The sequence below is a fragment of the Lactuca serriola genome, chromosome 5, assembly GCF_051521515.1.
Source record: "Lactuca serriola cultivar US96UC23 chromosome 5, Lser_US96UC23_V15, whole genome shotgun sequence".
Lineage (NCBI taxonomy): Eukaryota > Viridiplantae > Streptophyta > Magnoliopsida > Asterales > Asteraceae > Lactuca > Lactuca serriola.
The window spans coordinates 68,695,916-68,840,094 of record NC_136412.1 but is presented as its reverse complement, the minus strand read 5'-3'; positions in this window follow the sequence as shown (position 1 = coordinate 68,840,094).

The window sequence follows — 144,179 nt, the reverse complement described above, 5'->3', positions numbered from 1 at the left end:
ATGCTAGGGACTGTCGCCAGTCCGCCCCTGCATCGGATGTGAGGATATGCTATCACTGTCATCAGGGTTGTCACATGAAGACCAACTGTCCACAACTTGCAGCCAGGCTGGCGTAGGCTCCAGAGTCAGCTACATTGAGGATTGCAGATGGGAGGCGAGTTAAGGCAGAGCCTCCAAGGCTCAGGGGCGTACCTTCCAGCTAATAGCCAAGGAGGCCAAGGCAGCACCAGATGTAGTTGCTGGTATGTTTCTATCCTCTATTTCTTTTATTACATATGTTTTATGCTTATCTGTTGTACCTGTGGTTAGGTATGTTTTTAGTGAACTCCTTGCCTGCATTGGTTTTATTTGACTCAGGGACCAGTCGGTCGTTTGTATCTCAGACTTTTAATAAGGAGTTCAGTATGCTAGTAGGCGAGCTAGAGTGTCTGTTACGAGTCTCTATCGCCAAGGAACACGGGGTTTCTTCTTCTTCGGTCTATCGAGGATGCAAGTTGGAGATCTTCAGAGTGTCCTTTCCAATAGACTTGATTCTGATTCCCATGGGGGAGGTGTTCATGATTGTGGGCATGGACTGGCTCAGTCGATTTGGTGCCATGATTGATTGTAAGGGTCAGTGGGTGGTAGTTTGAACCCCAAGTAGGGGAGAACTGATTATATATGGGAAGGCACCAGAGTGGGAGTAGGGTTCTATTCAGCTGCCAGGGCTCGGCAATATATTCAACACGGGTGTGCGGGTTATCTGTCGTATGTGGTGGATACGTGAGTCAAGGATCATATTTCAATTTCAAAGGTTCCAGTAGTCAGGGAGTATGCTGATGTGTTTTCGGAGGATTTGCTAGGGATACCTTCGGAGAGGCAGGTCGAGTTTTTGATCGACTTGGTGTCGTGTGCGGCCCCTATCTCCAAGGCGTTGTATCGATTAGCGCCACCCGAGATACAGGAGCTGTCATCAAAGTTGCAGGAACTGTTGGACAAGCAGTTCATTCAACCTAGCATTTCTCCATGGGGAGCACCGATCCTCTTCTTCAGGAAGAAGGACGGTTTGCACCGGATGTGCATAGATTATAAGGAGCTGAACAACTTGAGGGTGAAGAACCGTTATCCACTCCCAAGGATAGATGATATCTTTGATCAGTTACATGGTGCATCTTGGTTCTCCAAGATAGTTTTGAGGTTGGGATATCATCAGGTCCGGGTCAGAGAGGAAGACGTGGAGAAGACCGCATTTCGGACTCGTTATGGTCATTACGAGTTCGAGGTGATGCCGTTTGGGCTCACCAACATGTCGGCAGTATTTATGGACCTGATGAATCGGGTTTGCAAACTGATGCTTGATCAATCGGTCATCGTGTTTATAGATGATATCTTGATGTATTCCAAGACCCAAGAGCAGCACGAGGAGCACCTTAGGGAGTTGTTAGGAGTTCTAAGGCGAGAACGGTTGTATGTGAAGTTATCGAAGTGTGAGTTTTGGTTTAGAGGTCCAGTTCCTCAGACATCTCGTTAACCAGGAGGGGATTTTGGTCGACCCAGCCAAATTAGAGGCAGTCATGCAGTGGGAGGTGCCGAGATCTCCTTCAGACATCAGGAGTTTTCTAGGGTTAGCAGGGTACTACCGGGGGTTTATTCGGTATTTCTCCAAGATTACAGTACCTGTCACTCGTCTGGCAAGGAAGGGGGTAGATTTATAGTGGGGCCTTGAGCAGTAGAGTTTTTGAGACTCTCTGTCAACGTTTGTGCGAGGCTCCATTTTTCACACTCTCGGAGGGAGTTGAGGATTTTGTAGTGTTCAGTAATGCATCCATCACAGGTTTAAGGGCGGTCCTCATGCAGAGAGGACGGGTGATAGCCTACGCGTCGCGACAGCTGAAGCCGCATAAGATGAGATATCCCACACATGATTTAGAGCTAGGAGCAATTGTATTCGCTCTCAAGATATGGAGGCATTACCTCTTAGGGTTCCGTTGTACCATATACATGGATGATAAGAGCCTGAGACACATCATGGACCAGCCATACCTGAATATGAGGCAGCGCAGGTGGCTGGATGTAGTCAAGGACTATGACTGCGAGATCCTTTACCACCCCGGTAAAGCAAATGTAATGGAGGACGCTCTGAGCCACAAGTCAACTGGGTCTTCCACCCCAGCGATATCTATGAGGATAGCGGTGGACTCTCTGCTTGTGAGCTTGATCAGGGATGATCGGGTTGAGGGCATGCGACCGGAGAACTATAAGTTTGAGAGGATCAAGGGCAAGAACACTCGGTTTGTGCAGGATAGTCGGGGATTGTTGACCCGATGTGGTCGAGTATGGGTTCCAATTTTTGGTGGGGTCAGACAGACAGTTATGGAGGAGGCCCACAAGTCTCACTTCTCTATTCACCCAGGGGCCACCAAGATGTACCGGGACTTGAGTTTGAGTTAATGGTGGTCATGAATGATGCGAGAAATCACTTGGTACGTTGAGAGGTGCTTGACCTATAGGATTGTCAAGGTCGAGCATCAAAGGCTGCATGGCACGTAGCAGCCCCTGGGGATTCACATGTGGAAATGGGAATAGATAACGATGGATTTCATTACCAAACTGCCGAGGACGACAAAGGGGTTTGATGCTATATGGGTCATCGTAGAATGATTGACCAAGAGTGCCCATTTCTTGGTCATACGGGAGAGTTCATCAGCCAAGAATTTAGCTGACGTGTATGTCCGCGAGATCGTTGCTCACCACGGGGTACTAGTCTCCATTGTTTCCGACCGAGATGATAGATTTACCTCTTGTTTCTGGCAGAAGTTCCACGATGAACTGGGCACGCGATTGCACTTTAGCACGGCATTTCATCTGAAGACCGATGGGCAGAGTGAGCGGACCATTTAGACCCTCGAGGATATGTTGAGGGCGTGTGTCATTGACTTCGGTGGGAGCTGGGATTCTCACCTACCCCTTGTAGAGGTTGCCTACAATAACAGCTATCATTCCGGCATTGGCACCCCGCCATTCGAGCTGTTGTATGGGCAGAGATTTCGCACCCCGGTCTGTTGGGGTGAGGTCGGACATAGGGTGATGGGACAGAGGTAGTCTTGCAGACTACCGAGAAGATTCGGCAGATTTCGCAGCAACTACAGACTGCTCAAAGTCGGCAGAAGAGTTACGCCGACAAATTTCAATCTGAGTTGGAGTTCCAGGTTGGTGATATGGTACTACTAAAGTTCTCACCCTGGAAGGGTGTGATCCGCTTCAGGAATAGGGGGAAATTGGTTCCCCGTTTCATTGGGTCATTCAGGATTATTGCCAGGGTTAGCAAGGTGGCATACAGGCTAGAGCTACCGGAGGAGCTTAGTCGGATCCACAACACTTTTCGCGTTTCGTAATTGAAAAAGTACATTATGTATCAGGAGGCAGTGGTGTCGTTGGATGATATTCAGGTCGATGAGCACCTGAATTACGTGGAGAGGCATGTGGCCAGACTAGAGAGGAAGATGAAGGTTCTACGGAATAATGAGATACCTTTGGTGAAGGTACACTGGGGGCATCAGAGGGGATCTGAGTGGACGTGGGAGCCCGAGTCCGAGATGCGGGAGCATTACCCGAATCTATTTTCCGCAGCAGACTTCGAGGGAGAAGTCTAAGTTAAGTAGGGAGAATTGTAACATCCTAAGATTTGGTAGTTATTCCCAAACCCTCTTATATCATTACCTTGTCATTTATAGTCCTTGGGGTTGGAAGTGCAGATCCAAGATAAGTTTAAGGGCCAAGTTTGCAAACTTGAGCCAAGAGGGAGTATGTTACGCGTACATAAGAGTACGCTAAGTGTACTAAGGTCCGCCTTAGTACGCTGGGCGTACACTTGTGTACGCTGGGCATACTAATGTAATGGTGAAACCCTAATATTTAGGTTTTGGGGCCTGTATAAGCAACATATTGAGCATCAAAACCTCCTTTACCTCAGCCTCCACATATTAAATTCGTCTTCCCCAAACCCTAGCCTTTCCTTTGTGAGTTTAAGCTTATTGAGTTTGTTCTTGAGTGCATTAAGAGGAAGGTTTTGCATCAAAGTGTTTGAGAAGAAGATCAAGCTTGTAGATCTGAAGTTAGTTTGTACCCACTAATCTCCAGAAGGTATAAAGTTCCAAGCTTTATGCATATATGTATAGATCTCACTATTTTACTTTAATAGAAGCATTTCTTGTCACAAAAAAGCCATAAGGTGGTGCATGATGTGATTAGACAAAAAAGGGTTGTCCTTCTAGACTCTTGAAGGGACCTGGAGTGATATAAATGACGTTATGTTAGCTGTATGTGTCCCATGAATGGAAAAATAAGGTCTTAATGGATTAAGACAAAGCATTAAGAACTTTATGGACGTCCAAAGTGATAAAGTTCATGACTTTATGGATCCTAGGCATGTTAGGTCTATGGATCTGAAGTTTGGGCTTAAGTGCTTAAGCCATTAAGCACTTAATAAGGTTTTGGAAAACTGTCCAGTACGCCCAGCGTAAATCCAGTACGCCCAGTGTACTGGGTCAACCACCCTGATGGTAGTCAACATCTGGACGAATACGCCAGGTGTACCAGAGGAGTAACCCCACATACGTCCTTTGTTGGGCCTTTGTCGAATGAGCTTTGGGTTTTGGGTTGTTTATGAACTAAACGGAATTGGGCCTTTGCTGGACTTTGTAAATAAGATATTTTTAGGCTAGGTAGTGATAGTGGATCTTAGGGTTAGGCCCAATTAGTAGGTTAAGCCCAATTTAGTAAATTGGGCGAACAATGGACTTTATATAAGGACTTTCAAGTTAAGGACTTGGTATTGGGCATTGGCCCAATAAAGAGTATGGACTTAATGAGGGATGTGGACACTTAGTCAAGGAGGTTATTTTGGGTATTAACTAGTATTTATTAAGTGACAGTTCGGGATATCCGGTGAGACAGCAGTCAGAGATTTACAGTATTTCAGCACTACTTGTGAGGTGAGTTATCTTCACTATATCAATAGGGTCTAAGGCACCAAGGCCGACCCTTTATAGATTTGTATCTGGATTATGGCTTGATATGTTTATTGATTACATCCTGGGAGTTAGGATGGTAATATGCTTATGCTTAATGACCTAGTTAGGTCGGTGTCCTGGTTATAGGATGTTGTTATGCTATATGATCCGTTAGACCGATTTGATTGTTATATGTGTTAAGATAGCATATGATAGTTATGTGCACATGTTTATTTGATTGGGGATGGGTTGAGGCGGTCCTGCTTTGTGTTGAAGGCCAACCTACCAAGGGCGGACCAGATACACTACAAACTCGGAAGGGTATGATAGTCAGACCTAAGGCCCGACGAGCGGTCCTGATAGGTTGAAGGCCTTGCGAGGCGGTCCATACATGCCGAAGGCTCAGAGAGTAGTCCAGATAGACTGAAGGCCTGCGATGCAGTCCATTTAGGCTGAAGGCTCATTATGCATGTTGTTCTGTATTTGTTGATATGATATGATTATGGTTATATTGATGGGTTTTCGTATAATGCAACATCCTATGGTGCACATACAACCCTAAATACCTTAGATCTATGTTTCCACTAATTATACATGCAAAGGAGTTTCCAAGGCATTAAACCTATAACTAGCATGCAATTTTTCAAAAACAATACAAGATACTAGTTAGAGTAACATACCTTTTATGTGGCTTGAAGTCTTGATGTATTTGGTGTTGCTTGAAACACTTTGGTCTTTAAGAACTTAGTGCCCCAAGTGTTGCACCTCAAATGGAATCACAACTCACCTAGGACAAAGGTGACTCTTGAGAGAGAAACTCCATCCACAAAAACCACCATGAACTCCAAGAACTTCATGTAGAACTGCAAGTGGTGATTTTGGGCAATGCAAGACATATTTATATGTAGGATTTCAAGGGTCATGGGTATAACCCAATTCCATACCCATGGGTTTTATGATACATGGTTCATGTCGCCCAACTCTTTATGTATCCATACATAAACTTGGTCCAACATGGATCTTAAGCCCAACACATATAAATATAACTAATTACCATAATTAGTCCCCATAGATTTAATTAGTCTCATAGATTTAATTAGTCTCCTTTTGATCACTAAATTATTTCCAAATTAATTCTTGATCAATACTAATTAAAACATATGATTTCATATTAATATATTAGAACTTATAATATATTAATAAATCATATATAACCTTCTCTCAAGAGTCCATCCTAACAAATTGTCCTGGTGTTATGCAACCCCAATGGACCATGCTACTCTCAGGTCGAGTACATACCAATAATATTTATGGGCTTAGACATCTAATTCAACAGTCTCCCACTTGGAAAATTCTAAAACTATTATTGAAAGTATGAATCCAAAAACCGACTAGCAATCGTAGCTCTTAAAAAACTGTTGTCGAACTCTGACCTAGTCAATGACTTTTCCATTAGATAAGGGATCATATATTCCTCCATTCTAGATATCATATGGACTGAGATATGGATTATAATCATTGTCTCTATCCATTTGTTGTTTCCCGATTTCTGATTTATGACGACTGACTAATTGAACAAATCTAATTAGTCAAGGCCCGGCCGAGCACTTACGTTTGTCATCACTAAATCATCAAAGGGCCCACAAACATCGCTTTTATCCCTCCAAGGGTAAAAGGAATGGATAAACTTCGACTCATATGATTGCTATATATACCCACCAAATCACACATAAAAATGTGTTTTATAACACCAAGTTACTGGTGCGTTTTCACATAATCAATGTGTAACCAACTTGTAGACTGCAACTCAAATCTCTTGGTTTGAAGAATATAAGATATTATCATATCATGATCACTCGTGATAAAATCCATGAAGTGAGTCAAATGAGCATGGGTTTAATCCAATACTCGAATATCATTCCAGGAGCACTCATAAATGTTGCAGCAACTGTTGCTATCTCTGAACACTTTAGACATCTACAAACCCAATTCATGACAATCTTGCCTTAATACCTACTTGCAACGTATTATCGACCATGGATGGTTTGAATAACTTAGTCATTCAGGAAGAATAACCTACTTATTCTGGAAGTCAAAACACGCAAAGTGAAACACAAGAATAATCGAATCCAATATGGTCTCAGAATTTATGAATATAAATAAAACATCTTTTATTTATCACCATATTGATTACACATTATTCATTGTATAATGTTTCGATTTATCAACCTAATACGTGAATTAAAGCAATAGTCATACCATGCTCCGAGCATGAACATTATTCATTGTATAATGTTTCGATTTATCAACCTAATACTTGAATTAAAGCAATAGTCATGCCATGCTCCGAGCATGCACACTACGTTTGTCCAAACAATAGCTATGCCATACTCCAAGTATGCACACTATGTTTGTCTATGATCCTTACTTTTTGAAATAGACCAATTGAGCATAATTTCAATGATGCTCATTTCACAATCCCAAATCCTTCCTACAAATGTAAGAATACTAAAATCTTGCCATTTACTATAATTTGTTATATTCTAAACTTATATGCCATGATCCTCTTGTAATGACTATGCACAAGAGTCACAAAGACTTGGCAACAGACATTACAAAGCATTCCAATGGAGAGAAACTCCATGAAACGAAGTCTCAAATTCAAAGTACATTTCTTTGAACATCCTTCTTGAATTATGTTTTCTAATCTTACACAGATTTAAAGAATAACTTCCACCTATGGAAACATTTCCACATTCCATTTTGACTATCACTTCTGAACAAGAGTTGCCTCCTTTCAAAATATGCAAATATGGTCCTCCCAAAATTAACACTATACTTCCAATTTTCCATGAGCAACCAATCTTTGGTAAACCTCAGATTGTCCTCGACAATTTCTTAATCCTTATAGTCATATCCAGTTCTAGTACTCTTTCCCTCTTAATGCCCCAGGCATTTGGAAAAATTTAGAACAGATGAATATTACATCACATGTAATCGATCCTATATCCGAAGCATATGGGACACGATCCATGATATCTCACATTAAGACATGATACTATATCATTCTTTTGCTATAATATTTCTATTTTTATTTTCCATGTTCTCATAATTCAAATTATGAAAAAGGGATGGCGTAATCATAATCGAATTTTAGAACGCAAATAATGTAATCATGATTAAATTTGATCAAAATCTCACAATCTTAGCTTTTAGAATTGAACTGAAGTATAATTTCCTCTCCCTTAATTATAGCAAAACAACCTTTTCAACCCTACAACTTCACGAATTGAAACTTTGGTTTTCTATAATTAACATTGCTCACTTGCAATATTTACCATAACTAATTATGCTCCCACTAGCATAATAATTATTATCTTACTAGCATAACACTTATGCTCCCACAAGCTCTGGCATGTATCCATAAATCAGTTGGACTTCTAGAAATCAATACTTTATTGACTTTCTTAACAAAGTTCATATTTCTGATACGAGATGCTTTGATAAAACTTTATCAAAATCATACATCATTCCTTAGATAGCTCACATGTGTGTCTAAACAATCTTTAGAAATATGAAAAGGGATGTCGTCATCATAATCTAAATTGTATAGACTTTTTCCATTTCTCACAAGTCCACGTTAATGTGCCGGTTAACCACACACGCTCCGCTAACGACTTTGAGAATGCAAATATCACAATTGATATCTACTTAAAATCTACTTAGTGAAAGTGTTTCCTCACCATCATTTTCATGAATCAGAGAGAAATCTTATGACACTTAGATTTTATGGTGTATGTGTTCCTATCCATGTAAATTTGTCATAACCATAATCACAAGGCAAGGTTAGTGACAAATCCAAACTCAAATGGACTGAATAATCTTAACTTCTTGCCACCTGGCAGCACAAGGGCCTACCATTGCTTCCAGGTTGTTATGCAAACAATTGAGAACTCATAGAGCTCGTATGCATAGTCAACTTTAACTGGAATGGGCACAGAAATAAGAATATGTCAACACGATAGGTTGTAAACCTCAACTTGTGTACTAGTGATAAACAATAGGTTTCAACCTTGATTAGTTCTTGAGACTTTCAAGACCTTTAAGACTCCCACTGTCCTCTTGACATATAAGACTCTCTTGTCAATAATCATTCCTTTACAAACAAATATTCAAGAGTTAGTACGGATTCTTTATCAAGACAAACACTTCACATAATTGGTCACGGTTGGTCTTTGTCTTATCCAAGACATCACAACTTGACAATTTCAAATGTACAAAAGTAAGAAAACATTTTACTCTACATTTGACAAGTGTTATAAACCTTCTCAAGATTATGTCACTCAAGTTACAATCTTGGAGTATTACTCTATTACTCAATTTTAGAACGAAGTATGACTTATCTTTTTGATTTAACCAATTCAACAAATCATGATTCCTATTCTTAATCAAACAAATGCACTAAGATGTCCTTAGAGAATCAATTGTGATATGGTTTCATAATCACTAAGATAATCATAAAGCAAGATACTCAAGTACTCTCACATCTTTTCAGATTGGAGAAACTTTTATCTCTCGGCCTAATTTGATTCTTCTTATTGGTTATGCCTTACATTGAAACTTTTCCAATGTACCAAAATTACACTTAAACTTGTAAGTATAACCATATTCACTAAACTTTAGTAAATCATGATGAATAGCCTTCTCGATCTTTGTGGTGGACCTAACCAATGCACAACCAAGTGTACCCGATCTCCTAGTCCTTCACTTGACTCACATATACATGTGCACATGGAATTAGTCTTGATTTCCCAAAGATGAAAATTCTCATTCATCATAAAATACAAGTTACATGATTCCAATTTTCTATCCAACTGAAACTTGGGTGATGAGAATCTTTCCTTATTTGGTAAATTATGACACTACTACAAATGAAAGAATCAAATCTATTTTCCAATATTGCTACCAATGGAAACATATAAACAATAATTTTTCACAAATGCCATTGTAAGGATACTTCAAATAAATAAAATCAAAAATTTTCTTTTATTTTAAAATTTGAGGAAAAACTTATCCTTACAATGCAAATGCATAAGGAAAAACTATGTTTTTATGAATTCCTAAGCAATCTATCAGAACTCTTTAAGCAACAACTCAAAATTCTGATCATCGAACCATGCGATCGAAATCCATCTCTTTGTGATTAGAATCGACTTACTCTTCCTTTAACTATCCTCTCTTTTCTTTGATTCTTCAAAACATCAAAAATTGACCTAGTCACATCATATAATAAGAATCTCCAAATAGAGTTAGATAGTGGACTTTACCCAAAGCATAGTCAAACACTCTGACCTTACCATCCTTATGATCTTTCAAGTAAATAGGACAACTTCGCAACCAATGTCCCTTCCTTTGGCAATAGAAACATATGGAGTCTTTAGTAATGGTACACGGGAGTATCTCAGACTTAGCCTTTCTCTTTACCATTTGGTCAACCGGGTTGACTATGGTCGATCCCTTTCCATTGGGAAGAGAAAACTTTTCTGGATTTCCAATGTTACCATTTTCAATGTCCATAGAAGTTTGGGAAGTAGATCTTCCAATCAAATTTGCTTTACCAATGCTCCAAATCATTGCTGATTCAGTAGCAACAAGCAAATAGGTAAGATCATTAAGGGTCATGTCATGGTCTGTCATATAGTAGTCTCAAAGGAACTCACTATGTGACTTACAAAGTGATTGAAGGACCTAGTTAACAACCAACTTCCTCAGGACTTTGACACCCAAATCTACCGGCTTGTCAATATGTGACTTCATCTCCAAGATGTGAGTACACATAGACACTGCTTGCCAATAGGGATTGAGTGACCTTGAACTTGTGGGTTAGGGAGAATAATTGGAGGAGTGGAGGAAGAGAAGTATGATTTTCATGATCCAGTCGTGGGACATAATCTTCATTAGGAAAGCTTGTTTCAAGGGATTTGGGAAGATCATAGCTGTCTTAACCAGACATCTACAATATGAGAAATTCAAGTTAGTTGATTTAAGTCCTTAATATAACACTCAATATGAAATATTAAGGCTAGGATCCAACATGATATTTTATAACTTGGAAGAGGGATGTCGTAATCCAAGCTATAAAATATTTGAAGGTAGGTAAATGACGATTTACCAATTTCCACCACGAAAAACGAAAAAGAATTTAAGGCCTTAAGTGAATTTGAAACTCCTAGATCCTTTGAGATTCATTGAACTATTCAATGGCATGTTTAAATCTCGATTGTGCCCTTCAAGTTTTGTGACCGGGGTGTCCAGGATCACAAAAGAAGATGTGAATAACCATGCAAATTAACTTGGTACCCTTAATTTTATAATCTTATCGATGTGTCGGTTAACCACATGCGCTCCACCGATCTATGATAAACATTAAGTTACCCATCACCACTCTTACTAGTCCATGTTAGTGTGTCGGTTAATCACACACGCTCCACTAACGACTTGGTAAGGTACAAAGTGCAAATTTCATTGGTTAGCACCAAATTCACATTTTCCTAAGTAACTAAGATTGGGAATTTATAAGGGTTTAGTTACATAGTATTTATCATTATACTTTTAATGAAGGGAGATTAGAGTCTTGTCCTACCCATTCGGCTAATGACCCTCCACCAGTTAAGGGAGCGGTGGGTGAGAGTGGACACCCATTAAACTGCCATTGTATAGGCAGTAACCTTATACCCCCTATAGACCGGCTTCGTGAATGAGGTCTACTAACGGTAAGACTGACTTTGTTCTTTTATATATATATATATATATATATATATATATATATATATATATATATATATATATATATATTAACTATTAATATTATAATAGTATAAGGGTTGGATTTTAACTCTTAAAATTCTAAGAGTTTAACTTGGAATTAAAGTATTCATGGGGGGGGGGGGGGGGGGGGAACTTTACAAACTCCAAAAATTGAGGGCACATTTTGAACAATTCAAAAACTTTTGGTTTCCATAACTTATGAGTTTAAAGTAGTTTTAATGAAAAAACTCTTCAAGTTCCATAACTTGAGGACAAGTTATGGAAGACTTTAAAACATTTAAAAAAAATGAGACTCTTCATTTTCATAACTTATGGAAATTTTATGAGTTTTAAAAATCATAAATGAGACTTTTCATATAACTTGAGGATAAGTTACAAAAACACATTTAATGAACAACTTTCAGATTAATTTGGATCGAAAACAAATTATTACATAACTTTTCTGTTAATCTAAACTAACTCATAAGAACAAGATAATTCAAATAATCAATCTTCAAAAAATTAGCATGAACACATAAACTAATGCAAATCTTGAAATTATGACAATTATCTTAGAAATTGGATTAGCATGAACATCACAACAGTAAAAAACAAGTTTATAAGTTCAAAAACAGCTTAGGGTAATGTTCCTAGTCCAATTCATCCTAAAAACTCGAAAATATGTTGTCAAGGGGTCTAACTCGCCGAGTGCAGGAACAAACTCGACGAGAAGGATGCGTTTGTACATGGACTCGTCGAGTCCCCTATCCAGACAACACAAAAACTTCATTTTTCAGCCTTTTGCATCAAGTATAATTGAAAACAAGTGTTGGCTCTGATACCACTGATGGGTTTTAGTATAATACAACATCCTATGGTGCACATATAACCCTAAATACCTTGGATCTATGTTTTCACTAATTATACATGCAAAGGAGTTTCTAAGGCATTTAACCTATAACTAGCATGAAAGTTGTCATAAACAATACAAGATACTAGATAGAGTAACATACCTTTTATGTGGCCTGAAGTCTTGATGTATTTGGTTTTGCTTGAAACACTTTGGCCTTTAAGAACTTAGTACCCCAAGTGTTGCACCTCAAAAGGAATCACAACTCATCTAGGACAAAGGTGACTCTTGAGAGAGAAACTCCATGCACCAAAACCACCATGAACTCCAATAACTTCATGTAGAACTACAAGTAGCGATTTTGGGCAATGCACTACGTATTTATATGTAGGATTTCAAGGTTCATGGGTATAACCCAAATCCATACGCATGGGTTTTATGATTCATGGTTCATGTGGCCCAACTCTTTATGTATCCATACCTAAACTTGGTCCAACATGGATCATAAGCCCAACACATATAAATATTACTAATTACCATAATTAGTCCCCATAGATTTAATTAGTCTCCTTTTGATCACTAAATTAATTCCAAATTAATTCTTGATCAATACTAATTAAATCATATGATTTCATATTAATATATTATAATTTATAATATATTAATAAATCATATATAACCTTCTCTCAAGAGTCCATCCTAACAAAATGTCCTGGTGTTATGCAACCCAAATGGACCATGCTAATCTCGGGTCGAGTACATACCAATAATAGTTATGGGCTTACACATCTAATCCGACATATATGAGGTTGGTATTTTGGGGGTAACTCACAAATCCATCGAGCTTACATCTATTGATTATTGTTTTCGGTACTTCTGGTGATCGTAGGAAGGCGAAGGCATGATCGTACCGCTCCTCCTGTTGTTATGATTTTATGATTTGATATTGGGATACTCTAATATTTATTATTTTGAAAACAGACTTTGTAATGTTGAATGGGTTTAAATGTTTTGAAAAATTTTAAAGGTGGCATGATTTTTTTATGGGTGTTACACACGCTGCATCGATCAATGATAATTTCATGAGCTACCCATTGTCATCCTTCATTGGCCCCATATTAGTGTGTCGGTTAACCACACATGCACCACTAACGACCAACAAGGTGCAATGTGTCCTATCCTACCCATTCGGATAACAACCCTCCACTAGTCAAGGGTATGGTGTGTAAGAGTAGATATCCAATGGCGGTCATTTTACATGCCGCTTCCTTAAACACCCCTTATAGACCAGCTTCGTGAATGAGGCCTACTAATGGTAAGACTAACTCTTTACTTTTACATATATAATGTGTTAAACTTTTAATCTTATATAGTATAAGGGTGTATTTTACACTTTTAAAATACTAGGTGGTTTAATCTATTAATAAATTATACTTTTAATTTGATTAATCTTAAACCATATTTGTTATGGATTTATCAATTCTCTCCTTTACTTAAGCACTTAATTAATTTAATAAAACCATCAGGGTGCAATTTGAACTTTTCAAAATACTAGAGTTTTAGAATTTAATATTCCTTTTAATCAAATTATAAATTACAAAACTTGAGGACAAATTTTGAAACCTTTCAAAATATTAGGGTTTAACTAATTAAATTTCAAAATCTAAAACTTGTAAGTTCAAATTTAAACTATAAAACCTAAAGGGTGTAAATTGAAACTTTTCAAACTTACTAGGTCAAATATTTGAATCATAATAGTCATATATTATCCATCTTTAACCAAATCCATTAATTTTGATAAGGATAACCATACCAAACATAAAAAATCGATTTTAAGCATGAAAAACGAGTTTTGGTAGTTATCTTCATCAAAATCTGGCCAGAAAATCAAAAATGTTGGCACCAGAGACCTAGACTCGTCGAGTCCACTATGGAACTCATCGAGTTCATGCAACTCGTCGAGTCCATACATGGAATCAGCGATTCAGCCAGTCAAACAGCAAAAAAATTCAGTTTTCTGATCTTTGGCAGTTCACTTTTGCATCTATTCAACAGAAAAACGGCCTATGCTCTGATACTACTTTTGGGTTATGAGCATAACATCATTGCTATGGTGTACATGCAACCCTAATTGCTTTGATCTAGGTTTTTCTAAATTTGAACATACAACATTGAATACCAAAGCAACAAACCCTAAAACTAGCATACCAAATCCGAAAATCATATATGATTAGGGTTTAGATCTTACATCTCTTGTTATGTAGTAATAACAGGATTAATCCTTCTTTATCTTGACTTCATAAAGCCTAGTGCCCCAAGTGTTGCACCTCTAATGGAGGCACAACCACTCAATGCAAAGGATGATGTAAGAGAGAGGATGATTTTGACCACTCTAGGGTTTCTTAAGCCTTGGCCGATTTCCACAAGGCAAGGGATCTATTTATAATTGTGGCTGCAAGGGTTCTAGGTGGAAACCCTAATATGACTGCTTAGGCCTAAAATACCCCATGGACCCTTTCTAGAATAGCCCTTGGACGAATTCCTTATGGGCTTCCCATAGAATTTAACCAACCTTATTCCAAGGTAATCCATCAGCCCAATTGCAACTATCAAATAATTACAATATCAACCCCCTTTATTTAATCAATCTCTTTTGATCAGCAAATTAATTCCAAATTAATTTATTCCAAGGGAAAGCCTAGGATGAGATTAGCGCGAAAAGCAGTAGTAGTGAAAGGGACTTGGTAGAGTCAAGGAAATCCTTGAGAAAAGTATGGATAGATGTGGAAGGTAGTATGGGGCCATACTACTAAAAGCATAGGATCTGTACTCGAGTCAAGGAAGGCTAAGCTGAACCCAAACAACTTGTAGTGTGTGATATCCCTCGAGTTATGATGAGTATTATGATGATTGTTATGTGTAATTTTAGTATGGTGATGCTACGCTCTAGACCAGTTGGTAGTTGTGGCATCGGTGAGGGATCAGGCTCGGGCTCTGGAGTCGGGCAGCTCGATGATCAGATGAGGGAGCTCATTTCATTTGAGATCACGTGCAGTATCATTGACCAGACTCCTGTGATCTTCAGTACGGTTAAGGAGGGAATTTTGGAGATTTTGGATGAGAGGTTGGGTGCATTCCGCACTGAGATGGCGGCCATGATGGGGGCGTGCACGATGACATTCAGGGAGTTTCGAGCTTGTGGGGCTCCAGACTACCATGGGTCTAGGGACCCTATTGCTAGTAGTAGGAAGTTGGCGGATGTCGCCAACGCCTTTCGCACCAGCTGTTGTCCCAAGGAGGATAAGGTTTGACTTGCTTCCTGCCACCTGAAGGACAGGGCGCAGGATTGGTAGGAGGAGATTCGACATGATATTTGTGATGTTGCCCTTGATACTATGACCTGGAGTGACTTCACGACCAGGTTCAGGGCTGAGTTCGCACCTGTGATCAATGTGCATCAGCTTTCACGGGAGTTTTAGGATCTCCAGAAAACGACTTAGAAGGTGACTGAGATCACCATGAGATGAAAATGGTCCGGTACCATGAGATGTTGAGGAGTGACATTTGTTAGTTTGTGAGCCGATCCAGCTGCAAGACGTTGGAGGATATGATAGCGAGAGCTCAGGAAAGGGAGCTGGATTTAGAGATGGGGAGGAAGAGGAAACTAAAGGGGGTTCAGACATTGAGTTCGGGAAAAACGCCCATAGTATCGGATCACAGATCGAGGAGCCAACAGGGTTGCAGCCGCTGTGCAAGTGCGGCAAGATGCACGAGGGGGCGTGCAGGGCAGGTAGTTCGGGCTGCTTTAAGTGCGATCGAACCGGTCATATCAGCAGGGATTGTACAGCTACCACCACCACCATAGTATTTGATCTGATTTGCTTCCAGTGCAATAAGAGGGGCCACAATAGGTCCCAGTTCCCGAGTTAAGCAGCAGCAGGACAGGTGGCGGCACCTGCTCCTGCTACATTGAGGATTACCGATGGCCTTCAGAGCCAGGCAGAGGCGCCTGTGGCGAAGAGCAGGTCCTTCTAGCTGACAGCAGAGGAGGCACGTTCAACTCCTAATGTTGTGATGGGTATGTATCTTCTCCTTATCTCTTTATTTATATTGATTTGTCGCTTATATTTATGTGTTTCATTATAGGATTGTTCTTAGTGAATGGTATATCTGCTCTCGTATTATTCGATTCGGAGGTTACCCAATATTTTGTATCACTCGCGCGTAGCAATCGATTTGATGGAGCCCCAGGGGAGCTGGATTGTGCCCTTGATGTAGAGATTACGGATGATAGGACCGTTCGGGTCGCGAGGGTTCACCAGGGATGTACACTGCACTTGTTCGATGAGCAGTATTTCATGGATTTAGACCCTATTCCCCTGCGAGGGAATAAGGTTATTGTAGGTATGGACTGGTTGAGCCCCAATGGAGCAGTGATCGACTGCGAGCAGTAGCTAGTGCGAGTTCGGACCCCAAGTGGGGGAGGGTTGGTGATTCAGGGCGAGAGGCCGCAGTGTGGACCGACTTTGTGTTCAGCAGCGAGGGCAAGACGCTACCTACAACAGGGTTGTGCAGGTTTTGTCGCTTATGTCATGGATACCCAGGATAAGGGCAAGGCGATTGCACATGATGTACCTATCGTAAGGGAGTACCCGGACATGTTCCCAGAGGATTTCCATGGGGTACCTCCGGAGAGGCAGGTAGAGTTCAGGATTGACCTAGTTCCTGGTGCGGTTCCGATAGCAAGGGCACTATATCGGTTGGCTCCTCCCGAGATGCAAGAGTTGTCTACACAGCTACAAGAGCTGTTAGACAAGGGATTTATCAGGCCGAGCAGTTCGCCATGGGGAGCCCCAATCCTGTTTGTGAAGAAGAAGGACGGGTCACATCGAATGCGTATAGATTATCAGGAGTTGAATAAGGTAAAGGTGAAGAACCGTTATCCCCTCCCGAGGATTGATGACATGAGTTCGTGGTGATTCCGTTTGGGCTCACCAATGATCCTGCCACGTTCATGGATCTCATGAACTGCGTGTGTAGATCGATGCTGGATCGTTCTGAGATAGTTTTTATCAATGACACCTTAGTGTATTCCAAGACTCATGAGAAACACGAGGAGCACCTGAGGGAGATGTTGGAGACACTGAGGAGGGAGAGACTTTTCTCAAAGTTCTCCAAGTGCGAGTTGTGGAGACACTCAGGCATATTCTGGTCGATCCGGCCAAGGTAGAGTCCGTGTTGAAGTGGGAGGTTTCGAGTTCTCCATCTGTGATTTGGAGTTTTCTTGGTTTAACGGGTTATTATCGGAGATTCATCCAGGATTTCTCCAAGATTTATGTTCCATTGACCTGAATGACCAAGAAGTCAGTGACGTTCCACTGGGGGCCTGAGCAGCAGGCAACTTTCAAGACTCTCAGACAGAGGTTGTGTGAGGCACTGATTCTGACCTTGCCGGAAGGTGTTGATGATTTCGTGGTTTACTATGACGCTTCGATCACGAGTATGGGTACATTGCTGATGTAGTGGGGTCGCATGATAGCGTACGCTTCGAGGCAGTTGAAGCCTCATGAGGCAAATTACTCGACGCATGATTTGGAGCTGGGGGATGTAGTTTTCACCCTCAAGATTTGGCGGCACTACCTCTATGGGATTCATTGTACCATTTACATGGACCACAAGAGCTTGAGTTACCTGATGGATTAGCTTAATCTGAATATTAGGTAGTGTCGTTGGTTAGACGTGGTGAAGGATTATGACTGTGAGATCCTTTATCACCCGGGGAAGGCTAATGTGGTGGCTGGTGCTCTTAGCCACAATGCGGTTGTGACTCTGATTTGGGATATATTCCTGAGGATGACAGTGATTACTCCATTGTTGGAACAAATTCGAGAGGCTCAGGTTGAGGGTATGAAGGAGGAACGTCGGAAGTGTGAGTGGATCATAGGTCAGGTGGCTTCATTTGATTATGATAGTCGCGGGTTGTTGACCCTGGAACGGAGGGTCTGGTTCCTTACTGGGGCGATGTACGCCAGGTTCTAATGGAGGAGGCTCAATGGTCGAGATTCTCCATTCATCTCGCGGCGACGAAGATGTATCGGGATCTTCGCCCTGATTCTTGGTGGCCCTACATGAAGCGGGATATAGCTTGGTATGTGGAGCAGTGCTTGACTTATAGTAAAGTCAAGGCCGAGCACCAGCAACCTCACGACAAGATGCAACCGTTGGAGATTCCTGTGTGGAAATGGGAAGACATCACCATGGATTTCATCACAAAGCTTCCCAGGACTTACCTACACGAGGTGGTGGCACGTCATGGAGTTCCAGTTTTGGTTGTGTCAGACCGAGATGTTCACTTCACTTCTAGACTTTGGAAGTGGTTTCATGACGAGAGGACGATTCAGACTCTGGAGTATATGCTATGCGTAGGTGTATTAGATTTTGGTGAGAGTTGGGATGCGTATCTTCCGTTAGCGGAATTTTCATATAACAACAGTTGCGACGCCAGCATAGACCAACCTCCCTTCAAGATACTCTACGGGACGAAATGTAGGACCCCAATCTATTGGGTTGAGGTAGGTCAGAGAGTCATGGGGAGTACCGAAGTGGTACTCAAAACTACTGAGAAGGTCCTGCAGGTCCAGAGAAGGCTCCAGACTACTCAAAGTCGGCAAAAGAGCTATGCCGACAAAACGTCGGTCGGAACTGGAGTTTCAGGTAGGGGATATGGTATTCCTGAAGGTGTCACCTTGTAAAGGTGTGATCCGGTTCAGGAAGTGGGGCAAGTTGGGCCCCAGGTACATTGGTTCGTTTGGGGTTTTGGCTCGGGTAAGCCGGGTTGCGTATCCACTAGATCTGCCAGCCGAGCTTAGTCAGATCCACAACACTTTTCATGTCTCCCATCTGTGGAAGTGCTTAGTGGATGACTCCACAATTGTTCCTTTAGAGGATATTCAGGTGGACGGCCACCTGAACTACGTTGAGAGGCAAGTAGCGATTCTGGATCGGAAGACAAAAACCTTGAGGAACAAGGTTGTACAGTTGGTAAGCGTGTAGTGGATGCACCGCAAGGGGTTAGAGTGGACCTGAGAGCCAGAGGAGGAGATGAGAGAGCATTATCCCGAGTTATTTGAGACATTAGACTTCAAGGACGAATTCTAAGACAAGTGGTGGAGAACTGTAACGTCTGGTTACTGGTACGTATTAATTTATAATTTATTCTATTTTATGGAGCAACTCAACGAGTTGGGAGCCCCAAACTCGTCGAGTAGAGATCATAAGGGCCGTATATTTTAAGTGGCCTACTTAACGAGTTGGGAGGCCTCAACACGACGAGTAGGCTGGCAGATATGAAACCCTAATTTTTGGGGTTTGCACCTTATTTAAACACCTTAACCCCAAGGTGTTGGCCTCATTTCCAACCTCCACTATCCAAAACCCTAATCTCGAAACCCTAATGTTATTATGAGTGCTTGTAATCCATTTCAAGTGTTTTAGAGTGTGTATTGAAGCCATTGGAAGAAGGAAAAGATTGAGGACCCAAGAAGGAGATTATAGATCCAGAATCATTGCCTCATCCACGACATTTTGTTGGTATAAATCTTGAACCTTGCCTTGTGGTTATTTAGATCTCCATTTTTGAAGTTCCTTGCTTGTTTTGGTCCAAATGATTGATGGTTTTTAGTATACTACAACATCCTATGGTGCACTGACAACCCTAAATGCTTTGTATTTATGTTTTCTCTAATTATACATGTAATATTGTTTCCAAAGCATTAAGCCTACAACTAGCATACTAATGAGATAATTAACATAAAATTGAGTTATATAGTTACCTCTTTGTTGTAGCTTGTAGTTTTCTTGAGTTTGTCCTTTAAGAACTTAGTGCCCCAAGTGTTGCACCTCAAATGGAATCACAACACACCTAGAACAAAGGATGACTTTTGAGAGAGTTTTTTCCACTCAAATCGGCTATAGTGACTCCAATAACACTAGTGTGGAATTTTGGATACTAAGGGGCTTCTTGTATAGTATGGCAAAACTAGGGTTACACCATGTAAACCCTAATGGCCATGACCTTCCATATTCCTTAGGCTCCAGGGGTTTGAACCTCCATGGATCATCCATGGGTTGTCACATGGGTTTAGCCCAACCTAAGGAATCATGGATCATTGGCCCACACCATAATAATGAATGATTTACCAAATCAACCTCTTATATTTAATTAGTCTCTTTTGATCACAAAATTAATTTCAAACTGATTCTTGATCAATACTAATTAAATAATATGATTTCATATTAATATATTGAAACTTATAATATATTAATAAATCATAAATAACCTCTTCTCAAAAGTCCATCCTATCAACATGTCCTGGTGATATGCAACCCAAATGGACCACTACTCTCGGGTCAAGTACATACCAATTATAGTTATGGGCTTAGACACCTAATCCAACAATGATATGATTCTTGGGATTTGAACGTCCCAAGAGGAGAGCACTTCAGATCTAGGGCCTTAAGGGGTTTTCATGCCATAAAGATGCCAACTTTATGGCCATGGAAGTCCCATGCAACCTTTAGGCCATCATTTTGGTCTTTTGAAGCTTCTAATGGCCATGCATGTGGATAAAGTTTAAGGCTTTACATGATCACTTAGTCCCTCTGGTCTAGATCGATGACCTCATGTCCTATTTTGTAGTTTTGGTTGTTTTTGGATCAAGACATTGGCCTTTTTGGGTTAGGGTTATAGCTTATTCTTTCTAGAGTGGGTTTTAATGGGTAAGGTTGGAAACTTTACCCTCCTAGATGTATTTTCGACCCAGATATGGAATATGGGACTTGGATTTGAAATCCAACTTTAACTTCCTGGATGTATTTTCAACCCAAATCTAAAATATGGGACTTGGATTTGAAGAATAAGGGTTTAATGCATTAAGAACGGTTAACAGACTGAAGAACTCAAGGAGTTTATAGAGGAACTCGACGAGTTGGGCTGAAGTGTCTCGGTTCTGTTAAAAGGAAGAAGTCAATGAGTTGAGGTTGTACTCGACGAGTTGATTTTAAAAGGCACGATTCTGAGATTTATAGGAAGTCGACGAGTTGAGTCAACTCAGAGCGTTGACTTTGACTTTGATCTTGACTTTGACTTTAAACATAGTTGACCCTAAAGGGGTTATGAGTATGAAAAGGTATCTAAGGGGTTGTTTTGGTTATGGGAGTGAGTAGAGCTGATTCCAGGGAAGAGACGCTTCAACTAGCATCTGACATTGGAGGTGAGTTTTCCTCCTGTATGAACGGGTTGAAGGCATCAATGTCAGCTCGTATTTATGAATGAATGTATTCTGGACTAAGGTTCAATGTTGGTGGTGCCCGATGTCTGTTTATATGTTTTTCGGAGTTCGAACCAATGTCGAGTGGAGCCCAAGGAGTGTTTGTATGCATGATGTCATTGTGATTCTTGCATGTGTCTGTATTTGTATGTTTCCAGATTACGGTCCGATGTCGGGTAACGCCCGAGGAATGTTTGTATGCTTTCCGGATTATGGTCCGATGTCGAGCAGGGCCCAAGGAATGTTTATAAGCTTATGTTATGTAATTATTCTATGTGGATTATTTGACATGTTTATATGTATATCGAGCTTTGCTCGATGCCGGGCGAGGCCCATGATATGTTATCATGTGATCAAGTCATTATGTGTATGGTATGTGGTAGTTTGGGGAGACTCACTAAGTGTCACACCCCGCTAAAGCGAAAACGCAAGAAATGAAAAGGTTTCATTGCAAAATAGAAAGATACATCACCATAGCAATATTTAAAAGTTTACAAGCCATAGCTTAAACAAAACAAAGTACAAGTTTTCCAAAATGACATTGTTCAAAATATAACTTCATAAACTAACTTCCACAGGATGAAGCATGCTCTATGATGATGAATCTTGATATCCACCTACTAATTTATTTCCTGAAAAAGCATGTAAAACGAGCGTCAACTATGAAAATAGTTGGTGAGGTCACAAGTTTATAAAATCAAGATTTGGTATAAGACTTTTCATAAATACAAGTACATTACTTTAATGAGAAACAAAGTTGATTGCTATAATTGATAAACGAGTTTATTGCCATAATAAATAACACTTATCGTTCCATAGATTATATGGTATCATGCACTACAGCAATCGGGCGAGTGAGGAGTTGTCAATTCCTAATAGCGCTATCCATCATGACCATTGGCTCAAAGAGTTAATGGTTAGAGATAAGGGAAGGGCCTTAATACGATAAGTTCTCATGTTCCGTGTTGCATAGACATACATAGAGAGATATAGAAATAAAATAGCAATCATGTTTGATAATAATCAATTTAAATACAACTTTCAAATAATAGTTTTTCGGAACATGTTTTTCCACCCCAAAACACAAAAACTGAAAGTAGAGGAGTGCGTGAATACTCACAATGTTTCGAGTAGATACAAGTGGTGCCTCGGAATACACCAACGCCTTACTACCGGGATCCTACGACATCAAACACACACTAGTGAGTTTCCATGTCGAAATCTAATGCTAGTATACTAAACTCTACATATAGAGAAATGCCAAATTTATGTTCTAATATTGGTTGTATATTAACTGGTTACAATTTTTCTAAAATGATGAAATTCTATAAGTCATGTGATTAAGACAATTTTGGATTTTAATTTTCCAGATTTAGTAATATAAATTGAGGGTATTCCAACACATTTAAAGGTGTTTTAAACTCCTAAAAATGTAAAATATTATCAAACAGTTTCCAAAAATTGTCAAACCTTGTATTTCCATTCTAAATAGAGTAGAGGTCTTCCAGAAAATTTCCCTTGAATTTTTGATATGGTTAACTATTTTTCCAAATTTTTAAACCTTCATAACAATATAAATTCATGAAAAATAGCATCGAAAGGATAAAAATTCTCAGACTTTTTATAATACTTCCATTAGACACACTTACGCTGGAAAAAATATAAAAATGGATTTCTAAACTGTTTAACCCAATTTTATAATTTTTGAGCATTTATTCTAAGAAAAATTGAAATAAATAGAAAATAGTTTTTAAAATTACCCAAAAAAATTTAACACTGTTATTATACGTATAAAAGCTGTGAAAAATATAAAAGATATTTTTTAGTTGGTCTTTCTATTTTTCATTGTTTTATCCTCTTAAATAATCCTTAATTGGAGAATAAATAATAAAAAGTTAGATTAAATTACCAAAATTTTTGTGAACTTCATTTACAGTGAAAATAATCTGAGAAAAATACCAAAGGTGGTTTTCATATTGTGTAATCTGATTTTGTGTATTTAAGTGTATTTAATTTTAGAAAATAGGAGAAAAAAAGTATACAGAAGAGAAAATCATCAAAAAATTTATGTAGCCTCCTAATGTACTAAAAGGTGTTCTGGTAACTTTTCATGAATTTTGGATGAGCAAAACTATTTTTTCTATTTTTAGGCCATTATAAATACAAAAATCAGGGAAAAATAGAAATGCATCATGAAAAATTCTGAAATTATTTTTCTGGGTCTTCCACCTCTTGTAAGAGCTACAAAATTTGTTAGATACCATTTTCACACTTTCTAAAGTGGTTTTGTACTTTATTGGAACCAAACAAAAAGAAAATCAAAAGTCATACTAAACAGCAACATAAATCGATGAAACTTAACGACGTGTCATCATTTAGTTTCGGAGTCATCCACGAATTTATCTAGGATTTATAGACCTAAGAAAGTATTTTATGTGATTTATTCCCTTGTTTTCTTGTAACAATTTTAATAAATCAAGGAAATGATAAAAACTCTTTTTATTTTCCAGATATTCATACCATCTTACTAGGAATCTGGGGAAATTTTATTTTGAACTGAAAAGAATTTTTAGATTTTTTTATAAATAAAATCATTTACATGCACTATTAACAATGTACTTTGATCATCAAGCTCTTTAGCTTGGTGTTCATCACATGCATCACGGTTTGAAGACCATGGATGGACATATGTTGTTCATAGTGATGTTTTCAAAGGAAAACTTGAATGCATAAGGTATATGAACCTTTAAAACTTGTAAAAATCTGTATTTTAGTGTTTGACATAGGTTTTGGTCCTTGTATTTCACCATTAAACAACATGCATGTTGTTCTTGGGTGAAACCCTACCAACATCATCATCAAACTCAACATTCATGGATATGTTCATGAATGTTCATAAAGAATGGTGTAGAAGAATGAGAAGTGCAAGAAAACTCTTTAAAACAAGAAAGAAAAGTGAGGGAAGATAAAGAATTTTCATGAATACCTTGAAGAACAACCTTAGAAGATGAAGATTTGAGTGTTGAGAGGTGTTCTTGGCTGGAGATTTTCGTGGGTTTGGAGAGAGGAAGAGAGATTTTGAGTGTTGTAAAGAGTGGAGTGTGAGAGAGAGAGAGTGAAAGGGAAGTTGAAGTGTAAGAGAAGGATAAATGATTAAGATTTTTGGGGAAAAGGGATGCCTTGGAGGAGGTGGCCAATTTTATGAGTGAGAGAGGCTCCCTCTCTCTTAAAATTCAAATTAAATAAATTCCCTCTTCAATTTTTTATAAAACCTTAATTTTATAAAAATGCTTCTTTATGTAATTCTTGATTTATTTAAAAATCTTTGTTTTTAACTAATAAATTACGATTAATGTTTGATAATTTAAATTTTTATGTCTTTGATTATATCTCATAATTTGATTATTAAAATTTGATATTAGGATGTTCATAGCAAATCTTATAGAGTTTTTAGGTTTTAAAGTTTATAAATTTGGATTTTTGGGCTCTTTAGAGTTTTTGTAACATTATTTGATATTCACCATCATATTGGAATGAAATTAGAATATTTTAATTTATTTTTAGGGTTTTATACCCTTTTTCAATTGTAACAAAGTTTGAAGTTTTATTCTAATTCGGGTATTGGCATTTCCTACAGTAGTTAAACAACTTACTAGAATTGTAAGAGTCAAGTATATTAGTCCTAGATTTTAGTTGGATCCTATTTTATGCAAGATTTTGACCTAATTTATACTACTAGGCCATGGCATGTTGTGCATGTATGGTTTTTATAAAAAGATGCATGAGTCCGAGAATGACATGAATTGACAGTTGTCACAGTATCCCCCACTCAAAAAGAATTCCGCCCGAAATTCATTCTATGTCATCGTTTGTCATCGCATGGGAAAAGTTGTGGATACTTTTCCTTCATGAAGTCCTCACGCTCCCAGGTTTACTCCGGCCCGCGCTTTAAGTTCCATCGAACTTTCACAATTGGAGTCCTACTCCGCTTAAGTTGTTTCACCTCTCTGTCATGGATTTCTATTGGTTCCTCAACAAAGTTAGCTTATCATTGATCTTAATTTCCTCCAAAGGTACTATCAATACTTCGTCGGCTAAACATTTCTTAAGATTGGAGACGTGGAATGTGTCGTGAATGGCACTTAACTCTTGGGGTAATCGGAGTTTATATGCCACCGAACCAATCCTTTCAATGATCTCAAAGGGTCCAACATATCTTGGGCTTAGTTTTCCTTTCTTACCAAAACATACAAGCCCTTTCCAAGGCGACACCTTTAAAAGTACCTTGTCTCCAACTTGGAATTCTAATGGTTTTCGATGATTATCCGCATAACTTTTCTGACGATCTCTGGCGGCTTTAAGCCTATCTTTGATGATAGCAATCTTGTCAGTTTTTTCCTGGATAAGGTCGATTCTAGTCAATTGTCTGTCTCTGATTTCTGTCCAGCATAAGGGCAAACGACACTTGCGTCCGTATAATGCTTCATATGGAGCACATTAGATACTCGTGTGGTGACTGTTATTGTAAGAAAACTCAATTAGAGGCAAATGAGTATCCCAATTCCCTTTGAACTCAATGACACACGCTCATAGCATGTCTTCCAATGTTTGTATTATTCTCTCTATCTGCCTATCTGTCTGAGGGTGGTAAGCTATGCTCAAATCTATCTTGGTTCCTAGTGCCTTCTGTAACATCCACCAAAATTGTGATGTAAAATGACTATCTCTATCAGAAATGATAGATAGGGGTACACCATGCAGAGAAACAATTTTGTTGATGTAGATTTGGGCCAATTTTTCCATCTTGAAGTCTTCCCAAATGGGGAGAAAGCTGTCAGTCGATCCACTATGATCCAAATTGAGTCGTGACCTTTAGAAGTTCTAGGAAGTTTGTTAATGAAATCCATGGATATCTGCTCCCATTTCCATTGTGGAATTTCGGGTTGTTGCAATAATCCGGATGGTTTTTGATGTTCAGCTTTGACTATTGATCAAGTTAAACACTTCCCAACATATAAGGCAATATCCCTTTTCATTCCAGGCCACCAATATTACTCTTTAAGATCCTTATACATCTTATCCGCTCCAGGGTGGATGGAGTATTTAGATCGATGAGACTCCTCTAGTACTATGTCTCTCATATTGTTAACCCTTGGAATCCAGACCCTGTCCTTAAAATAACGAACTCCATCAGGTTTGGTTTCAAATATCACTTCTAAACCATGTAAGGTTTCACCTGGAAGATTTTCCTTGAATAGAGCTTTCTCCTGGGCATCAATGATTTGAGATTTCAAGTTTGTCTGAATTACCATTCCCAAATCTCTCACATGGGAAGGTTTCACTCTTTCTTTTCTACTAAGAGCGTCAGCTACTACGTTAGCCTTCCCTGGGTGATATCGTATCTCACAGTCATAATCACTAAACAACTCTACCCATTTCCTCTGTCGCATGTTTAACATTTTCTGATCTAGGATATGTTGAAGGCTTTTGTGATTCATAGAAATGATGCACTTGGTTCCGTACAAATAATGCCTCCATATCTTAAGAGCGAAAACTATTGCTCCTAGTTCTAGATCATGGGTTGTATAATTCTTCTCATGCGGTTTGAGTTGTCTGGAATCATACGCAATGACCTTATCTTTTTGCATTAACATACATCCTAATCCTTGATGAGACGCATCATAATACACTACAAAGTTCTCTGATCCCTCTGGTAAGGCCAGAATTGGTGCATTGCATAGCTTGTTTTTCAGGATTTGAAACGCTTCTTCGTGTTTCCCTTCCCAGAGAAATTTTCTTTCCTTTTGGGTCAAAGAAGTTAATGGTTGAGAAATCCTAGAGAAATTCTCAATGAAGCGTCTGTAGTACCCAGCTAATCCTAGGAACTGTCGTATTTCTCGTCGGGGTTTTGGGGGCTTCCCATTTCTTGATTGCCTCGATCTTAGCTGGATCTACATGAATTCCTCTTTCGCCGATCACATGACCAAGGAAATGTACTTCCCGAATCCAAAATTCACACTTAGTGAACTTGGCATACATTTTCTGCTCCTTCAACAGCTCCAACACTAGCTTCAGATGTCTCTCATGATCTTCTTTGGTTTGCGAGTAAACAAGTATGTCATCAATAAATACAATTACAAACTTGTTTAGGTATGGTCTACAGACCCTATTCATCAAATCCATGAAAACAGTGGGTGCGTTCGTTAGTCCAAAAGGCATGACTAAGAACTCATAATGTCCATAACGGGTTCTAAATGTTGTTTTGTGAATGTCTCCTTCGTGAACTCTTAGTTGATGATATCCTGATCGGAGGTCGATCTTTGAGAAGTATGAAGTGCCCTGCAACTGATCGAACAAGTCATCTATTGGAGGGAGAGGATATCGATTCTTGATTGTCAAATTGTTCAGTTCTCTGTAATCAATACACATTCGGAATGACCCGTCTTTCTTTTTGACGAATAAGACTGGGGCTCCCCAAGGTGAAGAACTTGGTCATATAAACCCTTTGCCTAGAAGTTCTTGAAGTTGTTCGGACAGTTCTTGCATCTTGGATGGCGCAAGGCGAGATGGTACTTTTGCTACCGGTGCCGCTTTGGGAATTAAGTCGATCCGAAATTCGACCTGCCTGTGAGGGGGTAGACCGATTAATTCCTCCAGAAACACTTCGGGATAGTTTTGAACCACCGGGATCTCCTTCAGTTGCTTAGCTTCAGGTTCTCTTTCTAGCACGTGGGCCATGAATGTAATACAATCCTTCTTCAGATACTTGTGAATCTTCATGCTTGATACAATGTTTAAACTTCTTCCTGGCTTCTCACCGTGTATGATAAGGGTTTCTCCATTAGGGAGAGGTACCCTAATGACTTTCTCGTAACAACCAATGTCCGCTCTATTCTTGGATAACCAATCCATTCCTACTATTACATCAAAACTACCTAGCTCTATAGGAATTAGGTCAATGCTAAAGAGTTTATCAGCTAAATTTAGAGTACAGCCAGGAATTATTTCATTAGCCCTAATTTCATACCCATCAGCAAGTTCAATAGTATAAGTATTCCTCATCTTTCTTGATTTCAAGTCAATTAACGGTCTAAAGGCTAAAGAAACGAAACTCCTATCTGCTCCCACATCGAATATTACTGATGCAAAATGATTGTTCAGGAGAAACGTACCTATTATCACTTCAGGGTTCTGACGAGCTTCTTCTGCACTAATCACAAAGGATACACCTCTTGGCTGCCCACCTTGATTTCCTTGGAAATTTTGCCTAGCTTGGCCTTGTCCATTATTACCAGGCCCCTTGTTTAGTTTGGGACAAGCACTACGGAGATGATCAGTACTCCCGCACTCGTAACATGCCCTTTTTCCAACCTTATTCAGCTTACAATACTTCGGGTAATGGCCTGTCTGTTTACAGTTTTGGGAAACTGGGCAAGCTCCCTTGTGATGGAAGTTACACTTATTGCACTTCGGATGCGGTCCTGAGTACTGCTTTTGCTCCTGCACTTCCGTGACTTTCTGTTCCTGAGTTTTCACTGGTTCTTGCTCCTGGGCTCTTACCATAAAGTTTCTTGAGACTTTTTGCTTCCTCCCCGACTTGCCTCCATACTTCTTCTCTTCCTGATCTGTTGGCTTCCTCTGGCTACTAGAGTTACTGCACATTGAATGGTAGTTGGGTTTGCTGAAGTAACCATTCCCCAAATCTCTGGTGCCAGACCCCAGATGTAATGATCTATCCGTTTCTCCTCAGGAGTAACCATGTGAGGTACCAGTTTTGCTAGTTCATGAAATCGGACTGTGTACTTCTCTTTTTTTGTTCCAACCATAGAATGGTTCCAGAACTAAGATTCAAGCTTCTGAATTTCATCCTTGGGACAATACTCCTCTATCAGTAGCTTCTTCAGGTCTTCCCAAGTTAGCTAATATGCCGCTGCACAGCCTCGGGTTTGCACTAGAGTAATCCACCAGTTCAATGCCCTATCCTGGAGTAGACAAGTTGCATACTCCACTTTGTTGCGTTCGAGACATATGCTAATGTGAAGGACCGACTCCATACTGTCAATCCATTTCACCAACCCGACTGCACCTTCCTTTCCATGGAATTCCTTAGGTTTACAGGCCATAAAGGACTTGTAGTTGCATTCTCTTCCATTGCTTCCTTGATTTGTTCCTCTAGTTCCTTGGTTAGCATTAAGACCCGCAGTTACTTGAGTAACAATGTTTGTGTTGGATATAGTGTCTAAGTCCATAACTATATTTGGTATGTACTTGACCCGACCCGGCATGGTCCATTTGGGTTGCATGGCATTGCAATACTTGGATAGACTAAATGAGAGAATATGGAACTTATGATTATTAATATATTATAAGTTCTAATATATTAATAATAGTATTATTTAATTAGTATTTGATCAAGTATTAATCTAGTATTAATTTGGTGATCAAAGTGAGACTAATTAAATATATAGGGTTGATTATGACAATCATCAATTCTTTTATGCTGGATTAATGATCCATGGTTTATGGGTTATGGATGTAACCATTTGAAGCGTCATGGATAGTCCATGGGAGTTACAAACCCATGGGTCATGAGAAATGAAGAGTCATGACAATTATGGGTCTTCTTAATGAAACCCTAATTGTGACACCACTATAAAAGGAACCCTTTGGCTAGCAAAATAGTGACCTAGTAAGGTTACTAGAGAGGGCATAACCGATTTTTGAGTGCTAGAAGTATTCTCTCAAGTTATTCCAAGTTTTGTGGTGTTGTGTGAAGCATTTGAGGCACAACATTTGGGGTGCTAGGCTCACAAAGTCTTAAAGGAATCCAAGCAACAACAAGGTATGTATTTCTACTAGTTTTTATGTTTCATATATTCCCCATGCCATGCTAGTTAGGAAATAACCTTGAAAATAAATTTGTATGTATATAGAGAAAACATAGATTCATGGTTATTAGGGTTGCATGTACACTTAGGAAGTGTTAGAATGCTCAAAACCCATCAGTGGTATCAGAGCCTGGGATTGTTTTCTGTATACTTGATGCAAAACTGCTTGAAAATCAAAAATTCTGCATTCTGAGGACTGTACTCGCCGAGTCCATGGGGAGGACTCGCCGAGTCCATGAACAAATTCATCCTACTCGCCGAGTAGGATAATGCACTCGCCGAGTAGGATCGAGCTGGGCAGATTTTTCGAGTTTTTGTTGTTGGAAATGGATTAGAATCATTATCCCAATCTGTTTTGGACTTGTAAAATCTGTTTTTCAAAATGATAATGATTATGTCAATCCATTTTACATGACTTTTAACAATTTCAAAGTATTATATATGTTCATATGATTTCTTGAAATTGCTTGACATGAATTTGTGTTCTTATGAGTTTTTAGAAGATCATAGGAATTATGTGTAACCACCATGTATGTTTAATTCTTGATCTTAATTGTATTGATGGTGTCCATAACTTGTCCTCAATTTATGGATAACCAAAGGTCATTTCTTTAATTTGTGTTTAAAGAACTAAAGAGGTTTCATAGAATGAAAACACTTCATTTTTATGAACCATTAAAACTCATAAGTTATAAAATTGAAGAGACTTGGAATAGTTTCAATTCTTGCCCTCAAGTTTTGGAATTTAAAGAGTCTTACACTCTAATACTTTAATTCCAAATTAAACCTTATATTTTTAAAAGGTTTAAAAATCAACACTTATACTATTATTATAATTTTATTATATAGATATGTATAAGAATATGTTGTTCTTACCGTTAGTAGGCCTCATTCACGAAGCCGGTCTATAAGGGGGTATAAGGCTGTTGCCTATGAAATGGTGACTTAATGGATGTCCACTCTCACCCACCGCTTCCTTGATCGGTGGAGGGTCGTTAGCCGAACGGGTAGGATACGACTTTAAATTCTCATTAAAAGTATAATGAATTATAAAGTAACTATACATTATAAATTCCCAATCTTAGTTACTTTAGGAAAATGTGAAATTGGTGCTAGCCCATAAAATTACACTTTGTACCTTACCAAGTCATTAGTGGAGCGTGTGTGGTTAACCGACACACTAACATGGACAAGTAAGAGTGGCAAAGGGTAACTTGACTTTATTATAGATCGGTGGAGCTTGTGTGGTTAACCAGCACATCGATTAGGTAATATTGTTAAGGGTACCAAGTCAATTTGTATGGTTATTCACACCTTGTTTGTGATCCTCGGCATCCCAGTCACAAACTTGAGAGGGCACATTCGAGATTCAAACATGCCATTGAAAAGTTCAATGTATCTCAAAAGATCTAGGATTTTCAAAACCAATAAAACCTAATAATAAAATATTTCGTTCTTATGGTGGAAATTGGTAAATCGTCAATTACCTACCTTCAAATATTTTATAGTGTGGATTACGGCATCCCTCTTCCACCTATAAATAGTTTGTTGGATCCTAGCCTTAATATTTCATTTTGGTGACTTATTAAGGATTCTTAATCTAATGAAACTTATCTTCCTTTTATTCCAGATGTCTTCCAATAACGCTGTTGGCTCAAACCCTACAGGCTCCTTTTCCCTAATGAACTTGTGTGGTAAGGTCATCTTTGATGGATCCAACTTTAATGAGTGGATCAGAAGCATCAGGATGATTACCCGCTATGAGGACAAAGAATATGTCCTTGACAGGGAGCTTAAGGTTGTTAATGAAGCCACTGCTACTCCAGAAGAGCTTGCGGAGTTCATTGCACATGAAAAGGATGCCACCAAGGTGTCCTGCATCATGATGGCCACAATGACTCCGGAACTCCAAAAATCTTATGAAGATTTCTACCCCTATGAGATGCACCTAGATCTGATGGAAAGGTACCATCAGAGCGCACGTCAAGAGAGGTATGAAATCATTTCCTCCATGATAACCGCAAGGATGAAGGATGGTGAACCCATCACCGGTCACTTGCAGAAGATGTAGAGGTTCGTTGACCGGTTGCTAAAGCTCAATGTTGACTTCCCTGAGGAATTGACGATTGACATCATTCTCCATTCCTTACCTTCAAGTTATGATCAGTTTCGTATGACTTATCATATGAATAAGGAGGAAGTCACACTTAGCAAACTTCAAGGACTCTTAAGGACAGCTGAAAATGGCCTTAAGGGTAAAGCGGTTGCTACTTCTACTCCTTTAACAGCCCATGTTCTTGCAATTGGGCAAGGGAAGGGTAAGAAGAGGAAAAGCCCTTCAAAGGGTACCAAGGGTAAGACTCTTGATGGTTCCTCTTCAAGTGGGACAAAGAAAGGTCCCATTACTCCTTCTTCGAACCTAAAGGAAGCACAATGCTTCTATTGCCAAGATAAGGGACACTTCAAGCGGAGCTGTGCCAAATATCTGCAAGATGTAAAGGATGGGAAGGTTAAACCCACCCATGCAGGTATTTACACAATATTGTCTAGAAATAATCTAATGCTAATTCTTTGGTGCTTGATACAGGGTGTGGTATTCACATTTGTACTGATTTGCAGGCACTAAGAAGAAGTGAGCAAGTAGAGCACGGGAAGATTAACTTAGTCATGGGCAACAGGAAAGCATCACGTGTTACCAAGATAGGAGTTTATTCTTTATTGCTTAATAATGGGTTAATGTTAGATTTGAATAAGTGTTGTTACTCGCCCGAAATGGCGAGAAATATTATTTCTTTTTATGGCTTGTACAAACAAGGTTTTACATTTTCATTTGATAATAAAAATGGTGTTATTAATGTTTATTACAATGATGTATTTTACTTTAAAGCAATACCTTGTGATGGTGTATATGAAGCCGTGAATGTTGTAGACAATCTAGGAAATAATGTGTTGTATATTGATTCTTCTGATAGCTTGGATAAAGCATCCTTGTTGCATTGTCATCTTGGACATGTTAGCAAGAAGCGCATAGGCCAACTCCAAAAGGCTGGAGTCTTGGAATCATTTGACCTCAAGTCAGATGATAGTTGCGAGTCTTGTTTACTTGGAAAAATGACAAAGTCGCCCTTCATAGGTACTTGTGATAGGGGTGAAGGTTTGTTGGACTTTGTACACACGGATGTGTGTGGGCCCTTCAGAGTTGCTACAAGGGATGCTAATCGTTATTATGTGACTTTTATTGATGATTACAGTAGATATGGATATATTACTTAATCAAGCATAAGTCAGAAACCTTTGAAAAGTTCAAAGAGTTTAAGCAGGAAGTTGAGAATCAATTGGGCAGGAACATCAAGATGCTTCGATCCGATCGGGGAGGAGAGTATCTTAGCATTGAGTTCCTTGACTATCTTAAGGAATGTGGGATTGTCTCACAATTGACACCTCCCAGGACACCACAGTTGAATGGTGTGGCTGAGAGGCGCAATCGAACCTTGTTGGATATGGTTCGTTCTATGATGAGTCGAGCTTCGTTACCAATCTATTTCTAGGGGTATGCCTTAGAGACTATCGCCCATATCCTTAATCTAGTCCCTACTAAAAAGGTTGCCAAAACACCTCACGAGACGTGGACTGGGAAAGTGCCCAATTTGGACCACATCAAGATTTGGGGTTGTGAAGCTTTTGTGAGGCGTGAGACTCATGACAAGCTTGAACCCCGAAGCGAGAGGTGTATTTTCATCGGCTACCCACAGAGATCCTTTGGTTACCTTTTCTACAGACCCAGTGATAATGTGGTATTGGTCGCAAGAAGAGGAGTCTTTCGTGAGAGAGAATTCATAAGCCAAGGGGACAGTGGGAGGCAAATTGACCTTGAAGAGCTTCAAGAGTCAAGTGGTGAAGGAACCTCAAATACTGTCAGCCAACCTGAGGAGGAAACTCCTGTTGAGCCGATAGACGATTTTGTACCTCCAAGACGTTCCACTAGGGTGAGGAACACACCTGAATTTTATTATGGTTATCACATCACCACTGAAGGTGATACATTTATCAGTGATAGTACACTGATAGATTTGGATGAACCTAATAATTATAAGGAAGCCATGGTAGGCCCTGAGTCTGCGAAATGGAAGGAGGCTATGGATAGCGAGATTCAGTCCATGTATGACAATCAAGTTTGGAACTTGGTTGACAATGTACCAGGTCGTAAGACAGTTGGGTGCAAATGGATCTTCAAGAAGAAGACAGACATGGATGGGAAAGTACACACTTATAAAGCGCGACTGGTTGCGAAGGGCTTTACTCAAACTCCGGGAGTTGACTATGATGAGACCTTCTCACCAGTAGCTAAGATTAAGTCTATTAGAGTGTTGTTAGCCATAGCTGCATTTCACAACTATGAAATATGGCAAATGGATGTCAAAACCGCTTTCCTTAATGGGAAGTTGGCTGAGGATGTTTACATGGCTCAGCCAGAGGGTTTTGTCGATCCAAAATACCCTAATAGAGTGTGTAAGCTTGAAAAATCCATTTATGGATTGAAACAAGCATCTTGCAGGTGGAATCTTTGCTTTGATGAGAAAGTCAAAGAGTTTGGCTTTTCTAGGAGTGAGGATGAGTCTTATGTGTATGTCAGGGCTAGTGGGATCATAGTTAGCTTTTTGGTGTTGTATGTGGATGACATACTTCTCATAGGAAACGACATCCCTGTTGGATAAGGTGTCTAAGTCCATAACTATTTCGGGTCAGTACTTGACCCGACCTAGCATGGTCCATTTGGGTTGCATGGCACCATGTAATTGGATAGACTAAATGAGAGAAATAACACTTGGAGATTATTAATATATTATAAGTTCTAATATATTAATAATATTATTTGATTAGTTTGATCAAGAATTAATTTAGAATTAATTAAGTGATCAAAAGATAACTAATTAAATATATGGGTTGTTTATGTAAATCATTCATATCTTGTATAGTGGGCTAAGAGGCTCCATGGATTATCAAGTTGGGTTCCACCCATAGGATGCTCCATGGATGCTCCATGGGAGTTACAAACCCATGGGTCATGGAAATGAAGAGTCATGACACATTAGGGTTTACATGGTGTAACCCTAGATGTGTCAACACTATATAAGAATCCCATTCTCCACCAAAATCGGCTACACATAAGAAACTAGAGGGCTAGGTCGATTTCAAGAAGTGTGTATTCTCTCAAAATTCTTTCCAAGAGCATTTAGTGTTGTGTGAAGCATTTGAGTCGTCACACTTGGGGTGCTAGGCTCACAAGGTTTCAAGGATCATAAGCAACAACAAGGTAAGTTATTCTATCTTTCATTCAAGTTAAAAATTGTTCCCCATGTATGCTAGATAGGAATATAACCTTGGAATTCAACTTTGCATGATAATTAGACAAACATAGATCCAAGGTTATTAGGGTTGCATGTACACTTAGGAAGTGTTAGAATGCTCAAATCCCATTAGTGGTATCAGAGACTAGGCTTGTTTGTTTGTTATTTGTGCTTAAAATTTGAAAAAAGTCGAAAAGCTTGTTGTCTGCCTGATGAACTCGCCGAGTCCATGGGGAGACTCGCCGAGTTCACTTGTATCTTCAACCTACTTGCCGAGTAGGTTCATGCACTCGGCGAGTAGGAGCCACAGAGTGCAAATTTTTGACTTTAGTTGCTGGAAATGGACTAGAAACATTACCCTAAACTGTTTTGGTACTTGAAAACTTGTTTTAGGTGGTGTAATGTCTTTGCTAATCCATTTACAATAACTAGTTATCAAAATTACAAAGTTTTAAGTGTAATTTTGATTCATGAAAGTGTTCATGTTCATGTTCTTGATCTTATGATGTTTAGATGATCATAGGAATTATTTGTAACCTATGTGGTAGTTTAATTCTTGATCATAATGTGTTTTAATGGAGTCCATAAGTTGTCCTCAAGTTATGGAAAACCAAAAGTCACTTGAATTAAAACCATTAAAAGAACACAAGAGTTAGAAAAATGAAGAGTCTTCATTTTATTACTCTATTAAACTCATAAGTTACAAGAAATGAAAAGTTTTGAAAGTTTACAAAACTTGCCCTCAAGTTTTGGAACAAGTAAAGTCATGTTAAAAACTTTAGTTCCAACCCTTAGAATTTTAAAAGTTAAAATTCAACCCTTATATTTATATTATTATGATTTAATTATATATATATATATATATATATATATATATATATATATATATATATATATATATATATATATATATATATATATATGTATAAGAACAAAGCCATCTTACCGCTAGTACGCCTCATTCACGAAGTCGGTCTATAAGGTGGGTATAAGGTTGTTGCCTATAAAATGGCAACTTAATGGGTGTCCACTCTCACCCACCGCTTGCTTGACCGGTGGAGGGTCGTTAGCCGAACGGGTAAGACAAGGACTTATAAATTCTCATTAAAAGTATGATGAATATTATAAAGTAACTAAATTTTTTATTAAATTCCCAATCTTAGTTACTTTAGGAAAAATGTGAATAAGGTGCTAATCCATGAAATTACACTTTACACTTTGTTTAAGTCGTTGGTGGAGTGTGTGTGGTTAACCGGCACACTAACTTGGACATAACAAGGTAGGTAAGGGGTGACTTAAGGTTTATTATAGTATCGGTGGAGCGTGTGTGGTTTACCGGCACATCGATTGAGTGATAAACTTTAAGGGTACCAAGTGATTTGCATGGTTACTTCACACCTCGTTTTGTGATCCTCGGTATCCCAGTCACAAAACTTGGAGGGCACACTCGAGATTGAAACATGCCTTTAAAAAGTTCATTGAATCTCAAAGAATCTAGGAATTTCTAAGAACTAATCAAAAACCTAATATTTAATATTTCGGTTTTCGTGGTGGAAATTGGTGAATCGTCATTCACCTACCTTTCAGATATGTTATAGCTTGGATTACGGCATACCTCTTCTATGTTATAATATATTGTGATTGGGTCCTAGCCTTAATATTACATTTGGGTGTTTTATTAAGGACTCTCTTAATATCTAAACTAATTTTGTCCTTTTCTTTCAGATGTCTTCAAACAATGCTGCTTCTGGCTCTAATCCTAATGGCTCCTTTACCCTTATGAACTTGTGTGGGAAAGTCACTTTTGATGGATCCAACTTTAATGAGTGGATCAGAAACATCAGGATGATTACCCGCTACGAGGACAAAGAATATGTCCTTGACAAGGAGCTTAAGGAGATTGATGAGACCACTGCAACTCCCCAGGAGATCGCTGACTTTCAGGCACATGAAAGGGATGCTACGAAAGTGGCATGCTTCATGATGGCCACGATGACAGCGGAACTCCAAAAGTCCTATGAGGATTTCTACCCTTATGAAATGCACCAAGATCTTATGGAAAGATACCATCAAAGTGCACGACAAGAGAGGTATGAAATCATCTGCTCCATGATAACAACCATGATGAAGGATGGGGAATCCGTCACGAGCCACATGCAGAAAATGCAAAGGTATGTGGATCGATTGCCGAAGCTTAATGTGAACTTCCCTGAGGAGCTTGCAATAGATATCATTTTGCACTCCTTACCATCATGCTATGATCAATTCCGCATGACATATCACATGAATAAGGAAGAGGTCACACTCAGCAAACTTCAGGGACTTCTCAAGACCGCAGAATCAGGTCTTAAGGGGAAGTCGGTTGTTAACACTCCTACTCCAAACTCCACTCCGGTTTTGGCAATCGGGAAAAGTCGAGGGAAGAAGAGAAAGAGCTCTTCAAAGGGTACCAAGGCTCGGACCCTTGATGGCTCTTCTTCAAGTGGAAGCAAGAAAGGTTTCATCACTCCTTCTTCTGACCCAAAAGAGGTTGAATGCTTCTATTGCCATGAAAAATCACATTGGAAGCGGAACTACCCAAAATACCAGTAAGATGTGAAGGATGGGAATGTTAAACCCAACCATGCAGGTATTTACACTATCATTTCTAATAACTCACCCCATTCTAAATCTTGGGTCCTTGATACCGGTTGTGGTATTCATATTTGTTGTGACTTGTAGGGACTAAGAAGAAGTGAGAATGTCGAGCAAGGAAGAATAAACTTAATCATGGGGAATAGGAAAGTTACACCTGTCACCAAGATTGGAGTTTATACTTTGTCGCTAAGTAGTGGGTTAAATTTAGATTTGAATAAATGTTGTTATTCGCCAGAAATGGAAAGAAATATTATTTCCTTTCATGCATTGTACAAACAAGGGTTTACCTTTTCATTTAATAACGAAGTTGGTTCTATTGATGCTTTCTTTAATAATGTTCTTTATTTTAAAGCATTACCTTGTGATGGTTTGTATGAAGTTGTATCTGTTGTAGATAACTTAGGAAATAATGTTTTGTGTATTGATTCTATTAACAATAATAACTTGGATAAAGCATCATTATGGCATTGTCGTCTTGGACATATAAGCAAGAAACGCATAGGCCAACTCCAAAAGGATGCAGTCTTGGAGTCATTTGACCTAAAGTCAAATGATAGTTGCGAATCATGCTTACTTGGAAAAATAACAAAGTCACCCTTCACAGGCTCGTGTGAGAGGGGTGAAGGTTTGTTGGACCTTGTACACACGGATGTGTGTGGACCATTCAAACATGCCATAAGGGATGCTAATCGTTATTATTTGACTTTTACTGATGATTACAGTAGATATGGATATGTCTACTTGATCAAAAATAAGTCAGAGACTTTCGAAAGGTTTAAGGAATTTAAACAGGAAGTCGAGAATCAATTGGGCAGGAACATTAAGATGCTTCGATCTGATCATGGTGGTGAGTATCTTAGTTCAGAGTTCCTTGACTATCTAATGGAATGTGGGATAGTCTCACAATTGACACCTCCCAGGACACCACAGTTGAATGGTGTGGCTGAGAGGCGTAATCGAACCTTGTGGGATATGGTTCGTTCCATGATGAGTCGAGCTTCGCTACCAATCTCATTCTGGGGGTATGCCTTAGAGACTGTCGCCCATATCCTTAATCTAGTCCCTACAAAGAAAGTTGCCAAAACTCCTCACGAGATGTGGACTGATAAAGTACCCAAACTAGACCACATCAAGATTTGGGGTTGCGAGGCTTTCGTGAGACGGGAGACTCATGATAAGCTCGAACCCCAAAGCGAGAGGTGTATTCTCATCGGCTACCCACAACAATCCTTTGGTTACCTCTTCTACAGACCTAGTGAAAATGTGGACTTTGTAGCTAGGAGGGCTTTCTTTCAAGAGAGAGAGTTCATAAGCCAAGGAAACAGTGGGAGGCAAGTTGATCTTGAAGAAATTAAAGAGTCAAGCGGTGAAGGAACTTTAAACCCTAGCACTTAACTTGAGGAGGAAACTCCTGTTGAGCCAATTGACAAGTTTGTACCTCTGAGGCATTCCATAAGGGTTAGGAATGCGAAATACAGTCCATGTATGACAATCAAGTTTGGAACTTGCTTGAGAATGTACCAGGTCGTAAGACAGTAGGGTGGAAATGGATCTTCAAGAAGAAGACCGACATGGATGGTAATGTACACACTTATAAGGCTAGACTGGTTGCAAAGGGCTTCTCTCAAATTCCTGGAGTGGACTATGATGAGACCTTTTCTCCAGTAGCCAAGATTAAGTCTATTCGGGTTCTGTTAGCCATAGCTGCATTTCATGACTATGAAATATGGCAAATGGATGTCAAAACCGCTTTCCTTAATGGAAAGTTGGCTGAAGATGTTTACATGAGTTAGCCAAAGGGTTTTGTCAGCAATGAGTACCCTAATAGAGTGTGTAAGCTTGAGAAATCCATTTATGGATTGAAGCAAGCACCTCGCAGATGGAATCTTTGCTTTGATGAAAAGGTCAAGGAATTTGGCTTTTCTAGGAGTGAAGATGAGTCTTGCGTGTATGTCAAGGCTAGTGGGAGTATAGTTAGCTTTTTGGTATTGTATGTGGATGACATACTACTCATAGGAAATGACATCCCAACTCTGGAGGAAGTTAAGTCCTGGCTTGGGAAGTGTTTCTCTATGAAGGACCTAGGAGAAGCTGCCTATATTCTAGGGATAAGGATCTTGAGAGATCGGAGTAAAATACTAATTGGACTTAGTCAGAGTACCTACTTGGATAAGGTGATGAAGAGATTCAGCATGCAGGACTCCAAGAAAGGAGAGTTACCCATCCAGAGTAACGCCAGATTGAGTAAGACACAAAGCCCTAGCACTGAGGCTGAGATAGCAGAAATGAGTCGAATACCTTATGCTTCGGCTGTAGGATCGATCATGTATGTTATGACGTGTACTCGACCTGATGTAGCCCTTGCCCTGAGTATGGTTAGCAGGTATCAGGGGAACCCTGGCAAGGCACACTGGACTGCAGTAAAGAATATCCTTAAGTACCTACGGAGGACGAAGGACTGCGTCCTTACCCTCGGTGGGAGTGATGACTTGAGAGTTGTAGGGAATAGTGAGGCTAGCTTCCAGACTGATAGGGATAATTTCCGCTCTCAGTCGGGCTGGGTCTTTACCCTAAACGGAGGAGCAACTTCTTGGAAGAGTTCCAAGCAAGAGACAGTGGCTGATTCAACTTGTGAATCAGAGTATATTGCAGCTAGCGAGGCGGCAAAGGAGGCGATATGGCTGAAGAACTTCATTGGAGACCTTGGAGTTGTACCAGCTATTAAAGAGCCAATGGAAATTTTATGTGATAGTGAAAGCGTAGTTGCCTTAGCGAAAGAACCAAGGGATCACGGAAGATCCAGACACATCGACAGAAAATACCATTTCATCAGACATCGAATAGAAGAAGGACTCCTCGTGGAAAAGAGGGTATCATCGGATGAGAATCCGGCAGATCCCCTCACGAAAGGACTGACTCGGGTTAAGCATCTCCAGCATGCTCGAAGCATAGGGCTGAAGGATGATATTAGATCTAGTAGTTAGATAACCTCGAAATTTGTAAAGTGTAATTGACATTAGATGATGAATAAAAGGTCTTTTATTTATGAGTAAAGTGTTGCTATCTCTTGTCGATCTTTTACTATATTTCTTTTGCATGTTTTGACTTCCAGAAAAATCTTGTTTGGTATAACATATTATTCAAACCTCCACAGTCGGTCATATGTCGGAAGTAGGTATGAATCAAGACTGTCATGATTGGTTGCAGAGGTCTAAGGTGTTGGACAAGGCTACAACAATCATGAGTGCTCATAAGTTCTGAGCATTGGACTCAACCCACGCTCACTGGAATCACTTCATGGAATTCTATCTCGAGTGATCGTGAGACGGTAATATCATATAAGTCTTCAAACCTAGAGATATGATTTGTTACTTACAAGTTGGTTATGCATTGATTGTACAAAAACGCATTGGTAGCTCGATGATATAAAACGTGCTTTTGTGTATAATTCAATGAGTGGTAGAACAAACATATGAGTCGAAGTTTATCTGTTCCTTCTTGGATTAGAAGCTGATATCTGGGCCCCTCGACGATTTTGTTTTGACCTATGTACCGGGCCCGGTCAGAACTAAGTTGATGTGTTCAATTAAGTTCTTTGTCAAACAAATCGGAAATCGGGAAACAAACTGCTGGACAATATGTAAGACATTGTTCCATGTATTTGTCCGGCTGATATCTAGAACAGAGGATTATATGATCACTTATCTTAAATGGCGTATCAACATCTTCTCAGTTCCGAGAGACCTTCAAAGAGCTACGATTGTCGGTCGGTTCCTGAAGTACTGGAGTTATAGTTATTAGACTTATCCAAGTGGGAGACTGTTGGATAAGGTGTCTAAGTCCATAACTATTTCGGGTCAGTATTTGACCCAACCTGGCATGGTCCATTTGGGTTGCATGGCACCATGCAATTGGATAGACTAAATGAGAGAAATAACACTTGGAGATTATTAATATATTATAAGTTCTAATATATTAATAATATTATTTGATTAGTTTGATCAAGAATTAATTTAGAATTAATTAAGTGATCAAAAGATAACTAATTAACTATATGGGTTGTTTATGTTAATCATTCATATCTTGTATAGTGGGCTAAGAGGCTCCATGGATTATCAAGTTGGGTTCCACCCATAGGATGCTCCATGGATGCTCCATGGGAGTTACAAACCCATGGGTCATGGAAATGAAGAGTCATGACACATTAGGGTTTACATGGTGTAACCCTAGATGTGTCAACACTATATAAGAATCCCATTCTCCACCAAAATTGGCTACACATAAGAAACTAGAGGGCTAGGCCGATTTCAAGAAGTGTGTATTCTCTCAAAAGTCTTTCCAAGAGCATTTGGTGTTGTGTGAAGCATTTGAGGCATCACACTTGGGATGCTAGGCTCACAAGGTTTCAAGGATCATAAGCAACAACAAGGTAAGTTATTCTATCATTCATTCAAGTTAAAAATTGTTCCCCATGTATGCTAGATAGGAATATAACCTTGGAATTCAACTTCGCATGATAATTAGACAAACATAGATCCAAGGTTATTAGGGTTGCATGTACACTTAGGAAGTGTTAGAATGCTCAAAACCCATCAATCCCAACTTTCCAGGAGGTTAAGGCCTGGCTTGGGAAGTGTTTTGCTATGAAAGACCTTAGGGAAGTTACCTATATCCTAGGGATAAGGATATTGAGAGATAGGAGTAGGAGACTAATTGGACTTAGTCAAAGTACTTATGTGGATAAGGTACTGAAGAGGTTCAATATGCAAGATTCCAAGAAAGGAGAATTACCAATCCAGAGTAATGCCAAGCTAAGTAAGACTCAGAGTCCGAGTACAGAGGCTGAGATAGCTGAAATGAATCAGATACCATATACTTCCATTGTGGGCTCGATCATGTATGCTATGACTTGTACTCGCCCTGATGTGGCCTTTGCTTTGAGCATTTTCAGTAGATATCAAGGGAACCCTGGCAAGGCACACTGGACAGCGGTAAAGAACATTCTCAAGTATTTGCAGAGGACTAAGGACTGGGTCCTTACCCTCGGACGCAGTGATGACTTGCGAGTGGAAGGATATAGTGATGCTAGCTTTCAAACTGATATGGATAATTTCCGCTCTCAGTCAGGCTGGGTCTTTATCCTAAATGGAGGAGCCATTACTTGGAAAGTTCCAAGCAGGAGATAGTAGCTGATTCGACTTGTGAATCAGAGTACATAGCAACAAAAGAGGCGATATGACTGAAGAAATTCATCGGACACCTTGGAGTTGTACCAGCTATAAAGGAGCCAATGGAAATTTCCTGTGACAGTGAAAGTGCAATTGCTTTGGCGAAAGAACCAAGAGATCACGGGAGATCTAGGCACATTGACAGAAAATACCATTTCATCAGACATAGAATAGAAGAAGGACTCCTCGTGGCAAAGAGGGTATCATCAGATGAGAACCGGGAAGATCCCCTCACGAAGGGACTGAGCAGGGTTAAGCATTTACAGCATGCAAGGCGCATTAGGCTGAAGGATGATATTAGTTTCAATAATTAGATTCCTGAAACTTGTAAAATGTAATTGACATTTGATGATAAATAAAAGTTGTTATTTATTTATGAGTAATGTTTTACTTTCTTGTGTTGATTGTTTACTATGTTTCAATTTTGCATGTTTTTACTTCCAGAATAATTATGTTATGGTATATATCATATTATTCAAACCATCCACAATCAGTCCAACTTTGGAAGTAAGTATTGATTTAAGACTGTCATGAATTTGGCTTGTATGATTTGTCTAAAGTGCTTTGGACAATGCAATGGTTGCTACAACATTCATGAGTACTCATAAGGGCTGAGTATTGGATTCAACCCACACTCACTTGCATCACTTCATGGAATTTATCTTGAGTGATCGTGAGACGGTAATATCATATAAATCTTCAAACCTAGAGATATGAGTTGTTGACTATGAGTTGGTTATTCATTGATTGTACGAAAACGCATTGGTAACTCGATGTTATAAAACGTGCCTTTGTGAGTAATTCAACAAGTAGTTAGTACAAGCATATCAGTCGAAGTTTATCTGTTCCTTCTAGAAATAGAAGCGATATCTAGGCCCCTCGATGATTTGGTTTTGACCTATGTACCGGGCCCAGTCAGAACCTAATTGATGTGTTCAATTTAGTTTTATGTCGAAACAAATCGTAGATCGAGAAACAAATGTTGGACAATAAGTAAGACCATGTTCCATGTGTTTGTCCGGCTGATATCATGAGAGCAGAGGATTATATGATCACTTATCTTAAATGGGGTATCATCATCATCTCAGTTCCAAGAGACTTTGAAAGAGCTACGATTGCTAGTCGAATCTTGAAGTCATATTTGCAAATATAGTTATTAGACTTATCCAAGTGGGAGACTGTTGGATATAGTGTCTAAGTCCATAACTATATTTCGTATGTACTTGACCAGACCCGGCATGGTCCATTTGGGTTGCATGGCATTGCAATACTTGGATAGACTAAATGAGAGAATATGACACTTATGATTATTAATATATTATAAGTTCTAATATATTAATAATAGTATTATTTAATTAGTATTTGATCAAGTATTAATCTAGTATTAATTTGGTGATCAAAGTGAGACTAATTAAATATATAGGGTTGATTATGACAATCATCAATTCTTTTATGGTGGATTAATGATCCATGGTTTATGGGTTATGGATGTAACCATTTGAAGCTCCATGGATAGTCCATGGGAGTTACAAACCCATGGGTCATGAGAAATGAAGAGTCATGACAATTATGGGTCTTCTTAATGAAACCCTAATTGTGACACCACTATAAAAGGAACCCTTTGGCTAGCAAAATAGTGACCTAGTAAGGTTACTAGAGAGGGCATAACCGATTTTTGAGTGCTAGAAGTATTCTCTCAAATTATTCCTAGTTTTGTGGTGTTGTGTGAAGCATTTGAGGCACAACATTTGGGGTGCTAGGCTCACAAAGTCTTGAAGGAATCCAAGCAACAACAAGGTATGTATTTCTACTAGTTTTTATGTTTCATATATTCCCCATGCCATGCTAGTTAGGAAATAACCTTGAAAAAGAAATTTGCATGCATATAGAGAAAACATAGATTCAAGGTTATTAGGGTTGCATGTACACTTAGGAAGTGTTAGAATGCTCAAAACCCATCAGTATGGGATTGCTGCCGTGAGTTGTTGTGCTACAACTTGAGCAACATCGGGTGTTTCGTTCTGTGGGCGCCCACGATTAGGCCTTCCTGACATGGTTCTAAGACACAAGAGAAGAAATACGTATAAATACATAAAATAATGTATAATATTTTGTTCACTACTATTTTGAAAACCATAAGTGTTGTCAAATTAATGGGTTGCATTAATACTATGCATATAGATTTGAGAAAGGAAGGAAAAAGAAAAATCTTTTTATTCAACCATTGACTAAATAAATTCTAGGGTTTGACTTCTTAGTGAAAGTTTTCAAACATAAAAATAACCTTCTTCATTACTATTTGAAATAGTCTTAAAATCAAAACAATACATCAATCCCGAAATAAAGTTTTAATGTTTCTCCCAAAAGACACCCAACATGGGTTTTCATTTCATGACAAAATAAAATAAAATACAGAAATCAGAACCAAATACTAATCGCTATCCCAACAAGAAACATCAACACCACAATCAGTAACAGCCCCCAAACACATAATAGGCGGTCATCGCATGACCTGCCACTCGTGTAGCAGCACTAGCAGTATCAGTAGCCTCCATTGAATGCTGGAATAGGATGTCCATCCCTGTCAACACTTCATCCAAAACCTCCTGATGCCCAGCTATCACAGCGAGACTGTGATGTAGGTCCGCTTCCATCCACTACATTCTTCGGGACTCCACTGGGGTCATACCTGGCTGCCTGACATGTATCCCTATAACTTGCTGTGGTGGGGGTGCTCTCGATCCTGCCATGCTGGGTCTTACCCTACTGGGTCCTGCTGTGTCAAGTCCTGCTGTATTGGTTGCTATCCTTCCCGGGATAGGAACACTCTTCCTTGCCGTCCTCCAAATACGAAGCCCATAAAGTGGTGGCTGTGGTAACACCGATACGGGCGATGCCTCGCGTTGCCGACTCGGGGCGTTGTCGCTGCTGATCTCCATCGAGTCTCCCGCGTCTTCCGTGTCTTTCGAGGAGTCTTCTTCCACCGAGGCGGGGGGATCACGTTGAGGGATAACGGTGACATAGCCGGACTCATCAACCGAGGGGGTAGCGCGAGAGGATGATGATGTCGACATAGTGGACTAAGACATAGTTTCAATGAGATATGAAATAAATAACAATGAATGCCTATAATATGCAATGCTTACACACACCAAAGTTTACTCCTTTTTCTTTTGAATTTTTGAAATAAAGTTTTCTCAAAAATTTGGTTGAACATTTTCCCATTATAATTAGTTCAAGCTTCGTATAAATCTTTCCTTAATTAAACATAGGTGATCAGGCTATGTTTAATTGAGATCCAATGATACAACTCCCGACCTAATTATATTAGTAATATGTTTGATGTAAAAAGAATATTTATAAGTTTTGGTTATAGGTTGTGTTTTCTTAAAAGAAAACCGATGTTCTCTATAACTTTAGCTTTGATACCTTTACTGTCACACCCCGCTAAAGCGGAAAACGCAAGATATGACAGCGATAAAGGTTTCATTGCAACAGATAAAGATACATCACCATAGAAATATTTAAAATCTTACAACCCATAGATTAAACAAAACAAAGTACAAGTTTTCCAAAATGACATTGTTCAAAATATAACTTCATAAAATACCTTCCACACGATGCAGCATGCTCTATGATCATGAATTTTTATATCCACTTACTAATTATTTCCTGAAAAAGCATGTAAAACGAGCGTCAACTATGAAAATAGTTGGTGAGTTCACAAGTTTATAAAATCAAGATTTGGTATAAGACTTTTCATAAATACAAGTACATTACTTTAATGAGAAACAAAGTTCATTACTATAATGAGAAACAAAATTGATTTCTATAATTGATAAACGAGTTTATTGCCATAATAAGTAACAAGTTTGTATGTGTATGAGCAAACAATGATTTCTCAACCAAACCTATGACTGAAGCCCTATCAAGATCTATGCTTATCATTCCATAGATTATATGGTATCATGCACTCTAGCAATCGGGCGAGTGAGGAGTTGTCAATTCCTAATAGCGCTATCCATAATGACCATTGGCTCAAAGAGTTAATGGTTAGAGATAAGGGAAGGGCCTTAATACGATAAGTTCTCATGTTCCCTGTTGCATAGACATACATAGAGAGATATAGCAATAAAATAGCAATCATGTTTGATACAAATCAATTTAAATACAACTTTCAAATAATAGTTTTTCGGAACATGCTTTTCCACCCCAAAACATAAAAACTGAAAATAGGGGAGTGCGTGAATACTCACAATGTTTTGAGTAGGTACAAGTGGTGCCTCGGAATACACCAACGCCTTACTACCGGGATCCTACGACATCAAACACACACTAGTGAGTTTCCATGTCGAAATCTAATGTTAATATACTAAACTCTACATATAGAGAAATGCCAAATTTATGTTCTAATATTGGTTTTATATTAATTGGTTACAATTTTTCTAAAATGATGAAATTCCATAAGTCATGTCATTAAGAAAATTTTGGATATTAATTTTCTAGATTTAGTAATATAAATTGAGGGTATTTCAACACATTTAAAGGTGTTTTAAACTCCTAAAAATGTAAAATATTATCAAACAGTTTCCAAAATTTTTCAAACCTTGTATTTCCATTCTAACTATAGTAGAGGTCTTCCAGAAAATTTCCCTTGAATTTTTGATATGGTTAACTATTTTTCCAAAATTTTAAACCTTCATAACAATATAAATTCATGAAAAATAGCATCCAAAGGATGAAAATTCTCAAAATTTTTATAATACTTCCATTAGACATACTTAAGCTGGGTAAAATATAAAAATGGATTTCTAAACTGTTTAACCCAATTTTATGATTTTTGAGCATTTATTCTAATAAAAATTGAAATAAATAGAAAACAGTTGCCAAAATTACCCAAAATTTTTCTAACACTGTTATTATACATATAGAAGCTGTGAAAAATATAAAAGATGTTTTTTAGTTGGTTTTTCTATTTTTATTTCTTTTATCCTCTTAAATAATCATTAATTGGAGAATAAATAATAAACAGTTAAATTAAATTACCAAAATTTTTGTGAACTTCATTTACAGTGTAAATAATCTGGGAAAAATACCAAAGGTCGTTTTCATATTGTGTAATCTGATTTTGTGTATTTAAGTGTATTTAATCTTAGAAAATATGAGAAAAATAGTACAGAAGAGAAAAATCATGAATTTTGGATGAACATAACTATTTTTTCTATTTTTAGGCGATTATAAATACAAAAATCAGGGAAAAATAGAAATGCATTATGAAAAATTCTGAAATTACTTTTCTGAGTCTTCCACCTCTGGTAAGAGCTGCAAAAATTGTTAGATACCATTTTCACACTCTCTAAAGTGGTTTTGTGATTTATTGGAACCTAACAAAAAGAAAATCAAAATTCATACTAAACAGCAACATAAATCGATGAAACTTAATGAGGTGTCATCATATACTTTAGGGGTCATCCACAAATTTACCTAGGATTTATAGACCTCAGAAAGTATTTTATGTGATTTATGCCCTTGTTTTCATGTAACAATTTTAATAAATCAAGGAAATGATAAAAACTCTTGGTATTTTCTAGATATTCATATCATCTCACTAGGAATATGGGGAAATTTTATTTCGAACTGAAAAGAATTTTTAGATTTTTTAATAAATAAAATCATTTACATGCACTATTAACAATGTACTTTGATCATCAAGCTCTTTAGCTAGGTGTTCATCACATGCATCACGGTTTGAAGACCATGCATGGACATGTTCGGTTTTAAGCAATCTAACACTTCCTAAGTGTGCATGCAACCCTAATAAACCTTGGATCTATGTTTGTCTAAATACATGCAAAATAATAATTTTCCAAGGTTCATAACCTATCTAACATGGCATGGGGTACTTTTAAACATAAAAGAATTAGATGAGATTACATACCTTTTGATGAGTTTGATTCCTTTGGAGTTTGAGAGCCAAGCACCAATAGTGTGAATGCCTCAAATGGAAATCACAAATCACCACAAACACTTGGAAAACTTTAGAGAGTATACACACACTTGTAATTTTCGGCCACACACAAACACACACACTAGTAGCTATTTCATGCAACATAAGCATGCTTATATAGTGTACATGATTAGGGTGAAACCCTAATAACCCATGACCTTTCCTTTTCCAAGGATCCATGGGTTAAAAGCTCCATGGACTTCCATACAAGCCTAGCCCATTAACAAATGAGTGTTAGCCCACACTATATAAAACCAATAGCCCACAATCTAATTAGTCTTCCTTTTAATCTCTAAATTAATTCATAATTAATTTAAGACTAAGACTAATTAAATAACATGACTTCATACTAATATATTATAACTTATAATATATTAATAAACATATGTGTATAACTCTCATAAAATTATCCATAAATAGTTCGGGTGAAGTGCAACCCAAATGGACCACGCCGGGTCGGGTTAAGTATATACCAAATAAGTTATGGACTTAGACACCTTATCTAACAGACTCCCACTTGGATAAGTCTAATAACTATATTTGCCTATATAACTTCAGGAACCAATCAGCAATCGTAGCTCTCGAAAACTCTGTTGAACTATTAAGCGCCATTTTAAGACAAGTGATCATATAATCCTTTGTTCTCATGATATCAGCCGGACAAACACATGGAAATATGTCTTGCTTATCGTCTGGCAGTTGTTTCTCGATTTCCGATTTGTTTGACAAAGAACTTTACTGAACACATCAGTTTAGTTCTGACCGGGCCCAGTACATGGGTCAACACAAAATCATCGAGGGGCCCAGATATCGCTTCTATTTCTATAAGGAACAGATAAACTTCGACTCATATGCTTGTTCTACTACTTGTTAAATTGTACACAAAGGCATGTTTTATAACATCAAGTTACTGATGTGTTTACGTGCAATCAATGTACAACCAACTCATAGGTAACAACTCATATCTCTAAGTTTGAAGACTTATATGATATTATCGTCTCACGATCACTCGAGATAAATTCCATGAAGTGATACAAGTGAGCGTGGGTTTATACCAATACTCATAACTTATGAGTACTCATGAACATTGCAGCAACCATTGCCATGTCTAAACACCTTTAGCCATCTACAAACCCAATTCATGACAATCTTGATTCATACCTACTTCTGACGTATGACCGATTGTGGAGGTTTGAATAAATTAATTATTCTGGAAGTCAAAACATGCAAAACTGAAACAATAGTAAATAATTGACAATGTCAGTAACACTTTACTCATAAATAACTCACAAATTTTATTCATCATCAAACGTCGATTACATTTTACAAGTTTCAGGAAAACTATCTAATCTATAAAACTAATATCGTCCCTCAGCCCGATGCGCCTCGCATGCTGAAAATGCTTAACCCTCGTCAGTCCCTTCGTAAGGGGATCTGCAGGATTCTCATCTGACGATACCCTCTTTGCCACGAGGAGTCCTTCTTCAATCTTGTGTCTTATGAAGTGATATTTTCTGTAAATCTGTCGGGATCTGCCATGATCTCTTGGTTCTTTGGCTAAGGCAACCGCACTATTGCTATCACAGAAAATCTCCATAGGTTCCTTAATAGCTGGTACAACTCCAAGGTCTCCGATGAAGTTCTTCAGCCATATCGCCTCCTTCGCTGCTTCACTCGCTGCTATATACTCTGATTCACAATTCGAATCAGCCACCGTCTCCTGCTTGGAACTCTTCCAAGAAATTGCCCCTCCATTTAAGGTAAAGACCCAGCCCGACTGAGAGCGGAAATTATCCCTATCAGTCTGAAAACTAGCATCACTATACCCTAATACTCTCAAGTCATCACTCCCACCAAGGGTAAGGATCCAATCCTTAGTCCTCCGCAGGTACTTGAGAATGTTCTTTACCGCGGTCCAATGAGCCTTGCCAGGGTTCCCCTGATACCTGCTGACCATGCTCAAAGCAAAGGCCACATCAGGGCAGGTACAAGTCATAGCATACATGATCGAGCCAACAGTGGAAGCATACGGTAATTGGCTCATCTCAGCTATCTCTGCCTCTGTACTCGGAATCTGAGTCTTACTCAGTTTGGCATTGCTTTGGATCGGTAAATCTCCTTTCTTGGAATTCTGCATGTTGAACCTTTTCAACACCTTATCCAAGTAGGTACTCTGACTAAGTCCAATTAGTCTTTTACTCCTTTCTCTTAATATCCTTATCCCTAGGATATAGGCAGCCTCCCCTAGGTCCTTCATAGCAAATCACTTCCCAAGCCAGGACTTAACCTCCTGCAAGGTTGGGATGTCATTTCCTATAAGTAGTATGTTATCCACATACAGTACCAAGAAGCTAACTATACTCCCACTAGCTCTGACATACACGCAAGACTCATCTTCACTTCTCGAGAAGCCAAACTCTTTGACCTTCTCGTCGAAAAAAGATTCCAGCTACGAGATGCTTGTTTTAGTCCATAAATGGATTTCTCAAGCTTGCATACTCTATTAGGGTACTCTGCACTGATAAAACCCTATGGCTGATTCATGTACACATCTTCAGCCAACTTTCCATTAAGAAAAGCGGTTTTGACATCCATTTGCCATATTTCATAATCAAGAAATGCAGCAATGGCTAGCATAACCCTAATAGACTTAATCTTTGCTACCGGAGAGAAGGTTTCATCATAATAAATACCTTGAGTCTGAGTAAAACCCTTCGCAACCAGTCGAGCCTTATAAGTATGCACTTTTCCTTCCATGTCGGTCTTCTTCTTGAAGATCCATTTGCACCCGACTGTTTTACGGCCTGGTACATTGTCAACCAAGTTCCAAACTTCATTGTCATACATGGACTGTATCTCGTTGTCCATAGCCTCCTTCCATTTAGCAGACTCCGGGCTAGCCATGGCTTCCATAACACTGCTAGGTTCATCCAAATTTACCAGTGTACTATCGCTGATAAACGTATCACCTTCCATAGTAATATGAAAGCCATAATAAAACGAAGGTGTGTTCCTAACCAGTGTGGAACGCCTCGGAGGTACAGACTTGTCAGCTTGCTCAACAGGAGTTTCCTCCTCAGGTTGATTGCTAGTATCTGAGGTTCCTTCACCAATTGCTTCTTGAATTTCTTCAAGATCAATTTGCCTCCCACTGTCTCCTTGGCTTATAAACTCTCTCTCACGAAAGACCCCTCTTCTTGCTACAAAGACCACATTCTCACTAGGTCTGTAGAAGAGGTAACCAAAGGATTTTTGTGGTTAGCCAATGAAAATACACCTTTCACTTCGGGGCTCAAGCTTATCATGAGTCTCACGCCTCACGAAAGCTTCGCAACCCCAAATCTTGATGTGGTCTAAATTGGGAACCTTCCCGGTCCACATCCCATGAGGTGTTTTGGTAACCTTCTTTGTAGGGACTAGATTAAGGATATGGGCGGCAGTCTCTAAGGCATATCCCCAAAAAGATATTGGTAGCGAAGCTCGACTCATCATAGAGCGAACCATGTCCAACAAGGTTCAATTACGCCTCTCAGCTACACCATTCAGCTGTGGTGTCCTGGGAGGAGTCAATTGTGAGACAATCCCACACTCCTTAAGATAGTCAAGGAACTCGATACTAAGATACTCACCACCTCGATCAGATCGAAGCATCTTAATGTTCCTGCCCAATTGATTTTCTACTTCCTGTTTGAATTCCTTAAACCTTTCAAAGGTTTCTGACTTATGTTTGATTAAGTAGACATACCCATATCTACTAAAATCATCAATAAAAGTCACATAATACCGATTAGCATCCCTTGTGGCGGTTTTGAATGGCCCACATACATCAGTATGTATCAGATCCAACAAACCCTCACCCCTTTCACAAGTTCCAGTGAAGGGTGATTTTGTCATCTTTCCAAGTAGACAAGATTCACAACTATCATCCGATTTAAGGTCGAACGACTCCAAGACTCCACTCTTTTGGAGTTGTCCTATGCGTTTCTTGTTTACATGTCCAAGACGACAATGCCACAATGATGCTTTATCTAGGCTAGTAGAAGAATCAATATACAACACATTATTTCCTAAGTTGTCTACAATCGACAAAGTTTCATACACACCATCACAAGGTAATGCTTTAAAATAAAACACATTTTTAAAGAAAGCATTAATACCACCACATTCATTATCAAACGAAAAGGTAAAACCTTGTTTGTACAAAGCATGAAAAGAAATAATATTCCTCGCCATTTCAGACGAGTACACACATTTATTCAAATCTAATTTTAACCCATTATTAAGCAACAAAGTGTAAACACCAATCTTGGAAACAGGTGAAGCCTTCCAATTCCCCATGATCAAGTTTATCTTCCCGTGCTCCACATTCTCACTTCTTCTTAGGCCCTGCAAATCAGAACATATGTGAATACCACATCCTATATCAAGCACCCCAAGAGTTAGAATACGATGAGTAATTAGACAATATTGTGTAAATACCTATATGGGTGGGTTTCACTTTCCCATAGGGCAAGTACTTAGGGCAGTTTCGCTTCCAGTGCCCCTTGTCCAGGCAATAGTAGCAATCAGCATCCTTGGGAATGGCAGAAGGAGTGATAGAACCGCTCTTGGTCTTCGATGAGGAGCCTTCAAGAGACTTTCCCTTGGTACCCTTCGAAGGGTGCTTCCTCTTTTTCCCTTTGCCTTGCCCGATAGCCAAAACAGGGGTAGATGTTGAAGTAGGAGTAGTAGAGGTAACAACCGCCTTGCCCTTAAGACCGGATTCAGCGGTCTTCAAGAGTCCTTGAAGCTTGCTGAAGGTAACTTCCTCCTTGTTCATATGATATGTCATACGAAAATGGTCATAACAAGAAGGTAAGGAGTGCAAAATGATGTCAATTGCCAACTCCTCATGGAAGTTTACATTCAGCTTCAGCAAACGGTCCACATACCTTTGCATCTTTTGCATGTGGGCCGTGACGGATTCACCGTCCTTCATGCGGGTTGTTATTATGGAGGAGATTATTTCATACCGCTCCTGACAAGCACTCTGATGGTACCTTTCCATCAGGTCTTGGTGCATCTCAAAAGGGCAGAAGTCCTCATAGGACTTTTGGAGCTCGGCTTTCATCGTGGCCATCATGATGCATGCCACCTTAGTAGCATCTCTCTCATGTGTTCTGAATTCAGCGATCTCCTCAGGAGTACCAGTAGACTCATCAAGCTCTTTTAACTCCTTATCGAGGACATATTCCTTGTCCTTATAACGAGTAACCATCCTGATGTTCCTAATCCAATCCATGAAGTTGGAACCATCAAAGATGACTCTCCCACAAAGATTCATGAGAGAGAAAGAACCAGTTGGGTTAGAGCCCGAAGCATTAGTGTTGGAAGACATCTGAAAGAAGAAAGCAAGTTTAGATTAGATATATATAGAATCCTTAATAAGACACCCAAATGTAATATTAAGGCTAGGATCCAATCACAATATATTATACTTAGAAGAGGGATGTCGTAATCTAAGTAATAATATATTTGAAAGGTAGGTGAATGACAATTCACCAATTTCCACCATGAAAAACAAAATGAATTATTAGGTTTTAATTGGATTTGAAATTCCTAGATTCTTTTGAGATTCATTGAACTTTTCAATGGCATGTTTCAATCTCGATTGTGCCCTTCAAGTTTTGTGACTGGGATGCCGAGGATCACAAAACAAGGTGTGAATAACCATGCTAATTCACTTGGTACCCTTAATATTATCACCTAATCAATGTGCCGGTTAACCACACACGCTCCATTGATCTATGACAAACATTAAGTCACCCTTCGTGATCGTTACTAGTCCAAGTTAGTGTGCCGGTTAACCACACACGCTCCACCAACGACTTGGTAAGGTACAAAATGTGAATTCCATGGACTAGCACCATGTTCACATTTTCCTAAAGTAACTAAGATTGGGAATTAAAAAAATGTTTAGTTACTTTTATAATAATCATTATACTTTTAATGAGGATTTAAAGTCATTGTCCTACCCGTTCGGCTAACGACCCTCCACCGATCAAGGAAGCGGTGGGTGAGAGTGGACACCCATTAAGCTGCCATTTTATAGGCAACAACCTTATACCCCCCTTATAGACCGGCTTCGTGAATGAGGCCTACTAACGGTAGAACGACTTATTCTTATACATATATATATATATATATATATATATATATATATATATATAATAATTAACCATTAATGTTATAAATAGTATAAGGGTTGAATTTTAACTATTAAAACTCTAAGGGTTGGAATTAAAGTTTATTAAAGTGTGTGAAACTTTACAAATTCCAAAACTTGAGGGCAAGTTTTGTAACTATCCAAGACTTTTCATTTCATAACTTATGAATTAAAGGTTCATAAAAATGAAAACTCTTCATTTTCATGTAACTTATGTGTTTAAATGTGTGTGTTAAAGAAAAGTGACCTTTGGATATCCATAACTTGAGGACAAATTATGGACTCCATTAAATCACATAAATGATCAAGAATTAATTCTAAACAATTCAGCAAATAATTCCTATCATCTTTTAAATTCATAAGAACATGAACATGATCATCAAAATTTCAAGAATTATATGAACACATAAAATCATGGAATGTTGATATATGCTATTGTAAATGGATTAGAACAACCATTACACCAACAAAAACAAGTTTTAAAACACCAAAACAGTTTAGGATAATGTTTCTAGTCCATTTCCAGCAGCAAAAGTCGAAATTCTGCATTTTGATCATTCTACTCGCCGAGTGCACGAACCCACTCGGCGAGTAGGATGAATTTTGCCATGTACTCGGCGAGTCCCCCCATGGACTCGGCGATTCCATCAGCCAAACAGCAACAATTTCAACTTTTTTCACAATTTTGCATCAAGTATCAAACAAGCAAGCCTAGGCTCTGATACCACTGTTGGGTTTTGAGCAATCTAACACTTCTTAAGTGTGCATGCAACCCTAATAAACCTTGGATCTATGTTTGTCTAAATACATGCAAAATAATAATTTTCCAAGGTTCATAACCTATCTAACATGGCATGGGGTACTTTTAAACATAAAAGAATTAGATGAGATTACATACCTTTTGATGAGTTTGATTCCTTTGGAGTTTGAGAGCCAAGCACCAATAGTGTGAATGCCTCAAATGGAAATCACAAATCACCACAAACACTTGGAAAACTTTAGAGAGTATACACACACTTGTAATTTTCGGCCACACACAAACACACACACTAGTAGCTATTTCATGCAACATAAGCATGCTTATATAGTGTACATGATTAGGGTGAAACCCTAATAACCCATGACCTTTCCTTTTCCAAGGATCCATGGGTTAAAATCTCCATGGATCATCCATGGACTTCCATACAAGCCTAGCCCATTAACAAATGAGTGTTAGCCCACACTATATAAAACCAATAACCCACAATCTAATTAGTCTTCCTTTTAATCTCTAAATTAATTCATAATTAATTTAAGACTAAGACTAATTAAATAACATGACTTCATATTAACATATTCTAACTTATAATATATTAATAAACATATGTGTATAACTCTCATAAAATTATCCATAAATAGTTCGGGTAAAGTGCAACCCAAATGGACCATGTCGGGTCGGGTCAAGTATATACCAAATAAGTTATGGACTTAGACACCTTATCCAATAGGACATATGTTGGTCATAGTGATGTTTTCAAAGGAAACACTTGAATGCATAAGGTATATGAACCTTTAAAACTTGTAAAAATCCGTATTTTAGTGTTTGATATAGGTTTTGGTCCTTGGATTTCACCATTAAACAACATGCATGTTGTTCTTGGGTGAAACCCTACCACCATCATCATCAAACTCAACATTCATGGATATGTTCTTGAATGTTCATAAAGAATGGTGTAGAAGAATGAGAAGTGCAAGAAAACTCTTTAAAACAAGAAATAAAAGTGAGGGAAGATGAAGGATTTTCGTGAATACCTTGAAGAACAAACTTAGAAGATGAAGATTTGAGTGTTGAGGGGTGTTCTTGGCTGGAGATTTTTGTGGGTTTGGAGAGAGGAAGAGAGATTTTGAGTGTTGTAAAGAGTGGAGTGTGAGAGAGAGAGAGAGTGAAGGGGAAGTTGAAGTGTAAAAGAAGGATAAATGATTAAGATTTTTGGGGAAAAGGGGTGCCTTGGAGGAGGTGTCCGATTTTATGAGTGTGAGAGGCTCCCTCTCTCTTAAAATTCAAATTAAGTAAATTCCCTCTTCAATTTTTTATAAAACCTTAATTTTATAAAAATGCTTCTTTATGTAATTCTTGATTTATTTAAAAATCTTTGTTTTTAACTAATAAATTATGATTAATGTTTGATAATTTAAATTTTTATGTCTTTTATTATATCCCATAATTTGATTATTAAAATTTGATATTAGGAAGTTCATAGCAAATCTTATAGAGTTTTTAGGTTTTAAAGTTTATAAATTTGGATTTTTGGGCTCTTTAGAGTTTTTGGAACATTGTTTGATATTCACCATCATATTTGAATGAAATTAGAATATTTTAATTTATTTTTAGGGTTTTATACCCTTTTTCAATTGTAACAAAGTTTGAAGTTTTATTCTAATTCGGGTATTGGCATTTCCTACAGTAGTTAAACAACTTACTAGAATCGTAAGAGTCAAGTATATTAGTCTTAGATTTTAGTTGGATCCTAGTTTATGCAAGATTTTGACCTAATTTATACTACTAGGCCATGGCATGTTGTGCATGTATGGTTTTTATAAAATGATGCATGAGTCCGAGAATGACCTGAATTGACAGTTCTCACACTAAGCTTCGTGCTTACAGTTTTTGGTTTTGGTTTCAAGTACTTCCGGTAGTAAAGGGAAGAGCTCGGGATGACTACATTGCACACACCATGATGTTTCAACCTAGGATGTTTACTCTGATACATTTGACATATGTTTTGATATGGATATACCATTATGATGTTTTGAGATACTATGACTCATGTTTAGATGAAATGATTTTAATAGTTAAGGTTTATTTATGATTTAAAAATGAGATTTTTGGTTATGAATTTTGGGATGTTACAAATCAAGTTTTCTTCGGTTCTAAAATTATTTTGCAGAAAGTGGTCCAATTTGGTATTAATGATCTCTCAAAGGCAAGTCTCATGTCTCTTTTAACATATCCATTGAGTTTTTTTTCTTGTCTATAATTGTTTTTAAAAAAAATGTTAAATCTTGATTTAATGAATGCAGATCAATAAGTGGTAAAGGTGCAACAAGAGCAAAGTATAAAATCTGGGATGATCATGGCTATGAGTTCTATCTAGTAGATACTAGAAGTAATAGTCTCTTCCAGACTTTCTTTCCAAATAAGAGGAGTAAATCCTCTTCAAGTGTCCAGTTTGTTCACAAAAGAAACAAGATCCATATATGTGGGCTTTAGTAGATTTCTTGGGCTTAAAGGTGTTAAGTCCATAAAACATGGGTGTCTTACATCACACTAGGTAACTCTTTTATCCTTGCATTATTCCAATGTTTAAACTAGCCTTAAATAAAATATCACGGTATTTATTGGAATATTGTTTGACCTGTTATATTATCAAATAAATGTTTAAAATATCGAAGACTTCCTAGAAGTCATGAATAACTATTCCTAAATTGATGTTAGAAGCATCTTTAGCATCACAGTGATGCCTTTACTAGGTATCATGTTTAGGTTTATTGCTCAAAGCAAATAGTTTAGGACTAGGACCTTTAAGTGTATACAACTTCATATCTCTCACGAGATTGTCTCTTAAGAAAGGAACCCATTCAGTGAAGTTGTATCTATTGAATGTTATTGTTTCATTAACTCGTTAAGAAAAATAACAATTCATGATAGTGAGAATGAATTATTTAACTACAAAATTTAAACAAAATTCATTTAGTATTTTCCACTAAATGAAAAAGACCCTTTTACGACACACAAACCACGACACTCATTGATTTATGTTACGCAAAAGAGAGTGACATTAAAAAAAGTGTCATCTCTTCAAAAAAAATTAAGGATTTAGGTCACGCATTATTGTGTGCCCTTAAATTAGTGTCTCGTGTAAAAAAAATTAAAAACATGGAGGACACTTTATCTAAAATGTGTGTCCTCTGTGAATGTTGTTGTATATTTTTTTAAGAAACGCGTGTCTCTCTTCTTAGAGGGAAAATGAAATCTCCAAAAATTTTAAACCCCGCTTTCTTCTCCTACATTCGTATCGATCTATTCTCTAACATCTCCTCTCCTTCGTCTCCGCCGCTCACCCACCTCCACTACCTCTAACCCACACCGACTCTTCAAGCCTGCACAACGTAAGCTAGGGATTTTTTTGATTGGAGACATACGCCCCATTCGCTTCACTCTCTATTGCAACGTCGTTAAACAACTACGACTCCTCCACTGCAATGGTGTTGTGACTCCTCAGGCTAAAACATCGACGACTACACACCTATCGGTTAATCTCTCTCATACTCATCATAGAAGAACGAAAAGTAATCTATCACCATCGTTACATCAGTATCGACTCTTTAGGCTCACTTGTCCACCTCCCCTCCACCCTACTCCATCTCCTAAGACTCCTCAAGTTTGCAAGACCAAGGTTTGATTGCACTAAGGTATGAAAAGGATGCTTCTACCCTGCCCTATTTCTTCAGGCGCTCAACAAATAAGAGGAAACACAATTTCTCATTCATCTCTCGACTTCATCTTCTCAATCAAGCAAAAAGGCTTATGATTTTTTCCTGAATTTGCGATTTCACCTGGTACTTTCGATTTCTCCTTTATGCCTCCATTTTTTTTTCCTGCATCTACTTCTCATCTCTGAAAAGAACTTGATTTCACCATTTCAGCTTACAACTATTGGTTTAGAACTTTAGATCCTTCAGGGAATTTGGGAAAAGAAATGTCTTACCTATGGCCACACCATCTTAAGTTAAACGGGTACATTTTTTTCACATAAACGATTTTTATATTTCCTTTTTTTGTTTTTGTCAAATTGTAAATTTCTGATTTTTTTTTCTTGGCAGGTTATATCGAAGTAACGTATGTTGTGAAGGGGGTCTGAATTTCTTCCAAGTCCCTTTAACTTCTCATCTATATAGGAAAATGTAAACATAATATACCTCCTTGATACTAACAAGGGAAGTGGTTGACTAAGATGGATAGAATATGATAACATTGTCTATCTGTTACTGTTGCTTTTAGTTTCATTCTCTGAACAAGTTGTTGCTGTTTGGGTAGCTACCTGTCAAGTGCAGGCAACAGGTATCCAATTATTAGTATATACAACTAGGCTACAAGAATAACTTCTTATAATCAAGAACCAACTACTCAAACAAATGTTATATACTCTTTTATATGTGATGTATTTAAGTATAACTAGTTTTTTTCTAATAATTTCTGTTTATGATTTAGTGGAATAATGGTCATATTTCTTTATTGCTTTTCTTGTTCCTAGGTGTTTTAAAGACCTAGTAGATAAGGACATTAGTTATATACTCTCTAATATGTCATGTTTTCTTGAAATTGTAGTGATTAATCATAACTTATTTTCATGATACAGTAGGAGGTACTCAAAAACAAAATCAAGGCTTGTAATATGAAAGTGGAAGATGAGTCGCTTAAGTTTTAGTGAGAAGCATATCATAACCTTTTCTCTTTTAACATGACTGAACTTCAACTCAAACAGGTAAAAAGTTAATGAATTTTATTTGATCAATTTCTTGCAGATAAATTTTATAAGTTTTAAATATTTCTCATCTGATCTCAAGGTAAATCTCCCTTTTTCATTGTGCTTTTTTCATGTTTATTAATAGTAGTTTGATTTCATGTGTAGGATGGAGAAGCTTATGATTATCTGCTAAATGTTCTTGCACCAGAACATTACATCCCAACCACATTGAATACCAAGGATGTAGTATCCTCTTTCTTTGAGTTGTTCCTCATGGAAGTAGGTGGATGTTGTTGAGTTGCAATATTTGGATTAAAAATATCTGGAACAGATGCTGAGTCATACCCACACCCCCACCCCCACCCCCCCCCACTTGACTTCCAGAAGCATTTTCTGCACTAAAATTCTAAGCATGCATCTATTAAAGGTAAAACTTCTTTTGAGCTAAAATGCTACTCATAGCAACATAACTTATAGGTTGAGATCCAAATGTTGCAGGATTAAACAAAAATCTTGAAGATAACCATTATTATATGTCATAGGATCCATAGGCAACATGTGATTTCCAAGAATTCCATTCCTAGGTGCTTGTTGGGATTTAAGCAAGTTACTCAAAACATCATCTGGCTGATGTGAACATAAACCACCAACCATCAACATCAAGTACATGACTTAGCGGATTCAAATCATCGATCCAACGGTCCATATTTTGAAGATTGTTCTAGAAGATATGATCGAATCAATATGTCCACAAGATCAGGTCAAAACCACCATGGATTACAACCTTTTTTATTACAATCCGGCTATATGAACATGAGCTTCCTATTTGTGTCCCCAGATTCATGGAACGGAATGGGAGGTGGGTTGGATTTATGTGGGATATCACCGTCAGCACGTAAGAAACTATTTTGGATTTTGTTTTGATCAATATGAATTATGAATGTGGGAATACATTATTTAAGAATTAGAGGTCCATATGGACTACCCTAGACCAGCCAAAATGGCATTGTCAAAGCCTAGACAAAAATTGGTCCTGAAAAAGCTCCTGCTGACTCTTGGAGTTTTTTCTTCCTATTAACATGAAAGGCTCCACAAAACAACTTCTGCTAAATAATTTATCTGGGACTATGTTAGGATTGGACCTCGTCCACCTGATCCTTTTTTGAATTATATATATATATATATATATATATATATATATATATATATATATATATATATATATATATATATATATATATATATATATATATATATATATATATAGACTTAAATGTTGTGTTGACTTGTAGATGGTTGGTGGATCAAGTAGACAATCAGAGAAAAAGTGAAGTACAGTAGAGAAGAATGTCAGTTAAAGTGTTTTACAACAATACTTTTCTGGGAGCCTTATGGATGATGCTAAATTTGAACAATTGTTGTAAGCACCTGCGGTACTTAGTGATAAGAAAACTAATATTATAACCCTGAAAAATAAAAATAAATTGAGATATAAGGTCATAATTAGATCTTATTTAAAGATATATGAGTCTGTGTAAGTGTGTAAGTGTGTGCACCCTCATTGACAAAAATCTAAGAAACTGAAATAAGATCATATAATCATATATATGTTTCTAAATTTGGAATTTTATATAATGGAATGGAATTTTTATACTTTTGCACACGGTCCTCACAGCCCAACTGGAAAAGTTTTTCACATGGAACAGCTACAGATGATTGTTGAATATTGCATACCAAAGGATTACATAGCCATGTACATTTCCAATTTTAGCCCCACTTGTTGTTCAGATGTTGTTACATTCTTCTCCTTTTCAAAAAAGTTGTTGCTCTTTTCCATATGTGACATGATTTCATAAGAAATGGATGTGGATTGTAGATGCATATGGTGATGAGATCATTAGGCTTCAATTGAGGTAATTCTTCTTTTAACCTTGAGAACTTCAACATATGTTTATCTGCTCTTGTCGACTATGATTTTCTTTATAATTTCCTACCAAGACCATTAAAAGACATGAAGAAAAGAACAAGTGGTTATTGTTAAATATCCCGAATCACTGCATGCCCTTCTTCTTTTTTGACATTATGGATGGTAAAAACAATGTATACATCCAACTGTTCCATTCATCTTTTCTAGATCTCCGAAGTTTATAGGTTCCCTTATGTATTTATCAAGTATTCAATTTTAATGAATTGGAATTTTTCTTATTATTTATTATTTATTTTTGCACTTATGTTGATATGTATATGTGCTTGTGTGTAGGCTGGTGTCAAAAAGCTTGTAGATGTTCACTCTTCCCTCATTTGACCACTCATATTTGGCACAAGTATTGCAACTAACATTCCTTGTTTGATTCTTCTATTAATTATATTAGCATATAAATTTTTTGACTTTTATTTGATCAGGTCACAAGAATTATTTGAGCAGGGGTTTATTAGTCTTAAAGAATTATGAAAGGCAAGATGCAACTCTACTTATTTGGAATTTGATGTTTATCATCTTTGTGTATATCTTTTTAGTTTGTATAGCATTACTTTGCAGAAGGTGTCCCTTGATATGCAATTTAGTATTAGGTTATATACTTAGGGAAAACCTCTTAATAACAATGTACAATTAGATCCCCTTAATATCAATGTATTACAATTTTTTGACATGATGTTATTGGATGAAATTGATTGTTTTGGTATATATTTGTTTACGTATTTTTGTATTATACGTAAATGAGTATCGTAAAGATGCGTCGTAAATGCATATCATAAATGGTTACGGAATTTGATGACATGCAAATGCGTGTCATCTTCATGTATGACATGGGCTTCCTTGATACGCACTGCGTGTCATAAACACGCGCGTTGTAAGGTTACGACACGCAAATGCATGTTTCCTTCCTTTATGACAGGGCCTTCCTTAATACGCATTGCGTGTCGGAAATGAGTGTCATAAATGTGTGTCGTAACAGCACATCGTACATGTGCGTCGTTTATAGACGACGCGTAGAAGTGTGTCGTCTCTTGTTATGACAGGGCCTTCCTTGACACGCATTTGCGCGTCGTCTGAGCGTTTTACAACACGCATTGTGCGTCGTAAAAGGTTGTCTTTCTAGTAGTGTTCAATATTTAATCTTTAATAATTAATACCCTTTTAGTTTCCAAAAACATTAATTATCAAAGTCTAGGATCCAAGTTGCAAAACAAATAAATTGTTAGCTATTCTTTATCCAATCCATTAATTATATAACTCCTAGATTTATGGGATCTCTAATAACAAATTTAATTAGTCATGTTTGATCCCATCTATGTCTCAGAACTCTCTTGCTTAGGTATCCTTTATCACAAAAGATTTCCGATCAAATCATCCAACTTGAAAAATGTAACAACCCGAAGTTGTTCATCGCCGAAAACCCATTCTACCCGTATAACTCGCCGTATATCGAAACGTTCCGATGTCGTTTTTGGCTTAAGTTAATTAAAATTATATGTTTAATTGATGCTAATGAGTGTCCAAACCCCTTAGGAACTCATGAAATTAGCCCAAAATATTTATTTCATAAATATTAGAAACGTCCCCGCCGGGTCTCGGAAACTTAATCGGGTGCGACCAAAAGCCCCGTTTAATGCCGATATCGGGTAGAATTTCATCGTGTCCAACTTTTGAGACCTATATAAACATTTATTTGAAGCTTTTTCTTCCTCTCTCTACTCTCTCTCTAACCTCTCTCCTAAATCTAAGTTCAAGGGTCCAAAAGTTAATTTTAAGGCCTCAAATCTCTAAGGTACCTTCCTAAACTCATTGTATAGCATATTTGGCCTTCAAATTCGAGATTAAAACATGAATTAAGACCTTGTATATGATTTTACGGCCCTGGAAGGAGCTTGGTCCGTAAACACATAGTAAAGGTGTTTTATACCTTTAAACCCCTCCTAAACAATTTTGGGACTTAGATATGGCTAAACGACTTCATGGAATGGACTTAGAACATTTTAGACATGGATTTTGAGGGATTTGAAGGAGTTTACGGCCAAGGCACATGCTTGGGCCGTAAACCCCTCAAACATGAGTATAAACTCATTTTCAACATGTTAGAAAGCCATATACCTTCACCAAATGCCTTGGAATAAATCATAGAACCAACTAAAAATGGTTTAAAGGCCTTAAACATATATTTTGAGGGACAAATGAGAGTTTACGGACAAGGCTTATGCTTGGGCCGTAAACTCCATAATATGGGGAGCAAACTCAATGTAAAGTGTTAAAATGCCACTTTAACACACCTAAAGCCTTGGGGTAAATTCTAGAAGTGCATACAAACAAGTTTTAGAGCTTTAATCATAATAAATCTCACCCTAGGAGAGTTCACAGCCATGAGGGGGGTCTCATGGGCCGTAAACTCCAAAAACACATCAAAAGTCCCTTAAAAATTCACGTAAGGCCTTGAAGAAATTTTAGGAATCACATGTGATTGATTTGGAAGCAATAAAACACTTATTCAAGGGTGCATAGGAGTTTACGGCCGTAAGCTCCATGCTAAGGCCGTAAACTCCCTTAAGTGGTCTTATTTGATGAATTTAATCAATTCCAAGCCTTAAATCAAACCCTAGAAATCTTCCCCTAAGTGTTTCAAGCCAATTTGCACCATAAACCACCCCACCATGAGTTTACGGCCGTAAACTCATGGGGAATGGGTGTTATAGGCCAAAAACTCTTGTATGAGTTTACTCTTGAAGAGTAAACTCCATTTCCCGGTCATTCAAGTCCTTAAATGCCACCCGGGTCCCTCCAAACACTTGTAATAGGGTGTTTCCGCGACTAAAAGTGTTTGTCCCTAACAATTAAATAATCTAAGTCCTAATTAGATACAAATGTGTATCTTTGCATTATACTTAGGAACCTCGTGCGTTTGCAAGCCCCGAACCAACATTTAGCATCCTAAATCTTCACGTTTCTCGTCCGGTGAGTTCATACCCCTACGCTTTTTCCGTGTTTTTCAATGTTTTCAGGGGGGAATACAAGCAAACTATAACTATTTTCGAATCACAACATTGATATGTTTCAAATAATATCTGGCAAACTTATAAACATTTTTACCCTTTATGTATTATGCTGAGCATAAGGGATGATTTATCAACTACAACTAAATGGATTTTAGTTAAGAAAATAACCAAACTAATCAAATTATTATGGGAGTAATTTGGGGTTCTTTAGTGTTCGTTTTATCATGTACTAATATGTATATAAAGTTATTAGATAAACTATGTCTGATTCAGTTTATCTCCGTATCATTTGAATGTATTGCCAGATAGTTTCATTATATGTACCTATATTCACTGTATTATGTTTCATAATCTTTTGTATGTTTGATATCGTATGAGAACCCTGTGAATAGTTTAGTACAAGTTTGTGAGTTAGTTACTACCCTTTATGGATGATCAGTAAATCCTCTCCGGAAGTGTAACCAGAGTCTCCTGGAGGGAGAGCGAGGAATTTGTGAATAGATCTATTTGGGACTGACAATCCCACACCTTAACTGCTAGCTATAGTTAGACGGGCACGCCTGGGGTGACAAATTCTGGATATCGTCCGACGTCTGACAAGCATCAAGGAGGTCTCGTTGTCGTATCAGCATGGTTACCCGACTCACAATATGTATTAATATAAGTTTATTCACGGCTTTGGTTTTGGATTTGATTTTATATCAATCTTCTATCTTTAGATCTTATATCTAGTTCGGGATAGTAATCCCATGAATTTATGAAACTATCTTATATCTATTTCGGGATAGTAATCCCATGGTTTTATCAAAGTATTTTGTATCTAGTCCGGGATAGTAGTCCCATGGTTTCAGTCTATATTTTCAAGTATATCAAACTATCTTGTATCTAGTCCGGGATGATAGTCCCATGGTATTAAATCTATATGTAGTACGGGATGTTAGTCCCAAGGTTTTCAAACTACTTTCCATCTACAGTTTGAATAGTTAAAGTATTTTATACCTAATTCGGGATAGTAATCTCATGATTCTCAATATATAGTTTTGTGTATTAAACTATACTCTGTAATATTCAATCGGTCTTGTATTTAGGAAAATATGGGATTTTCCTGGGGTAACATATAACACGTAATTGAATTGTAATGAAAGATAACTAAACTGTTTTACATAAGAAAATATGGGATTTTCTTGGATAACAAATCTTTTCGGAAACCTAAAGGAAACTGGTACATTTTCACAAAACAAAACCGCTTATGAACTCACCAGCTTTATGCTGATTTTGAAACCGCTTGTATTCTCAGGTCCGCGTTAGACAGGTACCCGACGATATCTTTTGGTGAAGACGGAGTGCTCAGAAGACTCGTCTCAACTTTTGTTCATATGATATATGTATAACACTTGTACAATTTACTTTTGAAACAAATGTAAACTTTCAAATATATGTAATGTAATGGTTGTTTACTGTGATTACTATGTACATTGGATTTGATACTCAACGTGGAGTCAACCCCGGAAATGTTTCCGCCTTTGGTTTTCGGGGTGTGATAAAAAAACTTATGTAATCGGCCTATAACTTGGTTATAGAAATCGCGAAGACACCCCGGCCATCAAAAGACAACACTAGCGGTTAGGTATCCTTTATCCCACTAGTGCATACAAGAGATGTGCAGGTGTTCTTCAAAAGGATTACATATGATATCATTATTATTATATGCATATAATAAACCATGGTATCAATTTTCAAAAGAAAATTACTTTTAAAGGTTCTATATAAAAAGCTAGTTTTTATATAATTTGACGCAATTCAATTTTAATAACCGGTATTAAGCTTGAGTGCATTTGAACCTTTTATATATTTAATAAAACTTTATTTTATTACTTATATATTTGAAGTTTGTATAAGTTACAAAAATCAAGACTTTAAAATTTATAATGGAGTGTTTCAAAATTTACCATTATTAACGATTTTATAAAATCGGGTTTTATTTTTAAAATAATAACTTGTTACATCTTATGTCCAATTTTGAAAACTCAAACTCCATGTGATGTTTATTTTGTCCAAAATTATTTTAGCATGTGAAAAACTATTTATCAACCACACATAATAAGTGCATAAAATAAACAACACAAACATGCATAAAAAGAGATGTGTATAAACCTAGCCAACTAATGACATTTTTTGTGAGCCAACACAAAAGATGTCAAGTTCATTACTAAAGCGATATTTAAGGGGAACAGAAAACTTCTTGTAATGTTGTTAAAGAAGCTCCCACTTGAGTAAACACCAATTGCTTGAAAAGGATTAGAAAAACTTATTGAAGGCTAAAATTTAGCAATTGTCGCTAAAAGTCCAACAACCCTTTGTAAACAGCATTAGTGACAATTTTCAGAAAATGTCACTAAAAATCCTGCACGCCTTTTAGACTCGAAAATTATTCCTTTGTCTTTAAAAACAAGGTTCCAATTTGATTTCATGTTACATTTTTGTACAATTCAATTAATTCTAAAAACTAATCTATAACTTATAAAAATAAATCAAGAAAACTAATCTATTTAATTTATTACATATTATATGAATAAATAAATAATTACAACCATTTTTATAAAAAAAAAAAAAAAAAAAAAAAAAAAAAAAAAAAAAAAAAAACCAACACAACAATCATAATGGTCTTTGGCTAGTTTATGTAGATAATATACATCAACATATACATAAAACAACCTTTATTTTTCTAAGAAAACTTTAAATGACAAAAGATGCATGAAACTTTTGTCACATAAAATAACAAATATAAAGTTGTCATAGAAAATATGTAAGAACTTATTTTTATGCAAAAGCAAGTTATCCATATTATCCAAAAACTAAGATTTCCAAAAATCAAAAAAATCTAACCAAACTTGCAAGGTGGCTCTTATACCAATTATTGAGTTTTAGTTCAAAAATAGTTTCATAAACTAGAAAAAATATGGCAACGGAAGACTGACAATTTTGAAATAACATAAACATTTTATACCCACCAAGTATCTTCTTGCAAGTTATAGAAAGATTTAAAAACCAACCAAAGAAAGGATAAAGAAATAACAACCTTTATTGTTCTTTGGGTCATCTTGGGAGGCTTGGAAGTTGATGAAGAATGTGGAACCTTTGAGACACCAACAATTACTCAACTTGATGTAGATGCTAGTCCATAAACTTTTAAACCCTTAAGCTTTAAGTTCATAAACAATGTGAACTTAAAGAGGGCATGAAAAATGCAAGTATTCTCTTCATGCAAAAGCAAGAGTAGAGAGAGTGGGAAAGAGGGTCATAGTTTCAGCCATTCTTCAAAAGAATGACTAGCCAAAATTCAAGCCTGAAACCTTGTATTTATAGTAGTAACAATACCCTACCTTTTGAATAAACTATTCGAAACACCATACTCTTATTTAGATAATCAAAGAGCCATTCTCTCATTTAAGTAATCAAAAAGCCATACTCTTATTTAAATATTTAAAGAGTCGTTCTCTCATTTGAATAATCAAAAAGTCATACTCTTCCTTTTTTGACTCTTATTTTTATAAATAATAAAAGGAAGAAGACAAAACCTTTATATTTTATAAAACAAGTTTATAACATATAAACTTTAACTTTTTGGTAAAAGACAAAAGAATTTGTCTAGTCCAAAATGTTGTGAATGACTTATTAATTCATACCATATGAATTATATATAATGTTACTTGCTAATGAAAATTATTATTTCCTAGAAATAAATAATTTCCAATTTAATTATAAGAGTTTATTGAATATTTATTAAAACCAATTTATAATAAATAATCAATTGTATCAAGGTGTTGTTAGTGTTACCTATTAGTATCATATGTAAATTAGCAATATCACTTTAATATGACTCTTGAGTATACTAGACCTTTCAGGATTACCTTGCCAGTCATTCAGCTGAGTTCTCATGAACTTACTTATTATGTGGACTATGTGTTAGATGTATATCAACTAGAGAAAAGCCTCATAGAAAGGGAATCTAGTTGGATTAAAATGATGTAAGATCACGAACAGCCTCTCAAAAAGGGAAGTGATCAATGTTAGGTCATCTAGAGAAAAAGCATCTAAAAATAAAATCTAGTTGATTAGGGTTATGTGTGCTAGTATACGTTATGTGTTTAAATGTGAAGATATATGTGATTTATGTTTATGATGTGAAACTCATATGATATATAATGGGTAAGTGTTATGATTAATCACTAACTTGTTGGCTTACAGATGCTAGTTTATATCTTTAGTTGTAGGTCCTTCAGGATCGAAGGGCGAGGAGTTGGTCAGATAGGGATATTTGGATGTTATCGTTGTTGAAAATAGTGTCTACGGTCATTAACTATTGGTAATATTTCTAATAATAATAGGGTCCTTTTGCTTGCCCTCAAGACCCAACTTGAGTAGAATAAATAAATGAGAAATTGGTTTATTAATTATTATGGTTAATAATTAATTAGAAAAAATTGGAAATATATTTTGGGAATTAATTAACAGATTAATTAATTAAAGGGTTGAGTGTTCATTAATCGATAGTTGGTTAATCAAGATGTTCCAAAACCCTTATGGAATTAGGGTTGGGTGAAAATCACTCCATCCCATATGGGAAAAGGAGTGATTTTCATGGTTAAGCTCTCATCCCACATGGGAAGGAGTACAAAACCTAGGAAGCGATCCAAGGCTATAAATAGGTCCTTAGGGATTTCATTCCTCCTTGCACCTTGTCTTCAAGTTTCGCCAACCCTTCTTAGGGACGATTTCTAACCCTCTTAGGGTTTGTGAAATTGACCCTTATTCTAGTTATTATTATTCCACTCTTTGGTGTCATTGGGTGTGATACCATTAGATGGATTCTGTTTTGGGTCCTATCGTCCAAGCAACTTCAAGGAGGATCAAGATCTCAAGCATGGAGATCAAGGGATACATAAGAGGTATGTTTTTCTTCTTTTTATTTTTGTTTTCATAGGGTAGATGTAATTAGCATGAAACCATAGATCCTAGGGTGCGTGTACACTTAGGTATATTGTAGTTTCAATTTTCCACTACCTAGTTTATAGTATATTTGATGCGTAGAAAACCCAACGGTGGTATCAGAATCATTGGTTCATGATTACATTCACCCTAGATCCCTATTCTCTGAAAATATTTGCTTGAAATTGAATGAAAGAAGAATGATTGAAAAATCCGTAACTGAAAAAACCCTTTGTCGCAGCTCACGACGTGAGTAGTTCGGATTAGGGTTTTCCCATTTTTTTATTTTTCAAACTTGAAGATTTATAATATGGATAATTACCGAATTTAAAATGTTTTTAATTCTAGAAAATAATAAATATTATTTAATAGATATTTGAATTTGAATATTTATTATTTAAATAGTGAATTTAAATATTTAATATTATTTATAATAGAGATTTATAAATTTGAATATTAATCCCTCATGATTTATTAATTATTACATTGTGTCCTCACAATTAATTAGAATTAATAATAGACAACTAAATTTAAAGATTTTTCAATTTACCCCTTGTATATATATATATATATATATATATATATATATATATATATATATATATATATATATATTAGAGTTGTATATACTATATGTTTAAGAAAGTTACAACATGCGCCCTCACGTGTTTAAATATTGAGATTATCAGTCTTACCATGACTAGGTTCACTCATTCTGGTGTAGGGGTTTAAGGAGGTCTCTATGATTCCTAATGAGGTCAGTTTTTAGTATACTTCCTGCTTACCACCATCACCGACCTATTACATTTTGAGAATGGAGTTACCAAAAGGGTTTGATAGTGATAATGGTCAATCTGAAAGTACTCTAAATAAAAATATAAAACAAAATCTTGTTTTATTAATAGAATGTGGGTCTCATATTATCCATGAAATTTCAAATTCTCTTTATATTCTATTGATGGAGCTCATGTGGTTAACCAACACATCAATCTAAAGTTTAGTTGAGAATGATATGGAATTCGCGAACATAATCCGAGATTAACATGTCATTGATAGTCAATGAATCTCAAAGATCTAGGAATTTTGTGATGATCGAAATTGGCATAGGGCTTTGCCTACCTAAATAACTTTATGGTATGTTTACGGCATCCCTTTACACATCATGGAGCCAAATATGGATCCTATCCTTCTTAAATAATTATATTTAGGGTAATTAGTTTTTAAGGATAAGTAAAACAAACTATAATGGAAATTGACATTGAATGATGTCTATAACCTTATCCACTAAAATCTACTGTTATAAAACCTTTGAAGGGATTACCTATGAGGATGATCAATCTTGTTAAATTCGTAGTTTGGGAATAGTTCTCATAAACGAAAGGAAAGAGCATGACTTTGATAAATCTCTTCCTAGGTTACTTCAAATAATGCATTCTAAACACTTAGAAAGATCAATTATCAAGTGTATGTTGTAAATTGATATATTGAAGTAAAATCGAAGTTCCTTGAGTTATGGGTTGACTAGGGTTAGTCGACTAGCTGGTATGCACGTATAATCAGTTCACTCTGATTCTGTTATGAACAACTTGGAATATCCATGAAGGAGGAGTAGTGTAACGTGTTGAGGTTTCCTTTTGGAACTAACATGGCTAATCATAGAAACTTAAACTTCAAAACACTCGAATATTTTTGCTATCATGAATAGAAGTGTCAAGAAGAAGAAAGCCAATTACCCATGGGTTAAAAGCTCATTAGTGTTGGTATACCTAATATAGGCCCAAATGCCAAGGAGAAAGGAAGGTTTATTCTGAGACATGTTCTGATAGCTATTCGTTTACATAACAAGAAAGAACTTAGCAAGAATACATGCCCAAAATATATATTTGAGGTGAAAGGACTGAAACATGAAGAAGTTAAATTTGATCATGGATTACCATCCCTTGATACTTTCCATAGGATCAAAATATAAATAGTTCTCCCATGTTAGGTACTAAATCAAATATATGGATTCATCATGCCATCAGAACATTACTTCTAAACCTTTAGTATTTTACTAAGGATTAAGTACTGAAATTTGCAAGAATGTGAAGTGACTAAAATGAAGTAAGAAGACTGAAACATGGTAGAGATAATTTGATCATGAATGTCAAGCCCTTGTTACTATTCATGGGATCAAAAGACAACTCTTCCAAATGTTTAGTATATGGTATTGTTATTGAAATTGTTTATACTATGATTCATGAGATAGTTATAACTTATTTAAATGTGGAGCATTCTAACATGTTAAAAGAAAGTCATGAAATCTATGAAGCTAATATAGTAGCAATAGTTCAAAGTTGATTCGAATATTTGAATAAGGTGTATTATTGTGGTGCAAATATCTGTTGAAATTAGTTTGCCTAATGGATCGTTAAGAGTGACCACAATACCTACTTATTCAAATACATCCAAATGGTTTAGGTGAAGTGTATTTGTAGAATACTAGTCTTGGATACATAAATGAGAAACGCATTACCGAGTATCCAGTTGGATCGGATTTTGTATATCATTTGACCTCAAGTCTCATGATAAATGCAAATCTTGTTTATCAATATAGATGACGAATTCATCACTGGGTGATGAGAATATCTGTTGGAATTAATTTGCACTAATGGACCATTCAGATTAACCACGATACATAGTAAGACCAAATTCATATGAACGTGAGTCTGAAACCTTTCAGGTTTTCAGAGCTCTCATAAAGCAAAGTTAAGAAGCAAATGGGCAATAAGATGAGACACTCATAGTGAGCATCTCATTCGAAACTTTACCGATCATCTAAATTAATTTTGAAAGAGTTTCACGAGCTATCTCCACCCAGAACACTACCACTAGGAAGTGTTAGATGGATAGAGAAACAAATTGTTCATTGATTTTGTACTAGATGAGTTGCATTATGTTAACTAACAATTTATGGATTGTACCATGAATAGTGTTACGAGAAGTCCTTTGGTCTTGTACCAACTGAGAAGCTTCATGAAACACTTTATGATATGTGCAGTGAGTTTCACACCTCGATTGCATATATGGAAGTTTACGATTATGAGGCTTATGCTCGTCGTGAAGTGCTCAATATTCTGGAACTTAGAATAGAGATGTGTTATCTTATTAGAGAACCCATCAAGCATTTTGGATAATTGTTTAACAATCCATCTGAGAACAAAGTTTATGTTGATCGAAGGGTAGTCTTCCAAGAGAAGGAGCTAATTTCCAAAAGGTCTAATGGGATCCATATTGATATTGATAAGATTCAAGAGTGAACCAACAAAGAACCTAAAGTTGGACATAGCATTTAATTCGGGATTAAAAGTGCTATTGAGGAAACTAACATATTTCCACCTTTAATTATGCCCTTTGATTCTTCAAAAAACTTGATGGCCATAATGAAATCCAAATGGATGATATGCCAAAGTTCTTTAAGGAACTTGTTTGAAAGGAAGGGTTTATCACCAGCAAAACTAATATGACATTATTTGTACATATATTATAGGCCATCATCTTAATATTTTTTTAGATTAATTGATATATTTCAAGATAAATGATACTGATAATGCTTTGAATTGGATAAATATAGAAAAAGTCATAGTTGATGAGTTGTCACACCCCCGAACCAGACGGCGGAAACGTCATGGGGCTTAGTGTGACTTCATCCTTGTAGTTTCATCACACAATATATAATTGAAACATAACATCATTATCATCACACATGTAATATAACAACATATATTGTTTACATTGAGTACTGTGTTTGAATATTAAATGCCAAAAATAGTTAAAGTATGCTGAAACAAAATATAACAAAATATCCATTAGTTTGTTCTGCCCAACCTGCTTCAACGGTTTCCTGAGAATACAAGTAAATTAAAAAAGGTCAACATAAAAATGTTGGTGAGTTCATAAGCACTGAGTTCATAAGCACGTTTGAGAAAATCATTTGTATAACTTTGAAATCACAAGAAAATCCTATATTTTCTTAAAACAGTTTAGTATGTTTGTGTCCAATCTAGTATTAATGCATGTATGTTATTGTTTACTAGAATGACAAAAGAGAATGAGGAAAATTTAATGAGAATGTAAAGAGAATGTAAGAGAATGCCCCCAGACAACCCAATGTTATCTGTAAAAGAGAATGTTGGTATATCAACCCCCGAGGATGAGTACTGGCGCGAGTATGTTCCCGAGTAATCCAAAGAGAAAAGAGAATGATCTCCCGTAAATATCATAATTTTAATTCCTCTAAGTGAGACGTTATAGCCATACTAGATAATGACAATTTTGCATGTCTTGGCGTTTATGGACGCCGACAGAATAGAATAAGGTTTTCGTCACCATAGACCGATTTAGTCTAATTATAGCGAACAACTCAGGTGTGGGGTGTCCTCCCCATATACTGTTGGATTAGTGTCTAAGTCCATAACTATTTTGGTATGTACTTGCCCGATTATGAGCATGGTCCTTTTGGGTTGCCTTCACCATAGCAACTTGTAGGATGAATTAAGGAGAGAAAGGTTTGATTATGATTTATTAATATATTATAAGAATAATATATTAAAGGAAAAATCATATTGTTTAATTAATATTAGTCAAATATTAATTAAGAATTAATTTTGTGGCTAAAAGAGATTAATTAAACTTAAGGGGACTGGAATTGTAATTATAAGATAATTGCAATTAAGCGATGGATTATCTAATAATATAGGTTGGGAGAATTCTATGGGAAGCCCATAAGGAATCCGTCCAAGGGATGTCATAAAAGGAGTCCACGGGCTACTTAGGGCCTAAGCAATCAGATTAGGGTTTCCTAAGTGCAAAACCCTAATAGCCTAAGTATATAAAGACCCCTAAGGCCCCAAAAACGTGGCTAACTGATTCCTTAGGGTTTCTATACGTTTTTGGGTGCCTCTCCCCTTCTCTTCTTCATCTTTGTTGCTCTTGGCCTTTGTGACTCCATTAGAGGTGCAACATTTGAGGCACTAAGCTTTCTGAAGCCAATCAAAGCAAGGAATTGATTGTTATTACTACATAACAATCAAAGGTATTCTCTAAACCCTAATTCAAATTATAATATGTTAGATCTAGGGTTTATAGCTTTGGATTTTCAATTGCATGTTCGTTAGACAAACTAGATCCAAAAGCTATTAGGGTTTTCATGTACACCATAGGAATGATGTAGTGCTCAACACCCATCAGTGGTATCAGAGCCTAGGGCTATTTGTTAGTGAATTTGATTCTTATTTGATCGAAAATTGGCTGAAAATTGAAATTTTGAAGTTTTTAGGCTTGACTCGCCGATTCTAGTGGGTGACTCGCTGAGTCCATAGTGAACTCGACTAGTCCAAGCCTGACTCGACGAGTCAGAGGGTCAGATGGAGCAAACTTTAGGATTTTGACCTATTTTGGCTGTGGATAATTACCTAAAACGGTTCTTATTAATAAAATTTGAATTTTATCAATATTTGGAGATTATCCTTGCCAAAATAGAAGATAATTGTCAAAATTTAGATAATCATTTGTTTTACTAGATAAAGATTGATTATTTGTAATTTAAATCTGAATTATCTTGTGAAAATAAAATTAAAGGTCAAATTAGATAAATATAAATTAATTGTTTAATTTTAAATTATTTGCAATTTGATCTTGTGTGTTTTGAATAGTTTCAAAACTTGCCCTCAAGTTTTGGAATTTAAAATTTGATTAATAGTTTAATTTTGAAATATTAAATTCTAAAACCCTAGTACTTTGAAAAGTTCAATTTACACCCTTATGGTTTTATTAATTAATTAAGGTGTATAATTAAAAGAGATTTAATAAACCCATAAAGTTTTGGTTTACATTTAATTAAATTAAAAGTATAATTTATTAAATTAGACCACCTAGTATTTTAAAAGTGTAAAATACATCCAATATTATATATAACATTAAAAGTCTAATATTATATATATATATATATATATATATATATATATATATATATATATATATATATATATATATATGTATGAGTAAACAGTCAGTCTTACCGTTAGAAGGCCTCATTCACGAAGTTGGTCTATAAGGGGTGTTTAAGGAAATTGCCTATAAAATGGCGATTGAATGGGTATTCACTCTTACCCACCGCACTCTTGAGTAGTGGAGGGTCGTTAGCCGAATGGGTAGGATAGGACAAAACCTTCCATTAAAAGTCTAATGAAGTACAAAGTAACTAAACGTCTCTTACAAATTCCCAAATCATAGTTATTTTAAGAAAAATGTGAAATTGTATGCTAATCCATGGAATTACACTTCGTACCTTTGTCAAACATGAGTGGAGCATGTGTGGTTAACCGGCACACTAATTTGGGATTGACATTGGTGGCGAAGGGTGGCTCGATGTTTATCACAGATCAATGGAGCGTGTGTGGCTAACCGGCACATTGATTAGGTGATAGTAGCATTCAGTGCACCACGTAGATTATCATGGTTATTCACACCTTGTTTGTGATCCTCGGTATCCCAGCCACAAACTTGAAGGGCACAATCGAGATTAAACATGCCATTAAAAAGTTTAATGAATCTCAAAAGATCTAGGAGTTTCAATTCATTCAAGACTTAAACTTCATTTTTGTTTTTCATGGTGGAAATTGGTAAATCGTCATTTACCTACCTTCAAATATTTTGCAACTAGCTTACGGCATCCCTCTTCTTGGTTGTAGAGTATTGTGTTGGATCCTAGCCTTGATGTTTCATTTGGGTGTTACATCAAGGACTCTTATTAACTCACTTGAATTCTCTCCCGTTTTGTAGATGTATGAATCTTACAATGAAAATGACGTTCCACGATACGATCGAGGAACAAGAGATCATGCTTCACTTCCTCCACCTCCTCCAATTGTTCTCCCTGACCCACAAGTTCGAAGGCTTGAAATGTTCAAGCTCACTCAAGCCATTTTGACAAGTAAACATGAAGATGAGAAACCTGTGTGTGCACACATCTTAGAAATAAAGTCACACATTGATAGGTTAAGGATGTTGGGTTTCGAGATTTCAGGTGAGTTGGTTGTTGACTGGGTTCTTCAGTCGCTTCCTGAATCATATAGTGAGCTCGTAACAGAGTAATATATGATGGAACATGATGTGACCCTCATTGATCTCACCTATTTTCTTATAGCTGCTGAATCAACAATGATTTGGCGTGCTAGTCAAGCAAATTTGGTTAATCAATCAAACTCCCGAAATTCAATGGACACTGGCAACATTGGAAGTCCAGAAAGGACAAAGTCTGTGATTGTCCGATGTGCTATGACAAAAGAGTCCATTTACTTTCATTGTCATAAAAAAGGGCATTGGAGACGAAGCTGCCCTGTCTACCTGAGAGATCTAAGAGATGGGAGAGTCAAGATGTATGGCTCTATTTCAGGTAAAATCCAATATCTAACTCTTTTAAGTTCCTAATTTTGATTCTAAATACATTATGTGATAATATTACATTTTGATGTTTTGAAGGATCAAAGAAAACAGAGGAAGCTTAAGGGAAGAAGTGGGCTGAATCTGATCGTGAAGAAATGGATTTCGATCGCATTCTTGAAGATTGGGTTCCGGAGCTGATGAGATTTGTAATCGAGTTTAAAATCAATTCAAATATGAATTTAGAAAAAGAAATAACGATGAACACCAGAGTAAATATAATATTTGTTTAGCTCATATTATGCTTTTGATTTTACAGAGTACAAAGAATAATCTGTAAAAGCTGAGTAAAAAGTTGTTCTACTCACTTAGTACAGACCCCTGTTTATTGGAGAACAAAAGCATAACAATACTAAGGACTAGACATTAAGACTACTCTTTATAATGCCTTAGTACAAATAACATTACATCCGAAGACTCCTTCTTACGAAGACAAAATAAACTTCGTAACAATCTAACTGACACTTCGACTATTACAACATTTAGGCCCTAACAATCTCCCCCTTTGGAATAAAGGTCGAAGTCTTCAAGACGTCAGTGATTGAACGGCATACATCAGCACTCTTCGGATTACCATGTACCAAGAGATAACTTTCTTTATCTCTTTCTTATCTCCTTCCGAGCTCTTCTTGCAATGGTTCATACGAACAATTAAGTTCGTATATTGTGAGTTGGTGTATCTGTCCACTTCACAAGTTTGAAATAAAAACCTTTTAGCTCTTCTAGCTTTGTCTTTTCCTGCAAAAACAATCCCCAATGGCTTTAAACAGATTTCACCGTCTTCGTAATTTTCCAACTCATTCTGCTTCTTCGAAGGTGCCATTGGTGCAGTTATGTCGAAGCCTTTGACAGTAGCAAGTTCGACATCTGTTTGAGCTAAGCACTCAAAATAATTCTCCAAAAATATTTTTATGTGCCTACACCCAAGACTGAAAACATCTGGTTCTATTTCTTGGAGAAAAGAAAATGACTTGTCTTTAAGCATCAAGGAAATGTTGATGAGATCATATGTTTTCATCAAAGGAAAGTCTGCCACTGTAAATTCTTGTAACTTTCCACTTGCTCTTGCCACAATGTACTTCAAATTTTGAAACTTCCCTTCGAAAATGACATCCCTTTTTATAGATATCACCTTCTTGATCTTCTCCAAAAACCATACTTCTTCTTGAGCCTTCGCTAATACAGCATGAAATCTTATCTTCATCTTCTTTCCCTCTTCAAGTTCCATTGATTTTGTTTCAGCCTTGAACTGCGGCATAACGAACATCATTTCATTGATTGGAAAATCAAGTTGACCAAAATCTGTGTTCGTCACCACATAGCTCTTCTTCGGAACCTTTTCAAAAGAATACATGTGATCAAACATCACCCTGGATTCTATTGTTTCGTAATTGTAAACTTTCGAAGGATCACCCTTATCAACATTCGAACCATCCAAAGCTCTTTGTCTCATTATACTTTGAACATGCCTCATTCTTTCAACCTCAGCTGCCACTTCAGCTTTCTTCTCTTTATTTGACTTCTCAACCATAACTCCTTTTCCCTTGTCTTTAATATTTGACGGAGCCATATTCTTTGAAGAAGAGACATCACTCTGTTTCTGTAACAACGGAAATTTTTAAACAAATTTTTCATTTCAAAATAAGGTGTTTCCATCCAAAACAGGCATAAACATTTCACGTCTCATGTCATAATACAAACCATATGAATCCCAAGATCATTAATCATCTATCAGTGTGTACAGATCACGTCGGCGCCTTCCCATAGTCCTCGCTAGTACCTGAAACACATACGCAACAACTGTAAGCATAATTGCTTAGTGAGTTCCCCAAAATACAACTTACGCACATACGCCTATCCAGGCCCTGACCTTCCGGTCCATGTGTTTCAGGGGACTTCCGTCCCTGCTGGTTAAACCTTCCGGTCCTACCCAGTCAACCCTTCGGTCCACATTTCAACACCTTCCGGCCCATAATATAATCGCCTTCCGGCCCATAGCATAATGCCTTCCGGCCCACGATAAGCATATCATACATAGCACATACAACAATTACATATCACATTTAGCACATATGTCTCATATCATATCCGACCTTCCGGTCACACAATCAAACCCTTCCGGGTACAGTATAGTGAGAAGACTCACCTCGCGTATCTCGGTATCTCACGAATCCTGGAAATCCCTCTTGCTCGATCCTCCGAGCTCTAATCCTCCTATAACATCACATGACTCCAATTAACACTTTTTATCTCTAAGGTTGACTATCCCTAAGAAGTCAACACAGGTCAACTCTGGTCAACGGTCAATGGTCAACTTTGACCGGACTCGGCGAGTGCACAAGGGCAACTCGGCGAGTCTAGACGTTTCCACCAACACCCTAGGATTCCCTTTTTACACGTCGAGTACTCCCTCTGACTCGACGAGTTCCCTCTGGCAGAATCACGGGGCCACCCCGACTCAACTCGCCGAGTTCCAAGAACAACTCGGCGAGTCCCAGCTCGAATCAGTCCACCTGTCGACCCTCTCTAACTCGCCCTAACTCACTGAGTCAACCCATGACTCGACTGGATCACTCACGGGCCGGTCCAAGGCAATCTTCAAGCTACTCGCCGAGTCTGTTCATCGGACTCGGCGAGTCCATGCCATGCAATCACTCAACTCGCTTCTAAGGTCAGATCTGTTCTAACAATTCATATATCTAGCCTTTCTAGACTGATTCACCACGTAAAGCCCCAAACTTGATGCACATACAACCTCTATATGACTGTAAATGAAGGAATACCAACAAATATCACTACCCAAGGTCATAACCTCCATTGCTCACCATAAAGCTTGATGAATGAGGTTCTCTGGTCCTCTATGGATCCAGATCCAAAGCCTCATCACTAGCAAGGGACTATTTGGCCATCAAATCAACTCAACAAGGCCACAAGAAACCCTAAATCCAACTATACTCCACAAAACAGAAGATGAGCCGAAATCATACCTCTTGATCGATGATCTAAGCTTCAAATCCGCAGAATAGCAACCTCCTTTGCCTCCCCTTGGCTAGAACCTCCCTCCTCTTTGCTAGACAACACACAAAGGTCAAGAAATGCTTCGTCTCTCTCCCAAATCGCCAAAGCACTCTAGGGTTTCTCTCTATGGACAGTTGGGTACAAATGACGGCCATAAGGCCCTTTAAATAGGTCCCAAACCCGAGAAATTAGGGTTTTAATAAACAGCGCGGACTCGCCGAGTCCAGATCCTGGACTCGCCGAGTCCAAACAAATCCCGCGTCCGGAATCGCGATCCTACTCGGCGAGTTTGAGCTCCAACTCGCCGAGTCCCCTCTCAAAACACCAAAAATCAAAGCAATAAAGGATACCTGGAAATCCGGGCTGTTACAACTCTCCCCCACTAGAACTAGACTTTGCCCTCGAAGTCTCGCTCTGAAAATAGCTCCGGATGCTGCTCCCGCATCTCGCGCTCCGGCTCCCAGGTCATCTCCGATCCCTTCCGGTGTTGCCACTGAACCAACACCAGAGGTACCTCCTTGTTCCTCAGAACCTTGATCTTCCGATCCCTGATGGCCACTGGCCTCTCGGCATAATTCAGGCTCGCATCCACCTGAATATCCTCTAATGGAACCACTGCCAACTCATCGGCTATACACTTCCTCAATTGCGACACATGAAAAATGTCGTGGATCTGCCCCAACTCTGCGGGCAATTCCAAACGATAGGCTACTCGGCCTACCCTCGCAATCACACGAAAAGGCCCAATATACCGGGGCCCCAACTTGCCCCTCTTCCTGAATCGGATCACTCCTTTCCAAGGAGAGACCTTTAGGAGAACGAAGTCGCCGACCTGAAACTCAAGCTCGGACCGGCATCTGTCTGCATAACTCTTCTAACGGCTCTGGGCGGTCAATAACCTCTGTCTGACCCGCTGAATCTGCTCTATCGTTTGAAGCACGATCTTTATACTGCCCATCACTCTCTGCCCAACCTCTCCCCAGTAAATGGGGGTCCGACACCTCCTACCATACAACAGCTCAAAGGGTGGCATACCAATGCTCGAATGATGGATGTTGTTGTAGGAAAACTCTGCCAAGGGTAAATACGCATCCCAGCTACCCCCAAAATCCAACACACATGCTCGAAGCATGTCCTCAAGTGTCTGAATCGTCCGCTCACTCTGACCGTCTGACTGGGGGTGATATGCGGTACTAAAATGCAATCTAGTACCCAACTCCTCATGAAATTTCTTCCAGAATCTGGAAGTGAAACGCACATCACGGTCCGAAACGATCGAGATCGGCACCCCATGCCGAGATACCACCTCTCTCACATATATCTCTGCCAACTTCTCCGCTGAAGAACTCTCACTGATGGCAAGGAAGTGAGCGCTCTTCGTCAACCTATCCACAATCACCCAAATTGCATCAACTCCTCTGGCAGTTCTCGGCAATTTGGTGATGAAATCCATAGCGATCTGTTCCCACTTCCACTCGGGAACCTCCAATGGCTGCAACTTGCCATGTGGTCTCTGGTGCTCGGCCTTAACCCTGCGGCAGGTCAAGCACCTCTCAACAAACCAGGCGACGTCCCTCTTCATATAGGGCCACCAATACTCTCTCCTCAAATCCAAATACATCTTCGTAGCCCCCGGATGAATCGAAAATTTCGACCGATGAGCCTCTTCCATCAAAGTAGTACGTGTACCGCCCACAAACGGTACCCAAATCCGACCCTGAAAAGTCATAAGCCCTCGACCATCCGTAACGAACTCTGAAACCAAACCAACGACCCGTTCCCTCTTCTGCATCTCCGGTCGCACAGCCTCGGCCTGTGCCCCACGAATGGCATCCAATACCGGAGCTATCACGGTCAATCTCAAACATACATCTCGTAGTGGAGTGCTCTCCGCCCTGTGGCTCAACGCATCGGCCACCACATTGGCCTTACCCGGGTGGTACAGGATCTCACAATCATAATCCTTGACCACATCTAACCACCTCCTCTGCCGCATATTTAGGTTGGGCTGATCCATCAAGTACTTCAAACTCTTATGGTCCGTGTATATCGTACACCGAACCCCATATAAGTAGTGACGCCAAATCTTGAGGGCGAACACTACTGCCCCTAACTCTAGATCGTGCGTGGGATATCTCGTATCATGAGGCTTCAGCTGCCTCGATGCATATGCTATCACATGAACCCTCTGCATCAACACTGCACCCAGCCCCAAAATCGATGCATCACAATATACCACAAAATCCTCCATCCCTTCCGGGAGGGCTAATACCGGGGCTTCGCACAACCTCTGGCGAAGTGTCTCAAAGGAAGTCTGCTGCTCGGGACCCCATGAGAATGCGACACCCTTTCAGGTCAATCTGGTGAGTGGCATTGCGATCTTGGAGAAATCCTTGATAAATCTCCGATAATACTCCGCCAATCCAAGGAAACTCCTAATCTCAGAGGGTGACTTTGGCACCTCCCAACCCATCACTGCCTCAACCTTGGCCGGATCGACCAATATCCCATTCTGATTAACGAGATGTCCAAGGAACTGAACCTCCCGCAACCAGAAATCACACTTGGAGAACTTTGCATAAAGCTTCTCCGATCTCAAAACCCCAAGGACCTCCCTCAAATGCTCCTCATGCTGCTCTCTAGATCTCGAATATACCAGAATATCATCGATAAATACAATCACCGACCGATCCAACATCGGCCTGCATACCCTGTTCATGAGATCCATGAACACAGTCGGGGCATTGGTGAGCCCAAAAGGCATCACCACAAACTCATAATGCCCATAACGCGTCCTGAACATTGTCTTCTGGACGTCCTCATCCCGCACACTCACCTGATGATATCCCGACCTTAAGTCGATCTTGGAGAACCAAGATGCTCCCTGCAGCTGATCGAATAAATCATCGATCCTCGACAATGGATAACGGTTCTTGACCGTCAGCTTGTTCAACTCCCGGTAGTCAATGCACATCCGGTGTGAACCATCCTTCTTCTTGACGAACAGAATAGGTGCTCCCCACGGCGAGCTGCTCGGCCGAATAAATCCCTTCCCCAGCAACTCCTGAAGCTGCGAGGATAACTCCTGCATCTCTGGAGGTGCAAGACGATAAGGCACCTTAGCAATAGGTGCGGCCCCCGGAACCAAATCAATACCAAACTCCACTTGCCTCACAGGAGGCACACCCGACAACTCCTCGGGAAAAACATCTGGAAACTCACGCACCACCGGTACCTCCTCAACTGAACTCGGTCTCTCGGAAGTCGCTCGCGTATCCATCATATACGCTACAAAAGCCTTACAGCCCTGCTGTAGACACTGCCTCGCCCTAGCGGCCGAACAAAAAGCGGATCTTGAACGTGTACCCTCGCCGTACTCTGAAAGAACTCCTCCACTAAGGTTTCGTATGGTCACCAGCTGACGCTCACAGTTGATGACTGCGCCGAATCGACTCAACCAGTCCATGCCCACAATGACACAGACATCACCCATTGCAATAGGAATCAGATCAATCGGAAAATCAACCCCGAAAATCTCTAACACACATCCCCTGAGAACCTCCGTGGCACAAATCACTCTCTCGTCGGCTATAGAAACTCTCAGAGGCCGACTCAACAGCTCATGAATAACACTGATATGCTAACTAAAGGCCAAAGATACGAAAGACCGACTCGCACTCGAGTCAAATAACACTAAAGCAGGTACAGAGTTCACAAGGAAAGTACCTACGCATATCATAACATAAGCATAACATCTCAACATCAAGAAAATAAATACATGAAATAAAGCATACCTGCCACAACATCGGGCGCAGCGTGGACCTCCTCCGCAGTCAGCTGAAAGGCTCTCCCATGAGCCCTCGGGGTCTCGGCCTTCACTGGTCGAGTCTTAGCAACCCTGGCAGCAGGTGCAGATCCCTGAAGAAGCTGAGGGCACTCGGCCTTACGATGGCCGGTCTGGTTGCAATGAAAGCAAACCATAAACCCCTTGGGGCAATCCCTAGCAATGTGCCCCTCCTTGCCACACTTGTAGCAAGCACCAGATCGACATGTCCCCTCGTGACCCTTGCCGCACTTTCCGCAAGTGCGGCCCTTCGGACCTCCCATCCTCGAGTCGGCGGACTTAGTCCGCTTGGCTGCCGGCTGAGACTGAGCCGGCCGCCGATCCACCCGATGAGACTCGGCCTCCTCCCTGGCCTGGGTCTCCAACTCGATCTCACGCTTCCTGGCATTCGCCTGAAGCTCAGCAAAGGTATGATATGTGGAGTTCGACACGAACTCCCGGATATCCCTCCTCAACACACCCAAATATTGGCTCATCCGAGCCTGCTCTGTGGACACCTGCTCGGGGCAGAACATCGCCCTCTCATGAAACTTCCGCGTGATCACCGTCACCGAATCAGTACCCTGCTTGAGGGTCAAGAACTCCTTAACCAACCGTTCCCTCTCCACCGGGGGAACGTACTCGTCTCTGAACATCGAGGTAAACCTCTCCCACGTCACAGCTGAAATCTCTGCCAAAGTGAAGTTCGCCATCACGAACTTCCACCAATCCTTCGCTCCCAAACGGAGCTGGTTCAAGGCGAACCGTACCCTCAGATGCTCCGGACATGAACAAGTATAGAAGCACCCCTCGATATCAGCGATCCACCTCATCGCAGCGATCGGATCCTGCGTCCCGTCAAACTCAGGTGGCTTCGTGTTGCTGAACTCCCAAAACAGCAACGAGTCACCTCCCTGTGGCCTGGCAGCGGCCACTGCTGCGGTAGCTGCAGCGGCTGCAGCCTCAGTCAATGCGGCGTACCGCTCATCAAAAGTCTCCATCAAAGTGGTCTTAATAGACCCAAACATCTCCGGAATCTCGGCTCGGATCGCCGCAGCCACCTCCTCATGAATCATCTGACGAATCTTCTCGTCACGCACACTGCTCGTACTTGGTATGTGGCGTGGTCCAACCATGATGCCTTTGAAATACAACATAGAATTATCAGAGACTCTATCGAGTATAATCGCACTCGATAACGCAACCCTACTCAGTCTCCGATACCTAGGGATTCTTACTTGGGTTGCCCACTGACCCGGTGTCTTCGGTAGTACGGGCCCAATACTACCGACCACACCGCATCAGCATTCATCCCAAGTCTTCCTCCCCAAATCCCGGATCGTGAGTACTCTACTCTTGTTATGCACTAACTACCCGCTCGCCACCAAAGCATCTCATAACAACAGACTTCCCTAGACTAAGGCATCACAAATCAGGCCACTCTAGTCCTATCATGGATACCTAGTCTTCTAGCATGCATAACAATTCATATCATATCATATCTCTTAACATAACATTGTAAGGTATTTTGGGGATCTTTACCGTTCGGGCGTTGGCTTGATCGTACACACTGCTTCATTCTTGTTTACCACAAAATCATTTATAAAATTTTTATGCCTTTATTTTAAAAGTTTTCCTCAAATCCTCGGTTTGAGTTCAGTTACGCCCGAAGGTGCACCCGAATCCCTCAAACCAAGGCTCTTATACCAATTTGTAACAACGGAAATTTTTAAACAAATTTTTCATTTCAAAATAAGGTGTTTCCATCCAAAACAGGCATAAACATTTCACGTCTCATGTCATAATACAAACCATATGAATCCCAAGATCATTAATCATCTATCAGTGTGTACAGATCACGCCGGCGCCTTCCCACGGTCCTCGCTAGTACCTGAAACACATACGCAACAACTGTAAGCATAATTGCTTAGTGAGTTCCCCAAAATACAACTTACGCACATACGCCTTTCCAGGCCCTGACCTTCCGGTCCATGTGTCTCAGGGGACTTCCGTCCCTGCTGGGTAAACCTTCCGGTCCTACCCAGTCAACCCTTCGGTCCATATTTCAACGCCTTCCGGCCCATAGCATAATTCCTTCCGGCCCACGATAAGCATATCATACATAGCACATATAACAATTACATATCACAGTTAGCCCATATGTCTCATATCATATCCGACCTTCCGGTCACACAATCAAACCCTTCCGGGTACAGTATAGTGAGAAGACTCACCTCGCGTATCTCGGTATCTCACGAATCCTGGAAATCCCTCTTGCTCGATCCTCCGAGCTCTAATCCTCCTATAACATCACATGACTCCAATTAACACTTTTTATCTCTAAGGTTGACTATCCCTAAGAAGTCAACACAGGTCAACTCTGGTCAACGATCAACGGTCAACTTTGACCGGACTCGGCGAGTGCACAAGGGCAACTCGGCGAGTCTAGACGTTTCCACCAACACCCTAGGATTCCCTTTTTACACGTCGAGTACTCCCTCTGACTCGACGAGTTCCCTCTGGCAGAATCACGGGGCCACCCCGACTCAACTCGCCGAGTTCCAAGAACAACTCGGCGAGTCCCAGCTCGAATCAGTCCACCTGTCGACCCTCTCTAACTCGCCCTAACTCACTGAGTCAACCCATGACTCGACTGGATCACTCACGGGCCGGTCCAAGGCAATCTTCAAGCTACTCGCCGAGTCTGTTCATCGGACTCGGCGAGTCCATGCCATGCAATCACTCAACTCGCTTCTAAGGTCAGATCTGTTCCAACAATTCATATATCTAGCCTTTCTAGACTGATTCACCACGTAAAGCCCCAAACTTGATGCACATACAACCTCTATATGACTGTAAATGAAGGAATACCAACAAATATCACTACCCAAGGTCATAACCTCCATTGCTCACCATAAAGCTTGATGAATGAGGCTCTCTGGTCCTCTATGGATCCAGATCCAAAGCCTCATCACTAGCAAGGGACTATTTGGCCATCAAATCAACTCAACAAAGCCACAAGAAACCCTAAATCCAACTATACTCCACAAAACAGAAGATAAGCCGAAATCATACCTCTAGATCGATGATCTAAGCTTCAAATCCGCAGAATAGCAACCTCCTTTGCCTCCCCTTGGCTAGAACTTCCCTCCTCTTTGCTAGACAACACACAAAGGTCAAGAAATGCTTCCTCTCTCTCCCAAATCGCCAAAGCACTCTAGGGTTTCTCTCTATGGACTGTTGGGTACAAATGACGGCCATAAGGCCCTTTAAATAGGTCCCAAACCCGAGAAATTAGGGTTTCAATAAACAGCGCGGACTCGCCGAGTCCAGATCCTGGACTCGCCGAGTCCAAACAAATCCCGCGTCCGGAATCGCGATCCTACTCGGCGAGTTTGAGCTCCAACTCGCCGAGTCCCCTCTCAAAACACCAAAAATCAAAGCAATAAAGGATACCTGGAAATCCGGGTTGTTATAGTTTCTCAATTACAATACGTTTTGATATAGGTTTTGAAATTGGAACTGGTATAGTCACAGTCGAAATAACTGGAGCAGCTGAAACAACAGTTAGCTTTACTACCACTTTCGAAGGATACACTTTTCCAACTACCTTCGTATCTTCAGTTGTCTTCACTTGTTCCCCAGCCTTTGTATGACCAATATTTTCTCCCCCTTGCACCCCTGTGACAGCAGGTGGGGCATCTGATACGTTTGGTAAAAGGCTTAAAATACGAACTAATGGAGCTAAGTGTTTATGTAGGATAGCTTCGAAATGAGTAAATTTCTGAGAAAGAAATTCTTGAGAAACAATTGGAGAAATAGATTTCGAAGACAGGTCTTGGAGTTCTTTCAACAACTTGACCAGCTCTCCAAAATTTTGTTCTTCTTTGGCAGAAACAGAGGTCATTTGAGGATTCAGTTGCTCGAACATTTTGACACATTGTACAACCACATCACAAATAATGTCGATCTTCTGATGTGCTGATTCATAACCTTGTTGAATATTCTGAACCTCCTTCGTCATGTCTTCACGAAGTTCGCGAATTTGCATGTTAACATCTTCACGTACCTTCTTGACTTCTTGTACGAAGAGCACATGACGCTCCTTCGTAACAATCTTCAAATCCTTTACCTCTGTCACAAAATTTGACCTTAGAGAATTGATTCGATTCTCTGTAGAAATATCATTCTGATCAATCTTCTCAAAAACTCTACTTTCTGAATCACGAATTAATCCTGATGCCTTCGAAATTACCCTGCCTTCCATTTCCTTCATTATTGAATCAACTTCCATGGTTGTAACTCCAGCACTGCCCACATCTGCTTGAGATTGCAAGATAGAATTCAATTTCGAATTCAAAATCTTGAACTGCTTCATGGTCACCAGCATATGATCAGGAAAATCTTCTTCAGCTTTAATAAAATGAAGAGCTTAGAACGTTCCTCCAAAGCCTTCGTTATCGGTTTCATCATCAGCAACCATGGTTTCATCAATAAGTGAGGATGGATGGGGTGGATCAGTTGATTGAGTTGAAAATATAGTGGTAAATGGTTGATCCATAATTGATTGAAATGTTGGAGAATCAGTTGTTGATGTAACCTGGGGTAAAGAAGTTGGTTCAATAAGCTTCACATTATCAGGCTTTGAAATACCAGTAGACTGACTGATATCTACTGCTTTTGGAATTTCATCTTCGGGTGTCTCAGGAACTTGCTCTACTTCTTCAATTCTTTGGGTTTTCTTCAAAAAAATTTCAAGATCTTCAGCCCTTCGTTTCTTAGATGATGGAGACACCGGAGCTGGAATTTCCCTAACTGTGACCCCTTGATGTGTGACTTGTGTTTTCTTCACCAGCTGAGACTTTCTCTTGATTTTGATACGTCGAAAAACACTCGTCTTCGAAGGAATCGTTTCTTTCGATGGAGATGCTTCGATTATTGGTGTATCAACCACTGAGGTTAAAATTGGAGACACCTCTTCGACAATACCAGATGTCGTTGTTGGCATTTGATTCTTTGTTTCTGCCTTCACCCCTTTCTCCGAAGACCCACCCTCTGTCTTCTTCGATTTCTTAGACTTCTTCTTCTCTTCGTGTTGTAACATACCAGTAACGAAAGTTGTGCCAATGGATTGCAATTATGACACCAACACATCATTCGTTGGATCCACCTTCTTAAGCATTGCATCCGGAATGCGAGCAATTGTTGTAAAGATAGCCGGATCATCATGCACCTCCTTCGGACTACCATACATGTGAAACACCGCTTTTTCTTCGTATTCCGGAACTTCGATTTTCTCCTTCTGATAAACATATTGTACTATCAGACTCCAATAACGAGCACAAGAAATCCCCTGCTTAGCACTCGTCTTCGAAATGCTAGTTAAGAACTCTGTCCACAATTGTTCAGAGTAATCTACTTGCAGATCGTAATACAATCCAGCAACCATTGCATACACCTCCATCCTTCCTTTATCAAGGCCCACAGTTCGTCCAGTAAGACATCGAAGGAAAATGCCAAACAAAAAATTCCATACCGTAGGTAACCCAGACTTCTTGAAATCACTGATACGCGTCAAAGGAGGTTGATGGCCCATCTCGTTGAACATGAACACAACTTGAGAAGAAGAAAGTTCATCATAAGGACCAGAATTTGGAATTCCCAAAATCTTGCAAAATAAACGCTTGGAGACCCTAATTCTCGTATCATTCACCATAGTGAATTCCACACAACCTGTCTCCTTGTTGTATGATGCAGTAGAACCCACCTTTGATAGCCAAGACATTGGAGCAGCAAAAGAATCAAACATTGCTTTAGACATAACTGAATTCTGTAAAGCAACCACAAGCATTTGATGTTCCTCCGGATACTTTGACAAATCCGATTCTACTTGGTAGTTGGAACCCTGGATTTTCAGAATTTGAACGCTAACTATTTCGTCTGTGGTTGGTGATGATGTAGTCGCCATTGTTGATGATAAGAGTAAAGAACGTTTGAAGAAGATGAGTTGCAAAGAGAATTTTGTGTTACAGAATGTTTGATCGCATAAAGCGTTATTGACTTCTGATTTCCCCTTTTATATGTAACCCTAGAATTTTAAATTTGAAGCGGGATACAATAAATGCTTGCTGACATGGCACCTTGAAATATGGACTGTACTCATCAAAAAGTAACAAACGTAACTGTCAACACGCCTTACACGCTTATCATACACCATGCGTCACCAAGAGACAAGACTGTTTGATATTCCCCAAGAGAATTGTAACCGTCGGATGCCTTCGGAATAGAGGTCAGGCTCTTTCACTTTGAGGTTTAGAAAGCGAAGTCATATGCCAGAATTTCGAAATCATCAGTTTAAGTGTGTTTTACTCAAACCTCAAGGATTTCGTGTGTGCTGTGTTCCAAAAGAAATTAGTTGAGAAACAAAGAAAAAAAATTTGAAAACTTGTGATGTCAAAAATTTATTTTGACACAAAAACAGTTTAACCCCAGGCAAAGATATCTTCGAAAATTATCAAGAGAGATAATTGACAGCTTGCTTGGTTTCCCGTGAATTACAATCGATAACTTGTAGAGAAGTTTCGAAGGGTTTCTTTTATAGGTCAAATGGGTGGCTTCGAGAATTTCGTTACATATCAACCTTAACATAAGGTGATAAATTGTAAACAAAATTAGTTGTATAACCAATGTAGTCAGTGAAAACTTGGTTGCGAATGATATTCAAAGTAACTAGAATTTTGAAAATATACTCACACAGAAATCATATTCATAAAAAATTTTATGCTGGATCTTGTTGGGAACAAACATCGTAGTTTTCGAATGTTTGATTAAGATCACTCAAAAGAAATGAATATGATTTTGAGTATAAAAGGTACTGAAACAAATGCTTCGTAAGATCTGGAACATGGTTCCCCGTCAATTCCTTAAGGTTTATGATTTTTGGGTTTCACTTCCATCACGGACTCATGATGTAAGATCAAAAACACAGACTTGTGATTTGTCTAGGTTTTAATTGGTTTGATCAAAGACCTCAAGGACAAATCGCTTCGAAAACTTGGAATGTAAGAATTGTTTGGTATAAAAAGATTGGATAAGAATCGAAGTGTACCTCTGTTATAATGGACAAAACAGAAAACTCTTAACTCATTTGAGAAGAGTAAGGTAGCTCTTGTTGATTTATGCAAATACAAGCCTTGTTGGGAAGAAATTTTCATGAGATAATTTCATCAAGGCTTTCATTTCCCATACATAGAATCATACGAGGCTTGAGACAACATGCAGCAGCATGCTTCTAGGGACATCCTAACTAATCCAAAGTGTATCGAGATCATACATTTCCATAGAAAACAGACACATGAATCCTTCGTATTTGAAACTTGACAAAACTCACAATACACATGTTAAAACCGAAGAGAACAAAAAAATATTTTTGGTATTTTTGAATTTTTCAAAAAAAAATTAAAAACAAATCAAAACAAAATCTTTTTGGATTTTTAATTTTTCAATAAAAGAAAATATTTTTGATTTTTCAGGTTTTTCACAAGAAAAAAAATAAACAAACTAAAAGTCTAACCTTAGTTGAAATGTGTACAAATACGAAGCATTCGAACCGTTGACTTGAACAGTAATCTCTGATTATGTACTTCAACAAGAAATAAAGCTTCCAAATACGAAGCATTCGAAGCGTTGACCATGAACAGTAACCTCTGAACACTGAATCACCCTTTCCGTCAGTTCACCAAATGATTCAGACCCCTCACTCTTCGCTTTTATCACATAGAAGTGAATTTCCATTAATCATACCCAATCCTTCTAAAATACGAAGAAACGATTTTTCATCCAATGCCTTTGTAAAAATATCTGCCAATTGTTCTGTTGTTTTCACAAAATGAACTTCAATATTCCCTTCTTCAACATGATCTTTGATGAAATGATATCTAAGAGCAATGTGCTTAGTCTTCGAATGCTGCACAGGATTATGACAAATTCTTATTGCACTTTGTGAATCACAATATAAAGGAATCTTTTTCATATTAATTGCATAATCTCTTAATTGACTTTGAATCCAAATTATTTGTGATGTACACGCAGCTGCAGCAACATATTCAGCTTCAGCGGTAGATATTGAAACACATGGTTGCTTCTTCGATTGCCAACTGACCAACTTTCCATCTAGTAATTGACACCCACCAGTTGTGCTTTTACGATCAAGACTGCATCCTCCAAGATCCGCATCCGAATAAGCTTGTACAAAGAACCCTGTTTTCGAAGGATACCACAAACCTAACGAAGTAGTTCCTTTCAAATATCAAAAAATATTCTTCACTGCTGTTAGATTTGGTTCACGTGGATTCGATTGATACCTTGCATAATTACAAACAGAAAACATAATATCAGGTCTACTTGCAGTTAAATACAATAAAGACCCAATCAAGCTTCGATACAAAGTGATATCAACAGCAGATTTATCTAACGAAGGAGTTAGCTTTATGCCTGTTGCCATTGGTATTCGTAACCTTGTGCTATTCGTCATTCCAAACTTTTCTAACAAATTCTTCGTATATTTCTCCTGATTAATGAAAATGCCTTCCCTGTTTTGACGAATATTCAAACCCAAAAAGTTATTAATTTTGCCCATCATACTCATTTCAAATTTGATTTTCATCAAGTCTTCGAATTCTTTAGATAAAGCAGGGTCAACTGATCCTTCTTTAAAAATTTGAACAAGCATCAGATGATTTCCAATTTTCTTTCAAAATAAAGTGGGATCAACTGATCCTTCTTTAAATTTAGACTGTTTCAAAAATGATGTTAAAGTTCATACCATGCTCTTGGTGCTTGTTTTAACCCATATACGTCTTTATCTAAAATATAAACATGATCAGGATGTTCTGTATTTATAAAACCTGGTGGTTGTTCAACATATACCGTTTCTTCGAGTTCTCCGTTTAAGAATGCACATTTTACATTCATTTGATAGACATCGAAATCTTTATGAGCTGCAAAAATCAGAAAAATACGAACAGCCTCGAGTCTTGCGACAGGGGCAAATGTTTCTTCGTAATCAATTCCTTCTTGTTGAGAATATCCTTTAACAACAAGTCTAGCATTATTTCGAATAATGTTTCCATCTTTGTCAATTTTTTTTTTATAAATCCATTTGAGTCCAACAATTGACACATCAACAGGTTTTGGAATTAATCTCCAAACCTTGTTTCTTTCGAATTCAGACAATTCAGCTTGCATAGCAACAACCCAATCAGAGTGTTCCATTGCAACCTTAACTGTCTTTGGTTCGATTTTGGAAATAAAAACATTAAACATGCATAACTCTTGATGATTATTCAATACCTCATTTCATGCATGAAGTTGTGCCCTTGTCATTATACCTGCTTGTGGATCGCCAAGAATTTGGTCTTTTGGATGATTTCTTGTCCATTTATCCAATGGTGGATAATTAGGATCAAAATCCAAAGGTGCATCTTCGAACATAACATTTGTTTCTGATCCATTTATGGAAATTGAATCCTCAGCATCATCAAAATGTTCTTCTTCAAGAATTGGATCCTTCTCAAGTATGGGCTCCCCCTCGATGATTGACTCGGTTTCGATGTTTTGCTCTGGTTCAATGATCGGCTCTTCTTCAATAATTGGCTCCCCCTCAACATTAACATTTGTTGACATGTTATCACTTTCACAATAACGCTCCCCCTCAACAAAACTATTTGAATCCAAGTGCTCCCCCTCCACTGGATCATCAGATTGTGCATTTGTGTTTAGATTCAAAATCGAAATTGAATCATTGTCATGCTTTGAATTTTCTGATATTTGATTATCGGTTGCATTTCTTTCTGCATCAATTGCTTGATCTGAAATACCAAAAACTGATTCATAATTAACATCATCCATTTCAATTGAATCATCTATATTTGAAGAATTTTGCAAAATAGGATAATTTGCAAATTGATGATTAGACTTTTTAATGTAATGATCATCAAATGTAAAAATTAAAAGTTTCTTCCACTTTGCGAGTTCGCTTATTTAACACTCTATAAGCAATAGAATTGTGTGAATATCCCAAGAAAATTCCTTCATCAGCTTTTGTTTGAAACTTCGAAAGATTATCCTTAAGATTCATTATGAAACACCTACATCCAAAAACATGAAAAAATTTGACATTAGGTTTTCGATTATTGATTATTTCATAAGGAGTAACATTAAACCGTCTATGAATGAATGATCGATTTTGAGTAAAACAAGCAGTTGAAACAGCTTCAGCCCAAAGATATTGAGGTAAATTCGAATAAGCCAACATTGTTCTTGCAGCTTCGCATAATGATCGATTTCTTCTCTCAACTACACCATTTTGTTGTGGTGTATAAGGAGATGAAAAATTATGCGAAATTCCTTTCTCCACCAGAAATGCATCAAAAAGACAATTTTTGTATTCAGTTCCATGATCACTTTTAATTTTTCGAGCTGACTTCTTCAATGAAACCTCCATTTTCTTGATAAAATCAATCATCATTTGTGAAACTTCGGATTTTAACCTGAGAAAATAAACCCACGTAAATCTTGAAAAATCATCTACAATTACTAAAATGTACCTTTTCTTGTTAAGAGTAGTAACTGTTAAAGGACCACATAAATCAATATGCAAGAGTTCGAGGGGTTCAACAATCTTCGAATCTATTGTGATAGTATGACCTTGTTTGTGTTGTTTTCCTACTTCACAAGCTGCACACAAACTGTCATTATCATATTTAAGAATGGGTAAACCTCTTACCAGATCTTGTCCTACAAGTTTGTTGATGTTTTGAAAATTTAGATGTGATAATCTTCTGTGCCATAACCAGCTAACATCGGCAGCAGCCTTCGAAAGTAAACACACAGCAGGTTTGCCTACAATAGGAACAATATCCAATGTAAATATATCACCTTTTCGTTTTGACTTAAGTAAAACTTCCTTTGTGTCAACATTCGAAATGACACTTCCTTCTTCATTAAAAAGAACTTGATTTCCAATGCCCACAACAAGTTGTGAAACACTTATCAAATTATGTTGTAAACCTTCAACAAATGCAACTCTATTGACAGTGAAATTACCATTCGTTATCTTTCCATAACCCTTGACTTTGCATTTGTGATTATTGCCAAACTTAACCACTCCTCCATTTTCTAGGCTTCGAAAATCACGTAAGTTTTCCTTCTTCCCAGTCATGTGACGTGAGCAACCACTATCAATATACCACTTGTTATCATATTGCTCGTCACAAAGTACCTACGATTATTGAAAAAATTTAGGTACCCAAGCTTTGTTGGGTCCATTCATATTAGGTTTATGTCTCAATTGTAAAGTACAACCATTAACCCAATCACAAACTTTTGTTTTGAAACTATCAAAAAATTTAACATTTTCATTCGAAGGGTCAGATATATGAGTTTTTATTATTTTCAAATTTTCACTTATTATACCCTTCGCATTTTGAGTTTGTGATGTTTCACTTTTTGCTTTTGTGACCGGCTGCCAAACTTTAACTGAAATATTTGATTCTTTGGAAGACGAACTACCATTCGTTGAAGGATTAGCATACTTGTCATACGCCTCATGTATCTGTTCTTTCGAAAACTTACTTGATTGATATATTTTTCCTTTTCCTTCCAACCAATGATCAATATTTGTTTTCGTTGTTATTCCTTTCGCATATGAGACTTTGTCAGCTTGTTTCTTCAAAGGATTATAACATTTTGCTGAACTTGGAACATAATCCACTTTTGGTTTTGAATTATATGATTCATGATAAGATGTATTGATTTGTGATTTTGAAATCTGTGTTCCAACCTTTTTCTGAAAAAAAATTTCTTGGTAGTTTTGTTTTTGTTCCATTTGAAACTTTTGTTTTACTATTTGAAAATGAATCATTTTTCTTTTCAAAACTTTGAGACTTTGATTTTTCTCTAAAAACTTTTCTTCCTTTTGAAAAATTTGTTGATATCATATTTAATGATTCAATAGTTTGCCAAAAAATTGTTTTTCTCGCTTGACGTTTCGAAATATTATTTTCCTTTGAAAAATTTTCAACTTGAGCTTTAAATTCTTTTGAATTTAATTTTATTGCTTTGTTGACTGTTTTAACATCTGTTTTAACACCTTCGTGCTCTGTAAACACATTTTCAGTTGGGTTAACTTTCTTCTTTTCAACTTTTGACTTTTCAACCCATACTCTTTTTGGTTTTTGATGTTGAAATTTATATGAATTCTTTGTAAGATTGTTTTCAACTGTGCTTTGATTCGAAAAGAAACCTTCATTTGAAGTTTGCATATTGTCTTCCTCAACCATCTTTTTGAATTCAGGCTTTATATTTTCAACATTACCTGTTGTTACGAAGACTTGATTTGGGAACACAATATCATCAGTACATTTGAAGATTGGATAAACAACAGTATTCGATTCAAGATAATGAGCACCTTTTTCACTAAGAATTTTCTCAAATTCTTGTGTATCCAAATAGACTTGATCAACAACCACTCGAGGAATTTCAGTTTCTTTCGACCTTTGAATTGGCTTCGAATTTGTATTTTCTTCCTCATTGCCACTATCATCGGTTTGACTATCATGTATTTCCACAAACTCCATATCACAAACTTTCGAAGTTGAGGGTTCATCAGGTTCAAGTTTTATTAATAAATCTTCACATTTTTCTTTCCCTTTAAACGAATTTGCTACATTTATGACAGACAATTGAGAACAATCTACATCTTCTAAATCACTAATTTCACTAATATTATCAGAATTATCTTCAATATCAGCAAAATTAGTTTCACAATTGGATGTAGAATTCTCAGTCTTTTTCAAAATTTGAAGTTGTTCTGATTTAGATAAGGTCTCATTTACAATTTTTACTAAATCATTAGCATCAAGATAATCTTTGACTTTAGCAATTCCAAATCTAAACCTATCATCTGGAACTTTGTTAAAATCAGAAATTTCTTTTTCACAATCATATGAAATACTATCTACCTTAGCTCTATCATAAGCTAAAAATGGTAGTAATTTTCTATGTTGTTCCTTACTTATTTCACTCGAATGATGTAACTCAGTTAATTTTCCATACAATCTTTTCGCAGAATTACAAAAAATATTTCTTTGTGCTAACAACAAGTTTATTTCCTTTGCTAAACTCTCCCTATCCTCCATAATATTTGAAACTTGCAATTCTAAGTAATAAATCCTAGTGACTTTTGAATCCAATTTTTTTTCTTGTCTCTAGTAATTGATCACTTAACTTTTTCGCTTCATTGCTAACAGACACAACAATTGAATCAAAGTAAGTAACAGTTTCATCAAAAGATACTAACTCAGAATTATATGCAGAAACTGGAATGTTAAAAGATTCAAGAATGTTACGTACCTTGGTAGTCATGGGCGACCTGTCAGTACACTTCGAAACGAAGCATTGCCCACACACTTCGTAAGTTTGTTCTTCATCTGAATCCTCTTCCATCATTGCATACATAGCTCCATGTGATGGATTTTTCATCTCTTCATCATCTGTACCCGAAGACCATATTTGATATGTGCCATCCGATTCAGTTTCTCCATGAGCCACCAATGATAAATTCTTTGCCTTCGACTTTACTTCCTCTAGTTTCTCAGTGTAATACGCTTCATCCTTTGTTTTATTTTTCTTTTCCTCCTTCTTCCTCAACAAGCAATCTATTGCCAAGTGATTTGCTCCATAGCAATAATGACAATTAATCCCTGTATCACCTTTCAACATCATAGTATACTTCAATAGACTCAGATTCTTTTTGTTTGAAATCTTTGAGTTCCACCAGGCATTGTTTCATAGATGTGATCTTCATCTTTTCACTTACTTGAAATTTGTCTTTGAGATTGTTCCCGATTTCTTTAGCTGTTGTGCATGTTCTGACATAATTGTACACAACAGGAGGCAAAGCACCTCTTAATTCCCTCATGCATTTCTTCTCCAGTTGTTTTAAACGATTGGTTTGATCATTGACTTCCGAACTGCTTGAAGACATACCGATTGGCTGAACTTGTGCCGGTTGATTGATTTCTCCTGAGATGCATTTCCATAATTCTTCATCCAATCCGTTCAAGTAATCTTGCATGCGATCTGCCCACTGATCATAATATTCTGGAATAAGCATCGGAATTTTTGTGGATGATCCAAGCAAATGAGAAAATGATGTCATCGAATTCAGATTGAATGACGCCATTGTTGTACGGACAAAAACTTCAAGATGATACAAAAACTTTGAGAATATTGAAAGCAAATTGTATATTTCAAATCAGAATCACACAAAGAACACTCGATTTACAAATATTTTTGCAGAATCAAATCCTAGATTGAGATCAAGAAGAATTTTTCACACTCAAAAAGAACGGAAACTTTTTGAATCAAACAGTAGATTCAAAAATCTTTTTGAACGTATGAAAATCAGATCACAGAAAGGATTCCTGCTCTGATACCAATTGATGAGATTTGTAATCGAGTTTAAAATCAATTCAAGTATGAATTTAGAAAAAGAAATAACGATGAACACCAGAGTAAATATAATATTTGTTCAGCTCATATTATGCTTTTGATTTTACAGAGTACAAAGAATAATCTGTAAAAGCTGAGTAAAAAGTTGTTCTACTCACTTAGTACAGACCCCTATTTATAGGAGAACAAAAGCATAACAATACTAAGGACTAGACATTAAGACTACTCTTTATAATGCCTTAGTACAAATAACATTACATCCGAAGACTCCTTCTTACGAAGACAAAATAAACTTCGTAACAATCTAACTGACACTTCGACTATTACAACATTTAGGCCCTAACAGGAGCTACTACTTGCAATGGCATGTGTGTGAAACTGGGTGTTTGTATTTCTGTTTTTAGCAATGTTGAATTGGATGTGATTCTTTGTGTTGCTATTTGTGGTAATGTCAAAAGTTTACCAAATAGGGAGAGTTTCTCATCGCCCTAGTTTCAATTGGACAGAAACTTGGAATCATACAACTTGGTTGTGTGATGAATGGGAAACTTCATATTTGGAAATTAGACTAATTCTTTGACAAAGTGTCAAGTGAAGGACTAGGAGATCGAGTACACTAGGTTGTGCGTTGATCAAATCCGCCACAAGAGTGATAAAGATATTCGTCATGATTTACTAAAGTTTACTAAATATGGTTATGCTTATAATTCTGAGTTGATTGGAAGAGTTTCAGTAAATAGCAGAACGAATAAGAAGAATCAAGTAGGCAAAAAGATAAAAGTTTCTCTATTCTAAGAAGAAGGGAGAGTACCTTTTATTGTGTTTTATGATAAGTCTTAATGATTAAGAACCATATCTCAATTGATCCTCTAAGTGAGTCTTAGTATATTTGTATGTCTAAGAAGAGGAATCAAGAATTGAGGAAATGGTTAAATCAAGAAGTCAATCATACTTCGTTCCAATATCGAGTCTTAGAGTCATACTCCAAGATTGCGAATTGAGTGACACGTAATTAGTAGGTTTAAAACACTCAACAAATGTGGAATTGGAAAAAGTCTTCTTACTCCTGCACATTTGAAATTGGTAAGTTGTGATGTCTTGCAGAAGACAGAGACCAACAAGAACCAATTGAGTGAAGTGTTAGTCTTGATAGGATTTCGCACTAACTCTTGAATATTTGTTTTGTCAAGAAAAGTTCCTTGACAAAGAGAATCATATATGCCAAGAAGTCAGTGGGAGTCTTAATTGTCTTGAAAAGTTCAAGAGCTAATCAAGAATAAACCGATAGTTAATCACAAGCACACGACTTGAGGTTGGCGACCTATCGTGTTGACATAATTTTGTTTCTGTGCCATTCCAAATTAAGTCAACTATGCAATATGAGCTCTGTGAGTTCTCAATTGGATTGCATAATGGCAAGGCACCCTGATCAATGGAAAGTACATTGATAAGCTAAGGGTGAGATGCTTAACAACCTGGAAGCAATGGTGGGCATTCATGTTGCCATAAGGCGAAAAATCAAGATTGAACAAGTTCAATCTATATGAGTTGGATTTGTCACAAACATTGTCTTATGATTGTTGTTATGAAAAATTCACATGGATAGGAACACATACACTTTAAAATCTAAGTGTCATAAGGTTTATCTCCTTCATGAAAATGATTGTGAGGAAATGCTTTCACTAAGAGAGATTTTAAGAAGATTGCAATTGTGAAAATTGTATTCTCAAATTTGATTATGATTACGGAATCCCTTTTCATAGTTCGAATTGTGAGATTTGGCAATTGGTCTGAACATTTGGGACTTAGTAACATAAGCTCTAAATTTCTTTAGACACACATGTGAGCTTTCTAAGGCAAAGGTGTATGAGTTCAAGAAGCTTAGATACGCTTCATCCTTTGTTTTATTTTTCTTTTCCTCCTTCTTCCTCAACAAGCAATCTACTGCCAAGTGATTTGCTCCATAGCAATAATGACAATTAATCCTTGTATCACCTTTCAACATCATCTTCATTTGCTCCATTTCACTCTTCGAATCTGTCTTCATTTCTTTCTTCTTTTCATCCACTTTATTTTTGTTCTCAAAACTACCCTTCGAATCTGATGACTTCTTTGGATTAAAAGGTTTCTTAAAAAATTTCTTTACTCGATTGTTTGAGTAAAATGCAACAGCCTCATCATCAGAATTCATCAGAAAACCTTCTTCTTCATCAGACTTCGATTTTTCATTCTCTCTTTCTGAAGCCTTCGAAACAAGTGCCAATGGTCCACCAAGACTTGCTATTGCTTCCTCAGCTATTTCATTAACCTCATTTTCATGAGATTTTAATTGATTGTACAAGTCATTTGAAGTCGAAGTATCAAAACTCTGTTGATTTTTCACCATCATACTTACTCTCCTCCACTCCTTTCCAAGTCCCATTACAAATATCAAGTTATATTCCATTGATGACCTTGTAATACTATAACGATTACAACGATAGATTAGTTCGTTGAACCGATCATAGTATACTTCAATAGACTCAGATTCTTTTTGTTTGAAATCTTTGAGTTCCACCAGGCATTGTTTCACAGAAATCAGATCAGAATTCATAAGAAAACCTTCTTCTTCCGAAATCTTTGAGTTCCACCAGGCATTGTTTCACAGATGTGATCTTCATCTTTTCACTTCCTTGAAATTTGTCTTTGAGATTGTTCCCGATTTCTTTAGCTGTTGTGCATGTTCTGACATAATTGTACACAACAGGAGGCAAAGCACCTCTTAATTCCCTCATGCATTTCTTCTCCAGTTGTTTTAAACGATTGGTTTGATCATTGACTTCCGAACTGCTTGAAGACATACCGATTGGCTGAACTTGTGCAGGTTGATTGATTTCTCCTGAGATGCATTTCCATAATTCTTCATCCAATCCGTTCAAGTAATCTTGCATGCGATCTGCCCACTGATCATAATATTCTGGAATAAGCATCGGAATTTTTGTGGATGATCCAAGCAAATGAGAAAATGATGTCATCGAATTCAGATTGAATGACGCCATTGTTGTACGGACAAAAACTTCAAGATGATACAAAAACTTTGAGAATATTGAAAGCAAATTGTATATTTCAAATCAGAATCACACAAAGAACACTCGATTTACAGATATTTTTGCAGAATCAAATCCTAGATTGAGATCAAGAAGAATTTTTCACACTCAAAAAGAACGGAAACTTTTTGAATCAAACAGTAGATTCAAAAATCTTTTTGAACGTATGAAAATCAGATCACAGAAAGGATTCCTGCTCTGATACCAATTGATGAGATTTGTAATCGAGTTTAAAATCAATTCAAGTATGAATTTAGAAAAAGAAATAACGATGAACACCAGAGTAAATATAATATTTGTTCAGCTCATATTATGCTTTTGATTTTACAGAGTATAAAGAATAATCTGTAAAAGCTGAGTAAAAAGTTGTTCTACTCACTTAGTACAGACCCCTATTTATAGGAGAACAAAAGCATAACAATACTAAGGACTAGACATTAAGACTACTCTTTATAATGCCTTAGTACAAATAACATTACATCCGAAGACTCCTCCTTACGAAGACAAAATAAACTTCGTAACAATCTAACTGACACTTCGACTATTACAACATTTAGGCCCTAACAGGAGCTACTACTTGCAATGGCATGTGTGTGAAACTGGGTGTTTGTATTTCTGTTTTTAGCAATGTTGAATTGGATGTGATTCTTTGTTTTGCTATTTGTGGTAATGTCAAAAGTTTACCAAATAGGGAGAGTTTCTCATCGCCCTAGTTTCAATTGGACAGAAACTTGGAATCATACAACTTGGTTGTGTGATGAATGGGAAACTTCATATTTGGAAATTAGACTAATTCTTTGACAAAATGTCAAGTGAAGGACTAGGAGATCGAGTACACTAGGTTGTGCGTTGATCAAATCCGCCACAAGAGTGATAAAGATATTCGTCATGATTTACTAAAGTTTACTAAATATGGTTATGCTTATAATTCTGAGTTGATTGGAAGAGTTTCAATAAATAGCAGAACGAATAAGAAGAATCAAGTAGGCAAAAAGATAAAAGTTTCTCTATTCTAAGAAGAAGGGAGAGTACCTTTTATTGTGTTTTATGATAAGTCTTAATGATTAAGAACCATATCTCAATTGATCCTCTAAGTGAGTCTTAGTATATTTGTATGTCTAAGAAGAGGAATCAAGAATTGAGGAAATGGTTAAATCAAGAAGTCAATCATACTTCGTTCCAATATCGAGTCTTAGAGTCATACTCCAAGATTGCGAATTGAGTGACACGTAATTAGTAGGTTTAAAACACTCAACAAATGTGGAATTGGAAAAAGTCTTCTTATTCCTGCACATTTGAAATTGGTAAGTTGTGATGTCTTGCAGAAGACAGAGACCAACAAGAACCAATTGAGTGAAGTGTTATTCTTGATAGGATTTCGCACTAACTCTTGAATATTTGTTTTGTCAAGAAAAGTTCCTTGACAAAGAGAATCATATATGCCAAGAAGTCAGTGGGAGTCTTAATTGTCTTGAAAAGTTCAAGAGCTAATCAAGAATAAACCGATAGTTAATCACTAGCACACGACTTGAGGTTGGTGACCTATCGTGTTGACATAATTTTGTTTCTGTGCCATTCCAAATTAAGTCAACTATGCAATATGAGCTCTGTGAGTTCTCAATTGGATTGCATAATGGCAAGGCACCCTGATCAATGGAAAGTACATTGATAAGCTAAGGGTGAGATGCTTAACAACCTGGAAGCAATGGTGGGCATTCATGTTGCCATAAGGCGAAAAATCAAGATTGGACAAGTTCAATCTATATGAGTTGGATTTGTCACAAACATTGTCTTATGATTGTTGTTATGACAAATTCACATGGATAGGAACACATACACTTTAAAATCTAAGTGTCATAAGGTTTATCTCCTTCATGAAAATGATTGTGAGGAAATGCTTTCACTAAGAGAGATTTTAAGAAGATTGCAATTGTGAAAATTGTATTCTCAAATTTGATTATGATTACGGAATCCCTTTTCATAGTTCGAATTGTGAGATTTGGCAATTGGTCTGAACATTTGGGACTTAGTAACATCAGCTCTAAATTTCTTTAGACACACATGTGAGCTTTCTAAGGCAAAGGTGTATGAGTTCAAGAAGCTTAGATACGCTTCGTCCTTTGTTTTATTTTTCTTTTCCTCCTTCTTCCTCAACAAGCAATCTACTGCCAAGTGATTTGCTCCATAGCAATAATGACGATTAATCCATGTATCACCTTTCAACATCATCTTCATTTGCTCCATTTCACTCTTCGAATCTGTCTTCATTTCTTTCTTCTTTTCACCCACTTTATTTTTGTTCTCAAAACTACCCTTTGAATCTGATGACTTCTTTGGGTTAAAAGGTTTCTTAAAAAATTTCTTTACTCGATTGTTTGAGTAAAATGCAACAGCCTCATCATCAAAATTCATCAGAAAACCTTCTTCTTCATCAGACTTTGATTTTTCATTCTCTCTTTATGAAGCCTTCGAAACAAGTGCCAATGGTCCACCAAGACTTGCTATTGCTTCCTCAGCTATTTCATTAACCTCATTTTCATGAGATTTTAATTGATTGTACAAGTCATTTAAAGTCGAAGTATCAAAACTCTGTTGATTTTTCACCATCATACTTACACTCCTCCACTCCTTTCGAAGTCCCATTACAAATATCAAGTTATATTCCATTGATGACGTTGTAATACTATAACGATTACAACGATAGATTAGTTCGTTGAACCGATCATAGTATACTTCAATAGACTCAGATTCTTTTTGTTTGAAATCTTTGAGTTCCACCAGGCATTGTTTCACAGATGTGATCTTCATCTTTTCACTTCCTTGAAATTTGTCTTTGAGATTGTTCCCGATTTCTTTAGCTGTTGTGCATGTTCTGACATAATTGTACACAACAGGAGGCAAAGCACCTCTTAATTCCCTCATGCATTTCTTCTCCAGTTGTTTTAAACGATTGGTTTGATCATTGACTTCCGAACTGCTTGAAGACATACCGATTGGCTGAACTTGTGCAGGTTGATTGATTTCTCCTGAGATGCATTTCCATAATTCTTCATCCAATCCGTTCAAGTAATCTTGCATGCGATCTGCCCATTGATCATAATATTCTGGAATAAGCATCGGAATTTTTGTGGATGATCCAAGCAAATGAGAAAATGATGTCATCGAATTCAGATTGAATGACGCCATTGTTGTACGGACAAAAACTTCAAGATGATACAAAAACTTTGAGAATATTGAAAGCAAATTGTATATTTCAAATCAGAATCACACAAAGAACACTCGATTTACAAATATTTTTGCAGAATCAAATCCTAGATTGAGATCAAGAAGAATTTTTCACACTCAAAAAGAACGGAAACTTTTTGAATCAAACAGTAGATTCAAAAATCTTTTTGAACGTATGAAAATCAGATCACAGAAAGGATTCCTGCTCTGATACCAATTGATGAGATTTGTAATCGAGTTTAAAATCAATTCAAGTATGAATTTAGAAAAAGAAATAACGATGAACACCAGAGTAAATATAATATTTGTTCAGCTCATATTATGCTTTTGATTTTACAGAGTACAAAGAATAATCTGTAAAAGCTGAGTAAAAAGTTGTTCTACTCACTTAGTACAGACCCCTATTTATAGGAGAACAAAAGCATAACAATACTAAGGACTAGACATTAAGACTACTCTTTATAATGCCTTAGTACAAATAACATTACATCCGAAGACTCCTCCTTACGAAGACAAAATAAACTTCGTAACAATCTAACTGACACTTCGACTATTACAACATTTAGGCCCTAACAGGAGCTACTACTTGCAATGGCATGTGTGTGAAACTGGGTGTTTGTATTTCTGTTTTTAGCAATGTTGAATTGGATGTGATTCTTTGTTTTGCTATTTGTGGTAATGTCAAAAGTTTACCAAATAGGGAGAGTTTCTCATCGCCCTAGATTCAATTGGACAAAAACTTGGAATCATACAACTTGGTTGTGTGATGAATGGGAAACTTCATATTTGGAAATTAGACTAATTCTTTGACAAAATGTCAAGTGAAGGACTAGGAGATCGATTACACTAGGTTGTGCGTTGATCAAATCCGCCACAAGAGTGATAAAGATATTCGTCATGATTTACTAAAGTTTACTAAATATGGTTATGCTTATAATTCTGAGTTGATTGGAAGAGTTTCAATAAATAGCAGAACGAATAAGAAGAATCAAGTAGGCAGAAAGATAAAAGTTTCTCTATTCTAAGAAGAAGGGAGAGTACCTTTTATTGTGTTTTATGATAAGTCATACTGATTAAGAACCATATCTCAATTGATCCTCTAAGTGAGTCTTAGTATATTTGTATGTCTAAGAAGAGGAATCAAGAATTGAGGAAATGGTTAAATCAAGAAGTCAATCATACTTCGTTCCAATATCGAGTCTTAGAGTCATACTCCAAGATTGCGAATTGAGTGACACGTAATTAGTAGGTTTAAAACACTCAACAAATGTGGAATTGGAAAAAGTCTTCTTATTCCTGCACATTTGAAATTGGTAAGTTGTGATGTCTTGCAGAAGACAGAGACCAACAAGAACCAATTGAGTGTAGTGTTAGTCTTGATAGGATTTCGCACTAACTCTTGAATATTTGTTTTGTCAAGAAAAGTTCCTTGACAAAGAGAATCATATATGCCAAGAAGTCAGTGGGAGTCTTAATTGTCTTGAAAAGTTCAAGAGCTAATCAAGAATAAACCGATAGTTAATCACTAGCACACGACTTGAGGTTGGCGACCTATCGTGTTGACCTAATTTTGTTTCTGTGCCATTCCAAATTAAGTCAACTATGCAATATGAGCTCTGTGAGTTCTCAATTGGATTGCATAATGGCAAGGCACCCTGATCAATGGAAAGTACATTGATAAGGTAAGGGTGAGATGCTTAACAACCTGGAAGCAATGGTGGGCATTCATGTTGCCATAAGGCGAAAAATCAAGATTGAACAAGTTCAATCTATATGAGTTGGATTTGTCACAAACATTGTCATGATTGTTGTTATGACAAATTCACATGGATAGGAACACATACACTTTAAAATCTAAGTGTCATAAGGTTTATCTCCTTCATGAAAATGATTGTGAGGAAATGCTTTCACTAAGAGAGATTTTAAGAAGATTGCAATTGTGAAAATTGTATTCTCAAATTTGATTATGATTACGGAATCCCTTTTCATAGTTCGAATTGTGAGATTTGGCAATTGGTCTGAACATTTGGGACTTAGTAACATAAGCTCTAAATTTCTTTAGACACACATGTGAGCTTTCTAAGGCAAAGGTGTATGAGTTCAAGAAGCTTAGATACGCTTCGTCCTTTGTTTTATTTTTCTTTTCCTCCTTCTTCCTCAACAAGCAATCTACTGCCAAGTGATTTGCTCCATAGCAATAATGACAATTAATCCATGTATCACCTTTCAACATCATCTTCATTTGCTCCATTTCACTCTTCGAATCTGTCTTCATTTCTTTCTTCTTTTCACCCACTTTATTTTTGTTCTCAAAACTACCCTTCGAATCTGATGACTTCTTTGGATTAAAAGGTTTCTTAAAAAATTTCTTTACTCGATTGTTTGAGTAAAATGCAACAGCCTCATCATCAAAATTCATCAGAAAACCTTCTTCTTCATCAAACTTTGATTTTTCATTCTCTCTTTCTGAAGCCTTCGAAACAAGTGCCAATGGTCCACCAAGACTTGCTATTGCTTCCTCAGCTATTTCATTAACCTCATTTTCATGAGATTTTAATTGATTGTACAAGTCATTTAAAGTCGAAGTATCAAAACTCTGTTGATTTTTCACCATCATACTTACACTCCTCCACTCCTTTCGAAGTCCCATTACAAATATCAAGTTACATTCCATTGATGACGTTGTAATACTATAACGATTACAACGATAGATTAGTTCGTTGAACCGATCATAGTATACTTCAATAGACTCAGATTCTTTTTGTTTGAAATCTTTGAGTTCCACCAGGCATTGTTTCACAGATGTGATCTTCATCTTTTCACTTCCTTGAAATTTGTCTTTGAGATTGTTCCCGATTTCTTTAGCTGTTGTGCATGTTCTGACATAATTGTACACAACAGGAGGCAAAGCACCTCTTAATTCCCTCATGCATTTCTTCTCCAGTTGTTTTAAACGATTGGTTTGATCATTGACTTCCGAACTGCTTGAAGACATACCGATTGGCTGAACTTGTGCAGGTTGATTGATTTCTCCTGAGATGCATTTCCATAATTCTTCATCCAATCCGTTCAAGTATTCTTGCATACGATCTGCCCACTGATCATAATATTCTGGAATAAGCATCGGAATTTTTGTGGATGATCCAAGCAAATGAGAAAATGATGTCATCGAATTCAGATTGAATGACGCCATTGTTGTACGGACAAAAACTTCAAGATGATACAAAAACTTTGAGAATATTGAAATCAAATTGTATATTTCAAATCAGAATCACACAAAGAACACTCGATTTACAAATATTTTTGCAGAATCAAATCCTGGATTGAGATCAAGAAGAATTTTTCACACTCAAAAAGAACGGAAACTTTTTGAATCAAACAGTAGATTCAAAAATCTTTTTGAACGTATGAAAATCAGATCACAGAAAGGATTCCTGCTATGATACCAATTGATGAGATTTGTAATCGAGTTTAAAATCAATTCAAGTATGAATTTAGAAAAAGAAATAACGATGAACACCAGAGTAAATATAATATTTGTTCAGCTCATATTATGCTTTTGATTTTACAGAGTACAAAGAATAATCTGTAAAAGCTGAGTAAAAAGTTGTTCTACTCGCTTAGTACAGACCCCTATTTATAGGAGAACAAAAGCATAACAATACTAAGGACTAGACATTAAGACTACTCTTTATAATGCCTTAGTACAAATAACATTACATCCGAAGACTCCTTCTTACGAAGACAAAATAAACTTCGTAACAATCTAACTGACACTTCAACTATTACAACATTTAGGCCCTAACAGGAGCTACTACTTGCAATGGCATGTGTGTGAAACTGGGTGTTTGTATTTCTGTTTTTAGCAATGTTGAATTGGATGTGATTCTTTGTTTTGCTATTTGTGGTAATGTCAAAAGTTTACCAAATAGGGAGAGTTTCTCATCGCCCTAGTTTCAATTGGACAGAAACTTGGAATCATACAACTTGGTTGTGTGATGAATGGGAAACTTCATATTTGGAAATTAGACTAATTCTTTGACAAAGTGTCAAGTGAAGGACAAGGAGATCGAGTACACTAGGTTGTGCGTTGATCAAATCCGCCACAAGAATGATAAATATATTCCTCATGATTTACTAAAGTTTACTAAATATGGTTATGCTTATAATTCTGAGTTGATTGGAAGAGTTTCAATAAATAAAAGAACGAATAAGAAGAATCAAGTAGGCAGAAAGATAAAAGTTTCTCTATTCTAAGAAGAAGGGAGAGTACCTTTTATTGTGTTTTATGATAAGTCTTAATGATTAAGAACCATATCTCAATTGATCCTCTAAGTGAGTCTTAGTATATTTGTATGTCTAAGAAGAGGAATCAAGAATTGAGGAAATGGTTAAATCAAGAAGTCAATCATACTTCGTTCCAATATCGAGTCTTAGAGTCATACTCCAAGATTGCGAATTGAGTGACACGTATTTAGTAGGTTTAAAACACTCAACAAATGTGGAATTGGAAAAAGTCTTCTTATTCCTGCACATTTGAAATTGGTAAGTTGTGATGTCTTGCAGAAGACAGAGACCAACAAGAACCAATTGAGTGAAGTGTTAGTCTTGATAGGATTTCGCACTAACTCTTGAATATTTGTTTTGTCAAGAAAAGTTCCTTGACAAAGAGAATCATATATGCCAAGAAGTCAGTGGGAGTCTTAATTGTCTTGAAAAGTTCAAGAGCTAATCAAGAATAAACCGATAGTTAATCACTAGCACACGACTTGAGGTTGGTGACCTATCGTGTTGACATAATTTTGTTTCTGTGCCATTCCAAATTAAGTCAACTATGCAATATGAGCTCTGTGAGTTCTCAATTGGATTGCATAATGGCAAGGCACCCTGATCAATGGAAAGTACATTGATAAGGTAAGGGTGAGATGCTTAACAACCTCGAAGCAATGGTGGGCATTCATGTTGCCATAAGGCGAAAAATCAAGATTGAACAAGTTCAATCTATATGAGTTGGATTTGTCACAAACATTGTCTTATGATTGTTGTTATGACAAATTCACATGGATAGGAACACATACACTTTAAAATCTAAGTGTCATAAGGTTTATCTCCTTCATCAAAATGATTGTGAGGAAATGCTTTCACTAAGAGAGATTTTAAGAAGATTGCAATTTTGAAAATTGTATTCTCAAATTTGATTATGATTACGGAATCCCTTTTCATAGTTCGAATTGTGAGATTTGGCAATTGGTCTGAACATTTGGGACTTAGTAACATAAGCTCTAAATTTCTTTAGACACACATGTGAGCTTTCTAAGGCAAAGGTGTATGAGTTCAATAAGCTTAGATACGCTTCATCCTTTGTTTTATTTTTCTTTTCCTCCTTCTTCCTCAACAAGCAATCTACTGCCAAGTGATTTGCTCCATAGCAATAATGACAATTAATCCATGTATCACCTTTCAACATCATCTTCATTTGCTCCATTTCACTCTTCGAATCTGTCTTCATTTCTTTCTTCTTTTCATCCACTTTATTTTTGTTCTCAAAACTACCCTTCGAATCTGATGACTTCTTTGGATTAAAAGGTTTCTTAAAAAATTTCTTTACTCGATTGTTTGAGTAAAATGCAACAGCCTCATCATCAGAATTCATCAGAAAACCTTCTTCTTCATCAGACTTCGATTTTTCATTCTCTCTTTCTGAAGCCTTTGAAACAAGTGCCAATGGTCCACCAAGACTTGCTATTGCTTCCTCAGCTATTTCATTAACCTCATTTTCATGAGATTTTAATTGATTGTACAAGTCATTTAAAGTCGAAGTATCAAAACTCTGTTGATTTTTCACCATCATACTTACACTCCTCCACTCCTTTCGAAGTCCCATTACAAATATCAAGTTATATTCCATTGATGACCTTGTAATACTATAACGATTACAACGATAGATTAGTTCGTTGAACCGATCATAGTATACTTCAATAGACTCAGATTCTTTTTGTTTGAAATCTTTGAGTTCCACCAGGCATTGTTTCACAGATGTGATCTTCATCTTTTCACTTCCTTGAAATTTGTCTTTGAGATTGTTCCCGATTTCTTTAGCTGTTGTGCATGTTCTGACATAATTGTACACAACAGGAGGCAAAGCACCTCTTAATTCCCTCATGCATTTCTTCACCAGTTGTTTTAAACGATTGGTTTGATCATTGACTTCCGAACTGCTTGAAGACATACCGATTGGCTGAACTTGTGCAGGTTGATTGATTTCTCCTGAGATGCATTTCCATAATTCTTCATCCAATCCGTTCAAGTAATCTTGCATACGATCTGCCCACTGATCATAATATTCTGGAATAAGCATCGGAATTTTTGTGGATGATCCAAGCAAATGAGAAAATGATGTCATCGAATTCAGATTGAATGACGCCATTGTTGTACGGACAAAAACTTCAAGATGATACAAAAACTTTGAGAATATTGAAAGCAAATTGTATATTTCAAATCAGAATCACACAAAGAACACTCGATTTACAAATATTTTTGCAGAATCAAATCCTAGATTGAGATCAAGAAGAATTTTTCACACTCAAAAAGAACGGAAACTTTTTGAATCAAACAGTAGATTCAAAAATCTTTTTGAACGTATGAAAATCAGATCACAGAAAGGATTCCTGCTCTGATACCAATTGATGAGATTTGTAATCGAGTTTAAAATCAATTCAAGTATGAATTTAGAAAAAGAAATAACGATGAACACCAGAGTAAATATAATATTTGTTCAGCTCATATTATGCTTTTGATTTTACAGAGTATAAAGAATAATCTGTAAAAGCTGAGTAAAAAGTTGTTCTACTCACTTAGTACAGACCCCTATTTATAGGAGAACAAAAGCATAACAATACTAAGGACTAGACATTAAGACTACTCTTTATAATGCCTTAGTACAAATAACATTACATCCGAAGACTCCTTCTTACGAAGACAAAATAAACTTCGTAACAATCTAACTGACACTTCGACTATTACAACATTTAGGCCCTAACAGGAGCTACTACTTGCAATGGCATGTGTGTGAAACTGGGTGTTTGTATTTCTGTTTTTAGCAATGTTGAATTGGATGTGATTCTTTGTTTTGCTATTTGTGGTAATGTCAAAAGTTTACCAAATAGGGAGAGTTTCTCATCGCCCTAGTTTCAATTGGACAGAAACTTGGAATCATACAACTTGGTTGTGTGATGAATGGGAAACTTCATATTTGGAAATTAGACTAATTCTTTGACAAAGTGTCAAGTGAAGGACTAGGAGATCGAGTACACTAGGTTGTGCGTTGATCAAATCCGCCACAAGAGTGATAAAGATATTCATCATGATTTCCTAAAGTTTACTAAATATGGTTATGCTTATAATTCTGAGTCGATTGGAAGAGTTTCAATAAATAGCAGAACGAATAAGAAGAATCAAGTAGGCAGAAAGATAAAAGCTTCTCTATTCTAAGAAGAAGGGAGAGTACCTTTTATTGTGTTTTATGATAAGTCTTAATGATTAAGAACCATATCTCAATTGATCCTCTAAGTGAGTCTTAGTATATTTGTATGTCTAAGAAGAGGAATCAAGAATTGAGGAAATGGTTAAATCAAGAAGTCAATCATACTTCGTTCCAATATCGAGTCTTAGAGTCATACTCCAAGATTGCGAATTGAGTGACACGTATTTAGTAGGTTTAAAACACTCAACAAATGTGGAATTGGAAAAAGTCTTCTTATTCCTGCACATTTGAAATTGGTAAGTTGTGATGTCTTGTAGAAGACAGAGACCAACAAGAACCAATTGAGTGAACTGTTAGTCTTGATAGGATTTCGCACTAACTCTTGAATATTTGTTTTGTCAAGAAAAGTTCCTTGACAAAGAGAATCATATATGCCAAGAAGTCAGTGGGAGTCTTAATTGTCTTGAAAAGTTCAAGAGCTAATCAAGAATAAACCAATAGTTAATCACTAGCACACGACTTGAGGTTGGCGACCTATCGTGTTGACATTATTTTGTTTCTGTGCCATTCCAAATTAAGTCAACTATGCAATATGAGCTCTGTGAGTTCTCAATTGGATTGCATAATGGCAAGGCACCCTGATCAATGGAAAGTACATTGATAAGGTAAGGGTGAGATGCTTAACAACCTCGAAGCAATGGTGGGCATTCATGTTGCCATAAGGCGAAAAATCAAGATTGAACAAGTTCAATCTATATGAGTTGGATTTGTCACAAACATTGTCATGATTCTTGTTATGACAAATTCACATGGATAGGAACACATACACTTTAAAATCTAAGTGTCATAAGGTTTATCTCCTTCATGAAAATGATTGTGAGGAAATGCTTTCACTAAGAGAGATTTTAAGAAGATTGCAATTGTGAAAATTGTATTCTCAAATTTGATTATGATTACGGAATCCCTTTTCATAGTTCGAATTGTGAGATTTGGCAATTGGTCTGAACATTTGGGACTTAGTAACATAAGCTCTAAATTTATTTAGACACACATGTGAGCTTTCTAAGGCAAAGGTGTATGAGTTCAAGAAGCTTAGATACGCTTCATCCTTTGTTTTATTTTTCTTTTCCTCCTTCTTCCTCAACAAGCAATCTACTGCCAAGTGATTTGCTCCATAGCAATAATGACAATTAATCCCTGTATCACCTTTCAACATCATCTTCATTTGCTCCATTTCACTCTTCGAATCTGTCTTCATTTCTTTCTTCTTTTCATCCACTTTATTTTTGTTCTCAAAACTACCCTTCGAATCAGATGACTTCTTTGGATTAAAAGGTTTCTTAAAAAATTTCTTTACTCGATTGTTTGAGTAAAATGCAACAGCCTCATCATCAGAATTCATCAGAAAACCTTCTTCTTCAACAGACTTCGATTTTTCATTCTGTCTTTCTGAAGCCTTCGAAACAAGTGCCAATGGTCCACCAAGACTTGCTATTGCTTCCTCAGCTATTTCATTAACCTCATTTTCATGAGATTTTAATTGATTGTACAAGTCATTTAAAGTTGAAGTATCAAAACTCTGTTGATTTTTCACCATCATACTTACACTCCTCCACTCCTTTCGAAGTCCCATTACAAATATCAAGTTATATTCCATTGATGACCTTGTAATACTATAACGATTACAACGATAGATTAGTTCGTTGAACCGATCATAGTATACTTCAATAGACCCAGATTCTTTTTGTTTGAAATCTTTGAGTTCCACCAGGCATTGTTTCACAGATGTGATCTTCATCTTTTCACTTCCTTGAAATTTGTCTTTGAGATTGTTCCAGATTTCTTTAGCTGTTGTGCATGTTCTGACATAATTGTACACAACAGGAGGCAAAGCACCTCTTAATTCCCTCATGCATTTCTTCTCCAGTTGTTTTAAACGATTGGTTTGATCATTGACTTCCGAACTGCTTGAAGACATACCGAGTGGCTGAACTTGTGCAGGTTGATTGATTTCTCCTGAGATGCATTTCCATAATTCTTCATCCAATCCGTTCAAGTAATCTTGCATACGATCTGCCCACTGATCATAATATTCTGGAATAAGCATCGGAATTTTTGTGGATGATCCAAGCAAATGAGAAAATGATGTCATCGAATTCAGATTGAATGACGCCATTGTTGTACGGACAAAAACTTCAAGATGATACAAAAACTTTGAGAATATTGAAAGCAAATTGTATATTTCAAATCAGAATCACACAAAGAAAACTCGATTTACAAATATTTTTGCAGAATCAAATCCTAGATTGAGATCAAGAAGAATTTTTCACACTCAAAAAGAACGAAAACTTTTTGAATCAAACAGTAGATTCAAAAATCTGTTTGAACGTATGAAAATCAGATCACAGAAAGGATTCCTGCTCTGATACCAATTGATGAGATTTGTAATCGAGTTTAAAATCAATTCAAGTATGAATTTAGAAAAAGAAATAACGATGAACACCAGAGTAAATATAATATTCGTTCAGCTCATATTATGCTTTTGATTTTACAGAGTACAAAGAATAATCTGTAAAAGCTGAGTAAAAAGTTGTTCTACTCACTTAGTACAGACCCCTATTTATAGGAGAACAAAAGCATAACAATACTAAGGACTAGACATTAAGACTACTCTTTATAATGCCTTAGTACAAATAACATTACATCCGAAGACTCCTTCTTACGAAGACAAAATAAATTTCGTAATAATCTAACTGACACTTCGACTATTACAACATTTAGGCCCTAACAGGAGCTACTACTTGCAATGGCATGTGTGTGAAACTGGGTGTTTGTATTTCTGTTTTTAGCAATGTTGAATTGGATGTGATTCTTTGTTTTGCTATTTGTGGTAATGTCAAAAGTTTACCAAATAGGGAGAGTTTCTCATCGCCCTAGTTTCAATTGGACAGAAAGTTGGAATCATACAACTTGGTTGTGTGATGAATGGGAAACTTCATATTTGGAAATTAGACTAATTCTTTGACAAAGTGTCAAGTCAAGGACTAGGAGATCGAGTACACTAGGTTGTGCGTTGATCAAATCCACCACAAGAGTGATAAAGATATTCGTCATGATTTCTTAAAGTTTACTAAATATGGTTATGCTTATAATTCTGAGTTGATTGGAAGAGTTTCAATAAATAGCAGAACGAATAAGAAGAATCAAGTAGGCAGAAAGATAAAAGTTTCTCTATTCTAAGAAGAAGGGAGAGTACCTTTTATTGTGTTTTATGATAAGTCTTAATGATTAAGAACCATATCTCAATTGATCCTCTAAGTGAGTCTTAGTATATTTGTATGTCTAAGAAGAGGAATCAAGAATTGAGGAAATGGTTAAATCAAGAAGTCAATCAGACTTCGTTCCAATATCGAGTCTTAGAGTCATACTCCAAGATTGTGAATTGAGTGACACGTATTTAGTAGGTTTAAAACACTCAAAAAATGTGGAATTGGAAAAAGTCTTCTTATTCCTGCACATTTGAAATTGGTAAGTTGTGATGTCTTGCAGAAGACAGAGACCAACAAGAACCAATTGAGTGAAGTGTTAGTCTTGATAGGATTTAGCACTAATTCTTGAATATTTGTTTTGTCAAGAAAAGTTCCTTGACAAAGAGAATCATATATGCCATGAAGTCAGTGGGAGTCTTAATTGTCTTGAAAAGTTCAAGAGCTAATCAAGAATAAACCGATAGTTAATCACTAGCACACGACTTGAGGTTGGCGACCTATCGTGTTGACATAATTTTGTTTCTGTGCCATTCCAAATTAAGTCAACTATGCAATATGAGCTCTGTGAGTTCTCAAATGGATTGCATAATGGCAAGGCACCCTGATCAATGGAAAGTACATTGATAAGGTAAGGGTGAGATACTTAACAACCTGGAAGCAATGGTGGGCATTCATGTTGCCATAAGGCGAAAAATCAAGATTGAACAAGTTCAATCTATATGAGTTGGATTTGTCACAAACATTGTCTTATGATTGTTGTTATGACAAATTCACATGGATAGGAACACATACACTTTAAAATCTAAGTGTCATAAGGTTTATCTCCTTCATGAAAATGATTGTGAGGAAATGCTTTCACTAAGAGAGATTTTAAGAAGATTGCAATTGTGAAAACTGTATTCTCAAATTTGATTATGATTACGGAATCCCTTTTCATAGTTCGAATTGTGAGATTTGGCAATTGGTCTGAACATTTGGGACTTAGTAACATAAGCTCTAAATTTCTTTAGACACACGTGTGAGCTTTCTAAGGCAAAGGTGTATGAGTTCAAGAAGCTTAGATACGCTTCATCCTTTGTTTTATTTTTCTTTTCCTCCTTCTTCCTCAACAAGCAATCTACTGCCAAGTGATTTGCTCCATAGCAATAATGACAATTAATCCCTGTATCACCTTTCAACATCATCTTCATTTGCTCCATTTCACTCTTCGAATTTGTCTTCATTTCTTTCTTCTTTTCATCCACTTTATTTTTGTTCTCAAAACTACCCTTCGAATCTGATGACTTCTTTGGATTAAAAGGTTTCTTAAAAAATTTCTTTACTCGATTGTTTGAGTAAAATGCAACAGCCTCATCATTAGAATTCATCAGAAAACCTTCTTCTTCATCAGACTTCGATTTTTCATTCTCTCTTTCTGAAGCCTTCGAAACAAGTGCCAATGGTCCACCAAGACTTGCTATTGCTTCCTCAGCTATTTCATTAACCTCATTTTCATGAGATTTTAATTGATTGTACAAGTCATTTAAAGTCGAAGTATCAAAACTCTGTTGATTTTTCACCATCATACTTACACTCCTCCACTCCTTTCGAAGTCCCATTACAAATATCAAGTTATATTCCATTGATGACCTTGTAATACTATAACGATTACAACGATAGATTAGTTCGTTGAACCGATCATAGTATACTTCAATAGACTCAGATTCTTTTTGTTTGAAATCTTTGAGTTCCACCAGGCATTGTTTCATAGATGTGATCTTCATCTTTTCACTTCCTTGAAAATTGTCTTTGAGATTGTTCCCGATTTCTTTAGCTGTTGTGCATGTTCTGACATAATTGTACACAACAGGAGGCAAAGCACCTCTTAATTCCCTCATGCATTTCTTCTCCAGTTGTTTTAAACGATTGGTTTGATCATTGACTTCCGAACTGCTTGAAGACATACCGATTGGCTGAACTTGTGCAGGTTGATTGATTTCTCCTGAGATGCATTTCCATAATTCTTCATCCAATCCGTTCAAGTAATCTTGCATACGATCTGCCCACTGATCATAATATTCTGGAATAAGCATCGGAATTTTTGTGGATGATCCAAGCAAATGAGAAAATGATGTCATCGAATTCAGATTGAATGACGCCATTGTTGTACGGACAAAAACTTCAAGATGATACAAAAACTTTGAGAATATTGAAAGCAAATTGTATATTTCAAATCAGAATCACACAAAGAACACTCGATTTACAAATATTTTTGCAGAATCAAATCCTAGATTGAGATCAAGAAGAATTTTTCACACTCAAAAAGAACGGAAACTTTTTGAATCAAACAGTAGATTCAAAAATCTTTTTGAACGTATGAAAATCAGATCACAGAAAGGATTCCTGCTCTGATACCAATTGATGAGATTTGTAATCGAGTTTAAAATCAATTCAAGTATGAATTTAGAAAAAGAAATAACGATGAACACCAGAGTAAATATAATATTTGTTCAGCTCATATTATGCTTTTGATTTTACAGAGTACAAAGAATAATCTGTAAAAGCTGAGTAAAAAGTTGTTCTACTCACTTAGTACAGACCCCTATTTATAGGAGAACAAAAGCATAACAATACTAAGGACTAGACATTAAGACTACTCTTTATAATGCCTTAGTACAAATAACATTACATCCGAAGACTCCTTCTTACGAAGACAAAATAAACTTCGTAACAATCTAACTGACACTTCGACTATTACAACATTTAGGCCCTAACAGGAGCTACTACTTGCAATGGCATGTGTGTGAAACTGGGTGTTTGTATTTCTGTTTTTAGCAATGTTGAATTGGATGTGATTCTTTGTTTTGCTATTTGTGGTAATGTAAAAAGTTTACCAAATAGGGAGAGTTTCTCATCGCCCTAGTTTCAATTGGACAGAAACTTGGAATCATACAACTTGGTTGTGTGATGAATGGGAAACTTCATATTTGGAAATTAGACTAATTCTTTGACAAAGTGTCAAGTGAAGGACTAGGAGATCGAGTACACTAGGTTGTGCGTTGATCAAATCCGCCACAAGAGTGATAAAGATATTCGTCATGATTTCCTAAAGTTTACTAAATATGGTTATGCTTATAATTCTGAGTCGATTGGAAGAGTTTCAATAAATAGCAGAACGAATAAGAAGAATCAAGTAGGCAGAAAAATAAAAGCTTCTCTATTCTAAGAAGAAGGGAGAGTACCTTTTATTGTGTTTTATGATAAGTCTTAATGATTAAGAACCATATCTCAATTGATCCTCTAAGTGAGTCTTAGTATATTTGTATGTCTAAGAAGAGGAATCAAGAATTGAGGAAATGGTTAAATCAAGAAGTCAATCATACTTCGTTCCAATATCGAGTCTTAGAGTCATACTCCAAGATTGTGAATTAAGTGACACGTATTTAGTAGGTTTAAAACACTCAACAAATGTGGAATTGGAAAAAGTCTTCTTATTCCTGCACATTTGAAATTGGTAAGTTGTGATGTCTTGCAGAAGACAGAGACCAACAAGAACCAATTGAGTGAAGTGTTAGTCTTGATAGGATTTCGCACTAACTCTTGAATATTTGTTTTGTCGAGAAAAGTTCCTTGACAAAGAGAATCATATATGCCAAGAAGTCAGTGGGAGTCTTAATTGTCTTGAAAAGTTCAAGAGCTAATCAAGAATAAACCGATAGTTAATCACTAGCACACGACTTGAGGTTGGCGACCTATCGTGTTGACATAATTTTGTTTCTGTGCCATTCCAAATTAAGTCAACTATGCAATATGAGCTCTGTGAGTTCTCAATTGGATTGCATAATGGCAAGGCACCCTGATCAATGGAAAGTACATTGATAAGGTAAGGGTGAGATGCTTAACAACCTGGAAGCAATGGTGGGCATTCATGTTGCCATAAGGCGAAAAATCAAGATTGAACAAGTTCAATCTATATGAGTTGGATTTGTCACAAACATTGTCTTATGATTGTTGTTATGACAAATTCACATGGATAGGAACACATACACTTTAAAATCTAAGTGTCATAAGGTTTATCTCCTTCATGAAAATGATTGTGAGGAAATGCTTTCACAAAGAGAGATTTTAAGAAGATTGCAATTGTGAAAACTGTATTCTCAAATTTGATTATGATTACGGAATCCCTTTTCATAGTTCGAATTGTGAGATTTGGCAATTGGTCTGAACATTTGGGACTTAGTAACATAAGCTCTAAATTTCTTTAGACACACGTGTGAGCTTTCTAAGGCAAAGGTGTATGAGTTCAAGAAGCTTAGATACGCTTCATCCTTTGTTTTATTTTTCTTTTCCTCCTTCTTCCTCAACAAGAAATCTACTGCCAAGTGATTTGCTCCATAGCAATAATGACAATTAATCCATGTATCACCTTTCAACATCATCTTCATTTGCTCCATTTCACTCTTCGAATCTGTCTTCATTTCTTTCTTCTTTTCATCCACTTTATTTTTGTTCTCAAAACTACCCTTCGAATCTGATGACTTCTTTGGATTAAAAGGTTTCTTAAAAAATTTCTTTACTCGATTGTTTGAGTAAAATGCAACAGCCTCATCATCAGAATTCATCAGAAAACCTTCTTCTTCATCAGACTTCGATTTTTCATTCTCTCTTTCTGAAGCCTTCGAAACAAGTGCCAATGGTCCACCTAGACTTGCTATTGCTTCCTCAGCTATTTCATTAACCTCATTTTCATGAGATTTTAATTGATTGTACAAGTCATTTAAAGTCGAAGTATCAAAACTCTGTTGATTTTTCACCATCATACTTACACTCCTCCACTCCTTTCGAAGTCCCATTACAAATATCAAGTTATATTCCATTGATGACCTTGTAATACTATAACGATTACAACGATAGATTAGTTCGTTGAACCGATCATAGTATACTTCAATAGACTCAGATTCTTTTTGTTTGAAATCTTTGAGTTCCACCAGGCATTGTTTCACAGATGTGATCTTCATCTTTTCACTTCCTTGAAATTTGTCTTTGAGATTGTTCCCGATTTCTTTAGCTGTTGTGCATGTTCTGACATAATTGTACACAACAGGAGGCAAAGCACCTCTTAATTCCCTCATGCATTTCTTCTCCAGTTGTTTTAAACGATTGGTTTGATCATTGACTTCTGAACTGCTTGAAGACATACCGATTGGCTGAACTTGTGCAGGTTGATTGATTTCTCCTGAGATGCATTTCCATAATTCTTCATCCAATCCGTTCAAGTAATCTTGCATACGATCTGCCCACTGATCATAATATTCTGGAATAAGCATCGGAATTTTTGTGGATGATCCAAGCAAATGAGAAAATGATGTCATCGAATTCAGATTGAATGACGCCATTGTTGTACGGACAAAAACTTCAAGATGATACAAAAACTTTGAGAATATTGAAAGCAAATTGTATATTTCAAATCAGAATCACACAAAGAACACTCGATTTACAAATATTTTTGCAGAATCAAATCCTAGATTGAGATCAAGAAGAATTTTTCACACTCAAAAAGAACGGAAACTTTTTGAATCAAACAGTAGATTCAAAAATCTTTTTGAACGTATGAAAATCAGATCACAGAAAGGATTCCTGCTCTGATACCAATTGATGAGATTTGTAATCGAGTTTAAAATCAATTCAAGTATGAATTTAGAAAAAGAAATAACGATGAACACCAGAGTAAATATAATATTTGTTCAGCTCATATTATGCTTTTGATTTTACAGAGTACAAAGAATAATCTGTAAAAGCTGAGTAAAAAGTTGTTCTACTCACTTAGTACAGACCCCTATTTATAGGAGAACAAAAGCATAACAATACTAAGGACTAGACATTAAGACTACTCTTTATAATGCCTTAGTACAAATAACATTACATCCGAAGACTCCTTCTTACGAAGACAAAATAAACTTCGTAACAATCTAACTGACACTTCGACTATTACAACATTTAGGCCCTAACAGGAGCTACTACTTGCAATGGCATGTGTGTGAAACTGGGTGTTTGTATTTCTGTTTTTAGCAATGTTGAATTGGATGTGATTCTTTGTTTTGCTATTTGTGGTAATGTCAAAAGTTTACCAAATAGGGAGAGTTTCTCATCGCCCTAGTTTCAATTGGACAGAAACTTAGAATCATACAACTTGGTTGTGTGATGAATGGGAAACTTCATATTTGGAAATTAGACTAATTCTTTGACAAAGTGTCAAGTGAAGGACTAGGAGATCGAGTACACTAGGTTGTGCGTTGATCAAATCCGCCACAAGAGTGATAAAGATATTCGTGATGATTTAATAAAGTTTACTAAATATGGTTATGCTTATAATTCTGAGTTGATTGGAAGAGTTTCAATAAATAGCAGAACGAATAAGAAGAATCAAGTAGGCAGAAAGCTAAAAGTTTCTCTATTCTAAGAAGAAGGGAGAGTACCTTTTATTGTGTTTTATGATAAGTCTTAATGATTAAGAACCATATCTCAATTGATCCTCTAAGTGAGTCTTAGTATATTTGTATGTCTAAGAAGAGGAATCAAGAATTGAGGAAATGGTTAAATCAAGAAGTCAATCATACTTCGTTCCAATATCGAGTCTTAGAGTCATACTCCAAGATTGTGAATTGAGTGACACGTATTTAGTAGGTTTAAAACACTCAACAAATGTGGAATTGGAAAAAGTCTTCTTATTCCTACACATTTGAAATTGGTAAGTTGTGATGTCTTGCAGAAGACAGAGACCAACAAGAACCAATTGAGGGAAGTGTTAGTCTTGATAGGATTTCGCACTAACTCTTGAATATTTGTTTTGTCGAGAAAAGCTCCTTGACAAAGAGAATCACATATGCCAAGAAGTCAGTGGGAGTCTTAATTGTCTTGAAAAGTTCAAGAGCTAATCAAGAATAAACCGATAGTTAATCACTAGCACACGACTTGAGGTTGGCGACCTATCGTGTTGACATAATTTTGTTTCTGTGCCATTCCAAATTAAGTCAACTATGCAATATGAGCTCTGTGAGTTCTCAATTGGATTGCATAATGGCAAGGAACCCTGATCAATGGAAAGTACATTGATAAGGTAAGGGTGAGATGCTTAACAACCTGGAAGCAATGGTGGGCATTCATGTTGCCATAAGGCGAAAAATCAAGATTGAACAAGTTCAATCTATATGAGTTGGATTTGTCACAAACATTGTCTTATGATTGTTGTTATGACAAATTCACATGGATAGGAACACATACACTTTAAAATCTAAGTGTCATAAGGTTTATCTCCTTCATGAAAATGATTGTGAGGAAATGCTTTCACTAAGAGAGATTTTAAGAAGATTGCAATTGTGAAAATTGTATTCTCAAATTTGATTATGATTACGGAATCCCATTTCATAGTTCGAATTGTGAGATTTGGCAATTGGTCTGAACATTTGGGACTTAGTAACATAAGCTCTAAATTTCTTTAGACACACATGTGAGCTTTCTAAGGCAAAGGTGTATGAGTTCAAGAAGCTTAGATACGCTTCATCCTTTGTTTTATTTTTCTTTTCCTCCTTCTTCCTCAACAAGCAATCTAGTGCCAAGTGATTTGCTCCATAGCAATAATGACAATTAATCCCTGTATCACCTTTCAACATCATCTTCATTTGCTCCATTTCACTCTTCGAATCTGTCTTCATTTCTTTCTTCTTTTCATCCACTTTATTTTTGTTCTCAAAACTACCCTTCGAATCTGATGACTTCTTTGGATTAAAAGGTTTCTTAAAAAATTTCTTTACTCGATTGTTTGAGCAAAATGCAACAGCCTCATCATCAGAATTCATCAGAAAGCCTTCTTCTTCATCAGACTTCGATTTTTCATTCTCTCTTTCTGAAGCCTTCGAAACAAGTGCCAATGGTCCACCAAGACTTGCTATTGCTTCCTCAGCTATTTCATTAACCTCATTTTCATGAGATTTTAATTGATTGTACAAGTCATTTAAAGTCGAAGTATCAAAACTCTGTTGATTTTTCACCATCATACTTACACTCCTCCACTCCTTTCGAAGTCCCATTACAAATATCAAGTTATATTCCATTGATGACCTTGTAATACTATAACGATTACAACGATAGATTAGTTCGTTGAACCGATCATAGTATACTTCAGTAGACTCAGATTCTTTTTGTTTGAAATCTTTCAGTTCCACCAGGTATTGTTTCACAGATGTGATCTTCATCTTTTCACTTCCTTGAAATTTGTCTTTGAGATTGTTCCTGATTTCTTTAGCTGTTGTGCATGTTCTGACATAATTGTACACAACAGGAGGCAAAGCACCTCTTAATTCCCTCATGCATTTCTTCTCCAGTTGTTTTAAACGATTGGTTTGATCATTGACTTCCGAACTGCTTGAAGACATACCGATTGGCTGAACTTGTGCAGGTTGATTGATTTCTCCTGAGATGCATTTCCATAATTCTTCATCCAATCCGTTCAAGTAATCTTGCATACGATCTGCCCACTGATCATAATATTCTGGAATAAGCATCGGAATTTTTGTGGATGATCCAAGCAAATGAGAAAATGATGTCATCGAATTCAGATTGAATGACGCCATTGTTGTACGGACAAAAACTTCAAGATGATACAAAAACTTTGAGAATATTGAAAGCAAATTGTATATTTCAAATCAGAATCACACAAAGAACACTCGATTTACAAATATTTTTGCAGAATCAAATCCTAGATTGAGATCAAGAAGAATTTTTCACATTCAAAAAGAACGGAAACTTTTTGAATCAAACAGTAGATTCAAAAATCTTTTTGAACGTATGAAAATCAGATCACAGAAAGGATTCCTGCTCTGATACCAATTGATGAGATTTGTAATCGAGTTTAAAATCAATTCAAGTATGAATTTAGAAAAAGAAATAACGATGAACACCAGAGTAAATATAATATTTGTTCAGCTCATATTATGCTTTTGATTTTACAGAGTACAAAGAATAATCTGTAAAAGCTGAGTAAAAAGTTGTTCTACTCACTTAGTACAGACCCCTATTTATAGGAGAACAAAAGCATAACAATACTAAGGACTAGACATTAAGAATACTCTTTGTAATGCCTTAGTACAAATAACATTACATCCGAAGACTCCTTCTTACGAAGACAAAATAAACTTCGTAACAATCTAACTGACACTTCGACTATTACAACATTTAGGCCCTAACAGGAGCTACTACTTGCAATGGCATGTGTGTGAAACTGGGTGTTTGTATTTCTGTTTTTAGCAATGTTGAATTGGATGTGATTCTTTGTTTTGCTATTTGTGGTAATGTCAAAAGTTTACCAAATAGGGAGAGTTTCTCATCGCCCTAGTTTCAATTGGACAGAAACTTAGAATCATACAACTTGGTTGTGTGATGAATGGGAAACTTCATATTTGGAAATTAGACTAATTCTTTGACAAAGTGTCAAGTGAAGGACTAGGAGATCGAGTACACTAGGTTGTGCGTTGATCAAATCCGCCACAAGAGTGATAAAGATATTCGTGATGATTTAATAAAGTTTACTAAATATGGTTATGCTTATAATTCTGAGTTGATTGGAAGAGTTTCAATAAATAGCAGAACGAATAAGAAGAATCAAGTAGGCAGAAAGCTAAAAGTTTCTCTATTCTAAGAAGAAGGGAGAGTACCTTTTATTGTGTTTTATGAGAAGTCTTAATGATTAAGAACCATATCTCAATTGATCCTCTAAGTGAGTCTTAGTATATTTGTATGTCTAAGAAGAGGAATCAAGAATTGAGGAAATGGTTAAATCAAGAAGTCAATCATACTTCGTTCCAATATCGAGTCTTAGAGTCATACTCCAAGATTGCGAATTGAGTGACACGTATTTAGTAGGTTTAAAACACTCAACAAATGTGGAATTGGAAAAAGTCTTCTTATTCCTACACATTTGAAATTGGTAAGTTGTGATGTCTTGCAGAAGACAGAGACCAACAAGAACCAATTGAGGAAAGTGTTAGTCTTGATAGGATTTCGCACTAACTCTTGAATATTTGTTTTGTCGAGAAAAGTTCCTTGACAAAGAGAATCATATATGCCAAGAAGTCAGTGGGAGTCTTAATTGTCTTGAAAAGTTCAAGAGCTAATCAAGAATAAACCGATAGTTAATCACTAGCACACGACTTGAGGTTGGCGACCTATCGTGTTGACATAATTTTGTTTCTGTGCCATTCCAAATTAAGTCAACGATGCAATATGAGCTCTGTGAGTTCTCAATTGGATTGCATAATGGCAAGGAACCCTGATCAATGGAAAGTACATTGATAAGGTAAGGGTGAGATGCTTAACAACCTGGAAGCAATGGTGGGCATTCATGTTGCCATAAGGCGAAAAATCAAGATTGAACAAGTTCAATCTATATGAGTTGGATTTGTCACAAACATTGTCTTATGATTGTTGTTATGACAAATTCACATGGATAGGAACACATACACTTTAAAATCTAAGTGTCATAAGGTTTATCTCCTTCATGAAAATGATTGTGAGGAAATGCTTTCACTAAGAGAGATTTTAAGAAGATTGCAATTGTGAAAATTGTATTCTCAAATTTGATTATGATTACGGAATCCCTTTTCATAGTTCGGATTGTGAGATTTGGCAATTGGTCTGAACATTTGGGACTTAGTAACATAAGCTCTAAATTTCTTTAGACACACATGTGAGCTTTCTAAGGCAAAGGTGTATGAGTTCAAGAAGCTTAGATACGCTTCATCCTTTGTTTTATTTTTCTTTTCCTCCTTCTTCCTCAACAAGCAATCTATTGCCAAGTGATTTGCTCCATAGCAATAATGACAATTAATCCCTGTATCACCTTTCAACATCATCTTCATTTGCTCCATTTCACTCTTCGAATCTGTCTTCATTTCTTTCTTCTTTTCATCCACTTTATTTTTGTTCTCAAAACTACCCTTCGAATCTGATGACTTCTTTGGATTAAAAGGTTTCTTAAAAAATTTCTTTACTCGATTGTTTGAGTAAAATGCAACAGCCTCATCATTAGAATTCATCAGAAAACCTTCTTCTTCATCAGACTTCGATTTTTCATTCTCTCTTTCTGAAGCCTTCGAAACAAGTGCCAATGGTCCACCAAGACTTGCTATTGCTTCCTCAGCTATTTCATTAACCTCATTTTCATGAGATTTTAATTGATTGTACAAGTCATTTAAAGTCGAAGTATCAAAACTCTGTTGATTTTTCACCATCATACTTACACTCCTCCACTCCTTTCGAAGTCCCATTACAAATATCAAGTTATATTCCATTGATGACCTTGTAATACTATAATGATTACAACGATAGATTAGTTCGTTGAACCGATCATAGTATACTTCAGTAGACTCAGATTCTTTTTGTTTGAAATCTTTCAGTTCCACCAGGCATTGTTTCACAGATGTGATCTTCATCTTTTCACTTCCTTGAAATTTGTCTTTGAGATTGTTCCTGATTTCTTTAGTTGTTGTGCATGTTCTGACATAATTGTACACAACAGGAGGCAAAGCACCTCTTAATTCCCTCATGCATTTCTTCTCCAGTTGTTTTAAACGATTGGTTTGATCATTGACTTCCGAACTGCTTGAAGACATACCGATTGGCTGAACTTGTGCAGGTTGATTGATTTCTCCTGAGATGCATTTCCATAATTCTTCATCCAATCCGTTCAAGTAATCTTGCATACGATCTGCCCACTGATCATAATATTCTGGAATAAGCATCGGAATTTTTGTGGATGATCCAAGCAAATGAGAAAATGATGTCATCGAATTCAGATTGAATGACGCCATTGTTGTACGGACAAAAACTTCAAGATGATACAAAAACTTTGAGAATATTGAAAGCAAATTGTATATTTCAAATCAGAATCACACAAAGAACACTCGATTTACAAATATTTTTGCAGAATCAAATCCTAGATTGAGATCAAGAAGAATTTTTCACACTCAAAAAGAACGGAAACTTTTTGAATCAAACAGTAGATTCAAAAATCTTTTTGAACGTATGAAAATCAGATCACAGAAAGGATTCCTGCTCTGATACCAATTGATGAGATTTGTAATCGAGTTTAAAATCAATTCAAGTATGAATTTAGAAAAAGAAATAACGATGAACACCAGAGTAAATATAATATTTGTTCAGCTCATATTATGCTTTTGATTTTACAGAGTACAAAGAATAATCTGTAAAAGCTGAGTAAAAAGTTGTTCTACTCACTTAGTACAGACCCCTATTTATAGGAGAACAAAAGCATAACAATACTAAGGACTAGACATTAAGACTACTCTTTATAATGCCTTAGTACAAATAACATTACATCCGAAGACTCCTTCTTACGAAGACAAAATAAACTTCGTAACAATCTAACTGACACTTCGACTATTACAACATTTAGGCGTAACATGAGCTACTACTTGCAATGGCATGTGTGTGAAACTGGGTGTTTGTATTTCTGTTTTTAGCAATGTTGAATTGGATGTGATTCTTTGTTTTGCTATTTGTGGTAATGTCAAAAGTTTACCAAATAGGGAGAGTTTCTCATCGCCCTAGTTTCAATTGGACAGAAACTTAGAATCATACAACTTGGTTGTGTGATGAATGGGAAACTTCATATTTGGAAATTAGACTAATTCTTTGACAAAGTGTCAAGTGAAGGACTAGGAGATCGAGTACACTAGGTTGTGCGTTGATCAAATCCGCCACAAGAGTGATAAAGATATTCGTGATGATTTAATAAAGTTTACTAAATATGGTTATGCTTATAATTCTGAGTTGATTGGAAGAGTTTCAATAAATAGCAGAACGAATAAGAAGAATCAAGTAGGCAGAAAGCTAAAAGTTTCTCTATTCTAAGAAGAAGGGAGAGTACCTTTTATTGTGTTTTATGATAAGTCTTAATGATTAAGAACCATATCTCAATTGATCCTCTAAGTGAGTCTTAGTATATTTGTATGTCTAAGAAGAGGAATCAAGAATTGAGGAAATGGTTAAATCAAGAAGTCAATCATACTTCGTTCCAATATCGAGTCTTAGAGTCATACTCCAAGATTGTGAATTGAGTGACACGTATTTAGTAGGTTTAAAACACTCAACAAATGTGGAATTGGAAAAAGTCTTCTTATTCCTACACATTTGAAATTGGTAAGTTGTGATGTCTTGCAGAAGACAGAGACCAACAAGAACCAATTGAGGGAAGTGTTAGTCTTGATAGGATTTCGCACTAACTCTTGAATATTTGTTTTGTCGAGAAAAGCTCCTTGACAAAGAGAATCACATATGCCAAGAAGTCAGTGGGAGTCTTAATTGTCTTGAAAAGTTCAAGAGCTAATCAAGAATAAACCGATAGTTAATCACTAGCACACGACTTGAGGTTGGCGACCTATCGTGTTGACATAATTTTGTTTCTGTGCCATTCCAAACTATGCAATATGAGCTCTGTGAGTTCTCAATTGGATTGCATAATGGCAAGGAACCCTGATCAATGGAAAGTACATTGATAAGGTAAGGGTGAGATGCTTAACAACCTGGAAGCAATGGTGGGCATTCATGTTGCCATAAGGCGAAAAATCAAGATTGAACAAGTTCAATCTATATGAGTTGGATTTGTCACAAACATTGTCTTATGATTGTTGTTATGACAAATTCACATGGATAGGAACACATACACTTTAAAATCTAAGTTTCATAAGGTTTATCTCCTTCATGAAAATGATTGTGAGGAAATGCTTTCACTAAGAGAGATTTTAAGAAGATTGCAATTGTGAAAATTGTATTCTCAAATTTGATTATGATTACGGAATCCCTTTTCATAGTTCGAATTGTGAGATTTGGCAATTGGTCTGAACATTTGGGACTTAGTAACATAAGCTCTAAATTTCTTTAGACACACATGTGAGCTTTCTAAGGCAAAGGTGTATGAGTTCAAGAAGCTTAGATACGCTTCATCCTTTGTTTTATTTTTCTTTTCCTCCTTCTTCCTCAACAAGCAATCTAGTGCCAAGTGATTTGCTCCATAGCAATAATGACAATTAATCCCTGTATCACCTTTCAACATCATCTTCATTTGCTCCATTTCACTCTTCGAATCTGTCTTCATTTCTTTCTTCTTTTCATCCACTTTATTTTTGTTCTCAAAACTACCCTTCGAATCTGATGACTTCTTTGGATTAAAAGGTTTCTTAAAAAATTTCTTTACTCGATTGTTTGAGTAAAATGCAACAGCCTCATCATCAGAATTCATCAGAAAGCCTTCTTCTTCATCAGACTTCGATTTTTCATTCTCTCTTTCTGAAGCCTTCGAAACAAGTGCCAATGGTCCACCAAGACTTGCTATTGCTTCCTCAGCTATTTCATTAACCTCATTTTCATGAGATTTTAATTGATTGTACAAGTCATTTAAAGTCGAAGTATCAAAACTCTGTTGATTTTTCACCATCATACTTACACTCCTCCACTCCTTTCGAAGTCCCATTACAAATATCAAGTTATATTCCATTGATGACCTTGTAATACTATAACGATTACAACGATAGATTAGTTCGTTGAACCGATCATAGTATACTTCAGTAGACTCAGATTCTTTTTGTTTGAAATCTTTCAGTTCCACCAGGTATTGTTTCACAGATGTGATCTTCATCTTTTCACTTCCTTGAAATTTGTCTTTGAGATTGTTCCTGATTTCTTTAGCTGTTGTGCATGTTCTGACATAATTGTACACAACAGGAGGCAAAGCACCTCTTAATTCCCTCATGCATTTCTTCTCCAGTTGTTTTAAACGATTGGTTTGATCATTGACTTCCGAACTGCTTGAAGACATACCGATTGGCTGAACTTGTGCAGGTTGATTGATTTCTCCTGAGATGCATTTCCATAATTCTTCATCCAATCCGTTCAAGTAATCTTGCATACGATCTGCCCACTGATCATAATATTCTGGAATAAGCATCGGAATTTTTGTGGATGATCCAAGCAAATGAGAAAATGATGTCATCGAATTCAGATTGAATGACGCCATTGTTGTACGGACAAAAACTTCAAGATGATACAAAAACTTTGAGAATATTGAAAGCAAATTGTATATTTCAAATCAGAATCACACAAAGAACACTCGATTTACAAATATTTTTGCAGAATCAAATCCTAGATTGAGATCAAGAAGAATTTTTCACATTCAAAAAGAACGGAAACTTTTTGAATCAAACAGTAGATTCAAAAATCTTTTTGAACGTATGAAAATCAGATCACAGAAAGGATTCCTGCTCCGATACCAATTGATGAGATTTGTAATCGAGTTTAAAATCAATTCAAGTATGAATTTAGAAAAAGAAATAACGATGAACACCAGAGTAAATATAATATTTGTTCAGCTCATATTATGCTTTTGATTTTACAGAGTACAAAGAATAATCTGTAAAAGCTGAGTAAAAAGGTGTTCTACTCACTTAGTACAGACCCCTATTTATAGGAGAACAAAAGCATAACAATACTAAGGACTAGACATTAAGAATACTCTTTGTAATGCCTTAGTACAAATAACATTACATCCGAAGACTCCTTCTTACGAAGACAAAATAAACTTCGTAACAATCTAACTGACACTTCGACTATTACAACATTTAGGCCCTAACAGGAGCTACTACTTGCAATGGCATGTGTGTGAAACTGGGTGTTTGTATTTCTGTTTTTAGCAATGTTGAATTGGATGTGATTCTTTGTTTTGCTATTTGTGGTAATGTCAAAAGTTTACCAAATAGGGAGAGTTTCTCATCGCCCTAGTTTCAATTGGACAGAAACTTAGAATCATACAACTTGGTTGTGTGATGAATGGGAAACTTCATATTTGGAAATTAGACTAATTCTTTGACAAAGTGTCAAGTGAAGGACTAGGAGATCGAGTACACTAGGTTGTGCGTTGATCAAATCCGCCACAAGAGTGATAAAGATATTCGTGATGATTTAATAAAGTTTACTAAATATGGTTATGCTTATAATTCTGAGTTGATTGGAAGAGTTTCAATAAATAGCAGAACGAATAAGAAGAATCAAGTAGGCAGAAAGCTAAAAGTTTCTCTATTCTAAGAAGAAGGGAGAGTACCTTTTATTGTGTTTTATGAGAAGTCTTAATGATTAAGAACCATATCTCAATTGATCCTCTAAGTGAGTCTTAGTATATTTGTATGTCTAAGAAGAGGAATCAAGAATTGAGGAAATGGTTAAATCAAGAAGTCAATCATACTTCGTTCCAATATCGAGTCTTAGAGTCATACTCCAAGATTGCGAATTGAGTGACACGTATTTAGTAGGTTTAAAACACTCAACAAATGTGGAATTGGAAAAAGTCTTCTTATTCCTACACATTTGAAATTGGTAAGTTGTGATGTCTTGCAGAAGACAGAGACCAACAAGAACCAATTGAGGAAAGTGTTAGTCTTGATAGGATTTCGCACTAACTCTTGAATATTTGTTTTGTCGAGAAAAGTTCCTTGACAAAGAGAATCATATATGCCAAGAAGTCAGTGGGAGTCTTAATTGTCTTGAAAAGTTCAAGAGCTAATCAAGAATAAACCGATAGTTAATCACTAGCACACGACTTGAGGTTGGCGACCTATCGTGTTGACATAATTTTGTTTCTGTGCCATTCCAAATTAAGTCAACTATGCAATATGAGCTCTGTGAGTTCTCAATTGGATTGCATAATGGCAAGGAACCCTGATCAATGGAAAGTACATTGATAAGGTAAGGGTGAGATGCTTAACAACCTGGAAGCAATGGTGGGCATTCATGTTGCCATAAGGCGAAAAATCAAGATTGAACAAGTTCAATCTATATGAGTTGGATTTGTCACAAACATTGTCTTATGATTGTTGTTATGACAAATTCACATGGATAGGAACACATACACTTTAAAATCTAAGTGTCATAAGGTTTATCTCCTTCATGAAAATGATTGTGAGGAAATGCTTTCACTAAGAGAGATTTTAAGAAGATTGCAATTGTGAAAATTGTATTCTCAAATTTGATTATGATTACGGAATCCCTTTTCATAGTTCGGATTGTGAGATTTGGCAATTGGTCTGAACATTTGGGACTTAGTAACATAAGCTCTAAATTTCTTTAGACACACATGTGAGCTTTCTAAGGCAAAGGTGTATGAGTTCAAGAAGCTTAGATACGCTTCATCCTTTGTTTTATTTTTCTTTTCCTCCTTCTTCCTCAACAAGCAATCTATTGCCAAGTGATTTGCTCCATAGCAATAATGACAATTAATCCCTGTATCACCTTTCAACATCATCTTCATTTGCTCCATTTCACTCTTCGAATCTGTCTTCATTTCTTTCTTCTTTTCATCCACTTTATTTTTGTTCTCAAAACTACCCTTCGAATCTGATGACTTCTTTGGATTAAAAGGTTTCTTAAAAAATTTCTTTACTCGATTGTTTGAGTAAAATGCAACAGCCTCATCATTAGAATTCATCAGAAAACCTTCTTCTTCATCAGACTTCGATTTTTCATTCTCTCTTTCTGAAGCCTTCGAAACAAGTGCCAATGGTCCACCAAGACTTGCTATTGCTTCCTCAGCTATTTCATTAACCTCATTTTCATGAGATTTTAATTGATTGTACAAGTCATTTAAAGTCGAAGTATCAAAACTCTGTTGATTTTTCACCATCATACTTACACTCCTCCACTCCTTTCGAAGTCCCATTACAAATATCAAGTTATATTCCATTGATGACCTTGTAATACTATAACGATTACAACGATAGATTAGTTCGTTGAACCGATCATAGTATACTTCAGTAGACTCAGATTCTTTTTGTTTGAAATCTTTCAGTTCCACCAGGCATTGTTTCACAGATGTGATCTTCATCTTTTCACTTCCTTGAAATTTGTCTTTGAGATTGTTCCTGATTTCTTTAGTTGTTGTGCATGTTCTGACATAATTGTACACAACAGGAGGCAAAGCACCTCTTAATTCCCTCATGCATTTCTTCTCCAGTTGTTTTAAACGATTGGTTTGATCATTGACTTCCGAACTGCTTGAAGACATACCGATTGGCTGAACTTGTGCAGGTTGATTGATTTCTCCTGAGATGCATTTCCATAATTCTTCATCCAATCCGTTCAAGTAATCTTGCATACGATCTGCCCACTGATCATAATATTCTGGAATAAGCATCGGAATTTTTGTGGATGATCCAAGCAAATGAGAAAATGATGTCATCGAATTCAGATTGAATGACGCCATTGTTGTACGGACAAAAACTTCAAGATGATACAAAAACTTTGAGAATATTGAAAGCAAATTGTATATTTCAAATCAGAATCACACAAAGAACACTCGATTTACAAATATTTTTGCAGAATCAAATCCTAGATTGAGATCAAGAAGAATTTTTCACATTCAAAAAGAACGGAAACTTTTTGAATCAAACAGTAGATTCAAAAATCTTTTTGAACGTATGAAAATCAGATCACAGAAAGGATTCCTGCTCTGATACCAATTGATGAGATTTGTAATCGAGTTTAAAATCAATTCAAGTATGAATTTAGAAAAAGAAATAACGATGAACACCAGAGTAAATATAATATTTGTTCAGCTCATATTATGCTTTTGATTTTACAGAGTACAAAGAATAATCTGTAAAAGCTGAGTAAAAAGTTGTTCTACTCACTTAGTACAGACCCCTATTTATAGGAGAACAAAAGCATAACAATACTAAGGACTAGACATTAAGAATACTCTTTGTAATGCCTTAGTACAAATAACATTACATCTGAAGACTCCTTCTTACGAAGACAAAATAAACTTCGTAACAATCTAACTGACACTTCGACTATTACAACATTTAGGCCCTAACAGGAGCTACTACTTGCAATGGCATGTGTGTGAAACTGGGTGTTTGTATTTCTGTTTTTAGCAATGTTGAATTGGATGTGATTCTTTGTTTTGCTATTTGTGGTAATGTCAAAAGTTTACCAAATAGGGAGAGTTTCTCATCGCCCTAGTTTCAATTGGACAGAAAGTTAGAATCATACAACTTGGTTGTGTGATGAATGGGAAACTTCATATTTGGAAATTAGACTAATTCTTTGACAAAGTGTCAAGTGAAGGACTAGGAGATCGAGTACACTAGGTTGGGCGTTGATCAAATCCGCCACAAGAGTGATAAAGATATTCGTGATGATTTAATAAAGTTTACTAAATATGGTTATTCTTATAATTCTGAGTTGATTGGAAGAGTTTCAATAAATAGCAGAACGAATAAGAAGAATCAAGTAGGCAGAAAGATAAAAGTTTCTCTATTCTAAGAAGAAAGGAGAGTACCTTTTATTGTGTTTTATGATAAGTCTTAATGATTAAGAACCATATCTCAATTGATCCTCTAAGTGAGTCTTAGTATATTTGTATGTCTAAGAAGAGGAATCAAGAATTGAGGAAATGGTTAAATCAAGAAGTCAATCATACTTCGTTCCAATATCGAGTCTTAGAGTCATACTCCAAGATTGCGAATTGAGTGACACGTATTTAGTAGGTTTAAAACACTCAACAAATGTGGAATTGGAAAAAGTCTTCTTATTCCTACACATTTGAAATTGGTAAGTTGTGATGTCTTGCAGAAGACAGAGACCAACAAGAACCAATTGAGTGAAGTGTTAGTCTTGATAGGATTTAGCACTAATTCTTGAATATTTGTTTTGTCAAGAAAAGTTCCTTGACAAAGAGAATCATATATGCCAAGAAGTCAATGGGAGTCTTAATTGTCTTGAAAAGTTCAAGAGCTAATCAAGAATAAACCGATAGTTAATCACTAGCACACGACTTGAGGTTGGCGACCTATCGTGTTGACATAATTTTGTTTCTGTGCCATTCCAAATTAAGTCAACTATGCAATATGAGCTCTGTGAGTTCTCAATTGGATTGCATAATGGCAAGGCACCCTGATCAATGGAAAGTACATTGATAAGGTAAGGGTGAGATACTTAACAACCTGGAAGCAATGGTGGGCATTCATGTTGCCATAAGGCGAAAAATCAAGATTGAACAAGTTCAATCTATATGAGTTGGATTTGTCATAAACATTGTCTTATGATTGTTCTTATGACAAATTCACATGGATAGGAACACATACACTTTAAAATCTAAGTGTCATAAGGTTTATCTCCTTCATGAAAATGATTGTGAGGAAATGCTTTCACTAAGAGAGATTTTAAGAAGATTGCAATTGTGAAAATTGTATTCTCAAATTTGATTATGATTACGGAATCCCTTTTCATAGTTCGAATTGTGAGATTTGGCAATTGGTCTGAACATTTGGGACTTAGTAACATAAGCTCTAAATTTCTTTAGACACACATGTGAGCTTTCTAAGGCAAAGGTGTATGAGTTCAAGAAGCTTAGATACGCTTCATCCTTTGTTTTATTTTTCTTTTCCTCCTTCTTCCTCAACAAGCAATCTACTGCCAAGTGATTTGCTCCATAGCAATAATGACAATTAATCCCTGTATCACCTTTCAACATCATCTTCATTTGCTCCATTTCACTCTTCGAATCTGTCTTCATTTCTTTCTTCTTTTCATCCACTTTATTTTTGTTCTCAAAACTACCCTTCGAATCTGATGACTTCTTTGGATTAAAAGGTTTCTTAAAAAATTTCTTTACTCGATTGTTTGAGTAAAATGCAACAGCCTCATCATCAGAATTCATCAGAAAACCTTCTTCTTCATCAGACTTCGATTTTTCATTCTCTCTTTCTGAAGCCTTCGAAACAAGTGCCAATGGTCCACCAAGACTTGCTATTGCTTCCTCAGCTATTTCATTAACCTCATTTTCATGAGATTTTAATTGATTGTACAAGTCATTTAAAGTCGAAGTATCAAAACTCTGTTGATTTTTCACCATCATACTTACACTCCTCCACTCCTTTCGAAGTCCCATTACAAATATCAAGTTATATTCCATTGATGACCTTGTAATACTATAACGATTACAACGATAGATTAGTTCGTTGAACCGATCATAGTATACTTCAGTAGACTCAGATTCTTTTTGTTTGAAATCTTTCAGTTCCACCAGGCATTGTTTCACAGATGTGATCTTCATCTTTTCACTTCCTTGAAATTTGTCTTTGAGATTGTTCCTGATTTCTTTAGCTGTTGTGCATGTTCTGACATAATTGTACACAACAGGAGGCAAAGCACCTCTTAATTCCCTCATGCATTTCTTCTCCAGTTGTTTTAAACGATTGGTTTGATCATTGACTTCCGAACTGCTTGAAGACATACCGATTGGCTGAACTTGTGCAGGTTGATTGATTTCTCCTGAGATGCATTTCCATAATTCTTCATCCAATCCGTTCAAGTAATCTTGCATACGATCTGCCCACTGATCATAATATTCTGGAATAAGCATCGGAATTTTTGTGGATGATCCAAGCAAATGAGAAAATGATGTCATCGAATTCAGATTGAATGACGCCATTGTTGTACGGACAAAAACTTCAAGATGATACAAAAACTTTGAGAATATTGAAAGCAAATTGTATATTTCAAATCAGAATCACACAAAGAACACTCGATTTACAAATATTTTTGCAGAATCAAATCCTAGATTGAGATCAAGAAGAATTTTTCACACTCAAAAAGAACGGAAACTTTTTGAATCAAACAGTAGATTCAAAAATCTTTTTGAACGTATGAAAATCAGATCACAGAAAGGATTCCTGCTCTGATACCAATTGATGAGATTTGTAATCGAGTTTAAAATCAATTCAAGTATGAATTTAGAAAAAGAAATAACGATGAACACCAGAGTAAATATAATATTTGTTCAGCTCATATTATGCTTTTGATTTTACAGAGTACAAAGAATAATCTGTAAAAGCTGAGTAAAAAGTTGTTCTACTCACTTAGTACAGACCCCTATTTATAGGAGAACAAAAGCATAACAATACTAAGGACTAGACATTAAGAATACTCTTTGTAATGCCTTAGTACAAATAACATTACATCCGAAGACTCCTTCTTACGAAGACAAAATAAACATCGTAACAATCTAACTGACACTTCGACTATTACAACATTTAGGCCCTAACAGGAGCTACTACTTGCAATGGCATGTGTGTGAAACTGGGTGTTTGTATTTCTGTTTTTAGCAATGTTGAATTGGATGTGATTCTTTGTTTTGCTATTTGTGGTAATGTCAAAAGTTTACCAAATAGGGAGAGTTTCTCATCGCCCTAGTTTCAATTGGACAGAAACTTAGAATCATACAACTTGGTTGTGTGATGAATGGGAAACTTCATATTTGGAAATTAGACTAATTCTTTGACAAAGTGTCAAGTGAAGGACTAGGAGATCGAGTACACTAGGTTGTGCGTTGATCAAATCCGCCACAAGAGTGATAAAGATATTCGTGATGATTTAATAAAGTTTACTAAATATGGTTATGCTTATAATTCTGAGTTGATTGGAAGAGTTTCAATAAATAGCAGAACGAATAAGAAGAATCAAGTAGGCAGAAAGATAAAAGTTTCTCTATTCTAAGAAGAAAGGAGAGTACCTTTTATTGTGTTTTATGATAAGTCTTAATGATTAAGAACCATATCTCAATTGATCCTCTAAATGAGTCTTAGTATATTTGTATGTCTAAGAAGAGGAATCAAGAATTGAGGAAATGGTTAAATCAAGAAGTCAATCATACTTCGTTCCAATATCGAGTCTTAGAGTCATACTCCAAGATTGCGAATTGAGTGACACGTATTTAGTAGGTTTAAAACACTCAACAAATGTGGAATTGGAAAAAGTCTTCTTATTCCTACACATTTGAAATTGGTAAGTTGTGATGTCTTGCAGAAGACAGAGACCAACAAGAACCAATTGAGTGAAGTGTTAGTCTTGATAGGATTTAGCACTAATTCTTGAATATTTGTTTTGTCAAGAAAAGTTCCTTGACAAAGAGAATCATATATGCCAAGAAGTCAATGGGAGTCTTAATTGTCTTGAAAAGTTCAAGAGCTAATCAAGAATAAACCGATAGTTAATCACTAGCACACGACTTGAGGTTGGCGACCTATCGTGTTGACATAATTTTGTTTCTGTGCCATTCCAAATTAAGTCAACTATGCAATATGAGCTCTGTGAGTTCTCAATTGGATTGCATAATGGCAAGGCACCCTGATCAATGGAAAGTACATTGATAAGGTAAGGGTGAGATACTTAACAACCTGGAAGCAATGGTGGGCATTCATGTTGCCATAAGGCGAAAAATCAAGATTGAACAAGTTCAATCTATATGAGTTGGATTTGTCATAAACATTGTCTTATGATTGTTGTTATGACAAATTCACATGGATAGGAACACATACACTTTAAAATCTAAGTGTCATAAGGTTTATCTCCTTCATGAAAATGATTGTGAGGAAATGCTTTCACTAAGAGAGATTTTAAGAAGATTGCAATTGTGAAAATTGTATTCTCAAATTTGATTATGATTACGGAATCCCTTTTCATAGTTCGAATTGTGAGATTTGGCAATTGGTCTGAACATTTGGGACTTAGTAACATAAGCTCTAAATTTCTTTAGACACACATGTGAGCTTTCTAAGGCAAAGGTGTATGAGTTCAAGAAGCTTAGATACGCTTCATCCTTTGTTTTATTTTTCTTTTCCTCCTTCTTCCTCAACAAGCAATCTACTGCCAAGTGATTTGCTCCATAGCAATAATGACAATTAATCCCTGTATCACCTTTCAACATCATCTTCATTTGCTCCATTTCACTCTTCGAATCTGTCTTCATTTCTTTCTTCTTTTCATCCACTTTATTTTTGTTCTCAAAACTACCCTTCGAATCTGATGACTTCTTTGGATTAAAAGGTTTCTTAAAAAATTTCTTTACTCGATTGTTTGAGTAAAATGCAACAGCCTCATCATCAGAATTCATCAGAAAACCTTCTTCTTCATCAGACTTCGATTTTTCATTCTCTCTTTCTGAAGCCTTCGAAACAAGTGCCAATGGTCCACCAAGACTTGCTATTGCTTCCTCAGCTATTTCATTAACCTCATTTTCATGAGATTTTAATTGATTGTACAAGTCATTTAAAGTCGAAGTATCAAAACTCTGTTGATTTTTCACCATCATACTTACACTCCTCCACTCCTTTCGAAGTCCCATTACAAATATCAAGTTATATTCCATTGATGACCTTGTAATACTATAACGATTACAACGATAGATTAGTTCGTTGAACCGATCATAGTATACTTCAGTAGACTCAGATTCTTTTTGTTTGAAATCTTTCAGTTCCACCAGGCATTGTTTCACAGATGTGATCTTCATCTTTTCACTTCCTTGAAATTTGTCTTTGAGATTGTTCCTGATTTCTTTAGCTGTTGTGCATGTTCTGACATAATTGTACACAACAGGAGGCAAAGCACCTCTTAATTCCCTCATGCATTTCTTCTCCAGTTGTTTTAAACGATTGGTTTGATCATTGACTTCCGAACTGCTTGAAGACATACCGATTGGCTGAACTTGTGCAGGTTGATTGATTTCTCCTGAGATGCATTTCCATAATTCTTCATCCAATCCGTTCAAGTAATCTTGCATACGATCTGCCCACTGATCATAATATTCTGGAATAAGCATCGGAATTTTTGTGGATGATCCAAGCAAATGAGAAAATGATGTCATCGAATTCAGATTGAATGACGCCATTGTTGTACGGACAAAAACTTCAAGATGATACAAAAACTTTGAGAATATTGAAAGCAAATTGTATATTTCAAATCAGAATCACACAAAGAACACTCGATTTACAAATATTTTTGCAGAATCAAATCCTAGATTGAGATCAAGAAGAATTTTTCACACTCAAAAAGAACGGAAACTTTTTGAATCAAACAGTAGATTCAAAAATCTTTTTGAACGTATGAAAATCAGATCACAGAAAGGATTCCTGCTCTGATACCAATTGATGAGATTTGTAATCGAGTTTAAAATCAATTCAAGTATGAATTTAGAAAAAGAAATAACGATGAACACCAGAGTAAATATAATATTTGTTCAGCTCATATTATGCTTTTGATTTTACAGAGTACAAAGAATAATCTGTAAAAGCTGAGTAAAAAGTTGTTCTACTCACTTAGTACAGACCCCTATTTATAGGAGAACAAAAGCATAACAATACTAAGGACTAGACATTAAGACTACTCTTTATAATGCCTTAGTACAAATAACATTACATCCGAAGACTCCTTCTTACGAAGACAAAATAAACTTCGTAACAATCTAACTGACACTTCGACTATTACAACATTTAGGCCCTAACAGGAGCTACTACTTGCAATGGCATGTGTGTGAAACTGGGTGTTTGTATTTCTGTTTTTAGCAATGTTGAATTGGATGTGATTCTTTGTTTTGCTATTTGTGGTAATGTCAAAAGTTTACCAAATAGGGAGAGTTTCTCATCGCCCTAGTTTCAATTGGACAGAAACTTAGAATCATACAACTTGGTTGTGTGATGAATGGGAAACTTCATATTTGGAAATTAGACTAATTCTTTGACAAAGTGTCAAGTGAAGGACTAGGAGATCGAGTACACTAGGTTGTGCGTTGATCAAATCCGCCACAAGAGTGATAAAGATATTCGTGATGATTTAATAAAGTTTACTAAATATGGTTATGCTTATAATTCTGAGTTGATTGGAAGAGTTTCAATAAATAGCAGAACGAATAAGAAGAATCAAGTAGGCAGAAAGCTAAAAGTTTCTCTATTCTAAGAAGAAGGGAGAGTACCTTTTATTGTGTTTTATGATAAGTCTTAATGATTAAGAACCATATCTCAATTGATCCTCTAAGTGAGTCTTAGTATATTTGTATGTCTAAGAAGAGGAATCAAGAATTGAGGAAATGGTTAAATCAAGAAGTCAATCATACTTCGTTCCAATATCGAGTCTTAGAGTCATACTCCAAGATTGCGAATTGAGTGACACGTATTTAGTAGGTTTAAAACACTCAACAAATGTGGAATTGGAAAAAGTCTTCTTATTCCTGCACATTTGAAATTGGTAAGTTGTGATGTCTTGCAGAAGACAGAGACCAACAAGAACCAATTGAGGGAAGTGTTAGTCTTGATAGGATTTCGCACTAACTCTTGAATATTTGTTTTGTCGAGAAAAGTTCCTTGACAAAGAGAATCATATATGCCAAGAAGTCAGTGGGAGTCTTAATTGTCTTGAAAAGTTCAAGAGCTAATCAAGAATAAACCGATAGTTAATCACTAGCACACGACTTGAGGTTGGCGACCTATCGTGTTGACATAATTTTGTTTCTGTGCCATTCCAAATTAAGTCAACTATGCAATATGAGCTCTGTGAGTTCTCAATTGGATTGCATAATGGCAAGGAACCCTGATCAATGGAAAGTACATTGATAAGGTAAGGGTGAGATG